The sequence below is a fragment of the Anarhichas minor genome, unplaced genomic scaffold, assembly GCF_050575085.1.
Source record: "Anarhichas minor isolate MPS153535 unplaced genomic scaffold, ASM5057508v1 ptg000027l, whole genome shotgun sequence".
In the NCBI taxonomy this organism is placed as follows: domain Eukaryota; kingdom Metazoa; phylum Chordata; class Actinopteri; order Perciformes; family Anarhichadidae; genus Anarhichas; species Anarhichas minor.
Genome location: NW_027466473.1, coordinates 19,970,585 through 20,097,500, shown reverse-complemented (window position 1 = coordinate 20,097,500; position 126,916 = coordinate 19,970,585). Strand labels below are relative to the sequence as shown.

The 126,916-nt window shown below is 42.6% G+C and overlaps 1 protein-coding gene across 1 annotated transcript; it reads left to right on the top strand.

Moving 5' to 3' along the window:
• The first annotated feature begins 6,757 nt into the window (after window positions 1–6,757).
• galnt10 (UDP-N-acetyl-alpha-D-galactosamine:polypeptide N-acetylgalactosaminyltransferase 10 (GalNAc-T10)) lies at window positions 6,758–80,184 on the top strand. Its single transcript, XM_076102368.1, has 12 exons — window positions 6,758–7,055; window positions 30,101–30,203; window positions 31,322–31,460; window positions 37,031–37,197; window positions 56,789–56,974; window positions 57,292–57,475; window positions 62,392–62,509; window positions 66,743–66,850; window positions 72,197–72,418; window positions 72,908–73,024; window positions 74,558–74,707; window positions 75,709–80,184. Exons 1-12 carry the CDS (start codon window positions 6,897–6,899, stop codon window positions 75,871–75,873), a joined length of 1,818 nt encoding a protein of 605 aa, XP_075958483.1. The 5' UTR covers window positions 6,758–6,896; the 3' UTR covers window positions 75,874–80,184.
• The last annotated feature ends 46,732 nt before the right edge of the window (window positions 80,185–126,916 follow it).

The following is a 126,916-nucleotide window of genomic DNA, read 5'->3' as shown; positions in this document are numbered from 1 at the left end:
TTTGGAATGGTTAAAAATATCTACAATTTCTTTCACTTTGGTTTTCAGATTGATTGGATTCAGTTTGTTTCAGTGCGCTCTGGAAAATAAGTGTATGTACATGAAACCTGGTGCGGAAAGCCGATGTATTCCTTCAAAGCATCTTGATGGATTCGAGGACGGTTCAACATTGTGATTTTGACCTTATGTCCCATGATATTTTCTACAATATGCATGTCTGCTTAGTGTTTATCTTCTAGGTTTGATTTCCAGGAAAAGTAGTTAAAACTATCTACACCTCGGCAAGCTATACAGTAAAATGTTGCTTCCTTGTTGTAGGAGAGTGATGGGATTATGAACTAATGTTTTAGGCTGTAAAAAACATATTACACAATAGCTGAATGCTGCTCACCTGTTTTCAGTTACACGAAACAAGAACCAGACATACAGAAACTGACTAAGAGCAACCATCTCCAAAACGACAGAATAGATAGTTAATCATTGAAAGAAATAACAACCAAAACCCAAACAGCTCCAAGCCTGTATGCATGGCAGCACTGAGTTGCAATTGCATTTTGCAGTTGAAGTTTACTTCATGTACTTGTCTGGGCCCTGGTATTTAGAGCTTCAAAGATTTTGGAGGTTCTGTTTTTGGAAGAAGTTTTCTTTGTATCATTTAACTAACCCTGATCCCCTGACTCTAAAACCACCTTAGAGATCTTCAAGCAATATATTTTTACGCCTGGTGAAATAATATGAATATTCTTGTTTTTTTCTCTTTCTGAAACTTTCAAATTCATCGTCTATGTCACGATCAGGCTTTGCCTTGTGTGTTCTGTGTGTCTTTGTTTAGTTTCACCCTCCTCACTCCCTCAGCATCAGCCTAACTCCCTTCACCTGCCGCTAATCAAGCACTCTACCTGTCAGCCACTCCCTCAGCACCAGTCTAACTCAGCCACTCCCTCAGCACCAGTCCAACTCCCTTCACCTGTCCCTGATCAGTAATCAAGCACTCCCTCATCAGCACAACTCTCCTCACCTGTTCAAGTCACCTTATAAACCCCTGTCTCTCAGTCACTCACTGCCAGATCATTGTTTGTGTTGTACCCGCCTGTTTGTCTTGTCCTGCTCCCGGTTTCCCACGTCTGCCTGTCCTGCTGGATTTGCCCCCTCGTCTCTTGTCTCGTCCCTGCATTCACTGTGTTCTTGTAGTGTTTATTAAATTCCTTTTCACATTACTTCTGGTTTGAGTCCACCATCATGCCCCGTGACAGTCTCACTAAATTCTAATGGACCCTCCCTAATCTTGGTGTCACAAACAAGCCGATTGACGGTCTTGGCCGACATTGATATTTGCATTTGACATCCAGATAAGTAAAGGGTCATTGAGGGCAAATATTAGCCGCCATACCAGAGAGGACGTGAACTCGGATGTGTTGCATTTGCTCTCTGTGCTAATCCCGCTCTCTCTATTACTGCTCAGGACTCACAAAGTAAGAGAGAACATTCCTCCCTCGTTCTCCTCGTCTGTACCAGCCTGAGTTGTGACAAATTCAATCCGTTCGACGTCTTCCCCCATGAATTATGGATGAACCCCGCAACCTCTGAATGTGGTGGGGATTTACGTTGATCGAGCATCCCTTCGCTTTAAAACTCCTCCTGATCGTGTCACCGGCTCAGTGTGGATTTGAAAGGGCTCGGAAAGAAATCAAGGTAATTTGCAAAGCGTCCTGTTAGCATGCCTTTATTCCCCTGTTGGCAGACTAATGACTGGCTGTTTGTGTGCTGAAACCCATTAGCTGTGTTCACTCTGGCATCGAGTCCCTTATGACAACAATTAGTAAGCATCAGTCCACTTCAGCAGCCAGTGCTCTGCTGGTACAGTCGGGGTCAGGTAAATAAAAGCCATTGATTTGTGGAAAGATGTTTTCATGAATAATCTAGTCGAGTGCAAATACAAAACATTTCGAGAACGGAGAACAGAATTATAAAGGATGTGAAAACAAAAAATTGTAAGGTTTTATCCTTTTAACATCCGATGATAATTCCCATCACCAGACCTCAGCTATTATTTATCTGTTTTTATTCATCTTTTTAGCCACACTGCAACATGGCTCAAAGGACAGCAATGTCAATCTGTTGGTCCACACTAAAATATCTCAACGTCAAAAGGATGGATCGAGATTACTCTTGTACAGATATTTGTGTACAGAGGATGAGACCAAATTACTTTTCCTGTTGAAAAAAAATAAGAGAAAATATCTGTAGGTCTACTGGATGGATTGGCACAACATTTGATACAGGAATTCATGGTTCCCAGAGGATGTATTCTAATGACTTTGGCGACCCCCGTGACTTTTCCTCTAGGCTCATGATGAGGTTCACATTTGTGGGATTGAGTAGAATGTCTTCATTTGACTATCTGATGGATTTCCATGAAATTTTACAGTACAATTCATGAATTTTAATAAGTTTTCAACTACGAAAACTCACGTAAAATGAGAATAAGTACATGTTGTAGCATAGCTAGATATGGCATTGTGGAATGACAAAGAGAAAATGACTTGGGCCTATCTCCAAGACTGTTAAATTGCTTCAGGTACCGTATAGGTAACTATTACCTTACTTCTTATATTACTGGTGTTTAATTAAGTAATGTTTAAGGCAAATAAACTTAAAAAAAATCAGTCCTCATTGAGGCAACACTCTGTTGCCACTCTGCACGTGTTCTCACACACACGAGAGAGAAAAAGACACAAGCAGCGAAACCAATTACTGAGTTTAATGGACACAATCGTAATAAACGGCAGCATCCACTTCTTTTAAACTCACTGCATCAGCAGCATAAAATGTGCGCCCATGTGCCGAGGGGCAGTGATCTCAATAGCTCACCTGTGATGATTGCACCTCAGTACTGAAATTACTTCACTTTTGTCCAAAGATTCAGTCAGTCCTGTTTCGAGGAAAGTATGGAAGGAGTTCAGCCTGCGTGTCATCGCTGATGATCTGATGCGATCGTCAGCAGAGAAGAGTGATATCACTGAGCGGTTTGTCATGAAGGATGAGCAGGGACTGTAGGACACAATTCATCTTGGGAAATGTGTCGCTGGAGCTTAACTATGTTCTGTACTTCAAGTGATGGAAAGTCCACCGCCGGTGAAAAGTGGGAGCTGACAGGTTGTTCAAAGGATAGGTTCACATTGTTTCAAGTTGATCTTAAAGCAACACTCACGTGGCCGTACAGTATGTATAATGCAACAGGTTTTCTTTTTTTATGGCCACAAAATAATCACTTTCAATTGCACTTCCAGTGTATGAGATGAGAGCTAAAATATGCTGTCCTTGTTCTGTGCAAAACTGCATTATACATTTCAGCTGAAGGGTATATATAAATATATATAAGTCAAGTGGAAACCTTCCAAAGTCAGAATGTCTTTCATATGTTTCTTTGCTGAGGGGGAGTGGAGGGGAGAAGGTATCTTTGGCTCTGTTCAAACTGCAGGCTAAATATCCTTGTTTTTTTGTTTTATTTTTGAATTTTTTACAATACACTCACACGAGACATAAAACTCCCAGTATCATTACCCGAAAGATAGACAGGGCATCCATATCAAGAACAAATAAGAAGCTGCCAGACAACAACAATTTTGGTAAAGCAGGAGCTGACCCTTCTAAGTAAAAGACAAAACAACAACACACTTGAAATCCGATTTGGGAGCCCAGGTCGTCCAGACTGAGACACTTAATTTTGTCTTGTTTTTTTACCGTACAGATTTTATAAAAATCAATCTGGATTCAATCTGTATGCTAAAGACAGGTTTGGGCTGGCAGTCCGAACAAGGTCTTCGAGAATAACGGCTGAAATTGAACTTCTTCTATTCCTCACAGCGTCTTTGTGTTGCAAAGTCAAGCAAAGGCCTTTGTTTAGCTGTTAAATGAACTTGAGGCTTACTAAAACCAGCAGGCTAGATTGGCTCTGAGTCCAGGCTTTGAGTATATGTCGAAATATGAATGTATGTTTCAGAATTTGTGCTGGGGCTTCTCTGCCCGCACGGTCTCTGGCTGTGTGATTTAAGAACAGGTTTTCTCCTTTTCATTTCTTTTGTGTCAGACGCACTCTTCTGTCTCGACTCGCATTGATTTTTGCCAAGCACTTTTTAAAAATCCATAACACTGCAGGTTGCGTGAAGACACATTCAAGCCGTGGCGGTGCGGTGCTAGCAGGCTGCAGGTATAACACTGACGCAACAAACACGGAAGAAATGAAAATCACCAGGCACAGATCGGGGCATCACAGTGAAAAAGACCTTTTTTCACTCACTTGTAATTCTGTCCTGTTTTTCTTCAGCAAACCAACATTACAAATCTCATTTGTTTCCAGTGTGTCCACAGAAAGCAGAAATATTAATGACAAATGAGGTGTCATTTTTTTTTTAAATGCACTTGCAGGTTTGTGATAAAAGTTAATCAGAAAGCTCACTGATCATGTTGACTATTTCTTGCTTCATTACCAGGGAACGTGTTTCTTCCTGTTCTATTCTCCTTTCACTTCAATTGAATTCAAACTGTTGTCTTTTCCGGGCTCATCTCCTCCACATGTTGCAAGTGGATCTAATCCAGGGTCCCCGTTCAATGAAGTTGCTCAGGGGGCGCATTGAGCAAAAAAAGTTCAACTTCCGAGTGTAAAATTTAGATCAAATCACCCAGATCTTCTGCATCCATGCGGCCAATAGAGCAAGAGCACTTGTGTTTCCTTTAACCCCGCCTCCCAGCCCTCGGCTTCAGGCTCATTCACATGAACGGAGGAAGGAAAATAACTCTGGATTCATCTATAAGTGCATTTTTACAACTTTTAAGGAAATTATTTAAATGAGTGTTTTGTACTGGGAAGTTGATTCACCTATACAAATGTCTTTCCCACTGTAAGACCCAACGGCATCACACGACCGACCCAGATGTTGGTATGCTTACTATGTCACATTTGCTTCACAGCCCAAAGCTCTTCCTGGGGGCCAGACATGGACCGACCATGCTTATGGTTGTTGAGCCATCAAAGCAATAGAACAACTGGAAGTTGATGAATGGTGTGTGTGTGTGTGTGTGTGTGTGTGTGTGTGTGTGTGTGTGTGTGTGTGTGTGTAAATTATAACTGAAGCCACTGTTTTGTTATTTTAAAATCTTTCAAATCATAATTTTAAAAGAAAAACAATTCATCGATCGTCATTAAAACCAAAATATTCCCACACCAACAAGAAATCGCATGCTTACGGCCAGTTCACAACAACGAGTCGGCTTTGTTCTGTGCTTATAAAATAGACACGGTGGCTGCTTGGATTTCAATTCATCGACTCAGTTGAGCTTCACCTCCTCCTCCGCTGTGTGGAAGGGGCAGCAGGAGAAACGTGACGGAGCAGATGGTTGTTGTTTTGGACCTCACTGGATCAGTAAATACTTTTCTCAGTGAGCTGTACAACAGCTTTGTTTTGATGACAATTCCAACACGTCTTGATTGCACTGAGATTCTATTTTGGACGTGTTGGAGGGATGTATTTTAGCAGTGCTCGATCACTTGGCAAATTGGCTTTTGTCCACTGACATTTCATGCATGTTAATATTTACCGAAATATTGCAAGGTTATGTGGTTTTATTTTGGTTTATTGAAACATTCAGGTGGTGTTGAGTGGTTTCTGAGCAGCATGTTCAGTATTGCAAAATCCAAAGTCTTTATGTGCGTCACAAATCAACCAGGTGTGGTGACAAAAGCAACAATCCCTCTGCAATGTTCAACAGATTTTTGTACAGTTCAGAAATATGGCATCACCACATGCAGGAGTCACCACGGTTATTCCCCGCTGAGCAGCAAACACAACACAGTCAGCATCTGCCTTTGTGCATTCACAAACACTGCTAAAATGTTAAAGAGCCCTCGTGCAATCGACTGCACAAACAGATTCTTAAAGAATTCAGGCAGAAGATTTTAAAGACGGCAGGAGGTTAAAGAGAAGAACATGGAGGCGACACTTTATCAGGCATGAATGAAAGTCATTTTACAAATCTGTTCACTGGTAATAATAAGTCATGTATTGAAGCATCTGCCTTTTGCTATTTTAACGCACCCATTCATTTGGATTTTCTATCATTTTTCACCCATGTGACAGGAAACTGGCCTTTACTTTTTCTTTGTTTTGCTCCTCAAATTGCACCTCCATGCACTCACAGATGCCACCTGTTTGGCCACCCAATGCTGCTGATGTGGTTTGTATGGCATGAGAAAGTGACACTGATGCATACTCATTGTATGTATTCATTGAACACAGAGCCATTAATGTTTGGGGGGAAAAAAATGTTTTTTGTTTGTGATAACCTCAGTGTATTTATAATATATTCATCAGACAAGACAAGTGGTTTTAATATGATATCACGCTTAAATACAGTTATTTGCCATGTTCCAGTCTGAATTTACCGGTTATAGCCTACAGGTGTTTATGCCCCCTAGAAAACAGCGTTCGTCTTATTTCCGAGGTGCATTTGAAGGCGGCACAAGTAGTCAGCTGGTCATCGAACTTTATGATTTAGATTCACTTTCCTCTGGCTGTCGATTCACTCTACTGTGATCGCACATGACATGAGGAACTCAACAGAGTTTACGAGACGTGTCACTCCTTTAAGAAACTAAACCGCCGCCTCTTCTCCCACGCTCTCGCCGAAGATCGCAGACGGTTCGCTCCCTCTAGCGGCGGAGCTCGCCGCCGCTAGAGCGTCACAGCGCCGGTGAACGTCCCCCCCCACAGTCACGGTTAAAGTTGTCTCTCCGCTCGGGGGAAAAAAAGAAGAAGCGTGGAAGCATTCAGGGGGGTACTCGCTTGTTTCCCACCGCCGCTGCTTCTTCACTCGCGCTTTCTTTCTCCCGGAGAGAGATGAGGCGGAAGGAGAAGAGGCTGCTGCAGTTCGCCGGGCTGCTCATAGCGGCTCTAATTTTCCTCCCCAACGTCGGGCTGTGGTCTCTGTACAGGGACCGAGTGTTCGACAACTCGCCCGACGCGGTGGACGGTCCGGGCGGCATCCCCCCGATACAGGTAGGGAAGAGCTCGGCCGTGGGTGGCCCCCGGCGTGGCGGCGGTGTCTTCTCATGGCTACGCGCTGTGTTTTTGGTCTGTTTGTGCCAGAAAAAAAAAAAATCGTTCAAATGAGTTTTGGCCGCTGCGGTGCTTCTGTGCTCGCCTCAATGATTCACCACCAACCTTTACATTCCCATATTGTGTGTGTGCTGTGATTTACAAAATGGACCGTCTTTTTTAGTAACTGTGCAAGCATGGCAGGTCATTAGTTACAGGGAGCCACGTAGCTAACACGGAGCTGGGCGTCGCAGTAAAGTTACAATATCACCGATGTCAGGAAGTTGTCTAGGAACGTGAAGCAGGCGGTGGTGCGTTCAAAGGTCGACAGGCGTCTTGTTATGGTTGTGTATTCACTTTGTCACTGGCTCACATTTGGTAGCAGTGTGTCGTCGTCGTCGTCGTCGTCGTCGTCCCCCCCCCCCCCCCCCCAATCCCAAAAGTGTGCCCCCCATGTAATCATCTTTTTGACATATATGACTAATGATTGCTTACATTGTCAATTCATCTGTTTTGTAACCTTTTTTAAGAGTTATTGAGTTTATAATGCCCATCTTAAGTTCCCAGAAGGCCGAAGTTGACGTCTTCAAATTGCTTGTTTTGCTTTGTTCAACCAAAACTCAACAATATTCAAATTACAGTGATTTAAAACACGACCAAATCCTCATATTTGAGATTCCAGAATCGGCAAACTATGACAATTATCTTTATTTTTGGATACTGTGATTAACTAATTGATTCTTTCATCGTGTTTCAATGACAAGTTATTGCAAAACAAGTCCAGGTGACGCCAAAGTAAGAAAACATGTTTAAACCCCACACAGTGAGCTCCTGTAAGCCGCTGACTTACTCACAAATACACAGACGTCCAGTTGTTTAGCGACACTTGAAGACAAATCAAACATCCTGAAACACTCCTCTAGTCATAAACAAAAACTACTGCACCACAAATGATCATGACTCAAGTGAAGGCCGAAGCGTTTCATCTTATTGCTCATCTTGTAGGACGCTTCTACTTCTTCAACTAAGTTTTAGTTTCAGGTTCATTGATCTATATAAATGTTATTTTCTGTTTACTATATATTCATATCTAATGTTGTATTCGTATTTTCCACTTCCTGTTGCCCTGTTGCTTCTGTTGAGGTGATTTAAGTTGCACTTTTTAAAAGAGGTTTGAAATCGAGGATTTTGGAATGACTTCGTATGCTTTGGGTTTTTAAAGGTTCAGCTTCCTCTCTCATTTTTGTTGAGGAAAACGTATGCTGTGGCTTGAAGTGAATCATCAAAGCCAAAAGTAAAAGAAGAAAAAGATGAATTAATGGCACAAGCTGGAGCTGGGTGAGCTCTTTTCACTTAGAGCCACTTAAAAATTCAAAAAATTCACCAAACCGGACCATATTTAGCAGACAATAGCAGCTCCTCTCATTCAAATGAGGCTTTCAGTGGCGGTGTGTGTTTGTGCATGTGTGTCGGTGTGAGCCCAAATCCAGCAAACGTGCACGACTGGAAGGATTGTAGAGATTTAGTGAGGACCGAGTGAAGGCATTCAAGCAGAACAACGTATCAAATAGCTCTGTAAACGGGTATTGTCGCCTCTAAATGTTGACAAAAGCTCGTTATCAGCAGCTGAAGGTAATTTGCAGGCCGAATGGTGGGAATGATAACGCCGTGGTATTCGGCACGGATCGCCTTTCTCAGCTCAAGTTTGATATTTGATGTCTTAAAATGAAAAGTGCTGAATGGGATAAAAAGGACACCTACGTTGCGTATCAGCTGTGACCTCCAGAGCAGTTTGGTGAGACACAACTTTGTCCAATAGCCATCATCATCATTCTTTCTATTTATTTCTTTACTTTCTTAACCCTGCATTCATTCTAATGGCCGTGCACACAGAAGTCTTGTATAGAAGTCTGTGGGAAAATGACTCTACTTCTACTACTTTTTCCTCTCGCGCACCCCCTAGAGGCAGCTCGCGCACCCCTGGGGGTGTGCGAGAGGAAAAATATAATGGTGGTCTAATGGTGTAATAATTAATATTAAATATAATTTTCACAAAATAAAAACATGAATTATAAAAATTCCCTTTTGTAAGATTTAAATTTAAAATTAAAAACGTACAATTTAATAAATAAATGCACTTCAGCTCCTGCCGCCAGACTGTTTTTACATACACTAGCTAGCCTAGCTTGTGCAGCTAACGTCAGCTAACAGCTAACTTCATTCATTCAGCAACATTCATGCAAATATGCTAAACTGGTTGAAATCGGGGAAACTGTCAGGTGGGACATTTGAAGCCATCAGTCATAAAAGAGGAGAGGGACAGAGAGAGAGAGAGGAATCAGAGGCGAGAGGAACGGAGAGGTGCGTTAGGGAGAGACCGGAGTCAGGGAAAGATGAGACGGAGGAGACCGAAAAGGAGGAAGGGATTGCACAGACAAATCGGGAGCACATAGGGCTAAACCTTAGTTGTTTCCTGTGAAGATGGAAGTTTATTTTGAAAAGACAGTATGCATGTAACAAGCGAAAACAGACTCATGTTGCTGGACTTTTGCAGGAAAAACGCACGAAAAGTGAGTAATATTTCGTAAGATATCAATAAAACGGGGATGAATTTATATCATTGTATAAAGAGAGTGACATGAGAAGATCAATCTCATGTCTGTAAGTTAAATCAGCTATAATCACTATTTTAAAGTGATTAGTGACTCGTCTAAAACATTTAAAAAAGGAATAACTTCAATAGAATCATTCTATACACTGTAGCTTCTTTACATTATATTAGAATGTAAAGAAGCTACATTGTATTAGAATGTAAAGAAGTTACATTGTTGCCTTTTCTTTTCTTTCCACAAGAACGTAATTTTGTCAGGTTGATAAAAAAATGTCACTTTACTTCCTGACATTATTGTTATTTTACCGCAGGGGTGTCCAAACTTTTTTCACCTTGACTCCGCGATGGGCCTATGACATAGGCCCATCGCGGAGTTGAGGTGAAAAAAGAGGAAACGAGAGTGAGCATCAGACTGGGAAAAAAAAGAGGAAAATGATCTGGGTCTGGGCTTCACTTGGATTGGTAATGCAGATTGCCCAAAGCCACAGTGCGTGGTGCAGTGAGGTTCTGGCTAACAGCTGTCTGAAGCCCTCTTATTTACGTCGCCACCTGAACACCAAGCATGCCAGTGCAAATCAAAAGCCCCTTACATTTTTTATATCGAAATTGGAGGAGTTACAAAACAGCCCAAAACAACTGCAGTCTCATTCTATGTATGGTTAATTAAATGTGATGCAATCTGCCTCTGAGCCTGTGTCCTCGCCATCCTTATTGCTCTTTCAAAGTGACGCCTTGTGTAACTGAAAGTTATTGAAACTTTGTTGCAGTGTTTCAGGGCGTTTTCACACCTTCAGTTAGTTTGCTTTGTTCTGATTCAGGGACTAATATGATACAATGTTGCAGTTGCCACATTGTTTTCGGTTTGTGTTCACACTGCAACATTTAACAGCGGACTAAATATTGTAAACAAACGCCACGCGCGAGCAAACTGTTCTCTCATTGGTCCGGCTATAAATAGGCTCTGTTGCTTCTTCTTTTTTTTAAGGTGTGGGGGATTGGGGGTGCGTGAACCCGGTCGGGATGTAGAAGGGGGTGCGTGGCCTAAAAAGTTTGGGAACCGCTGAGATAGACCATAAAGCAGGGTATGTTTTAGGGCGGGGCTACCTTGTGATTGACAGATCGCTACCAGAGCCGTATACTGTGTCTCTCTCGTATGTTCATGACTTGTCACCAGGGCTTTCCCTTTTTCCCCAACTTGCTTTAACAAACGTCCGTCCTCAGATGTAGATATGCAGCTAGAATGCCGACCTAAGCACAACATCAGAGCTCTGAGGGGTCGACCCTCTCGGCTGTGCGAGCACGACATCGCCCAACACAGTGATGTGGTAGCTGGTGTAAGCTGTAATCATGTGCCCCTCCATGAGTATTTCCTGCCGCTCTAGCAGACAGCCTCAGAGCCTTCCCGCCGTCACAGTGACAGAGAGGTAATCTGCACATTCTCCATGTCTTAATAAGGACGCCTGTTGAAGCGAGAGGTGGCTCGGCTTCCTCCCGTCTGCTCCGGCAGCTCAGGTTAAGTGGAAGTTAGAGAGGACGAGAGCAGCGGGTAGAATAAAAACAGGTCGCTCAGTCTGACCAGCTGCTTGCTGTGCTGCCCAGCTAACCGACTCAAACATGGCATCACTACACATCATCCACCATGATGGAGAGGTCGGATGTTTAGACTGCGTAGAAGTCAACAGTCGGGCTGCAGGATTATGGGAAAAAATCATAACCACGATCACTTTGGTCAATATTGACATCACAATGATTTAACATGATTACTCATCGACTTTTGAGCTCAACCTGGTCTGAACTGTTCAAGGCAGGTTGGTCCCACTCGAGAGAGCCACGCAGAAAACATAGATTAGACAACGTATGTCTGCACATATTTCTGCGTCAGCATCCATTTCTGCGGAAACTTGTTGGTGGATGTTCATGGCTAACTGGATGCAATCAGCTCTGATAAAAGTCCAGGAGATAAAGCGTGCTCTTGAAAGGAAAGTTTGCTGAGATTCACGGCCCTGTCACGGAGAAATGAGAATCGGACGGGCTTCTGTACACTGGAGGCTGCAGTTATGAGCCACACACTGTAGGCTGGATTACTGTTCATTCATCACGGCAGGACCTTGTGCCTTTTCCCCTCTGACACACGTATGTACAGTACACACACACACACACACACACACACTTCTATAGCCTATGCTGCTGTTGGAGCCAGTAGAAGGTCGGTCAGCAACAGTCTGGTTTTATTAATGAGCAGAGCTCAAAGTAAACAAGGACATCTATGTAGCACATCTGAGGACAAGGTGAAAAGTGAGACCATCTTCTTATTTCGGCCTCAGAAGATACAGATTGTTGAACCGCAGCTTGATAGGCAAATTATGACCCTTTTTTTGTTTTTCATAAACACCCCCAGTGCTTCAGTGTGATTTAGAATTCCCAGGCCGTCTGCCGGTGATGTATTCCTACCCCACAGTCACAATGCAAATCAGATATTTGTTTGACCCTCTGTCCTCCGGGGCTCCCACAGGCCTGGAAAAACAAAAACATTGAAAGCCTGACATTTGTCCTTTTGAGGAAAAATAAACAAAGCCTTGATGCTTTATTCATTAACTTTTTTCTATCTATTTCAAAACCTTTCGGAACAACACGTTGGCTTTGATTAGGCTGCTAGCGTGCTCAGACACGATTGGACCCCAATGAGATCGTTTCATGGAATAATTTACCTCGTAGCCTTCATTGTAATAATAAGAACATCTAATATTTTCACAGCAGCACATTAGGAGGAAAAACCTGTAACTCCTCCTGTAGATAGTTATATAATGTTAATGTTCATTATGCAGCAATTTGACCAAGATGATTCATAGTTTCTCCTTATTCTGCTGTGCGGTTTCATGAAAACTGAATCCCAGGAACGGAGCCAACCCAGACCAATGAAGTCATCTAAATAAGTCACATTCTGATGCTGCTTGACCCGCAGCTCCCCGTCTGAAGACAACATTAAAGATTAAAGACATTAATAGATCTCTGCTCTCGGCTCTATTGACATCATGTGGGAGAGGAGGGAAGGATGTTTCGTGCCAACAGCAGGCAGTGATTTGAGAACCTTCGAGGCTGCACAGGGAGCTCCAGAGTGCACGGAAACAAAAGTGAAATTGAGTGGATCTAGGTTTGCTTCTCGTGCGTGCACGAGGAAAAAAAAAAACGGAGCTCTCCTCAAGGCACATCTGTTTTGTGGGAATTGGGAATGAATTCAATCGGCAGTGAATTTCCACAAATGAGAGGGAGATGGTGGTGGTGGGGGGGCTCTCTGCAATTAAGTGAATTGCATCGACTATGAATCCTGTGAGGTCGCGAGCAATTAGAGAGGCTTTGAGAGCGGGATTAAGACAATTTAAAGTGGTTAGTGATGGCGGCTGAGAGAGTTCAGTACAGTTTGTTACGCTGCACAGTGCTGTGTGTTGTGTGTTTTTATAAAACGACGTCGTCTCAGTTTTGTCGGTCAGGGTGTTAAACCTGAGAGAGGATCACTGTCTATGAGAGGATATGGAGGGTTTTGATTTTCTCCATATTTCCCCTTTCTTAAACACGTCTCAAGTGATCACGAAACACTGTGGAAATATTAGCTTGAATTCCATTTTTCTTTCTGTTTTTCTTCAGGATAATTCTAGTTTATAACCGCTCATATGTTGGTTTGAAAATATCAGTAAAGGTCTGCACACCTGAGCCTTGTTCCAGTGCACCACCACTCCACATTGCTTGGTTGGCTTTGTTTTGGTCATGATAACAACGTGAACTTAAACCGATTTGGAAGACTAATGAATGCACTATTTTCTTTTTAATCGGCAGAATCACAGGTTTCAGCCCCATATATCACGTTTAAAACATTATGACCAGACGGGCAGCCGATGTGGAAGAAATTCACATTCTAACGTGATGCGTCCATCCCATCCTCGATGAGTAACGTAGAATAGAACAACATTGTCAAAGACACGCTCGGGTGTGTGAGAGGAGGGTGAAGAGCTGAGAGATGAGCTCTTGTCACAGCGAGATCTTTTAGAGAGAGGCCGGGCGCTGACGAGCTGTTAGCGTCGCTACCTGATGCAGTCGCACCGAGACTGGGAAATGAGATTTTTATCTTTTAACGTGTTAAGCCTCAGGAAACGGGGGACACTGAGGGATGAAAGTCATTTGCAAAGACAAGTGTAGTTACTCGGTGCAGACTTAAGTTGTTGCACTTTATCACTCAGGTGTGTGTGTGTGTGTGTGTGTGTGTGTGTGTGTGTGTGTGTGTGTGTGTGTGTGTGTGTGTGTGTGTGTGTGTGTGTGTGTGTGTGTGTGTGTGTGTGTGTGTGTGTGTGTGTGTGTGTGTGTGTGTGTGTGTGTGTGTGTGTGTGTGTGTGTGGTGAAACCCCTCGGGAGAAGGAGGCAGAGAGCGAGCGGGTAAAAAGAGTCTTCTGTTCTCAGGCTGACTTTGTTGGGGAGCGTTTCCTCCCCAGGTTCCTCGCACAAGGCAGACGTTGACTGTGCCGCTGGCTGCGGCGCACACTGAGCGCGTGCAGGAGCTGCTCTGTATTCCTGTCAGCGATCGGCTGTCCCAGATCAGTGCGAGCAGCCAAGTAAGGGACAGGTGCAGCAGACAGCCCGCGGATACGGAGCGACGAGTCAGGCTTTTAATTACAGCCACGTGGGTCATGGAGCCGCTTTTTTTTTTTTCTTCTTTTTAATGCTCGGATGATTAAACTAATCCCAGGATGCCAATTTAAGGCCAGCGCTGTGCTTCACAGGCCGGCGCCTCGGAGTGAATAAGATGCATAAGATGCTTCACAGTCACGCTGACCTTGGGTCAGATTCCACCGGTCCTGGTCTCCACATCACACCTGTGTGTGCACACAATGTGAAACCTCTGCACAGCTCTGCATATGCATTGTTCCGCACTGTACACTTGAGTCAATGTGAAGTTGTGTGCAGGAGCTGCTTGGAGCTGTGAATTCAATGCTACTGTATATTTATGTTATGAGCATCCGTTCTAAAGGTGCACTCCACCAATGTATCACACGGAGATCAGTCTGCTTGTCACAAGGAGCGCTACTCCAGTTTTATGAGGTCATCAGTGTCTCTGAATGGAGCTCCATGATGACGCCCTGGTGATGTCATCAGGGCGAGCTACTATTCAAGTCTAACAGAACGCATATATTACAAACTCTGGGGTTTGAGAGACGTGGACATTTACCAGGCATGGAGGGGTTCAGCTGCATGATTGTAGCACGGCGTGTGTTTTAGATCTTCACACGAATTTAGGACTAAAAGTCAGGATGAATCGCTCTTTTGTTCTTTAGATTTTGACCTTTTCTTTTTCAAATCTGTCTCTGATCACTGTAGTGTCCCTTCAAATAGGTCAACTATCTCTTCTCAGGAATTGTGGTTTTTTTTCCCGTCAGTTTGGTACGTCGGGTGGCCCGAGCTCGGGCTTCTTGTTTATGGAAATAATCACGATCAATTTGGCCTATATTGACATCGCGATTATTTTCTTTTGCTTTTTCCTCGCTGAGAAACTCTGGGCGTACTTGACCACAGCACCTGCGCTGTGAGGAGCTGAAGGGAGATGCAGCGGTGTAGTTTATTTTCTGAGAGAGATGATTCTGTTTTTCTTCTCCCAGCACTACTGTGTGTGTGTGTGTGTGTGTGTGTGTGTGTGTGTGTGTGTGTGTGTGTGTGTGTGTGTGTGTGTGTGTGTGTGTGTGTGTGTGTGTGTGTGTGTGTGTGTGTGTGTGTGTGTGTGTGTGTGTGTGTGTGTGTGTGTGTGTGTGTGTGTGTGTGTGTGTGTGTGTGTGTGTGTGTGTGTACTCTTGGAGTCCGCGGCATTTAAAGGCAGTCCGCTGTGAGCTTTGTGCATATGAGATAAAGGCTCTCTGTGTGTGTGTGCAGAAGAGAAAGCAGCATGTTTTCCACATTGCCTGCACGGCAGTAGCGATTCGGGCGATAAGGCAAACCGCAGTCATGGGACTCATGGCACAGTCATGACAGTTTTACCCCCAAAGATGACCCTCGTTGATTGGTCAAACACACACAGCGGCGCTGCTACAAAATAACGTATCGCTTCGTTCACAAAACAAGGAAGTACTCTAGTATCGATTCAGGATGAGGGGAAGGCATTTCTCTTTGTTTGCGCACATTCAAAGTGAAGTTGGCTTTCCTCTGGCTCGTATTTAAAACATGAGCGAGCTTAGAAGAGAGACAGCAGAGGTGCTGTGAATGGGAGAGTTATTTTTTGAATAGATTTCCATGCCGGTTTTGTTCTAAAGCACAATTAAACACAACAGATGATTTGCTGTGACGACAGACGTTCATGTTTTCATTTTCCTTCCTGGACAGAACCAGGTTCCACTTGTCTTGGTGCTCTCATGAGACGGAGGTCCAGTTCCTTTCTACAGCAGTGCAGCTTCCTAAAAGTAACTGTCGCAGCACGTCTGTTGGATAACTTCATGCAGTCAATATCAAAATATTACTCTCACTGAAGGATGCATTGTAGGTTTAACAGCGCTCAATTAGTAGCAATAAACTGATAAATGAAGCAGCATCATAAACATTGATTTGTCCATCCGTGATCGAAACGAGTTTCCAGAACCCTTTTCTTACATACTTCTTTCTTCTTAATTCCTCCCATCATCAGGCCACTGCCGCACCGCTTCTCTGTGAAGTGCGACGACGACTTTTTCATTTTGACAGATGGTGGCGCAGTAGATGTTTCCCATGGTTCAGAGGGAGCTTTAGGGGAGCGGGTCTGAGCTCGTTTCCGAGTCTCAAAGCACTCTTTTGGCAATCAGACCGCAGCCACAGCGGCACTTTGGAACAGCTGTTTGGAGATTGACGCGCTGTCTCCGGAAGAAATTGCTGCATTTTTTGCTCCGCTAGACCGCGGCCCTCCTTACCGAGCTACTCGCAGCAACAGCAGGTGATGTCACCGTTAGTATTTATAGGGCTTTGATCATTTCAGACGCACCATATACAAACACCCCCCCCCCCCCCCCCCCCACACCTGTCTTCATCTTGGATCATATTCAAGGAATATGTTCTCCCCCCTCGTCTTGTAAAGCACTTTCATTGGCATTGATTAGGGGTGTAGAACGATGCGTGAAAAGACAAGCTGTGTGGGGGAGGAGAAGGTAAAAGAAAGAAGCTATGAATGCTGGGATTTGTTTTAAGGCGGTAGCTGATGTAACGGTGTAGTTTAATGTCAACATGGCTGTCACTCAGCTGCTAGTTTGCTGACGACATTGGATGGATTTTTACAGTTTCCTTTTATTTTGTACGCACTGTAACTTCTTCAAAATCTAGGCCTCAATTAAGCAATTAAGAACGCGGTGTTGTGTTTACAACGTTTACAATTCGCTACTTTCGTTCCCTCCCCATATACTTTCCTCCTCTTCCTCCTCCTCCTAAGTTGGACAAAAGTCATCCCTGCCTGCTGCCAGCTCCGGACATTCAATCTCAGATGCTATCAATACTGCTCATTGACTATCAGTTGTACGTCAGCTGTGCTCTCTGATGTTATTAGATTGAATTGTTCCTTGATTGCTTTTTTCCGAGTCAGCAAATACAGAGCAGGGTGGACCTTGGATCCAGACACACTTGAACAAAGAGAGGAGCGCTTGTTCATGCGTGGCCTTGCTGAATACGGTCCCGGGAGCTTGGATTGACAATGTGTGGGTGGTGCAGTGGCTAATATCAGCATGAAATAAAGCTTATTTATTAGTGGAACTGGCTTTAAAAAATGTCTTTCTTCCTCTGCAGCATGGTATTTGAGTGTTTTACCTCTCTGTTTCTTTATTTATTGGATGTATTGGACAGTAAGCTATCGTATATTGTACGCTGTGTTTAATTTTGTCCTTTTTTTTTAAGCCTCAGCTCAACTGTGTCATTTCTTAACAACCTTTTTTTTGTTATGAAAAAAGTTAGCATGCGGGACTAATTTTATTGTATTGCTATATTTAGCTTAGCATATTAGAGAGAGGGTATTACGACCTGTTTCACTTCCAGCTCTACGCAGCTTATGATGCAGAAGTAAAACTACTGATGCCAAGATTTAGTTTTTTAATTAAATCAAGTATTTAAATAAAGTTACAATCATTTATTTCCTTTTCATTTGAATTGCATGTTGTCAGCAAATAACCACTCTAGATGACAATAAGAAAGTAAAAAGATAACTGACAGTTAACATTGACTTTGGGATGCCGTTGCCGCCATTTACCATTACCGCCTGAGCTTTGAAATACACCGTGGAGGAGATTTTAAGCCGCGGTGTTGTTGTGTATGTTAAGGGTTATTCAAGAAATGTACCAAAGTTACTTGGAAGAATGGTACTGATGTGGAGTACAAATGGTGGCCATAGTAACAGAAACAACATGCAATAGACCTGCAGTAAACACTTAAGTGGAGTTCTGTTGAGTCTGATCCAATTCCATGTCCATTTGTGAAGCTGCTGTATGAAATGTTAATCAAATATATCATCGCCTTTAAAACGTTTTCCTATCCCCACATTGCAGTGTTTGCATATTACACTCAAACTGTGCAGGCAGCGACCTTTCTGCTATCTTTAAACTGCCATTAAAAGCCGTATTTAACCTTAAGAACTAATTTCTATAGAAGTGGTGGATGTCGGCCTTCTAGGAAATGTGTCGCACGCGGCTAATTGGTGACTCACTTGCATCGCTGCTTGTGTAAATGTGATTTGTAGTAGTTGCTTTCAACTCCCAATGTGTGACGGACGCATAAATTAAGCTCCTGACGAGCACGTCATGGTGAGGGGAAAATAACTCGCAGACTTAGCTGCTCTAAGATGCAACTGCGCTGCCAATGAAAGGACTGGAGATGTCACCAGTGTCAACATGTTTCTAATTGTACTAGCAGCAGTTCAAACTTCCAAAAAGAGTCGAAGGAAAGAAAAAAAAAAATCCAAAGATTAGATTTTGATGGAATGAAAGGAGCCCATTCATGTGGAGTCTTTTCCCTTTGGGAAGAGGGTCAAAGAGGGTCAGTGAGTGTTTTCAGACGTGGGTGTGGTGAATATTTTAGCTTTTGAGCTGCTGCTGCTATCACACCATTCTCCAGTCTCATTTCTCTGAAAACCGCTGTCGTGGCCTTCTTGGACAAACCAAATGTTTTGGAGGTAATGGGAACCGGATTCTGTACAACCTTTTCAAAATGTTAATTGTTCCTGAGATCTCTGGAGTACAAACACTGCCCTGTAATTGTGTTTTTTATCGACCTACTAACTGATTGCAGTAAATGTCTGACCGTGTTTCTTCAAGCGGCAGTTCTTCCGGATTACAAAGAGCAAAAGCTTTTTTTTAAATATATATTTACCGTTAGAGGTACATAGCCATGCAGATTTATTTGCACAAGCCTTGATGGTACAGCCTCTGAAGCATCTGTACCACCCCAATATAATGGTCAATGGTATTTCATTTGTCTAAATCAAAACATATAAAAAACCTCAAGAGGAGCATGACTTTCCAAAAAACTATGGGCTGGTGTTCAAAGTTTTCATAGAGACTGAAAAGTAGTTCCGATAAAACACACTAAAGGCATAAGAAGCGTTTGCTAAGTGAAGCCTGTGAGGTGTGGCTGAAAGCTCTGGAAGGCTATTAAATTGACCACTGAGCTTAGATTAGCCTGTTCTATATTGATAAGGGGACGATAAAAGCATGGAGTAGCTGGCTCTAATGTTGATTTAAGATGACCACCAAACCTCGGACATGCGTAGCAGCAGAAGTATCGCATACAGACAAATAAAAAACAATCTACATGGCTTTTAAATGCAGCTCCTCTTCTTAATTCTAATCTTGAATGAGTCATGTCTGCTTCTGTTGTTGGGTTTCCTCGCTGCCCAGTTAAAACCTGCACTGGTCATTAATCTCCTGTACCCAGCGGTGATGGGAGGCAGCCGGCTGAAGCACGTTGGTGGATTTACAGCATGTTGTTGCATTATTATGAAGCAGCCACTGAATGAGGGTCTTTCTGACAGTTCTCTGCCCACTTTGCGTCACATAATGCTCTCTCGTATTAGACCGTTGTCAGCTGAACCCCCGAGCTATCATCCCGTGGCCCGATTGTCTCCTCGCTGACGAATGTTGATAATTGCCTTCCAGTGGAGCTGTAAAAGCTCTCGCCGCTGAGCTCATTGATTCACTCTCCCCCTCCAAAACCAACGCTGGAAAAGTAGCGGCGGGCCTTCTGGCTCTCCGCGGCACAGTACGGCTTGGCACAGCACGACAAGGCAGCCGTAGGGAGATGTATGGAGGGATGCTGGTAGGATTAGGGCCACTGAGATCACTGATTCTGCAGATCTTTATGTAAGCCACATCTGTCCTCCGTCCCCTCGGCGGCGCACGGCCTCCCACGCTGCAGCGACGGGATGAGACGAGGCTCTGAGTTCTGCATCCAGAGAGGGAGCCGGAGGGAGGAGGTTGAGGGAGGGGAAACAGAGAGCAGATGACGGGGTTAACTGGGAAAATGGTGTTCACATAATAGCAGAATAAGTGACCAGCCAAGTGTTTTCACATTTTTCTTTGGCTATAAGCTGCAAGTCAATGATTTTCTGCATCGATCAGTCAACTTCTTCGATTTACTGCTTAGCTTGTGAATTGTCTTAAATTGGTGAGAAATATCTGTGTCCAGGTCTCGACACTAAATAAAGTGTTTGCTTGGCCTGCGATCGGCCATCCGCTTTTGGTGGCTGAAACAGAAAATATGATTGCTGTTTTTAGTCCCCTTACATTTGGAGTAATCGAGACGTTTTGAGATTGATTTTGCTCAATAAAACAAAGCAGCAGAAACACAACTGAGATTAGTAAACCTGCCGGGGCTTATAGAAGGTATCTCACCTCAATACACAAATTCAAAAGACATTTAATTTATAAAAGTAAACATAAAATCATCAAGAAGCAAGGATTAGCATCTCATAAAGATATTATACTGTTATATGTCGGCTTTAAAATGAGAATCTAAGATGGAAGCTTTATTTATTACAGAAATTCCTTGTAGTTTGTGTTTTATCTGATAAACTGATAACAATTAAGATTCAAATTCTGTCAGCGTGTCCACCCTCAGTTCCTGCAGCAGTGCATCTGTTGGCCATGTTGTCCACAGATAGTCACCGAGTGCTTGTTCATCCGTTCTGTCCCTTCAGATGATGTGTTTCTGGACCTTTTGTGCTGATTCGCACCACGGATCCATTGGCCCGTCAGCGTTGACGCCTTGGATTGTGGGTCCTCCAAGTGACACCAGCATCAACACTGTCTATCATCTCTACTCTCAGAGATGACCTGCAATCCGTCTTGCTTAGACAGCTGAATCCCCTCTCACGGACCAACATAACTCTCCCATATACAACCTGGCAACCCTTAGTGTCGAGCCCTGTTGTTTGTCTGTTTGGGAAGACGGATCCATTGTTGCGATTCCTCTGAGGTTTCTCCTTTTTTCCCTTCACTAGACATTACACAAAATCCCGATGAACAGGTGGATGGAAATATTCTACTTCTAGTGTTTGCCTCCCTTTGCTGACCTCTTCACGAGGGCAGTCGTTACAGAGCGGCGTCCCTGGAGGCATTACTCACGATACTCAGGTCACATTGTTTCTGTGCCTCGACCCGACATTGACCCGAAGCATTTAGATCCAGAGACCACGGTGACATTAGAGAGGGTTTGGCGTCCGGCAGTACTTAATGGCCCCCGTACAGTACCTCCCTGCTTCCTCTCCCTCAGACATGATAGTATGGAGCTTATTTGAACAGCACTTCGCTCAGATGGGTTTGGACATAAGCCAGTGGAAGCTGTGATCATGGCATCGGTTAGAAATTACCGCTAAAGCCCCTTACCCATCCATCACACGAGGCCACCTTTTAAAATTAAATTTTGAACTGAAGCGTCACGGTGTAACGTTGAATGTCCTGCATAACGGTGTGCCACACATCTGTCCAAGTTTCGTATTCCTCTTGTACGGCAAGTAGGAGATTATTGTTTCTCCTCTTTATTAATGCACCGTGCTTTAAAACTGTGTGGTGAGGAGTTAGACTAATATAAGTGAAGTGCTGTTGTTTGCATCGATGGCAGTCGAGATGAACACCAACTCGCTGTTTTCCTGCAGAATAAACAGCCCGCCATGGGTGAAACTGTTCACACAACATGAAAGTCTCAGAAACTGCCAGGATTTAGTTGTGTCTGTGTCAAGCGTCCAAGAATTAAGCACAGTTGTGTGCCTGCAGAAGGCGGAGGAGCAGCCATCTGTCATGGCCTTTGTCCAGCCCTCTGCCCGGTATCTGCGGTCGCAGTAGAGCTGTGGGTAATGACTCCTGTACGGCGCGCCCCGCTGGGCCCCTCATCCAGGGAGGTCTCGGCGCCTCTATCTCCCCCAGGAGATCCTCAACCTCAGCAGCCAAGTAGCAGAAGACTCTTCTTTTTCTTTTCCTTTCATTTGCCCCTTTTGACTTTGCTGCGTGTTTACTTTTTTCTCTGTGTCTCTGCTAGTTCTCTACCGTCTGAATGATCACACCCGGATTGGTATTTATCTGAAAATAAATGTTTTCCTGCTTTCAGTTGGACTTCTTTGCCGGAGACATATAGTCGGTATCAGAGAAAAGTCCACATTTTGGGCAATGAGGCATCGCACTGCTGTGTAAAAGATGACCCATTCGTCAGCAAAGCGCTGTGGACGCTACGCCGTGATTCATCCTAGTTTTACAGTCTGATCAGCAGCTTGTTGGGTCTGTGACCGGTGTGGTGGTGGAGGATTATTAGCTTCAGCTTAAGTTTCTGTGAGACGAGCCAGGAAGGCCGGGGCAAGTTGACTTGAAGGAGCAGAAGGGGAGGTGAGGTGGAATAGGAAGGACAGGTAATCGTGTCTCTAGGTGGGTCGAGGTGGAGCCGCCTGTGATCTGACAAAACAGGAAGGGAAAGGGAAAAGAACAGGAAAAGCTTGCTCTTGTCACTCCGAGCGTCTTGTCGACTCTCAGAAAGAGGCGGAGTATTGTGGTCAGACTGGTCCTCCTCTGAGAACGAGTGGGCAGCTCTGTTCTTATCGGACACACTGCTCCGCTGGTAATACACCACATCTTCCACTATGCCGAAGGCAACCCAGAATATGGGTTTATCTTCATTTTGTTTGCATGAAAGTGCAGCGTTGTATGAAATTCAATCAGCTACAACTAAGTGTCAAACGAGTTTTTCCTTGCTGTAATCATGCCTCCTGTTCAGGAGATCACTTCCTAATACATGCTTCCCACTCTATGTAAGTGATGGGGGGTGTTAAATGATCGGTAACGCATTCCCAAAATTTCAAGGCCATATTTTCTCCGTGGTCTTTTCTTTTCCCTACCTGGAGAGCATGCATGCAATGGAAGTGGGATGTTGTGAACTGGGCCTTTAGGCGGCGCTGCTCTCCGTCTTTAACCTAAAACCAAATTCAGAAGAAGTTATGTGCATTAAAAAGTCTGCGAGCAACAGAAGTTCTAGGGCCGCTGCAACAAGCAGGCGTTGACGTAAAACGGACATTTTGTGGTTCTGCAGCAGAACAATTTTGTGAGCAATAAGGAGACCACAGTCAGCACCTGATGCGGGTGTCTGCTCCAGACCTCGGGGCTTCATTCAAGCCTAAATGCTGAAGGTGACAGGCAGCGGGCAAGAAAATGAAATTGTAAACTAGAGAAGAGACGGAAAAAAACTCTTGTATTACTCTGCAAAAGCTCTTATTTCCCTCCTTCCTTTCACCAGCAACTTCAAGGTGATCATTCATGGGTGACAGCAACATTACTGGGGCACTGTACCTTTTATAAAAGACACGCCGCTCTGACAACATTCTGGCAGCCAGCTCGTACTTGCACATGATTTTCGCCTGAGGTGACCTTACAGTACAGCGGGCCTGAATGCAGCTAAAGCAAAGCCAAGGACGCTGTTCTGTTCATCTCTTTAGCCGGACGGCATCTATTAACATAGATTACAGAACACACATTTTTCTACTTTAATGACTCGGCTTTCGTGAGAGAAGATGTCGGTAGCTCGAACAGACGGGCTGTGCAGCTGATGATGGGTAGCGAAAGAATAACTACGGAGAGGAGATGGAGCGGGCAGTGACATTAAGGTGGACTAGATGTTCTTTAGCTTAGAATCAAAGAAAGCGTGCCAAATGGAGGAAGCAACTTCCCCCCCGTCTGTGCGGTATTACCGCGCGATGCCCCACAACAGCTGCCGAGAGCCTAAACCCACAGCAGCAGCACCAATCCCAACCTATCTGACTGAACAGCACACGTAATCTGCTGTTGGGCAGATTAACAGAAGACCACAGCAGCATGGGAATGAGGTTAGGCAGCCAGCGTTTCAGAGAGGCTCTTCATAATCTGCAAATCCCTCACCATGGGAGAAAAGTGATGGACCAGTGTCTCACTGTGATTTCAGTGAGACCCCCCCCCCCCCCCCCCCCCCCCCCCACACACACACACACACACACAATGTCCTAATTCAGGTGTATTCCACAGTTGAAGACAGGATGTGTCGTAGTGCAAATGAGTCCTCGACTATACCGTAATCTTTTTACGCAATGGCCGCTTGCTTCTTGCATTCAAATGGTTTCATTCACTCTTAGAGCCTTAACACTTAACTCTTAGGGCGTGACGAATAAATTACACATTTTAATGATCAGGTGTAGACGTTTAGATGGTCACTGGTACATTGATTCACGTCATACCAAGGCCACGGAAAATACTTGTTTCTGATTGGCTAGCAGATACAACTATGTAACACCTCACCCCATGGTCACACCAGTCTGACAGCTAGTCTTACCTCTGCTCTGAGTCGGTTTGTAATATGTATTAAACTCCAGGTATCAATAGCAATAACACTTGCTCCAGTATCTACCGTCCATTCCTGTAACTTTCTGAACTTCCTGCTGTGATTGGTCGGCTGTTTTGAGTTGAGCCGGGGTTTGAACTTCTCTCTCCAGTTCTCTTTTCTCATTCTCGACTGAGCTATTTCTGTAACTCTTCATGTGAGCAACAGGAAGTAATGTCTTATATGAGAGACTGCACTGAGGTTGGACCAGTGTAGAAAAAACATTCAGACTGGTTTTATGTTGAGCCAAACACCGGACTAGACCGGTATACTGTCATGCTCATCAGACGCTCCACCCAAACCCTGCTTGTAACTCAAATAGGAATATCTTGTCCACCTTAAGTGAGCCTGGGCCCAAATTGTCGCTAACATCGGGGCTAATCCCATTCAGATGTAGCATTTATTCACCGACACAAAGTGTGCACACACTGCACAGCTACGTTCACAGCTTCGACCTTACTGCTAACTACATGCTCACCATCACACACACACACACACACACTCACACTCTCTCTTTCTCAATCAACCGCACACTCAACCTCGCCAGTAAGTTGCACAAGACCTGTCAGACAGTAGTAGCTCTGTTCATAAACAAACATATTATCTTAATCACCTTGTCATATTGCTTATTACTGATGCTGAACACAAGTTGCAACATAATGCTGATCTCGGCAATTATTTTTAAGTCGCCAGAACGTGTCATAATCACAAACGCCAGTTAGCAGAAAACCCAAACCACTTTAATCTTTTACACCGGACTGGAGCAGCAACACAGGGGATCTACCAAACTCTAATGTGGAGGTGATGTCCGGGGGTTCATCGCCACGTGATGTGTCCCCTTTTGAAGGAGGCCGCTCCTGAATTTCGACACCGCCGATCCCTCGCTCTAGGTAGATTAGTGTGTCTGTACATACAGCCGCACATTTGTTAACGGACACCCTGAGTCTGTCTGTTGTGGATCCGTGTGCAAACACTGACTGACATGTGGCCCCCTTGTCATGAGTTAAACAGACTACTAAAAAGGCTTCATTAAATTTAACGAGGCTTCGCACTGCAAGGTGGCACGAGTTACGTCCCCGTCCTCTCGGCTCTGCCCACATCTTCCTCTCGCTGCTCCTCCACTGTAGGAAGAGTATTTGTTACGCTAACATAACATTTCTGTTTTTTTGCCGTGTCATTTGCGAGACATTTTTGGTGGGCCCGCCGGTTAATGAGAGCACGCTGGATAGTGAAGGCAGGGCCTGTGTGGTTTTTCTCGTCCTATCGGTGTGTTTGTGCTGTGTCTCGAATATTAATAGAGCGGAAAAGTGCCCAGAGTGAAATGAGTTTGTGGCTGCATGGAGCCTCGGCCCTCTGATGACGGTGATTAGCAGAGGAGAGGAAGGCGGCGCTCCGCCGTACAGCCCAGAAACGGATGATTCTGTTTGGTACTGCCTTGTTTCCAGCTCCGTGTCGATGCCTCCTCTGGGCCGGAGCGAGTACCAGCTGGCTGAGGTGCACCGGGTTCTAATACTTTTACTGCATTGCACTCATTTAACACAATTAAAGTAACCCTGCGGAGTTCATATAGTAAACAAAAAATGTTCTTTTTGGGGATGCTATTTTTGCTATTCTTTTAAATGATTGTCGATTAACGGTTAATCAAACATTTCATTATTAACATCCCTAATCCTTTAACATTCAACATTTCTTCACACATCGTGTGTCTTCGTGATGAATTTACACAACTGAACAACACACCATCCTGTGGATCCACTGCTCCGTCCCCTGTGTCCACTTTGATGTGGGTATTTTACTGAGCAGCAAAACAAATCTGAATATTTAGTTGGAGCTCTCATTGGTACTTTTTGCCCCCTCACAGGCCTTTTATGGCTTGTAATGAAACGTCTGCCTTGGGCTGCTTTATTTCAGACCATCTGGTTATTATTATCCAAGACTGCTCTCTACAGTAGAGGTATGACTCTTATGGATGCAATATCTGTCGGTCGACCCGTCACCTCGGTACTGACTTGATGTCTCTGCTGGAGGGATTGCTGCTTACACAACCATGACCTCAGGATGAATTGTAATCCGCTGACTTTTAATCTGATGCCGCCATGAGTCCAGAATGACTCGATACTCGCAGAACTGATGACATTCCCGTCGGCCTCATCCGGTGGTTTGTCTTTAGTGCTAATTAGCAAACGTCCCGGTGAGCACGCTAAACATTATACCTGCTGAACATCAGCATGTTAGCACTGTCATTAAGAGCATGGCAGCATGCTGGCATTAGCATGTAGCTCAAAGCATCACTGTGCCTACATACAGCCTCACAGAGCGGCTAGCATGGCCCCATAATCTTTGTCTTATATAATAGAATAAGATGAGCCTCGGGTGTAGCTGTTGTAGCCATGCTGGGGTTGTAGCACTATCAGTCTGACGATTGGTCCGTTCATCACTTTTGGAGGGACAGTTATTGGACGCACTGCTATTTGGCACAGATGTGGTGATTCATTTTCCCTTCAGGAAGGATTGTAATAACTTCAGCCATCCTCTAACTCTTTAGTTTCATCAGCCGGTCAATATTTCAATTTGTCCAGTTCTTTAGTTTATTTAAAAATACCTGCAAAGCTACTGGCATTCCCACGAGCTTTATTTCAATGAATAACTAAACAGCAGCTTCTCTCTGGTTAATTGAGTTCATTTTGAGCCTTTAGTACAGTCTTTCAGCCAGAGTGCATTCACAATTAGTTCAGTTAAGTCAGGTGGCTATCGAGGGGGAGTGTGCTCTTACTTGTCTTACCCCACAGTTATTACACACAAGCGGTAGCATCCTCCATCTGTTCCTCAAGATTTCTTCTGTCTCTTTCATGCTCATCCTCTTTGACTGTCAGTCTGAATAACTTCCTTTAGGTTCAGTGCCCGCCCCCGTTCTGCTTCCACAAAACTAAACATGTGCACACATTAGCTGGAAAGTTTCCCTCTCTCCTTGTCTTGTTTTTCAAGGTCTCGTTGAGCAGCAAGAAAGAAAAAGCCCCAGAGGAATATCATGGCGACGTGCGCGGAAATTGTAATCGGAGGGAAATGGGGCGGCACAATCTCGCTTATTTTTTAGTATAAATTTGCACAGATGGACTCTTGCTGATTGTCAAGTCCTTGTATGACACACTGAGGGCATCTGCCTGTGACGGAAAGAGGAGAAGGAGAGCGGCGGAGGGGGTGAAGGAGAGAGGTGAGGAGGAAAAGAAGAGAGGAAGAAGTGCAGAATACATTTTTATATCTGCCTCCATCTCTGTGTCTCAGCTGAGGCCAGAATAATAGGTTAATACATTCAGGCTGGAGCTTTTACCAAGGCATAAAAACAGCTTTTGTTCAAAGAGAATGAGACTACAAAAAAAGAACCTTTATCGATAAAGTATGTTTTAGAGTGTGGGTTTTAAGTGAGGTCAAATTCAGATGGCTAAAATATTTAAGCCAATCCACTCCGTCTATGCAAACTGCTGTATGTGTGAAATGGGACGAGAGTCCCTACAATGCTACTGTGTGAACAGATGTTTGAGCAGACTACATACCAAGTTGTATGTAAGGTCAGTCCTATTTACTGGAGTAGGGAACATTTCCATTGCATGATTGTGAAAATGAAAATCATAGACTGTCTAAAAGACGTGGACGTAGTCATCGTGATGTCACTCATTGGTTGTTGGTCTATCGATTTTAAACCTCGAGCCATTTTGGCTGTCGACATCTTTTTGTTTTTTTGCAACTAGAAGTGACACGAGAGGGTGGAGCTAAGTACAACCGAATGCTGACGAGACATATTTAGGCGACCAAAAAAGGTTGAAATTTACTTTCATGAAATGAAAACACACTGAGAAATAGTTAAAGTGCTGAGACGAAAAAATGGACGACTCTCAGACCGGACAACGCTCTGGTAGAGACCTGTCAATCACAAGGTAGCCCCGCCCTAAAGCATACTCTGCTTTATGGTCTATCTGACTCTAAATGGACCATAATGTACTAAATGAACATCACGCTGTATTGAAGAAGACTTGAGACTAGAGATTGAGACCATAAACTCATGTTCATCACTCTTGTTTATTACTGAGGTAATAAATCAAGTGAGAAGTAGTCATTTTCTCATCTTTTTAGTCCCCTACTGGCCATTAAGAAGAATGCACGTTTAAGGCACTTCTGCATTTGCTTCTCTCTTCAGAATGAGGAGGTTGCTGCCTTATTGAAATACAAATTAACTGTCTTATTTTTTTGTTAATTTCTTTGGAAGTGGAAGCGGGATAATGCCCTTGCTCGAGGTGTCCATAATTGTGAATTAATGGCCTCCCTATCGTCCATTAAATCCTGATAATGGACACCTACTTTAACTCAAACCGTAACCTTAAAACCAAGCCAGGATTTCCTCATCCACCAAAGTCTTCACTGTCGGGGTCTCAAACTCGATCCACAAAGGGATTGAAGTACGAGACGATCCCAAACCCACCAAGAGTCCTCAAACCACGTGTGTGTGTGTGTGTGTACAGTTAATGTTATTCAGTGTCACATTCCTCTAAGCCAGCAGTCTGATTAATAATTCCCAATATTTCATGCAGTCAGTGGTGCCAGTTGTATTTAAGTGTTTCACTAATTGCCTCCTCCCATCAAGCTAATTATTTCTCCATTGTGCTGTGATCCTGTAATTCACGATGCCGAGTCACTGAAAGTCGCTCGATGTGTAGAATGACTGAGTAGAAGAAGAAACGGCCTCTGCCTTTTGTATACTGAGCCGCAGCGTGTCTGTCGGTATGCGTGTGTGTGTGTGTGCGCTTGTGTACATAAGGCCTCCGCGGAGCCGTGCGTCACACCATTGATATTCTCCTCACAGGATCGTCAAGCATGAAATAGAAGAGCACACTTTCTGTGGATAAACTCTCAGCACAGCGCTGTTGGATAGTGAGAGCCTGGTGCTTGGGAGACATCTCTCGGCTGACACTGATGCTGACAGAGTAGCTGGAAGAAAAACGTATTGTGTGTGTGCTGCACTGTTGTATGACTGTGGTAGCGGTTCTTTAAGGTGCACAGCGGTGGCTTTACAAGTTGTGTGTATTTTACATCACTGCTGACCGTTTCTCTGTACGTTGAGCAAGTATTTGAGATGGTGGGGAAGTCTCACACATCTGGTACTTGAGATACAGCTGCAAAACAGTGCTGCATTCAGAAGCTAATCGCTAGCGAAGAAAACATCTAATATACTCTACATTTCCAGACAGATTTTTGAGGTTAACAATAATAATTTCCAAAATTTAAAGGTAAAATGGACTGTACTTGTATAGCTTTTCTAGACCACTCAAATCACTTCCACACTACATTATATCATTCACCCATTCACACACATTCATACACTGATGGCAGGGGCTACCATGCAAGGTGCCACAAAGCTTTGTTATGCCTTAAAGATCTATGAGGTTTTTGGACAGTGCAGAAATGTACATGTGCATATTTGATCTACTGCAACAAACATCTGGTATGGTCCTTTAAACGTGCTCTTGTGTGTCCACAGGGGGTCAACCGGTTGGCGAAGGACGCTCCGGTGGGACGCGCCGGCGTGCGGAGGAAAGACTGGCACGACTATGAAGCAATCAAACGAGACGCCTCCCGATCCGGTAGGTCATGACTTCCTCGTAGTCCCTCCTCTGTCAACGAATATACATACATAATCATCATGCACACAAGCTTCACAGTTATGCAAAATCCCATAAACCCGAAGAAAGATTCAGGCATTTACGTTCTCCTCTTCCTTCTCGGGGTCTTATTGCTCTCCGCTCTGCAGCAGCGGTGTAAATCTCTGCACTGAGTGCATTTCGGCTGTCACAAATACAGTTTATATCTGCTGCAATCATCACCAACTCAGTTTTATTTTCTGGTCAGGGAAATCAGCCTTTGTACAAACAGTGTGAATGAGTGTGAATGGGTTTATCCCTGAAAAGTTATTTTCCACACGTGTTACCTTTTTAGAAGAGGAAGTAGATCATTTCATAATGAAACACGTGTGTCTGTGAATGATAATGAAAGTTTTTGTTCTGTGAGTGTCCAGCGCAGATGCCTGATTCTCCTTTTTTAATAAATGAAACAAGATGAACTGTGCAAATGTATAAAAACCTTCTCAAGCAATTCAGCCATTAGAGTTGACTTTCATTTCATCAGCGGCTTTGTTCCTCCTTTGATTCATACAGACCAGGGTTATAAACAAATCTGTTTCATATTGTTACATTTTAACTGCAGCTTTAACCTACAACTTGACATTGTGTTGTGTTCTTTACCCACCTTTTTTGTTTTTGTTCTATGCATTTCCAGTTCATTTTTTAACATGACATGTCACTTTTTGCTCTTATTTTCTTTCTTTTTCCAACGATGAAATTGACCATATATTCCATTTATATTGGCATTCAGATGTCTTTTCAAAAGTCTCGAGATGTGTCTTCCTCCTGTAGGAGTAAGGTTGACGGTCCGTTCTCCACATGATGGGATTTTTGTTGAGTCTTTGATCTGTGTTCACCCTCAAGAGCCAAAATCTCCTCCTCTTCTTCTTCTTCTCTTCCTAATGACAGTGGGAATCTAATGGGTTTTATTTCCCTTTCTTTTTGACTCCAAACGATTAAAGTTAGATACACTTCTGAAGGGTGTGTAGACTTTTGATGACTGCTGTACAGTATATCTGCAGAGGAGATACAGTGAGGTGGTGTACGTCTTCTTCAGAGTGAAATCTGTGTGTTTGATTCAGGTAACGGCGAACAGGGGAAAGCGTTCCCGCTGACGGACTCTGACCGGGTGGACCAGGCCTACAGAGAGAACGGCTTCAACATTTACGTCAGCGACCGGATCTCCCTCAACCGCTCCCTGTCGGACATCCGCCATCCAAAGTGAGTCGTGTGGGTGTGTGTTTGTTTAGGGAGGGAGACGGTGGAGAGAGAGAGAGCGAGAGACAAAGTGTTAAGATTTACATGTAGGTGTGGACAGTTTGAACTTCAGGGACCAAAGAACAGAGCTTTGGACACTTCAAAGACCTTCTTATGTTTACAATGTCTTAAATTGGACCAAGCAGACTCTCGCATCCCTGTACTTCTTCAGGGTTCCTGCAAGTGGGCGTGTCTTCAGAGTCATAAGTGCACTTACATATTAGAGCACAGCCGTTACTATACTGGCCTGCTTGTTAAAGTGACGGTAAACTAGAAAGGTCCTTTTCAGATTTGCAAGAACTTTCGATATTAGTTTTGAAGAACTCTTGATTTACTGGTCAGCCTTTAGCTGACAGTATGATACAAATGTCATGCTGATGATTAACTATACATAAAGCTACAAAAGCACCTCTTCTCATTTTTAACCATGACTCCATCACCAGAGTTGATTTTAGATTATTTGATATACAATAAATGACAAGTAAAGCCGTATTTTTTCGTATCTTTCCGGTCATTTTAGACAACTTTTCAAGTAACTAAAAGGCCCCTTCAGCCCATTGCTGTCCATGTTTCCATATCAGTATAAAGAGACGGGGGTTGCTGTTTGGTGTGCCCGCCCGTTTCATCTGAAAATCATGTAGAATAAAAAAAACAAAGGTTTTGTCTCACTGCGACGGCATTTACTGCTTCATAGTATTTACTGATGCACGTTGTAAGGCGTGAAATGTCCCCGGAACTTAGTTTAGACCCTGGTCCCTGAGGTCGAAACGCAATGAGTTCCTCTAAAGGTTCCTAGTCTCTGGGGAAAGTTCCTGCGGCCGAAAAAAGAGGCTAGAGATTTATCTCTTTCAGTTCATATCCAACTGAACCATGTTGGCGATTCTCATCCCATGTCAATCGGCCACATCAATCATTTTTATGGACTGTGCAACGGCGCCCAAACAAAAATAGCACTTCCTTTTTTTAGAATTTCCAGCAAAGTGCCCAGTAGCCTCAGGCACAACTGCCGCTCTTCTACAAAGAAATACATCTTCTGAGTTTTGTATGAGCAGTTTCATCTGAATCGGGGGCAGGAACCGGGCCGCAGAGGGCCGAGACACTGCAGCCTTTCATTCCAGCCAAAGACCGCGGCGGGTTCTTTCACAGATTGGCACTCCATCAACCTGAGAGGAAAGAAAATGAATCACCTGCTGCAGCCTTTGGTTGGATTGAAAACCTGCAGACTCCCAGCACTTTGTGACAGATGGTTGTTGTTCCCCAAAAATAAGGTTGACTATTGAACGAGAGGCCAGCCTGATTGCAGGACTGGCCGGGGAAATCTGTTGTTTTTTTAATTAAGGGAAGGAGACAGGAAGTCAAATAGCGGCAACAGTTTTGAGTTTTCTGATGATTTTGAGAGAGAGAGAGCTGAAATGTGGGCACGACTACATGCATTTATTTTATTATGTCACAGTTTGACTAGGCCTCTTTTGTGAAGTGCAAAGTGCCTTTAGAATTGTCTTCAAAGCTGTAAACGTGGACATGAAATGGACCCGACTGCTGTGAGACAAAAACTCAGGAGCTCAGCAGGTGGAGCAGGTCGCCCACTAATCAGAAGAGCCGCTGTTCTATACGAGCATTTAGATTAGATCCCGATGGGCAGGTTGGCACCTTGCATGGCAGCCTCTGCCACCAGTGCGCCGTATGAAAGTGTGTAGGTGAATGTTGACATCTAGGGCAAAGCACTTTGAGTGGTCTAGAAAGACTAGAAAGGCGCGACTTGGAAGCAAAAATGACTACATACAAAGCTTTAAAAACACAACATATTCATGTGTTTTAATATCCAAAAGACAACTATGCCTTCATATGGCTTTCTTCCAGGCATTAAAAGCACCAAATATGACAAATGAGAGGCGAATAATGAATTACCCTGTAAAACCCAGATTGTGTCATCTTTCGCCAGTTGAGCCGGGACGACAGTGACCAACAGGACAACACCAAAGCCCACTCATAGCTTTGTTTACACCTTTAATTTTTCCACGCTGGATCTGTCCCAACTCATTACAACAAGCACTGTTCGGAACAATGGTTCCAATTAACAAGCTGCCCGGTCTATTCACAGGAGACGTGCAGCTCTCTGCCGACAGAAGCTGACTACACAGCATGCAACACCCATGTACTTTTAAACCGTGTTCTTGACAGCAATTATCAATGTCACTGATGTCCCCCTATGCGCGCCAAGGTGTGAAGAACTGATAGACGTGTGTTCTGGAGCCGAGGGAGATGTTTTCATGGAGGGGTTCCTCAGGAGGAATAGTGACGATGATGGAAGCAGAAAGTCTTGTTGTACTACGTCTGTCAGCGAGGACCAGCAGTTAACGCAATATTCATTGTACTCCAGTTCATCGTGCAAGTAAATGTAATGGAGAACCGCCGATTACATTTTGACGTTTCTTGCGTAGAGATCGACGTTTTGAACTGATGGCGGCACTAGAGGGAAGGTGACCAAAGACTTTGGGAATCATCGCCTGGGCACTGCAGTCAGTTAGAGCGCATTTCATAGAAGTCTAACCAGTGTTTGTTGACCATGTTGTTCCTCCAGAGGGGGAGTCCTAATCATTTTGGAGATCTACTGACATCGTCACCAACAGGTTAAAATGTCCACATGTCCTCTATCTGGATGAAACTAATGAGCGACTTCCTGTTAGCCTTAGCCTCACGTTTAGATCAATGCTAATAATTGTTTTGTTTCTCGCTGCAATGCATACGAACCTCAGGCTCAGCTCTCTATTTACCATTAAATTAAAGTTTCTACATGAAGGTAAGCCCCCCCCCCCCCTCCTCTCCGGCACATGTAGCGGCTAACGTTAGGCAAAAATGAGCTTCGCCGTTGGTGCGAACACACCATTAGGGACCGCTTCTTCGTGTTTAGCTAGCGCAACCCAGATGAGCAGCAGAGAAAGTCATGGATGGATTGATTAATGTTTCCATGTTACCTGTGCACATGGTGCGAGATGAGGCTCGCAGAATCAGTAATCTCTTTTAAATCACTTCTTAGAACCTATTTTTACAGACTGGCTTTTATGTGATGTCGTCGCTTTACTGCTTTATTTTAATTTTATTTTTATCGTATCGATTTTCGTTTCATCTATTGTACAGTTTTATCGTGTTTAACTCGTATCGTAGTTGTCGTGCTTTGTTGGGCCTCACTGTTGAGCTTTCTGTTGCCTTGCTTTTGCTATTAAAGGTGCTATATGAATAAAGTTATTATTATTATTCTAAATTGTAGCATGTGGACACCTTAATGTGATAATATGTTAAGCGGGTTAACGTGTAGACACTAGTGTTGCTAGTTAATCTCAGCAGTAAACCTCCAGTTTGAAGAACAGGCTGTGGAGACGTGATGAGCCGTATGGACCTGTGGCTGCAGTACAGACTGCTGCGTTTCTTCCAGCTCTCCTCTGACTCATTAAAGAACAAAATACTGAAAATAAACACACCCGCAACACTATAAATATCGTCCGCTAAACAGATTCCGACCTGCTGAACCCATTCGTCACAGATCCGCCTTCAGCGCTCTCCCTGTACCTTCTTTTCACCCCGCCGTCACTTTCATGTAGAAAGCGGTTTTAAATGTTTTCTCTCCCGAGGTCTCACCGGGACGAGATTTCATGTTCTCTCGCATTTCTCCCTTCGTATTTTTAAACCTCCTGCATCCTGCGACCTTACGAGGCGTCGGCCATCAACCACGTTTTGCTCTCCTGCAAGTTGTCCCAGCATCCTCACACAGCACAAGCTGCAGCACATTTTAAGAATTAATACATGGCAACAAATTATTTGCACATTCTCGCAGCTGTTAATTTATTTCGTGAGCTCCTAGGTGGAGCAGCAATGCGGCTGTGGAGCCAGTGTGCAATAAAAAGGAGACTTTGTGATTTCCATGCCTTCTGGTCAGCAGCGTTTTCTCGTTATCACTTCGAGATTCGGAGGGTGAATGAAAGTTATTAGTGCATTTATCGCCTCTTTCCTCTCGGCGCTAACATTAGAGAACCCAGAGGAGCAAAGATGAGAGAAATATCCACACAAAGCTTGAAATTAGCCTGGGCTGCTTTTCACACAAATTGAATGTAGAACTTTTGTAAAGAAGTACAGATCAATATGGAGCAGCGGTGCTGGTGTTGTTTGTGGTTGCAGTAAAGAAGCGTTTTGAATGTGCTGAAAGTGAAACACATATTAACATTACCAAATAATGTAAAAAGAAAAGACAACTAGACAAAAGCTTGTCGGGGCCGCTCCGGACCTCCGAGCTCCTACACGCTTCAGACCGGACAGACGGTCTGAAGAGTCTGTCCGGTGGATGGGAGAATCACCCACTGGATGCTTCCCCCATCCAGTGGGTGATGCACTGGATGGGGGAAGAGGGGAGAGGGGAGCAGGTGTGTCCGCTTGATCGCTCAAAGTGACAGCAGAGTGACAGGTGTCTGACAAGCGGGTGTCACATCAGTCGTCAGTGGGCTCAGACCTCCCAGCGGCATTCATTCATTCATTTCACTCTCAATCACTGAGTGAATGACGCAGCGGAGAGACGGACAGAGAGACACAAAGAGAGGGGGGGAGAGTTTCAGGCAGCCAGACATCCAGACATCCAGTAATTAATGTCTCTACAGATGAGAGAGCGAGAGAGAGAGAGAGACTGGAGAAAAGGGCAGCGTCCCTGCTTCCACAAGATTTCCTTCCCCGCCGTCAATTAGCATTTGGAAGTTTTAATGAATCGCACAAAATGATCTTGTGAAACTATATGGGTGCGTTATGGCCAACGGTTAAAGTAAATGTTACCATTTAGGCTTAAGAGATGGAGTCAAACACTGACTGGCTTCTCATTGGCTGCTGTTGTTTTTGTATGCATCCAAATCTCCCTTTAATTTCCAAACGGTTTCATGAAGGCAGTTGTCTCGACTGCAGAGCTGAAATGTCATGAATAGAGAGGATCCACAAGTTTGAATAGACTCCCTCATGTGTACTTTTGAGAAAAATAAAAAGTGGAATATTCAAGTTAAACATTTTAGAACGAAAACGAAGGAGTTTCCCATGCTAACATGATGCTAGCACCTGACCTTAAGCATGTTGGCATGCTATTCTTAAGCATGTGGTGTTTACCGCCTGTGCTCATACTTATACTTAGAAAATTATGATCTGTTATTAAATTCTGTAGGAGAGTGTGAAAGTGTACCAAATTTAATAACAACAAATCCGATAGTTATCAAAAAAAGAGCCGGGCAATATCTCTATATCATATCGATGCATGGTACAATATCTCTATATCATATCGATGCATGAGACTATATATCATATTATGGCTAATGACTGTTCTAGCTTTTCTTTAACTTTTTACTGAGGATTACATCAAAAATCTCATTCTAAGAATATTTTGTGAAAGCACCAATGGTCAACCTCACAATATCTGCGAAACATCTAATGTTGTTATTTGGCCGTGATGACGCTCTCCGCTCCGCGTGCTCTCTCATGTCTTCGCGTGCTCTCATGTGTCCCTGCAGCTGTAAACTGAAGCTGTATGAGGAGAAGTTGCCCAACACCAGCGTCATCATCCCGTTCCACAACGAGGGCTGGTCGTCGCTGCTGAGGACTGTTCACAGCGTGCTCAACCGCTCTCCCCCACAGCTCATCGCCGAGGTCATCCTGGTCGACGACTTCAGCGACAAAGGTACAGAGGAAACACACACACACACACACACACTCAGATATACGAGAACAGCTGCGGTCGATACGGGCTTGAGAGAGACTTTAAGTGGTATTTTCTTCCTCTGTCTCCCTCCGTCTTCCGTGCACACACACACAAACCACTGACTCATTTGTTTGCAAGTGTTGACGGTGACTGTTGCACAAATAGTGAGCTGTTCAAAAGCAAAAAGCATTAGCCAGCTTCTGCCGAGGTGTGTGTGTGTGTGTGTGTGTGTGTGTGTGTGTGTGTGTGTGTGTGTGTGTGTGTGTGTGTGTGTGTGTGTGTGTGTGTGTGTGTGTGTGTGTGTGTGTGTGTGTGTGTGTGTGTGTGTGTGTGTGTGTGTGTGTGTGTGTGTGTGTGTGTGTGTGTGTGTGTGTGTGTGTGTGTGTGTGTGTGTGTGTGATCTTTGCTGATAACTTCAGATTTGATGGGAGTTTGTTATTGACCACTGATACTTCAAAATAAATGAGGATTGAAGAAAAAATAAAGATGGACAGTAAAATAAACATGCTTACAGTTGGCATGTGTCTCAGTGAACTCACAGGTGGATTGAAACAGGTCTGAATAACTGTGGGACACTTCTTCCTCATAGAGTTTACTGAGTCTCACACACTTGTCATGCTGTAGGTGACAGTAGTGGTGGTGGAGTTGTAGAGCATTTACTGTAATAAACCTATATTTGGCCAATATAACACACATTAATTATATCTGTCCGATTACAGTGTGTGTCAGCAATATGTCCGGGGCAGTGTGTAGCATCACAAAATAGTTGCTGGTAAAGATTTAGTAATAGCTACAATGTCTGTACCCACTGTTTTTTTTTGAATATAAAATATAATTTTTATTTTTTTCCCCTCCTTTTAAATATTTTTTTCCGTGGTGAGACTGTAGATTAGTTTTCAATGCGACCCCTCGAGCTGCCTCACAGCCGACGTGACCGCTCGTGTTTGGAGCTAAAGACTGCGGCGACCTCTGAACCCGCGGTGATGATGATGAGGGCTTCTCGTGACCCCGCCAGTTTTAGCGAGGTCAGCGAGAGGATGATCCACTCTCTCTGGTGTGCTCACACGGGCGCTTTAATCAGTTCCAACTCCGGAGTTAATGCACAGCTTTGAACTCTTGCATAATAAATCGGGGGACAAGTGCAATATTATCGCCGGGGTCCGAGCGGAGGATGGAACAAGATATTCATCATTACGCCTGGTTCATATAGCCGCTGTGTGACGCATAATTTCCTGCTCACTTTCCCATTTCCATAGATATTAAATATTCCACTCTAGATATATGAAGACGGAGAGAGAGAAAAGAAAAAAGAGGGTGTGGAGGAATAATTTAATCTGACATTTAGAGGGGAAATTCAGCTGAAGTCGGGCGTAATACTGTAGTATGTTCTGCTGCGAAGGGTCTCATCATATCCTCAAATGTGACACAGCAGAGTTTGAGAATAAAACATGAACTAAAAAAAAACACAAAGGAAATTGTATAAACAGGCTGCGATGCACAGGACCACCGAGCTTCTGTATAATCCCACGTCTCCCTCACCAAACAGGCAGAATCCTCCGTGGTGGCCGAGCCGCCTGATTGGTGCAGAGATGTGCGTGGTTACCTTCTGGCAGCCCGGTGTCATTTGCATCGCTGCACTCTGGCGTGTGGCTCCTCTCTAATGGGAGGCTGCAGATTGATCAATATATCTGCCCCGCTGCCTTCAGACCGGCCTTCAGGTGGCTTAATGAAGTGAAGGAGAAGCTCGCATACAGTGGAAAGCAGCTGTGGGCAACAGATTTATTATAAGCGGATGAAAATGGATGTAAAAAGATAAAGTTTTCGTTGAAAACAGTTCATGCTTTATTGCCTCATTGCCGCATTATATACCATCTAAATACCAGGAGAACACGTGAAAGCCACTCCGTCACTGTTCTCCATGCTGATGTCGACAGCAACAATCTGTCTGCTGTCCCGCAGTAATACTGATGCCCTTATGCATTAATTGATGCTGTTTTGTTTTGATACTTCACAGCCGACACGAAGAAGATAAACAATTGATGAGATGCTTTTTTTTTTGTGCAGTTTTATTTTCTGATGTGCTAATTAGCACCCGGTCTCTACGTCGTGTAATTATATCCTCGCTGCGGAGCAGGAACAGCCTCTTCTCTCCTTTTTCAAATCATAATTAATGAAACGATTCCTATTTGACTCAAAGAGTAACTGATGATTTATATTTGCCTCTTTGCTTGGCGATGCTTTCTTGAAGTGAACTTTGTGTTTTTAATGAAGCAGGAAACTTTTCCTCTCTGGGTTCTGGGAAGTCTCGGGCGGATTGCGGACTTCTTTTCATTTCAAGCTGTTTCACCTTCACCGCGGTTCTGATCATAGGTGTGAACCCGCGGTAAAGAGCCGCTGTGCTTTTAAGTAAACAGAAAGTCTGAGAAGCACAGAAGAGCAGAGTTTGAGCTGCGAGGAGCTCTGATGGTGTCAGTCGGGGCTTCGCGGTGCGTCGAGGATCATCAGATTCAAGGCGGGGGTCAGATGGCTTTCATCGGGAGTCTCTATATTTGTTTACTCCTCGCTGTGCCGGGCTTTCTCTAAATCTTTTCACTTCACAGACTCCAGTACGTATACACCGTTCCAAAAAGTTCTGCTTCTGACAGCTCGCTCGCGGCGCTTGTTGCTGCTTGATCCAGCCTTGGAATGAAAGAAAGGTCTCTTCAGAAGTTCTAAAGAAGTGGATTGAATGTGAGACATGACTTTCTGTTGAGCAGGTCCTCATGTGCATTAACGATCGTCACTGATGCATTTCTTGTGAAGATAACGTTCCCTCATAAAGTGTATGAATAATGTTATTAATAGGTCTCTACAGCTTAGTGAATATGCAGATACTTCACTTGTATTGTAGGTAAATAGATATGCTTTTTGAATACTATCAATGTCTAACCTGTAGTTACAACCTCACGTAAATTGAAACTTAAATATGGTAATTTTGTACAGCACAATATTTGCATTTGCCAAATGATACAATCTGTCATATTGCACCTCCACACACTTTTCTGCACAAGCTGTTCAGTGGCAAAATAAGAAGTTCTCACCTGTGAGTGATGATTTTGTGATTTCCTGTTCCACCCACGGGTGCGAATAAGAGCTGCAACAACAACTAGCACTATTTACATCCATATTCATCTGTTTTTTTTTTTTCAATAAGTATCCCCTTGTAAATGTAAAATGATCTCCATCCTTCGTCGCCCTCCGTGGTCATCCTCCTCCTCGCTCCCTCTCGCTCGCCCACGCTCGCCTCCTGTATTGTCGTGGCAGTTCGTTCAGGCGGAACACTGACTCACAGAAAACATGCAAACACTTGAAACCTGCTGTTTTTATCTCCTCGCCCCATCTTCCTTAATGTCTCCTTTCTTTCCTCCTCTCCTCTTATCTTCGTTTTCCTTCACGTCTCTAATCTCTTCTTTGTTTCTTCTCGTCCCCCTTTTTGCCTTTTCTTGATGTCTCTTTATCGTTAGCGCCTCTGTCTATTTCTTGACGTCTACGCTGTTTCATCTCTTGATGTCTCTTCGTGTGTGTGTGTGTGTGTGTGTGTGTGTGTGTGTGTGTGTGTGTGTGTGTGTGTGTGTGTGTGTGTGTGTGTGTGTGTGTGTGTGTGTGTGTGTGTGTGTGTGTGTGTCCATTGTGTTTTAAGTCTTTTTTTGTGTTTCTTTATATTTTACTTATCTTCTCGTTTATCTTCTCTTCACCTACTGTCTGTGTTCCTTGATTTCCTGTTTGGATTTGTCTATTCCTCTTTTTTTTCACGGCTGCCATCTTGACATCTACTCAATGCTAAATGTTGTGGCTTGTTTCTTTTACCTGTTATTTAAATGTCCGTTATCGTTTTCTCTTCCGTCTTTCCCTTTTCTTGAAACCAGCTCCTCAAAGATCTGATAACAATATATCGGACAAACTAATATTTTAGACTTGGACACCTTAGATTTAGTCCCTGAGTTGTGACGTTGTAGAATAATTAAGTTGTCATTGCTTTCTGGTGAGCAAACTATGTAACAGAGACCAGACATACACTGATGTGACTTTTTCTCCCCCAAAATACTTTTTTGTACTTGTACTCTTTTTCATCACTAACCAAAACTAAACTGTTAAACTACGTAGCTCTTCTGTAAATGCTAAAAAGATTGCCAGAAATAAGACGCAATGTCATTTGGCAAAAGATGAGCAGCTCCTCACAGGACGACACCTTCAGCCTCTAACAGTTCATTGTCATCGTGACAATTATGAATTCAAACACAAAGATTTAACGGCAATGAATCAAAGTCAAATTGATTCCATGTAGCAACGGCAGTGTCGTGTCTTTCATGCGACAGTTCTGTTGAAGTGATGAGGAAGGATGCTCCGTGGACACTGTTCTTGCTGGTATAATAAAGTTTAATACAAACAAGCAACACATGCCATTACGGACGTCTAGATCGTCCGGAGGTCTCAAGTCGAATCTGAAAGTCCCTGCTTCTAGGGCGCTCGCTTCATCTTTATATAGGGTACATGTCATGTTTACATCTGGGCGGAACGTAAGAGAATGTATGTGGCCTCCTCATTCTACACATCCCCCCTTCTGCCCCTGGTCTCCTGCACATCTGGTTTTCATCTAAGACAACTACACTTGGGGTCTTCACTGTACTGTGCAAGACCTGAAAATATACCACAGCAGCTTGTTAACTTCCTCCCTTGACCCGGATTTGTTTGCTTTACCAAAACTAAAAATAATTTTCTTCATTTCTTCTCTGCTACTTTGTGTTACATGTCAGACAACCTATTGATACCAATATATGATATGTGACCGGATAAAGTCCTTTGATAATATTTGCCATGCTTATATTGTCCCTCATTTTGTCCCACTCGGGCTGCCATACATGTTATATATGTGAGTGTGATATCCATCTCTTCCAGGCATCGGATCAAAAAACATCTTTTTAAATCAGACTCTGAATGATCCGTTAGCTTCAGTGCTAATCTCTGCTGCTATTGACTCTGGAAACTTTACCCAGTGGAAGATTGTTGACATCAGTAAATGTCAGGTTTCTGTGTCAGTCCCTCAATCAAAGTGTTGTTTCTTTTCTTTTTTTCTATTCCCACTGACATTCAACAATCATAAAGACAGAAATCCATCATAGAAAAGGCAGAGGAACCAATCTCTCCTCCCACAGTAGCCTCAATAGCCGCGGCACCTGCTGGGTTTTGAGTGAGGGCTAGGACTGGAGGAGAGAAAAACAAAATCCCTGCTGTCTCTATGATTTGTGCTGCTCAGATATGTTGCTTGTGGTCCAAAATGAATCTTTTCTTCTCTGGATGAAAGGAAGCACCATCAGCCCGAGCTGTCATGGCGCGCATGAGGCTAATCGCTAAGTGGAGTAGCGCACACGCCTGGATGATAACGTGTGAAAATCACAAACAGAGAATTTCTCAAGCACAAGCAGAAAGAATGTAATAAGCTTTTTTATCCCGACCTAAATCTATATTGCACTCGGAGAGGAGGATGCTGGGAGCTCAACCATTTTGAACACTACATTTTGTTATAGATTAAAAATAAACTACCGAATTGTAAGTGTGCTAAATTATTTAATACACCATGAAATAGCTTCTTTACTTCCCTAAAGCGGCCATTTCAATGTTTGTGTTTTGACAATGGATGAAATGTAAAGTGTGACGTGAGAGATTGTGCTTAGGAACCCACAGAGATGCAGCTCCCCTCACATCTTTGGAGCAGTTTAGCATCTCAGCTAAAAGTTTTATTTTTACAGCCCACAACTTGACTGTTTTGGTTCATGCTCGCCGCTCTCATCGGCCTTGTTTCCTTCCAAGGTCTCAGATAAACCCACTGTACACTACCTGTCCAGCACCAGAAGACACGCGGGCCTTTTATTTTATTTTTTCTCAGGTGGTGGTCTGATTATCAGGCTAGAACAAGGTGAGGTCGCCATTCAAAATTCACTTTATTTTAGGAAGTTGTGTCTTTAAAGTCCAACTAAAATGAACTTGTGTTTTATTGTTTTTTTCTCTGCTACAGCTACATAGCTGCTCTGTAAATAGCATGACAAAAAAATCCCAAACCAAAACAGAGACATTCCTATTTATTTTAGTTTTTTCGGTATCATATTGGTACCACCTAGTTTTGATTTGACAAAATACCGCAAGGGCCAGTCCCATTCTGCATAAAGCATCAAAGCCATGGGCGGAACAGACGGTCACACTGAGCATTCACTGCGCTAAACGTCATATCGCGGGCTACATAGGTAATTAGCTGCTCGGCTGCAGCACATTAAACAGGATGTAAACGTTCCCACAGATGTCAGCTGGGTTCGGTTAGATACCGGCGTGGTTCTTACTCTTCAACGCCACCAACAACATGCCGTCTGTCTGTGACATGAAGGCCACAGAGCACGTTTCCTGACTCTGTCTATCGGTGCGTAGTCTGCCAGCTGCTGTCAACCAAAGTGCATCTGTAAGAACCACGTTTGGTGTGTTTGTGTGCCTGTTTGAGTCATTCATTGAGGATTTCTGTGCGATTGTGTTTGGTCTGCCGTGTCATCTCGTAGTTATCATTGTCTTTAACTCATCACACAGCAGCATATGGCTAGATTAGAAATGTATATAATTTACGTTTTTTCTTGTGTTACTAAAGATTCCTAAAATACTAAGAAACCACAAAAACAAGATTTTGTCAGCCAGAAGAACAGTTTCATATTTTCCTTCCATATCTCATCTCTGGCATGTTATTAGGCCTCGACATCTTCACAGCAGAGTTTCATTAAAGTGGGGACAGTGAGAGCCCAGATGTATCCATCATGGTTTACTGTGGTCTGTGACAGAGACCATCCCTCTCAGCAGGACCACTGAGCCACACTGCAGGATCACCCCCCCCCCCAGCCATGGAAACCTGTCACGGACTCCCGATTGATCGGACAATTATTCACTCACTGTCCAGTGCCTGATGGGATCAAATAGACAGGTGTAGAAACTGGGAAGCACTGAATGTTAACAGGAGAGCAATATTAACACGGGAGAAGTGAAGTATTAAACAAGATATTGATTTATTTCCCCCCGAATGTCTGTGTCTAGTGATTGAATTCCATTTCTTGTTTGTGTTTTCAACAAGTAATTAGTTCTGTGTACTTGGTTGCCAATTTGCAGCGCGCAATTTGAGAGGATATGACATGTTTTTAATGGCGCTTATCGGGGAAAATGAAAGTGCAGTTCAGTGCGGAGGCAGGTGATGAATGGGCACGAGCGATACACGTAGTCAGAGTGAGAAATTAAGCAATCAAGACACATGAAACAACATTCAGGGGGGGAGGGTAGATAAGGCGAAAAGCAGAGGTGAGGTGGATGCTTTAAAGGGGAATTAAGTAAGGTATGACTCAGCAAATAAGGTCGACAGCTCAGAGTTCTAACGGCGACCTGAAACGGACACAAATGTAAAAGGAAATTTCACAATGGAATGAGTGAGATGGCTAATGAGAGGTAATTAATCAGCATATTGCATTTTTATCTCTGAGAACAACCTCTATGTTTGAGGAGTTGAGTTGCAGTGAGGGGCCATCGTCTGTTCCTGGCGAACAAATACCACCGTAACCAGATTAGCTGACTCGTGCTGCGGTCTGAGCCAGCGTGAGAGCCGGACTGCCATTCTCTTGGCAGCAGGGCAGGTGAAACATTTAAATCTGGCCAAATGGCTGTCATGATGATGAAAACAAACGCCCTCCCTTTGATGTTTCAGTCCTCTTTTATACCCCCCCCCCCCCATCAGGGACGTCAGAATGCCAATCATGTGAATGCTTGACTCAATCCACTGCTTTAGTAAATGCACTCATAGTCATCTGTGCTGATAAAACCCCATGAAGTCATGATGGCATTACTGGACACCAACGTTCTGAATATCAAATACTGACCACTTAAGGGTTTGAAAGTTGTCTGACTGGAGGTTTTGCAGGGAAATCCATTTGTTGATGGATTTGCTTGTGGGGGGGGGGGGGGGGAGTAAATCCGCTTCAATAGTTTGCATCAAGTTCAACTTCGTTAGACTTTGACACATGAAATTGTGCCTTTGACCAATAGCAAGCTATGCTGACAGTACTGACATTTTCCAAAACAGAGGAAGCTTTGAAGCTTTGCTTTGCATTATGTTTTGGGGCGTTTTTTGTTCCCGTCACATTTTACTTTATTTCTTCTTTACATTTTTCACTGCTATTTTTAAGTCATGCACTTCTATTTCTTTAAAAATGCATTTTACACAAATTGGAAAACAATGGAATCTGTATATCCAACATTTCCCCAAGTGCCCACAAGTGTGACCAATGTTGGAGAAAATAAATGAGGCTCCATATGCTGTGTATTTTAAACTATTTACATATTTACAGCCTCTACTTAAAACCCCCTCACAGAGTTTCTGTCACTCAAGGCTTCCCAGTTGCGTTGAGAAGCGCATCAATGTTTTTTACAGTATCTGGTTCAATTCGAGCACAATTTAAAATGAGACACGTGTACAGTGAGTTTGATGAAAAGCCTTGATTTAGTTGCTTTTTCTGACGGAAGCGTTCGTCACTCGATGTTTTCAAGGACCTTCGGAAAGTTGAAAATCCGATGAAAATGTCTGTTTTTACAGCTTCTGGTTGTGAAAAACAGCACATTTGTGGCAACTGTTTGAAGGAAACGTGCCGTCAAACCCGTCGGCGGGTTTTGGGTTTCAGAGGGTTGATGCCGGCCGCCCTGCCCGACCTCAAATCATACACAGTGACACGGACCTTTATGAAACCGACTAAACGGGTCGCAGGGCTCAGTGAAAAGCAACAGAGAGACAGATGACCTGAGGACGGAGCCACCACATGTCTGGCTGGAAACCGGTTGTACCTGCTAACCTGCCCGGCTACACTCCATGATGAGCTCCCACTGCATGAGAGGAGGGAGGAGGCTGAGGGGGAGGGGAGGTCAGCTCACTCTTCATTAGGCTGTAATTGAATTTCCGCAGCCCGTGCGGGGAGGATGTTCAGCCCCCTCGCTCTTCCCTGCAGGGGAGTGTTGGCTCACTCCGGCTTCCCGACCTCCCCGATACTTTCAAGGTTAGCTCAGCTAATGGGCTATACTTGCTCCACGGAGGCCTCCGCTCGCCATCTGTCATCTGCATGTCTGAAACACGTAGACGCACGGGTACATGTGCCGCACACGCGATGCCGCTGAAAAGAGTGGAGCGAAATATGAGAGAGGGTACCGCAAGCAAACCGCCTCAGAACAGCTGACACGCTTCGTGGCAGTGACTCAACAGGGACCTGCAGCGCCCTGTTAAAGCTGACCATGCAGACTGGGAAGGGCATTCATCATCATCATCATCATCATCATCATCATCTTCCAAAAAAAGTTTAGAGGTGGAAATCATCAGAAACTCTGCTGCCTTGATTTTAATTGTAAAATGTTCCGTTCCGTTATTTGATTGGTATTTTCCAATTTTTGATTTCTGTCGGATGTAACAGGTGGAATGATAGTAAAGGAAAGCTTCATGTTACATTTTTGCTTGTGTTTCATACATGTGTCCAGTGTTGGATGTGCCTTTGCTATTCAAATACCATCTTTATTTCTTTAATGTGAAAAATATCCTGTTGAAACCTCATTTTATAGACCTGACAGTTTGATTGGATTGAAAGGGTGAAGGCAGGTCAACTTAAAATCTCCAACGACTCTTTTGTTTGGAGTTTACAATCACGCTCTTCATTCATGCTTGCTTTTGTAAGATGGGGTTGCCCTTACGGAGGACTGTTTTCTGGACAGTTGACAAAGTCCCCACATTTCCTCGGGTGTGCGTGATGGCCATGAACGGTTAAACCTGCTCTACCATGTTAGCTCAATGCTGAGGTATTAAGCTGTTAATCTAATCACAATAATAACAATGGCCACAGTGTGATCTTTTTGTTCCAAAATTGGCTGTTGCATCCCGCTAGCGCGGGAACTGTCCTCCCCGTGGTCTACTGATTACAACACAACAGCTACCGCATACATCTACTACAATCCTCCTCTCACACGAGAAGCACCCAAGCAATTTGTTTCCTTCTTCTTTTGATTAATTCTTTAGAGTTCACTCACCGAGCTATATTGCAATTTGTCTTTCATTGTAACGAAATGTAGTTTTATTTCTTAAGGGAAAAAAAAAAAGATGACTTGAATTGAACCAAAAAATAACCGATGGACGAGGTGACGTGTTTTCCAGTCCGTTCGTGAATCTTCCTTCTCAAACTCCGTCTTTGTAAGCACAGCTATGGCTTTTTCTGAGTTGTTTGTTCAGATAATGTGCAGAAAAAATGAGTTTTGTGCTCTCGCTGGTTTTCTTTATGGACAAATTCAGTATTTACTATCACAAAAGGTGACTCCCACTCCTTCTCAAGGGTCAGGGTTTATACTTATCTTCTCAAAGAGCGCGGCGCTCAAAGCAGCAACGAGACACATTTCAACACTATTTATCTGCGTTTGGAACATCCTTTCCTTCAACTAATCTCCGCCTCGCTCCCCAGCCACGTTCTGGTAAAATGTTGTTTCCTCTTTCAGTAAAGCTGTGTGTTCAGGGCCAGGGGGCAAAAAGGCGGCGATTTCACACAAGAAGCTGCACGAATCAGTGGAGCACGATATCGCGTCAGAGCGTTTTTTTTCCCCTTCCGTTTTAATTGGAGTGTACTTTGAAGATGATAGCTGTTCTCCGGGGAGGCTGACTTCATTAGCACCTGTAAGTGTCCAGGCATGTTAGCGGAAAGGGAGACATTGAGGGAGAGAGGCACATAGGGGGAGTTATCTTCAACGGTATTTGCTTGTCAGAAAATAATTTAGATGTGAAATCAAAAAACTGAGTGGGATGTTATCTAATCATTCCCACCTCCTCTTCCGACACTAAACGTGCGTGCCTCAATTCATACGGTGCTCTAAAGTCATCGTCTCCCACGTAGGACCAACCTCGCAGCATGGAACATGCTTCAGTCTTGTTTTCCATAAAGCGAGTATTATTATTATTATCATTGCTTCTGTTTTAATTGAAGTTTAGAATGAGAATAGGAGTCTCTCCCCGAGGAGCGTCATTAGCATCGGTAATAGTGGAAGTAACTGGCATCCTGCCAGCTTAATGGGGCCAATCTTAGTACCAACACAATCATAAACGCAAGTTAACCATTAGGCACGGGGCAAAAGAAAAGGGGAGGAAACGAGCGCTGATAGGAGAAGTGGCCAATAAGAGACGGGGTGGTGTTTGAGCTAAAGACTTTATATTGCCTTTTAATCGTCTCCTCTGGAGAGCTGCAGATGACATTTTTTGGCTGTTCAGCTGTAGTTGCAAAAAGCAGCTATAAAGGACGGACGAATGGTGGCTCAGGAAACATCGGAGCACCGCTGTGCGTTAGCTGAATGTACTGATTTTAAGTAGCAGGAGGCCGATGTTTTATTAATCAGGCTGCAGAGTGCCACGCTGAATGATGGCTGTGAAGATGGGCTTTAATGCACACACGCTTTAATGGCCCTTTTTTCCTTCATCTTCTCCTCTGTGTGCTTGTACTCTTCTCCATTTCACTTCTCTCGTCCTCCTTATTCACCTCTTGTGTGTGTTGATTTTATTCTTATTTTGGATTGGCTCATGCATCTTTTATATAGAAAAACATTAAATAATGAAATACATTGGGCATTAGAGTGATTCAGATTGCAGATGGTTTTGGAAATCTCAAATAAGCTTTCTAACATCAAATATGTGGTTTCTCTTCATAACACAAATCTTTCTACAGCTATAAAGATACCTTAAGGCGGCTAAAGTCTAAAGGTAGAATCCCTCCAAAGTACCAGAAGAGTATAGAACTTAGAGAAGCTAAGATACCTGCTCATCCCAAAGCACTCAGGAGAGGAGCAGTCGATTGCAATCGCTAATGTAAATTATTTACAGGAATCTAAATCAAGAAAGACTTACAGCTACAACCGCACCACAGAAGGGATGCCGTGTATCTTCCTGTTGCTTTTTTTGGAATAGGCAGAAGAAAAATAAGTGGGTAGTTTGATGCCTGTCAGAGCCGAGCACCTCCTACCGAGACTCTACGTCAAACATTCAATCATTGTGAGCTTAGCATCAAAATTCTCACCTGTATATATGTAACATGTAAGAGTTTCTGTCGGAGGGACTTTGCTTTGACATGTTCTGACAGACAAACCATTCACAATTCACACCTGCATGGGTATTTGAGTTCCTCAAAATTGGGGTCAGAACCACTTGTTATTCACAAGGGTTGGAAATATATCATAATTTCTTTAGGATCCATTGATAACAACTTGATAGCTCTTTTTATTATGGGGCCGTTTGGATTTTGAAACCTAAAAATGAGATTATGGGCCTTTTTTCTTTCCCCTCGTCCTCTTATAACAGAAGCTTGACGCCAGCATGTGTGAGAAAACTCGAACTCGCGGGTCTGAGCTGGCAGGCTGCTGTTCAGACTCTGACAATGACTCTCAAGTACTAACAATCCCCACAGGGATATTTTTACAGCGGTACGAGAGCGGCTCGACAGGATGAGGTTTGGAGATTTAGAGTGAACACAACATCAGTGCTGCCGTGTTAACAGTGACTAACAGTGACTCGATCTCTGTTAGTCACTGTTCTGTCTTTATGAAGTCTGTTGTATCACGTCGCTTCATTTTGTGAACCCTTTATTATCTGCAGGCAAATAGCAAATTCTTCTTAGCACTTTACACCTGGCATTGAGCTTGAGTTTAGTTCTTGCACCATCTTTCTGTTATGCTTAACATAGTTTGACATCCTTATGACACTTGGCCCAGAAGCAGTATATTCCTTTATTTAAATTCAAGAATCCGATTCCTCATAAAACCTCTTACGACCTTTTTAACCTTATAGCAGCATTCTAAAGCAAACTGGCGTCTCTATACACAGATTCTGCATTCACGTGTAGAATCTGTATGCAACCGGCGAGTTAGCGAGTTAAAATGATTAAGCGCGTTGCGTTTTCATACGTTGTTGCCGTCGTAGGGAAAGAAAGCGCCTTTCGCCATAAAACAGGAAGTTGTTGTACTTTGTCAGACGTGCTCCAGATATCCCAGGTACCATAACCGATCCAGGCCTGAGGACATTTACATGCCAATAAACACTATAGTCCCGCTGCCTTTCATAACCCATGAACCGTTTGGTGTAAACTCTCGTTACACTCAGCAGAGTTCTTGCTTTATTTTTACCTGGCCTCGTCGACCGTCGTGCCACCATTACCCCCGATGTGCTTTAATTGTTCTGTTGGATTTGACTGGTTGAGATTAAGCAGATAATGTATGACAAAGCGGAAAATTCCTATATCTTAAATAATAAATAAGTGGGACCTTTTAATTTCAAATATGCAGCAGAAGTACAGCGGCTCTAGAGATGTCAGAGTGGTGGTTGTACTGTGTGCCTCAGCAGTAAATGTGTTGTGCTTGAAGGCAGAGACATGAAATCGTCCGTCCTCTCCTCAAAGCGCTGCTATCATCATTTTACGTTGTGAAGGCAAACTGCACATCTGTAATACATCTCTTATCATTGCCTCAGTGGCCATTTAAGCTGCATGTATTTTTGTGTGACGGGAGAAGAGAAAGAGGGGAGGGGAGTGTGCTTTCAAAATCCCCCTCAGACCGGCTTATATCATCACAGACTCTCCCTCAGCTTCCATTTCTTTCTTTTTTTTCTCTCCTTTTTCCAACGACGGTTGCAAAAAAGCCGCTTCAAATATCCCAAGCCTGGCACAAAAAAAGGCAGGATGTTTGATGAAGTTCACAGGAGCAGCCGAATATTTTGGAGGAATAAATTAGCAGTTTGGCTCTTTGGTGTTGTGCCAAGACTTCTGGGAAGTAATCCAGCACCTTGGAAAGACAAGATTTAGATGCCATATTGGATCCACCATAATTTGAGGTTAATTGAATTGGAAATCCCCTCTGCCTCACCCAAAATAAATAAATAAATACAATTCCCCAGTAGGGGATGAAGAACTGTATGAAAATATATCAGGTATTGGATTATTTATCTCCCTGGTTTCTGAACCAAAATAAACTGATAATGGTAAATTGTCATCAAAAACGCATTTCCCTCGTTGAACACTTGTGGAGCACAGCTGGCCACTCTGTGATGTGTCTTCTTCTTTACGTAGTTTTGGTGTTTGTGACTGAGTTCTAATTAATGGCTCAGAGGAAGATGCTACGCGTTGCTGAAGCAGAAACAGATGGAGGGCAGCGAATGTTCGAGTGTTTGGTAAATGGGGTCTCACGGTGGTGACCCAGGCATCGACGTTGTCTGAGCCCTCATCATGTCCTGGACTTCACATTCTAATAATGACTAATGTGTTTGCAGACGTCACCCTGCTCTCATTAGGGTGATTTATAGCCTCGCCAATTTTCAGTAAACCAGAGGAGCCATATTCCAATTTATTCCGGTCATATTAACCATTCACAATTAGACGCGGTAACCTTTCCCACTCCCCTCTCCTTGGCTGAATGTGCTGTAGATACAATACAAATGTTCTTTGTTTAATCTCACTGGCTGTCATTAGGAGTGTTCTGTAAGAATCCTCCCATGTAGGGCAAAAGTGTAGCCTGAATCAATCTCCAACTGGTTAATAGCCACCGGGCTGATTTATTGTCGTATTATGAAGCTGAAGGCTCGCCCTTTCCTTGAAAGGTGGCACCGACTCTATGGACGCCCTCAGCCTCTGTTTCAGTGTCAAAACCCCGCAGCACATATTTATGCTGTGATGAGTTTAATATAGAATAATTACATATTAGTTTTACAGGTGAATTCATTTAATTGAATATACTGTTTTTATTAAACAAACTGGTGACAAATTATACAGGTAAAATATATTATTTATTTTACTTCAATAGGAGCGCATTTGTTCATTACTTTAAATTAAATAGAATAAACATTCAAAAGACAACAGTATACATATTTAAAAGCGAAAAAGTACAACACATCCCATACTGTGGGCAGGTTTCAAACAGAATCTTTAAAAGCACAGTGCAGTCAAAGTATGAATGATGTATATCCTAATATTCTACTGGACCTCGGCTTACCATGTCTGTGTGCTGCGGCACAGTGGATTTGAAATGAAACAGTGTTGCTGACTTTCAGGTTTAAGGGTCCATCCATCCATTTCCTGCCGCTTATCCCGGATCGGGCCACGGTGGCAGCAGGCTAAGCTAAGCTAGTCCAGACTCTGCTCTCCCCAGCAACATTGTCCAGCTCCTCCCAGGGGGATCCAGACCCAGATGAGATGTATAATCTCTCCAGTGTGTTCTGGATTCTACCCCACGGTCTCCTACCAGTTGGGTTTGCCTGGAAAACTTCTAAAGTTAGGACACTTAAAAATCTCAGTATATTGGCACGAACATATAATATAGTGTCCTGTTAACCAGTACTTTATATAGTGCTTACAATATAACTTTGGGGACTATTAAAGGCCTACAGTTCCCACAATACGATGCAGATGTAAACACCCTCCAATCAACAATTAGCCCTCATCTTTATTGTCTTATTACAAATAAGTCACTTTACTTTTCAACTGCACTGCATGTTAATGAAGGATTTATCTTTGCTTTTGTTAATAATCCATCAGCTATCACAAAGCTATTGGCAGTAGCTTAAACACATGTGACTGGTTCATTTAAGACCAGACCACTTCAGGCAGGCTGCTTCCCGAATGGGGCCTTCAGGATTAACCAGCAGAGGCCTGTGTGACAGGTTGATAGACAGCATTCCTCACTCTGGTCTTGATTACTGCCCTGTTCTAATTTGTTTTGCTCTGCTTTAATAATGTCTAGTCAGTTCCACTCCGGTTGCGACTGCCTTTTCCGGGGAAGTAATGGTGGGTTTTGGTGCTGTTTGACTTGAGGTGATCGGCTGTTGTTTAATCAGGCTAATTACAAAATAAATCACAGGAGAGGGAAGGGAAATAAGGATGGAGGGAGAAAGTGGGAGAGACAGATCTGAGGACCTGCCGCCTTCGTGTTTGTTGGTTTTGGCCGGTCCTGCTGTCTTCGGTATCTCAGCTGTCCGTCGGAATCAGGCGTGTCACCCCGAGAGGCAGCTGCTGCCAAACGGCATCAAAACAGGCCAAGGACGAGCTGAGTGACGAAGCGGAGATGAAGAGAAGGAACAAGGGAGGGACAAAGAGGAGAGCCAGAATGAGGCAGGAAGGAAACAACAGAGTGCTGAGGTAAAGGCAGTCTGTCTGTCATTGTAACAGCTGCAGTTTAGCCTGAGAGCGTTTGAAAGGACTGCTGCCTTTCCTCCATCCCCTCCTCTGATATTCAGAATCCAATTAGGTGGTTGTGTTGGAGGGGGGTTGCTCAATGACAGTGGCCTATTTGTAAGACATGCTATCAATGAGGAACACCGACAGAGGCAATATTTTATTAATGTCTGCCTGTATTCTGCAAATAATGGACCTTTTTTGTGAGGCCTTACGCACTTTCTTTGTGTAGAAGTTTAAAAGCAGGTGCAGAAGTATATATATTTTCGTGTCAGAATTGAGTTACAGGGTGAAGGCTTCCATTGCATTACACAATTGGGCCGCTGATAGTGGAAATGTGTGTGTGTGTGTGTGTGTGTGCAAGCTGGTATTTTGGTCAAGGAGACCAATTTATCTGCCCGAGGTAATTGGACAGGTAAATGCATGACATTATCGCCAGATTCTCATGTCAGCATTTAAAAGCAGCACACAGGATTTGAAAATGCTTCAACTTCAATACTGTCTGACATGACTTTGAAGAACAGTTGGTAATAGTAGTAGTAGCAGTAAGTTGGTAACCCCATTTATTTGAAGAATAAAGATGGTGTTATTTTGATCAATATGAACAAGAGAGTAGTATAACCAACACTGCATGTATGGTGCTAAAACATGTCGGGCTGGGTATCCAAAAGGGTTCTCACTGAAGGGCCGAGGCTCCATCCAAAGATGTTTGCTTCGGAAGGACCCATTTATGAAGACTTGTTAGACTAATGGTCCCTTTCAAAAGCCCTTTTCATCAAACGAGTCCTTTTTGGAAGGAGTTCTCCAGAGATTGTTGGGCGCATGGGTGTGAAAAGATCCTGCCAGCCCACTCACCCAAAAACTGTGATTGTGAACCATGACTGTTTGGGTTTTTTGCTGCACCACATCAGCACCGGCCCTTGAGGAGCTTCGTGGAGCCCAAGGCTGCTGGAAGTGGGTCCCATGGCACCAGGCCAAACTGTGACACTAAAAGCATGGTTAGAAGAATTGCTAGAACCCCCTGGGTAGGTTCTGGTTAGCACTCTTCGAAGGTGGAAAGGTTCTGGATAGATCATCAAGAGAAGGTTCTGGGTAAAACAATAACATAGAAGGTTCCTCTGCAGAGCCTTTCATAGGGGGTTCTGGGTACAACCCTCTATGTTGGGTTCTAGATAGAACCCTCTTTAAAAGTTATTGGTGCAACATTTATTAAAGGTTCTACCAGGAACCAAACAGGATTCTCCTACGGGGACCATCCCTTTTATTAGTTATTTATTAAGAGTGTAGTGCCGATACGATATCTCAGTTTTGAAACTGTAATCGAAACCATACATTTCCCGATAACCCTCTTATAGGAATGTAAACATATCTCTAAAAAGTTCATAATTGAGTCCACATTTGACTTTAATGAGAACTATGCAATCAAAGAATCTGACCATTTGATGCCAGCCCCCCTCCTTAGTTTACCTGCTTAGTTTTTCTCACTTCTTGTCTATGGGATCATGGTTATGTTATTATTTGACACCGTAGACACTCAACAATTGAGCCAAGAGAGCCTAATATTGCTGTTTGGCATAACCAGAATGCACACCAAATGCATAAAAAAGGTTTGTCCTCAGCATTTATTAGTTTCTGACTCCAATGAAAGTGGGAAAAACAGTAAAATTCCACAAAACTACTGCATCTCCAATCAATTTTTCATGATTTTCTTGTGACTAGCTAGTGTAATATTTGTTTCACTCCCATTCACTGAGCCTCCTCTGAAACTGTTTGGAGCCCCCCTGGGGAGGCCTGTCTTGCACTTTGAAATTCTCTGTTGTAGACAACCTCTTTGGTTAAATGAAACGGTTTGTGTTCCAGACAGGCTGATAAAGAAAAACTGCTGAGTCATGTCTCTCTGGTGGAGGCGCGCACTCATTATCACACTATGGGCGTCTTATTTTTCACATGCCTCTGTTGTGTGTGTGTGTGTGTGTGTGTGTGTGTGTGTGTGTGTACACATGGTGGACAACATGATATCTGGAACCATTCTTTAAATGCAAATGAAGTTAAGCAACATGTTGAGGTCTGAAATAGAGATTGAAAAACAGGGAGATGATGGATTGTATTGGACAGATACCTTTACACATATCTTACATTTAAATAATTGCCTTTATCACAGTTAGGATTTTTCTCCGTAACAATGAATAAATAAAGTGCTAATACCACTTTAGTCGTCAGGGAAACGAAACCAGCTGGACCAGGGTTGATGATCAGTTTCATGGTGTTTCTCTGCGACGGTGTCTCGGCTTTGGAAACACGGCAACAGTAGTGGGACAGCGAATGAAACATGGCCTTGAGTCCGGTGTCCATTTTTTTTTTATTGACCTGTCAGAACTGACTTGACGTTTGAGCAGAAAGATTTACAGGCTCCATTTAGGAGCAGGATTGATTTCTTTCAAAGGCAGCTCTGAGGAGAGGTGGGAGAAAAATGTGCAGTATGTATAACCGTCTCTTTGATTGATTAATGCCTTCTTTCAGTTTCTGGTTTGACTTTTCTCTCTGCATCTCTATATGTTGTCACCTTCCAGTATATTTGCTGTTCGAGCAGAAGCAGCGGGACATTTATTGGCTCCTGCAGCTTGAGAAAGACTTGAAATCACTTTTGATCTGAACCGACTACCATGCCTTGCACCAATATCTCTTTCGACAAGAGTTTTTGAAATTATGTCATAAAAATTATTGCGTCGTGTTATTTTCTCGCTGACAATAAACTGAAGTGATAATTTGGCGCCGCAGTATCTGTAATACCCTCATAGGCTATTGTGAGTTCTGTCTGCTGAAACCATCGTGAGCATCACTGAAACACTGGTTTTATGAAGGGCTGATTTAATGTCATTCCTCTCGGTTGGATTCTTTCTCTTTAGGGTAACATTCTGTCTAATGACTATAGTAAAGATGTAAAAACAAAACAAAAAAATCTGAGTGCAGAAAGGTAAGTGATCTTTTTATTCCCAGTCTGAGTGAGAGTGTGATGTGGGCCTACAGGGAAACATTTCAGTCTGCAGCATGTGGCCTAGGCAGATGTCTCGTTTGATGGCGGCTGCTAATGGTTTAGTCTTCGTTTGATCTCCTTTGTAAGAGAGCATGGAAGTGAGGTTTTTGCCATTTGTTGACAACTTTCTGAAGCCTTGCTCTTTCATGTCACTACGGCCCATTTTACCCGATGACTCTATTGTGCTCTTTTGGTGACATTCACAAACATTTCACAATATTCACCGTTCTGATCACCGCCGTCTCTGTCTCCATCTCCGCAGAGCACCTAAAGGTGGCCCTCGAGGAGTACATGGTAAGGTTGCCCAAGGTTCGCATCCTGAGGACCAAGAAGAGGGAGGGGCTTATCAGGACTCGCCTGCTGGGAGCCGGCGCCGCCAAAGGAGAAGTCATCACCTTCCTGGACTCTCACTGTGAGTCCAACGTCAACTGGCTGCCTCCACTGCTGGGTGAGGAACACAAAAGCATGCACAATATCAGCATTACATGTCCACACTCTGCCTTTCGCATTGACATGAATCCTTATTGTAACCGTGTGATGAGTTGCCAAATGTGCATATTTTTTTGCTAAAAAGTCCTGATAAACGATAAAGTACAAGAAAGCAAATCTGATATTCAACTGTCGTCTTCATACCTCGCTAGATGAAATGTACAGTGTGTTCATACTGTAGAAAAACATGGACTTGCCATATGTTGGCCTTCTGAAGTTTACATCTTTGGCCATTAACTGTCTACCAACCCGTCTGCCTGCATCTGTGTCTCTCAGACCGAATCGCCCAGAACAGGAAGACGATCGTGTGTCCGATGATCGACGTGATCGACCACGACAACTTCGGCTACGAGACGCAGGCGGGGGACGCCATGCGAGGGGCGTTCGACTGGGAAATGTACTACAAGCGGATACCCATCCCTCCGGAGCTGCAGAAGGATGACCCCAGCGAACCCTTCGAGTGAGTGCAGATCATTTTTTTGACATTTTTGACTTCTTGCTAGAGGATTCTATCCTGATTATCTAATTGTGTCCGCTGCCCTGTTTCCACATTCATACACACATCGACTATTAAACTTTGCGTGCTGCACAGGACGGGCAATGAGAGGGCTGCTGTTTGGGGCTTAATAGTGTCCATAGCATTAGACTACATTTACGCTGAGCCGACGGTCAATCGGAAAATGCTCATTTTTTGTCTCCTTTTTGTCCGTCTGTCCACACTGAGCTGGCAGTTAAAAAGTGACCTTCAAACGTTAGTGTGGACGCAAGATGTTTTCAGATTGATCCACCTCGGTGTGGATGTAATCTACAGTAAGTGACAGTAGTCTTCCTCTGTTGGGCAACACATTTTACGAACACCAGGTTAAATGCAAATCTGTAACATATTTATGGGTTGTAGGTTTTTAGGAAGGATTCCTTGGTTCTCTACACATTATTTTCTTATTCTTCTTCCTCTTCGGGGAGAAGGATTATGGAGTCTGGCCAATAATTGGATGTTATTGTTCAGATCAATCATCGTAAGACGGTGATACAAACTTATTGGGTTATTGATTGTGTGTAATGATGTCAAGCTAATTTAATTTTAATTTGAAAAAATGAACACATTTGTTGTTGAGGGTTATTGGAAATACATAAATATTAACTGAGTGTGAAAATGTATTCTTGACCTGGAAAACAGTAGTTTGATTTCAGCAAGACGGTGAGATGCAGTCAAATACTCGAGGAAAACATGTGTATTTATACTGTTAACATCATTTGTGGTGCAAATTCAGCTTTTTTTGCAATTTGTAGATTTACAGAAAATGATTAAGTCGTCATTTATTGTGCAAAATGCAAAATTGCTGTTTCCAGTCTCTCAAATGTGAGGATTTGCTCCTTTTCTCTGTTTCATATCCTTGTTAAATGGATATTACGGCCTTCGGTCTGGTATTTCATTTTGTCACTTTGGGGGAATTCTGATTTCTCACAATTTGTGACATTCTACACTCAAAATGATGAATAGATGAATTGCAAAAACATAATCATTAACTCCAACATTAATCCATTGCAAACAGGACCAACCGCTTCCTCCACAAGCAGCACTTTCATGGCAGGTGACCTTTAAGTAATGGAAGCCAGAATAAATAAACTATTCCCAGAGACACATTTTGCCATTTGTACGGCCAAAAAGCTGCATGTAATGCCAGACACTCCATTTGTGAGCCCCGGGGGATTAGTTGGACAACGTTTCTCTATGTCTGGATGCCAAAGACTATTTGGGTGTCCTGGGAAATAGGTATCATCAGGCAGGGCGGCTGTGGTGCAGGAAGATAAGAGACTAAAGAAGAAGAAGTGAGCTGCAGAACAATCGGAATCAATCCTCATTTCGTGAATTAGTCTGCTCTTCTTGCCCAATGAAATGACCTTCATCAGTGCAAATCCAATTTGAGTCGCAAAGATTTTCATTTTCATTCTGATAGACATTGACGCAGCAGAGAATGAGGCACGGTGGGATGGCAAAATCCATCTCGGAGGTGTGTGTGTGTGTGTGTGTGTGTGTGTGTGTGTGTGTGTGTGTGTGTGGGAGTACGATTTTACCCCCGTTCTCATGCCTCTGTCACTGTCTCTTTTGTCAATGCCATCACCTCTCTCCCTGTCTCTTCTTTTCTTTCGACATGTCTCTCTCTCTCGTCCCTCCTCCTTCCTCTGGGCTTCAATGTTTCATTTAGCAATAAGCTGCAAGGTCAAGAGACTGAAATAGAGAATATCAACTGGAGCATTTCTAATTAGTCTAAATTGTGAGTTGGAATGTTCATGGTGCATTGAGTTGAATCTTTTTATCCTTCAGTGGACTAACACTTGCCAAGGAACAGTGACTTAGGAAGACCAGCAGGGATTTTTGTCCAGCTAAAAAAAAAGATGAATACCTGCTCCTGGCAAATGTTGTCAAAACACAAGCAGAACAATTTTAGAATAACATTGACAATAAAATAAATAAATTTAGAATTTAAATTAAGAGCTTTTCATCAAAGAATAAGTGAAGAGGAGTACAAATCTAACCAGACATTAAACCCAGACAGATTTTTTCTCAGTACAGAAATGGAGACTGTACAGTGAATCAGTTAAATAAGGACATGTGAATAAAATATAGCCTAACTGTAAGAAATAGTATTGTATCTATCTTTCTAGTTGTTTAAGAGCTGTTGAGGTCAGTGCAGTCACTGCTGGTCAATGGTGATTCAGTAGAACTGTTCACTGGCTGAAAGTAGAAGTCCACAGTTGTACTTTCCAAGTTAAATTTCACACTGTGGTTCCAAAGTGATTTCCTTCTCTGAAAAGCCAAAACGTAACATCAAAATGGTTAAGAAGGAGTACAAGAATTACGTTTTGACAAACTTAGCTGCAGGTTCCACAATCACTGTCGTCGATATTGAGCTTTTACCTCAGTGTGTGTGAACAGTAGCCACCAGGACTCTGTAAGGGGTCCCGCTACCTGACGGTCTGCCATAGCAGACTTTTCTGTGTGTGTGTGTTTGTTGTCAGATATTACTGTAATGGTAGTTTAAAAGACACAGTGGTGCTTTGACCTGAATTGGTTGGTATGTATTAAATAATTACATTATTCCAATGATACGTTGAGTAATAGAATAAGTATTATCAGTGATAAAGGGGAAAGTAAATATGAAAGGACTGCACTAGATGAGGTCTCTTATAAAATAAACAATAGACTGGTTTCCTAAAACATCTAAATATTTAATATTATTATTAAACATTGAAATGGTTTTCCGAGCCCAGTTAGCTGTTGAAGGTAAGCTAGCAAGACTTGCCAAAGCTAATTACCCCCCCTGCTAATTACTGCTGTCAAGTAAAAACTGCAGCTTTCAAATTCAAATGCTCACCCTGTGATGAATTCTGGTGTTTCTGGTGTTTTTGTTTCAACCTTCTCATTTTTTCATCCTTTTCTCTTTCCTGCATTTGAAAGCCAGCGTAAGCTGCTGCTGTGACAGTGATTAATTGTCCACGTAGTCGTTCGCTGTGTAAAGGCTCCGCAGATTATAAAAACCTTGAGGCAGAAAAGAAATATTCACATTTCCTCAAGTAATAATATTAAACCTCAGATTTAATAGCTGGTGACAAACAGCGGTCCAAGAGTTAACGCTGAAAGTAAACTGTTCATCGGCAAACATCTGTAGCCTGTGGCTGCTCATCTGGAGATTAAACAGGAACTGGTTGAGTTTAAATGATCCTCCATGTTCACCAGCTTCTTCTGAGTTGTGTGGTATCAGTGATGTACATCCAGAAGCCAGCGTCTTTTTTTTTTACCCTGCACAACTTCAGAGGTGAGCTACTACCCATAACACGTCTCTGTGCATAGATCCACAGAGACGTGTATCTTTGTAATACTTCATAGATCGATGCAGAGACCTCCTGTCTCTCTTTCTACCACTGGTGCCCGGATGAGAAGCTGTTCAATACATTCAGTTCCTCTGGAGGGAGGAGCTCCCTCTGCACTCTGAGCTGAGGACCATTATGTTTCACAAGTAGTTTGTCATACAGGTCAGAATTCACCACGGTTGAGATGGGTTATTTAGTGTTGCACTGTGCAGACTGTCACTGGGTTTCTAAACACATGCAGGTGCCCACAGCAGACTCTGACTCACAGCCTGTAAACGGTAATAAAACATTAGTCAGAACTGCATTTCTCTTGATTCATTCAATAATCTGGTCAGAAATAGGTTCTTGTTATTTACCAGTTTATATTATCAACCTGAGCTATGCAGCATGAGAGCCTGTGTACAAACCTGGCTTGTTAAAGGAAAACAAATTGAGGCTGAGCACAGTAATGACATTTATGAATCACACACCTTCTTTTGTGTGTACTGTCAGAAGAATTTAATCTGTGGACCGACGCCCTGATCAACATCATGTCAGTGCACTGGCAGAGCACACCACCAAGTGAAAATATGTTGAACATGTTTCATTATTAGATGTTCATCTCCTATAGGCTTTAAAGTTGGCTCTTAAATCTTGGTAGTTTCGTCATTTTGTCCTTTTCACAAATTGTCACACAAACCTCGTGAAAACAAAATGGAAAAGAAGTCCTTTGGACTATTCCTCGGTGGACAAAGAATATTAGATAAGATAGAAACACAAATAAATCTGGATTTAATATTATTATCCCTGTCCTTACTGCATTTGTCATGTCAGTCTGCTTCACTGTACTCCGTCTCCTCTGCTGAGACAGTCAAACACAGTCTCTGTCTCTGGCACTATATTTACTCTAACATTTTCATTTTCCTTTAAAATAAAAACCCACAATGGAACAAAAAAGTATCGTGAATAGCACGTCCACAACTTTCTGCAGACAACCCCACAATGCAATGTGTCACATACCTGCCCGTGATGACGCAAGTGTGTGAAATGTTGATATTCGGGTCAGGGTTAGGTTTCGGCTTTCTATCAAGTAAAGCTGTTGAGTGTGTATTGTTCAGGGAGAACACACTCGGCCCTCCCTTTCTCTCTGTGTCTGACTCTGTCCACGATCCCTCAGTAATCTTCATACAACCAGAACTCTCAGCGCTGCCTCTGTTACTATCACCCACACACGGTACACACTGACAACCATGCAGCGCTCGATGGCAACAACCAATAATCCCCATAACGGTTATCCTAAATGCAACAGCACCCAGAGTAGAGCATCTTATGTGCATTTTGGTTGTGATGATATAAAGATGGACCTTAAATGTCACATTGTCCACTTCCTGACGCCCCTTCCTCTAACAAGTTGTCCGTCTGTCCGGTCCTTTCTCTTGAACGCATTATCTCAGGAACACCTTGAGGGAATTTCTTCACATTTGACATTTTGGGAGTGACTGTGTAAACCTCTGTGTCCTGCAGGTCACCGGTGATGGCAGGTGGACTGTTTGCTGTGGACAGGAAGTGGTTCTGGGAGCTGGGAGGATATGACTCGGGGCTGGAGATCTGGGGAGGAGAACAGTACGAGATCTCCTTCAAGGTAAAAACACGAACACACAACACCACCTCACACGGAGCTACTGTAACGGATGAGTGTCGAACATATGTAATAGTGTCACTTCGTGAGGATGTTGAATGTGTGTCTCTAATTCCATAAAGTGGGAGGGTCCTTCCATGTTTTATGTTGGGAGTCAGTCTATTTCTACTGGATATTGCAAACTATTATTGGATACATGTAGAATATAATGAGCACTCTGAACTATGTGTTCTTTTGTTATGAACGTGAGCAATATTTAACTTTGCTAAACTTTCTTTATTGTAAGTTACATTGTATGAATAAATATGGAACAGTTTTGACTGATTTATTAATTGATTAGATTTTGATCACCATCTGCCGCGTGTTCAATATTTTAGTTCCCATTAATTGCACACTCATATCTTTTGCATGCTTAGTTTGCATACAGCAGCACTTATAGTAGCAGTTCTAATTAAGATAGATATAGAGAGAAAGATGTATTTAGCTATTATGGGATACATTATTTTCTTGGTGCTGTAATGATAGTTGTTATTTTAAATACTCTGCTCATATTGTGCAGTTTTTATGTAAAGTACATCACAGAATGGGACTGGCAGGGTTGTTGGATCTTTGCGCACATGACATATATGTCCTTGTTTTTTCCCAGAGCTCCTACTTAACGAGCAATTACTCATTTAGAGCTGAGATGCATCTACATTGTGACACTGCATTGCTTTTTAAAGGAGGAAAGAGTGTTCCACATGTTTCTCCTAACGAGTCATTTGTTTATTCACAGCTCTTCAACTAAATAGCTAAAGAAGAAAAAAATATGTTGAGCCCATGAAACGTTCCTCATTATGGTTTCCACTCTTGTTTCAGTCATTTGAGCTGAACATACTCTGCTGCATGGAGGACTCTCTACATTAATCATATTCAGAATACCATATTAGATCATGCTTTTGTCTGGTGCTTCAGCATGAATTATTCTATCGTGCAGCCGTAACTGCTCGCGACTTGGCCAGCATGTTAAGAACTAGTCTCCCCCTCTGCTGCCTCTGTCAGCGGGCTCTGGACGGACAAAACGGCACGTCACAATAATTGAATTCTGGTTTGAACGGCTAAGGACTTTTGTCGTCTCACTCAATTAAGCACAAAGGCCACTGCTGGGTAATTTGATTTGATTGGACATTTCTGTTATATTCACCTTCTGCTGCTTCGTCATGTTAATTTATTCACATTATGTTACTCTGTTTTGCTAATTCCCTTCGCCATGGAGGTTATGTGCAGGATTTCAGAAAAACAGGCTATAGCATGGGCCAAGGAAGAACCTTCAAAATTTTGGATTCACCCATTCTTTTTCACATTCGTTAAAGGTGCGATGCATGACATCAAGAGTGTCTGAGATGAAATGGTCGCAGTGCTAGCTGCACGAATGGTGCTAACAGCGTTAACAATGCAGACAACGGCAACAGTGTTGACAGAGCGAACAGTGTCAACCGGGGGGGGGGGGGGAGACTGGGAACTACGCTTCCGGGCCATTCGGCAACCTCCGGTTCTGCCGAGGGAAGCTGATGCGGAAGTGTCTTAAAACGTGAATTCTCTCTACTGACCAGCAGGGGGCGACACCCTATTGTTGCTAAAAGAAGTGTGATTGTATAGAAGTCTATGAGAAAATTACTCTACTTCTCTCTTGATTTATTACCTCAGTAAACATGAGTTTATGGTCTCAATCTCTAGTTTCAAGTCTTCTTCAATACAGCATGATGTTCATTTAGTAAGTTATGGTCCATTTAGAGTCAAACAGACCATAAAGCAGGGTATGCTTTAGGGCGGGGCTACCTTATGATTGACAGGTCTCTGCCGCTACCAGAGACGTATACAGCGTCTCTACGTCACTCCTCCGCATTCCAAATATGGTAACTTTCATTAATTGGTTGCAAAAAGCCAACATGGCGTCGTCGAATTCAAGGCTTCAAAACGGCAGTCCACAAACCAATGGGTGACGTCAACATGACTACGTCCACTTCTTATATACAGACTATGTTGCAGGCCGATATCAGCAGTAGCTGCTAAATGAGCGAAGTGCAGACAGTCAGAAATAGAGTCAGATTAATCACACGTATGTAAATGCATTCGATGCTGTTTGGGTCAAATTAGTGGAATATTGTCTAGCACCAGTTCCATTGCATTTAGTAAGTTGTCTTTGAGAAGAGCTGTAAGGTGTCCCGTTTCTTGATGGTGTGGTTTTAGCCTTCATAATTTGAGGTGAGCAGATTTTAGAGGTTCGAAACGAGTGATAAGACTTTCAATTTAATCCGACTGGCGCTGAACTCAAACTCTCGATCCCGCCTGCAGCGAGGCGCCCCTGTTATTAAGCTCAAGTGTTTCACTCTGGGATAAAGACGGTGGGAGGGATCGGAACAGCAGGTCAGACCTTCGCCGACAGCGAGATGTGGAGAGGGTGGATTCAATCTGTTATTTCCCCCGATCCTGTTTGTCCAAGCTGGACTGGCTCAACAAACTTGACAAGGAGTAATTGAATTGAAATGGAAGCCAGCTGATGTCCACTCTGGAGGATCAGGAAGGGGGAATGATGCAGAATAACAACAGACTTACTGGAAATAATCAAAAAGGAAAGTCAATCGGGGAACTAACACTTTTTTTTCACATTATTGACTCACTGAGCTTCTGGTGGCCAGTCTGCGTCCTCGAGAAAGACTCCAACCTCCAACCTGTTAACACAACACAAGCCTCCAGCCTTGAGAAATGTAGATGATATCGAAGCAGTTTTCCTAACTAGAACTTGTAGATTTTAGTCACGACAGGAGTAGGAGTAGGATTGCGAGATGTGGGAGCTGGTGGAGGACAGAGCTGGCAAAATAGGTCAAGATAAGAAAGAACAACCCAGAACTCCTGCATCACAGTTTTAAACATTGGATAGGATTCTCTTGAATAATAGAGAATACGCTGATGCACAATCAGTTGAAAAAGGGGGTCAAATTGGTGATTTCCATTTCTGTCTTTAAGATCTATTACCTAGAATTGAAATGATTAGATTCACGGACAACCATTTTGATAATCAACCATTTAAGTTCTTTATCAAGTCAAGGAGCCAAACATTCACAGGTTCCATGTTGTGTTGTACTGTGTTTGACTCCCTGACGTGGGCTCGATGGACTTTGGCTTTAGGTCCGACATGACTAAACATTACAATAAAGGCGTTTTAATTGCTTAGTGCCTTGTATCTTTCTTGTGGTTCTCTTGTCTACATGTATCCTTATCAAAAGAGCACCTCAAACAAACTCTGACTGAGTGCAGGAATCGCTCCGACACCCAAACATGTTTTGATGATGTCACCAACAGTTTTCAACGATTACAATTAATTGATAAAAAAAAAAAAAAAGGCTTAGCTGTGTCACACTTTCAAAGATTTCTGCAGTATAATAAGTGTTTCTTTAGATGCTGAAAGAGGAAATTCTAAATATGTATTGAATTATTTTATCTGAAACAAACTTTTACTGTCTGACCTTCTCACCTCAGGCTGTTCTTATTGACTTTAAAGTTATACGTCACCCAAAATCTATCTTTGAAATTTCTAACAACACACCCTGTGGAGCTATAAAGCGGCGCTGCCTTTCAGAAGTAAGCATAACAAATCCAATTTCAGTCTTTGTCATTTAGCTAAGCATGATTGACTTGTCCCCTTTGATGTCTTCTGCTCTCTCCGCAATCTACAAACACATGAACTTTGGAGTCATTTTGCGGAGTTGTTGTGAATGGTGTTCTCACTCCTGCACCCTCCATAAAAGAAGATTAACATCTGCAATTATTCAAGCTTTTTATCTAACCTAACGTAATATTGATGTGGTGTTAAACATGAGTCTGGCTGTACATGTCTACTCTGCCATTGTTTTCCTTTGTATCCTTCTCTGCTAAGATGACCCCATCAACAAACCAGTACATACAGAATACATATGCCTCATGTCCCTCTGACATCCTCCCACTGCTTCCATCTCTCCCTTTCTTTACATCCTAACCTTGTTGGATCCGCATTGCTGTTTCTTCACAACGTCTTCCCACGCTTTGCCTTTTTCCACACTTTGATTCATCTCTGTTGATTTGTTGACCTCGTCGGATATTCACACTGTTCAGTTACACAAACACCAGCGCAGCAGCTTCGACCCAACCTTGACCCGATATTGTCTTTTATCACTGCTGAATCTCTTTCTCTCACTCTCTCTGTGTGTGTCTCTGTAGGTGTGGATGTGTGGTGGCCGGATGGAGGACATCCCTTGCTCCAGGGTAGGACACATCTACAGGAAGTACGTCCCCTACAAAGTTCCTGGTGGGGTCAGCCTGGCCAGGGTGAGTCTCAGATCGTTTCATAGCGTGTTAATGTGGACACAAGGACGTGCAAGGATGTCTGGTTTATTGCCTTGCCTGTTTATGTTTCTATGCATGCAGCATCTCACGATCAAATCCTTACATTGAATGTGTAGAAGTAAATGGCATGGCAATTAACAGATTATTTTATGTCCTACCATCAGAAAAAATAGTTCCTAATGAACCGTGAATAGCGAGGTCTGTGGATCAGCCTGAGTAGAATGACATGTTTTGAGTCTTTTCAAACGTGTGTTCCGGCTACTTAAAGCATCACTAATTGCACTCACCTTCAATGTATTGCGGTGATGTCAGCATCTTATATCACCAGATTTTGATAAATAAAACGACTGCGTATCAAAAAGAGGGTTGAATCTTCACTGGCCTCGCGATTTGATTACGATTCACTTGTCAACCATTTGAATGCACAACGATTCTCAATGCTTCTCAATTTCTTAAATGCTGCACATGGCTACTCTTTGATCAATTAATACCAACGGTCAGATCTCCCCGACAGAACAACACCACGGTTGAATTTCAGCCTTCTATTGTTAAAACAGAGCAGCTAATATTGTTAGCGAGAGCAGCAAGCTAGCTGTAAACAGAGAGTTCAGAGGAGAGGAGAATAATATACGTGACAGTAAATGACTCTGAGCTGAAATGAAACCAAACCAATTATATTATATTTGTCACTGCAGCGATGCACTTCAGCATGCACGATGCATTTTACAATCTTACACATTTTGCACACCTCAAACTTTCACTAAAATGTGATGATATACAGTATATGGCACATAATATCAAAAATGGTAGATCAGGCAAAGTTCCTGTACGGCTGCTTGGGATTTGATACATATATCTTTGGCTTCCTTTGTCCATGGACTCTGAACCTGTAGCCCGCTCCTCATCTTTGCTGCAGGCTATCTGCACGGGGCCACATCAGCCCGCTACTAGCATAACAACCAAACCCCCGACCGAACGGTCTGTGGTCTGAGTTGCATTGTGGGTACAAATCAAACGCCTGTGTCCTCAATATACAACTTACAGTTTTCAAATAGTGAGCTTGAGATTCTTTATTGAACGTGAGCTCCAGCACCTTGACACAACATGAGGAATTTTTTTTAAGTGTTTATCTGGCCTGGAGCTGAACATTATTCATTATGCATGAGTCAGCCTCAGTCTGACACCTGGCTCTGTTTGGCTTGGCTGAATGTGTAATTAAACCTCTTGGTCTCTGTTTTTGCCTCGTTGGACTGACCATTAGCCCCTCACCGAGGCTGCACTGAATGCTGATGTCAAACAGGCAGCCGGTTTAATAATACTGAAAAACTTCCTTTAGCTGAGGCTGTGAGGAGTTATGATACGTCCCCTGTGTCCTTCTCTGTTTCTTTGGTATTTGTCAGGAGTGGATGAGACTACACCAAACAACAGACAGACACAGTTGGCGATATAGTGGAGCATTTAGCAGCTAAAGAGCCAGAAACGGAGCTAAAAGTGACTGAATTGTGGACTGGCATTCATAAGGTGGAAACAAATACTACTAAATGAATGATGAAGTTGCCCCAGAACCTCTGGATGTGTGACGAAGGGGCTGTTAGCAACGCCAATTTAAATGATGATATGTCAAGTTTGTGTTCATAACTTGTTTCCGCTGCCCCCAAGTGACCAAAAACATCTGTTGTTGCATGTTTAATATCATGAAATTGATGTGACAATTCAATTTGCATTATCTTAACTTAACCGGAGACAACTGCTTTTTAACAGAAAGGTTAAAAGACATGGGCGTTCACCAGGAAAGGGAATGTCTGACAAAAAACACTCTGTGACCACGTTTCAAAGAAGTCGTTTAAGTTCTGGGACGACTTTTCAAGGAACTGAAAGGCTCCTTCAGCCCATTGTTGTAAGTCTGTGTTTCCATATGGATCTACAGACCTGTGAAGATTAGGGATTAGAGTTAGCACTTCAAAAGGTTTCTAGTCCCTGCGGAAAGTTCCTGCAGTTGAAAATTGGCTTATGGAGTTGTATTATGGAAAAATGTAGAAGCCAGTGTTTTTGAAGGTAGTGTTCAATTGGATTTATTGCTCCGATCCCTTTTTTTTTGGCTGTTGGCTTCATTTTTTGAAAATGTGGCCAATATCACGTTCCATTATGAACTGGTCCCGGTCCTGAACTGACCCATAACAAAGATGTCTCACACACACACACACACACACACACACACCGTGAAACGAAAGTAAACATGGAGGCCACTGAAGTCAGTGTTTTTGGTTTCATCTGTAAGTTGATGTCCAGTGGAAGCCAGCGAATACTTCTGCAGATGATAACGAGGATGAGGACTAAATACAGCCACATTTTTAATTCTGGCATTTTGTGGAGCAATGGCTGCTACTTCTGTATGGAGTTGTACGTGGATGCGGAGTCGGGGAGGCCAGGAGTTGTGGGATCGTGATGTGAATGGAGTGATGCCCGCCAGCGCACTATTGTGACAAAAGTCGCATGAATTCCGATATGACTGTTCAGACTGAGGTTAGATAGCAGAAAAATCTGACCTGATCACATTCCATGGTATTTGTGTTTGTCACCCTGTTATGAAAAACACAGATCCGAGCCACATATGCACCAAAAACATCATATGGCTGCAGTGTTAATGTAGCCTAAAAGTCAGTATCTGTTATCTGATGCTGCATTGACTTTGGATAACAACTTTATGGTTATGCTGTGGTACTTTTTGAATAGTTTGGTTCGTGTTAGGATTAGCTCATGGTTCCCCAAGAGAAGCGTGAGTCTTGGTCAACATTCTTTGCCTGAGGTGAAAAAAACCCATGTGTTATTTTTCTCTGTGCTGCCTCACGATCAAAACACTGTGGATTTTGTGGGCGTTTCTCCTCCATTTAAACAATTCATGGTGAGAAAAAACAAACTTTCACTTAGTGTGCACAGAGGACATTAAAGATACCAAAGTTGTTTTGCAAAACACTGCTAGAGCCGGCGATTCCCCTCAGGAGGTACAGATAATACGAACAAAGGCCTTCCAGACACGTTCACAGACAATCCAGTGCGTGCGTGCGTGCGTGCGTGCGTGCGTGCGTGCGTGCGTGCGTGCGTGCGCATCAGCCATTCCACATCTGTGAGTAGAGGGAGGAAGTCCAGTCAACATGGAGGGAGATGGAACCACTGAACTCCACTTCACCTGGAGAGCCCAGGTTTCGCTGCAGGCAACGAGCTCTGCAGCAGAGAGTTTGTGTGAATGTGTATTTGTAGCTCGAGGGATTTTTTTTTTTATTCTTTTCTTTGCTGGACGATTTGTATTTATTCTTTCCTGGGAGGCTCGCTGAACCTGTATTCTCATTCACTCCGACATCCGTACCTCCAAGGCTGGGACCATCTGTATTCTCAGAGATGCGTCCGTCCCTCAGAGGCCGACCGGCTCCGTGTTTTTTTTTTTCTTATACTGCTTCACCTCTCAGAGGCTTCCGGTGGATGGATTTCCTATTACTCGAGTGTAAATCTTTCATGTTTGCAATTGTCTGAGCTTAAAGAGCCTGTTGGAGAAGATTTCTGCCCTGCAGCCATCATTGCTTACAGTTTCAGCCACCTGCTCATCTTTTTCTTTTCTTTTTTTTTTATTCCGCTCAGTTTCATTCTGAAGCTAGGTGCTTTCATAATCTTTCGCACACACTTTGGCTGACATAAAACTTTTCACAGCTTTTTGCCGTTAACTCCAAGTTGCCTGCTTCGCAGTCTCGTGAGAAACACTTATGAGACAATATAAATGCAGTCATAAAAAGATGAAGATAGAGCCCAAAATGTGCACCTGAGATACAAAACGTGAAGGTACTTCTCACCTAAAAAATAAAATAAAAAGCAAAACAAAATCAGCTCCCATGCAAATGTTTTGGGACAGCTGTGGTCTTAGATGAGCGTTCTCCATATTCCTTGTATTATGTATTCATGTAGGCCACAGGAACAGACACATTGCACAAGAAGCCCGGTTTCAGGATGTTTCTGTCTTGACACTGTTCTCATTTTGTTCCCTATTTCTTAAAGTTTAAGTGATTCCTCTTTTACTCTCATGCTTTGCACAGTTTACACTCTTCCTCGGCACATTATTTCCCCAGGAAGTGATCTCGTCAAAGGCTTAACACCACATCTGCAGGTGGCTCAGTGGTGAAATGTCTTCTATCATCATTACTGCCAAAACCGATACGACAAGATAGTGCTTCTATAAAAATACAAAAAGTACACTGTCACATATATATTCTGTATCTGCTTCCTCCAACACTTTATTGGAACTCTACAATGCTAACAGTGAGTCAATTATCACATCAAACACACAGAATGTTACACACATTTCCCAGTGGTGCAGGAAGACATATATGCAAGTTTGGGGAACTACTGGAATTTACAATAAAGTTCTAGGTTTGAACAATGCTTTTTAAAAAACATGTAAGACCAGTCTTGTGGTTTGCATTCAGTTCAAAATGAAGCTAGCTTGTCGTTCTGCTCAGCGTTTCATAAGATAGTTTAATAGGCTGCGTCTGTCAGAGAGAAAAGAAAGAGACTTCGTCTTTTAAGAAGCAGCGCTGTAAATTAGCAAGTAATTGAGTTCTGTGCTGAAACTGCTTTCATGACGAGAGACAAGTTGCTTCTGTTTTTATTTTTTTCATCTCTCGCCTCCTGGGACATGATGACTGGCCGCCTTTCTGCTGAGCAGCTCTGATCATTTTGTTGTGTCAGATGAGTTAAAGCATCAAGGACGGCAGCATGATGTCTCAGTCTGTGTTACAGTGTAGACGTGATGTCCAGACGAACAGAGATATTTACATGGCAGTTGAATTCAGCATCAACAATCATTAGCATTCATACCACATAACATAACATAAGTAGAGATATATTTTCAGATATTCACCCTCATAATGTTGTGTTTACACCTTCCGCGGCCCCCAATGGTCTCAAAGGGGGGGAGATAAGTACTGTCGGTTTAAATAGATTCTACACCATCTATTGTAGAGAGTTAACTACTCTGCACAATTTCAAACCTAATGACCGTCGAGCAAATTGGGTTGTGTAATGTGTTGACGTAGATGTGTCATCACAGGAGGAACTACAACCATCTGCTTCTCATTTTAAGACTGGATGAGCCTGACCGCTACAAAGATATTTTGGATGATGCCCCTACCAGACCCTTTAGTCCCTGTTCTTTCTTTCCTAGCAGGCACGAGACGATTGTCACCGTGGCTGTGATGTTTGCACTCCTAAGACTTCTTTGTTTGCAGTTTTGTTGAAATGAAAAAATGACGCTTTAACAAAACGGTTTCACTCCAATTTCAGAACCTGAAGCGCGTGGCGGAGGTGTGGATGGACGAGTACGCCGAATACATCTACCAGCGTCGGCCCGAGTACCGCCACCTGTCCGCGGGAGACATGACGGCCCAGAAGGAGCTGAGGAACCAGCTCAACTGCAAGAACTTCAAGTGGTTCATGAGCGAGGTGGCCTGGGATCTGCCCAAACACTACCCACCGGTGGAGCCTCCTGCTGCCGCGTGGGGCGAGGTACAGTCGGCTCTCATCCCTCGAACACAAAACTAAATAGTGAGGGAGATTCGTGAGGGGAAAAAAAATACTATTCGTCATTTATCAAGCCGAGCTGTGCTCAAGGTGCTGAACATTTCTGTTTTGATTATTCAATACAACCATCGGATCAAAAAGTCTGGATCATTTGTAGCAGCTTCTTCTAAAATAACTGATGAGGCTGTCAAGAAAATGTTGGCCGGTTGGCTCTAATAGTCGTGTCTGTCTGTCGCACCGGCTGCTCTCCGGAAATCTGGTGCGACTGCTCTCAGAGAGGAGGGAGCACGTTTACGTAATGCCAATCACAGGATAATCTGAGTGTTATTGCCTCCCGAAATAAGCCGAACTAAGGCCCTCATTCTAAAACTGGAATCTGCCTCAGCATACTCGTGCATAATGTCCTGTGTGATTATGGGTTTTTTTTCTCAGAAGACTGAATGACTGTCCTTCGTGTCCTTGTTCGTGTCACAGATCCGTAACGTGGGCAGCAGCATGTGCATGGAGAGTAAACACTTTGTATCAGGGAGTCCCATCCGCCTGGAGAGCTGTGTGAAGGGCCGGGGCGATGTGAGCTGGAGCCATGGACAGGTCAGCAGCAAAAATATTACATTTTAATAATTAGCCTTGTTCAAACTCTTCAGGCTTTATTTTACAATTGAACGTTCAGAAATGTACATTCAGTCCTTATTTGAAGAACCTGAGAATTAGATGACGCAAAAATATACCTTTAGTAATAATTACTTCTATTAAATACTTAGAATAAGTAAAAGCAGTAGAGCCACAATTGGTTAACGTGACATTGTTGTTCAGTGTTGTTTTTCTTTTGGTTAATTTCAGGGGAATATCAGATGTATTAGCGTTCTGGGTCGAGGTCTCTGTGGGGCCGGTTGGCTCCCAGTAACTGAGACCCACCCTGGGTCTAATAAAGTCTCAGGTCTGTGTGTCAATATGTCTGATACCCGAGTGAATCAAAGCAGAGTCTCTGATCATGTGACGTGTCACATGATCACAAAGGAGAAATACTCTTTTTGAGGCCGATTCATATTTTTAACTGTTGCTATTCTATTTGACTACAGTTGCTTCTTAATGAGTGGAGCATCATGCTCAGTTCTTTCTACAGCTACTGTAAGATCGGGTCTAAAATATTTGCTACCTCTTGTTTCATCCACCTGGCACATCTGGGTTTGTTTTGGAACTGTTCATGGAGAACCACTGCGGAGAGTGGTGCACATTTCAAAGAGGAATTGTCACAGGTTTAATCTCAAGAGATAAAAAATTAGTTAATAAATCTCCTCAGTAAAAGTATTTCATCTACTAAACAAGCATCCGTGTCAAATTACCTTACGCAGACACATAAACAGCACACACACACACGCGCTGCTTCATTATCTTTGCATTGTTCTGACGGACTTCTTCACACTGGAGATCTTTAAGCCGAGCTCATCACACAACCTTAATGGATTGAATGCCTCCGTTTGTCTCCACAGCTGAAATAGTGCGCCTCATAGCTCTGACACTTTAATTGCCTTAATCTGAAGATGCATTGTTTTAATCTGTGTCGCAGTTGCAATCTGTATTCGGCTCCAGCGAGAAATTGATTCGCTGAAAATCTCAGGGGGCCCCGTGGCAGCTGTCCTTGTTGATTTCGTACGAGAGCAGCGGAGGAACTCGTTCGGGACGTCTCGGTGACGTCCGAGTGTTTGTCGCTCCTCCAGCTCACAGATTGACGAGATTCTTTTTTTTTTTTACATTAATAAGAGAGCTTTTTTTATTAAGATGACAAGATTTCACGTCTTTCAGACCCCCGCGGCTACGCAGATGCTAAAAATTGTATTTACGCTTTACCAGCTGTTTCCAGAACTTTCAACCAATAGAAAGAAAGATGGTGACTGTTGAGTTGCTTTGAGGATAGATCTCTCCACACGAGAGTTTAGTAGCTGCTTCATCGCCGTGCTAGCTTAAAAGTGAAGCACTGAAGTCCATTCTCTGCTGTTCACCTCACAATCCCAACATAAGGTCCACTTACTAGCTTTCAACAACAGCGACACAGTCTTCATCTAAGTTATTCATGTTATACGATGCCGTCGTGACTTCTTAACCACTGAGATTGGTTTCCCGCAGGTGTTCACGTTCGGATGGAGAGAGGACATCCGGGTGGGCGACCCCATGCACACTAAAAAAGTCTGTTTCGACGCCGTCTCCCACAACAGCCCGGTCACCCTGTACGACTGTCACGGCATGAAGGGGAACCAGCTGTGGCGCTACAGAAAGGTACGGCAGCCCTGACTGTAAAGACATCATCTCTGTGCACCAGTCTCTCTCTTTTCTCATCTTGTTCTCGCCCCCTCCCTTTCCTTCTTTCTGTACGAAGCAACAAAGCTAATAACGCAACTGCTTCAAAATAAATGACTTCAAGGCTGCTTAATCATTCTATAAGGTTCTGCACATTTAAACAGTCCCTACCCTCGAGCTGATGGATATTCAAAGGACCTCATTACGCTGCTGCGTTTAAGCTCCGTTAATAACAAAAACATGCCATCCAGGAGGCCACATTTGTATTTTTGTAACACCTCTAGCATCTAGTGAAGTGTCACGACACAAGCAAGCTTGTTTGCTGCAATATACACGTAGAAGCAAAAAGACCGGCCAAGACCGCAGAATGTAAAAGTTTATGACAAATGCATTAATGAATATTCATGTCCTTACATGTCTGCTACATTTTAGTGTTGCTCAATGTTATTCTGTTAAATGGGTAAGATTCAAGTGTCATCACCACACTGTGATGGATTAAAAACCTTGTGCAAATTTCAACTCATGTTATTTCATGCTTTGGAAAATGGTCATCTCAAAGCAAAATGTTGAAGAAAACATGAAAACAACAATACTACAGAATAACAGAATCCTTAAAAATGAATGCTTTCAAATCAAACCAAAGGAGGAGGAGAAACGTCTGGCTTTAGTCCTTCGTGAGTCACTGAGACTCGCCACCGTCGCTTGTGTCGGTTGCGCTCTGGCCGAGGTGCTGAGCGGAAGCCTCCGCAGGCTGCGTTATGCTTTGCCTATAGACCTCAGCCTCAAAACAACTCCGTTTAGGGGGAGAGGGCCCTCAAACGTGACTATGAGGTACGTCTACACTGGCACACACAGAGAGGAGGAGAAGACGCTGAGCGCCGGTCAGGACTATGGGTTTTAAAATGAAAAAAAATAAATGAAAAAGCTTCCTTTAGTTCTTCTGACAATCCTTCCTGTTTCTCCCTCCCTCCGTCCTCCAGGACAAGAGTCTGTTTCACTCCGTCAGCATGAGCTGTATCGACTGCAGCCCCAGCGAGCGGCGGGTCTTCATGAACACGTGCGACCCCTCCTCCCCCAGCCAGCAGTGGCTGTTCGAGAGAACCAACGGCACCATGCTGGAGCACTTCAACCGGGGCACCAACTGAGGCCCCGGCAGCATCCAGAAAGAAACAGAGACTCCTGACGCACGCAGATGTGGAGCTGCTGCTGCTGTAAACTCTGGTTCCCCGTTTACCCGACGCTGAGGTGACGGCTGTTTCTCTTTGGGAGGTGCTCAGACCCGAGGTGGGATGGGATACCGTGGGGGAAGTTGGTTAAACACCTGAGCTGGAGGATAGACTGAGTTTCACTCTTGATTGATGGGTTTGTGTTTGAAGGTGGTTCTGTGTGTGAGATGTATTTGTTCTGACATGGCGGGTCTGTCTCACTTCCTGCTGTCGATCGGTTATCTGACATTCCTCTCCTTTCTTTTCTCATTCCGTTTTTTCTATTTCAAATTTTCTCGAGCTTTATCTATGGCACATTTTTTTTGTGGTACCTGTATTTCCCCTCTCTGTCTCTCTACCTTTATTCTCCACCTCTTTCCCCCTTCCCGTCTGTCCTGGTCCGACTCCATCTGTGCGTCCGTCTCTATCTGCCTGCATGACTGCACCTTCTCCCTCTCAAATCCCCTTATGTCTCTCCAGCGCTGACAACCTCCCTGGGGGAGGGTGGTGGTGGTGGGGGGGGAGCTCCTGCTGAGCCAAAGTCATCCTGACACCTGCGTGAAGCCAGGCAGAACCACTCTGAAAATCACCTGGTGAATTGATTCTCCTTTTTAACCCTCATACACCACTGCCCCCCCCTCCCCCTTTGGCTTGTAGTAGTCTGGTCTCTGCCCTTCGTCTCCCTGCGGGCCGAGCTGCTTTGAATGTAGCAGGTGGAAGTTGACAAAGAAAAGTGCAGCCTCGCTCCTTTATCCTCCGTTCTGTCCCTTTGCCCTCGCTGTATTTATCAAAGAGTCGTCTGCGGGTTTGTCACTGTGCCACGTTCTGCTTTCATTCCTCAGAGGCGAGTGCTATCTAACGCCCGGGTTTGCGTGGGCCAACTCTCGCTGGCCATGGGCTTGTTTGTTGTTATAGTGGGACTTGGGTGGGGTGGCGGGAGCTGCTGTCACACCTCTTAAGAGATCCCCCCCCCCCCTTCCTTCTTTCTGTGCACCCTTTGCTGCTCCCCACACGTCTCCGCCGATCAGTCGCCGGAACGACCCCGTCGCAGACTGCCGAGCGCCGGGGTCACGTCACGGCGCCAAACAGCAGGCAGGACTGCAAACGGACGCCCGAATGACTAGCTACGTGACTGGCAGGCCAGCTGATTCACCGCCGAGCTGACACATCACTTTAGAGTACAGTGCGAGTAGGGGGGGAGGGGGAGACGAATGGGAGAGTTACTCTGAATAGGCTCGCCGAGGTAGCTGTGGGACAGAGACAAATGTGGGTTTAAAATGCATAAAGCACTTGTGTAACGATAAACTTGAATGAAATCTTCGTGCCTTGTTGGAAGAAGACTAGATGTGGATGTGTGTGTGTGGCGTCCAAAATGTCCACATCAGCATTTGTGACTCTCGTATCAATGCACACACACGTAACTGCTGGCTGTGAATAGAGCTAAAGATACTTTGTTTTCCACCATATGTTCCTCCTGCCTTGAAAAGTTAACTCTAGCCCTCAGAAGACCTCTGTTCTCCTTTAATCACGATATGATGCTGATGTGTTGCTTTTCCCACTCGTTCAATCCAAAGTACTTTTATGGGAAAGGGAATTGTTGTTGTTGTTGTTTACCACCTTTTTTAAATCTGTTTTTCTGTTCTTAATGAAATGTTCTTCTGTCGTTTGTTTTAAACCTGTGGTTCAGCTGAAGATGATTTAGTTTCCTGCTCAACGTGATGTTCAGGTCTGTCACCTGAACCCATTCTCTAATCCCATTGTGTGAAGCCGAACAATGTACAGTACGTGCCATTTTAACCATTGCACTCAGTTCGATTTTAACAATCAGTTGTAGACCAAAACATAATGTCCTATCCTCAACACGCCTCAGTGAAGGTACTTTTAAATCACAAATGAAGCTAGCTTGGACACATCAATTTACATTTGTCTGTACAGATTAAATTGAAAACTTCGATGATATTATCATTATTAACTCAAACGTCCATCTTTTTACAGTTTTTTTACAGTCATTTCAACTAAGCAACACATTTTGCAGAGTTGAACAATAAAAATGTAGCTTTGCTGATGTTTATAGGTTCTCCAAATGAACAATAAGTGATATTATCTCATCTCTGGAAAAGCAACGAGAAAGCAGCTAGCGCTAGATAGCTATCTACAGCTAGCAATGTTGTAATAGATAGCCTAACTAGCTAGCAGCTAGCTACATGTGGCCTGCAGTGACAACTATTTATAAACTTCAACTCTCTGGTGCCGACATTTGTCTACCCGGCACCATGAGACACTACAAATGTCCTCGTATGATTTCATGTGTGTGTCACATCGCTTATATTTCTGTTGCAAAATCCATCAGTCACTATTTCCTTCACCGTGGTCACCTGTCTTGCTGGGGGGAAAAAAAATCCTGTTTTATATTGAATTCATGTTTCGGTGTCCTTTTTCACCTGACCTACTAGCGCTGCACGCATGGACAACTTGTCCGTTGTCAGATTGTTAAGAGTTGAGTGGGAATTGCTGCTTCAGACCACTTAATCATTAATGTAGCCATGTTTCCACTACAGGACCAAACTAAACACCCATCTGACCTTTTTTTAGACCCTGATTTAACTTCTCTTTCCCACATTTCTACTTTTCTTCGTTCTTTTTAAAACAGTTATTTTTTCGGGTGTCCTGTTCGGATCAGTAGTGCAATCTGCACTGTTCAATCATGTGACCTTATTGTGAAGGACTGTTGTGACTGTTTAATACGAACACTGTACTTGTGGACAAAGTTGTGTAGAGGGCTGAATACACAAAGCAACATTTTGGGCAAGCCCATCTCAGTGTTTCATAAAATAACAGCTTGGGTGACTGTAACTTGTTATAACTGTCAGCTAAACCTTCGATAAAAAACGATGGCGGATTCTTGCACATACCACACTAATCAGCTGGAGTGTATTTATGTATTTCAGATAAACCTCTGCTGACATGCCAGCAAGTCCGGAGCATTTGAGCCTCTTATCTCCGTTTACAGCAGATTTACTGTAAAGTTTATTCTAACCTGTCCCGTTTCCAGCTGCAGCAGGAAGCTGTTTTCACCAAATATGATCTGATAAACTCACTGTATGTTACCTGCCCAGTGCCAAAGAGCAGACGGGTAAAAATCACTGACTAGCTGGTGAAAACAGTGGGACATTTAGCAGTTAGAAAGACCCCCAAATGGCCAGTGTATCAATGACTACAGCTTGAAGTAGTAGTGTTGTACACTGTACCTGACTTCTTGATGAGCTCTGGTTCACAGCCAACACGGTAATTACTAACAAAATTGCACAGCTCACAGTTCCTCCAGTGTTCAGTCAGTGCAGCTCTCTTTATTAAAGTCTCTTCAGGAAACGACGACATTATGTTCTGTGGGAGGGAAAAGATTCAGGGGATCTGAGGAGAACCGGATGATGTCTAAGTGTTTTTAAATGTCTGTGCCATCGCTGTTCTCTACAACAACTCCATTTGAGCTTAAGAGAAGACAAAACTTATTTAAGTTTATTTGATCTCTCTGGAGAAATTGAACAAAACTATTGCCCAAGATGTTGCTAACTGTATCCCTCAAAGTAAAGTGTATTCATTGTGACCATTTTAGAGTACATGGTACCTTTCCATTGCACATGTAAAGTATGTTTTTATTACATCAAACTGTGACTTCATCTAAATGTGTCTGTTTACATTTGCTTTATTCCACCTTTCATCCACTGTGGTTAAGTATTAACACAATACTTTTCCACAGTTTATGGAGTAAAGCCATTGTAATTGTGCCGTCATTTTCTTGTTGTGATCTAAAAATACTTTTTATTAAGGTGGACTAAAACTCGGTGAGCAGTGTAAAGAAATCCTATTTTATAAGCGCAAAGGTTTTTAATGTCAGCAGCCAGCGTCGGTCAGTCGCACCATGTCGTGTGTGTGTGTGTGTGTGTGTGTGTGTGTGTGTGTGTGTGTGTGTGTGTGTGTGTGTGTGTGTGTGTGTGTGTGTGTGTGTGTGTGTGTGTGTGTGTGTGTGTGTGTGTGTGGGGAAGTGTACATTTTGTATCTCATACAAAAGAATCTCCAATATTTTTTTCTACTGACATCTCAACTGTAAAAGTGTATTTAGATATTTAACAAACTGTACAATTAAACTGGAATTGTATGATATTTTTGCTGAAATTGTAAAATATAAAGGTTTCTATATTTGGATGAAAACGTGTCTGTGAACATGAATTAAATACAGCGATGAAAACATTCCGCCATGTTGGAGGAGCCGCTCTTCATTTCTGCATTTCATGCAAAATTAGTGTTAACATTTGGCTCTGGTTTGTCAGTCAGTCGTGTCCTTTAGAGCACTTTGACTAAATGCTAAAACGGAAGCTTTGCATTATAAACAGTTGCATGTTCACCTCTAAAAAAAACAAAAGAAATGTGTAAACAAACCTCCTGAAAACTACAAATGGTTCATGAAGATGTGTAATTAAACGCACATTAACGAGTCTTTTGAGGCCTTAAAAAATCACTTATTTTATTCAATAGGAGGAAACTAGTAACAGACGTTGGAGGCTCAGTTTTAAAAAGATTCAGGAGCTGAATCAACGTTTCTGCACCTTTTTATAAAAGTTGTGGTTCATAACTTTGTGGGTAAAGAATGTTTCCTGCTCTGTTTTGCTCTTCAAAAGTCAACAAAACTAAATTTTAAACACCCAAATGATGTTTTAGAAGAGTAAGTTAAACCACTGGTGGTCTGAAAGAACAATCTTTTCATGGGGTGTTAACTTCTGTCCTTGCTGCAGTGATGAACAGCTGTGACGTCACTGTTATAGGCGTAACAGAGCACACGGGTCAAACAAGGGTGAAACCTTCAAAACAGGATGCAAGTCCCTGGATGGAGAAGAGCTGATGATTGACTTTTGAGGAGAACTTCAAATTGGATCGTTCATAACAGCTACACATCAATGGGAAATGGGTCTGGACAACATTTAGATTCAGATATACTGAACCCTTTAAGTCAGAGCTGTGCTTCCGGCGTACACGAGGTTCTGCGTAGTGTATATTTTGTCTTCGCAGGGTGCACGCGGAGGTCATGTGCGGATGTCTGCTTACCGCCTGCATGGCCAGCACTCTTGCAGTGATAGCGTAGTGTTAGCGGCAAACGGTATAAAAAGAACCACTTCCCATTCATGCTGTCCACAGCCGTCTGTGCACCCGTCCGTTTTGAAGTATGACCGAGGCTTAATGTGCCTCAAAGTAAAGGCCTTTGCACACAGGTCTCAGTCAATCTCTTCAATTTAACCAAATGCATGTTGGTTTTCTTATCTGAACTTTACCAACAGAACATTTAAAAGAGCTCTTATGCTGTGGGGGAAGCAGCGACCCGTCCACATGGAGATGACAGCGCACCAGGTGGACAGAGAGGCTGCTCATTCCGGCCCCAATCGGCTTTTATAAATAACTCCGTCGGCTGCCCAGAGCTTTATTTCCCCCACTTGTCACTTCTTGTTGAAGGTTTTGTATTACTTTAATCGCTTCTGTGACTGATGCTGCAAAAACACACTTTCCCCAAACGTTAATCCCATAATCATTTCCCCTGGCAACCCGCTAACTCTGATAGCTTTCAGGTTCCAGTGATTTATTCGTGGCTGGAGCGATATTGCTTTTGCAAGTTGGCCCATTTCTCCGAGTCTCCTGGGACGTCACATAATGCTCAAGTTGTCACAGCGGCTCTGAAAGAGGGAGACCATTTTTGTTTTTTGGTACGCTGTGAGAACCCTTCTAGCTGGTTGTTATTGGAGCCTTCACATAATTACAGTTTAGCAGTACATTGCTAATTAAATTGTATGTTTTAAATTGATTGTATTGTTATTGAAACTGCAATTTTACATTTCTCTGTATGTGCAAACTAACGTCAGCAGGTTATTTTTCTGCATAATGGTTTTACCATCCATATTTATATCAGTTAATTAGCAAATAATCAGCATTCCCTCAGACTCATGAGCTGTAACTGAGACAGAGATCAGGCTATTACATTAGCACAGTGTTCCACTGAAGATATCCATTAAGTTTCTTTATTGGGCTCAGCACCATTATAAAAAGAAAAAGGCTATCCAATTGTCTCTGATAATTCAGTAATCCCCCCTCCCTCCCTCTCCCTCCCTCCCTCTCTCTCTACGCAATAAAATGGAAAGATGAGGAGGAGGTGCAGGAAAGGTCCCACTGACTCAAACCAGGACAGTTAAAGGACATTTGAAGGGTTTAAAAAATATATAATTTAGTTCATATTTGCTAAAAGATATAATTTAATGCAACAAATTCTATTTTTAGATAACTCCACTGGTTTTTCGGCGCCTATAGATGTTTATTATATGTGTGTCAATCAATCAGCTTGTCCTTGTCAAGGCTGTTGCTGTGACGCTTGCGGCTTTGTCAAACAGAGCTAACGGTTAGCCATCATGCAGAAGGGAAAGTCGGCCTTTTCTAAGGAGCTACAGCCGGTTTCCACCTTCTTAAAGTATCTGGATATGAAAATGCTGCATTCTGCACACACTGCAAAAGTACAATGCTGATTTAAACGATCAAGAAAGCTGGACAGCTGTGGTGCAGCATGTATAAGTGCATACAAGTACGCGTGCATGAATGTGTGGTACACTTAAAGGTCCCGGTTTGGGGGTCAGGAAATATGGTCACCTTACCCAGCAACTGAAGTTTTCCCATTCATAATTTCCATCAAAACTTTTGCATATTTTTCACAGAAAGTGTGGTTGACAATGTAAATACAGAGCATGTGTAAAACGTGACGTAATGCCTCAGATACAACCCTAAAACAACCACTTTCATGATCTAATCTGTTCTATTCTTGATATAATTACAATAAGAATATAAATTAAAACAATAATTCAATGAACATCATTTTGTGGTCAGACTGCATCTGTTACCATAAAACAATCCAAGTGCAAAAATTCATGATTATGTGAAGATAATAATAATTAGGGTTAAATGAAAAGTAAAGTCATCAGTTCAGCAGAAAACCACCACGCCAAGGGAAACCTTTTGTTCATGTCCAACTACCACAGCTGCTCTAATCACTGCAGCAAACCCTACCTCTTCTTCTCTCTCAGCTACCGGCCCTCTGCACCACAGTCTTGTTATCTTGATCTTGGGTCAGTGAAGGATAATGAAACCCCAGTCTTAGAGTTAATACATCACCGACCAAACCTCACTTCAAAACAAACTAACAAGCTCCACAGACAGGCGGACAGACAGGTCGGGCCGACAAAATTCAAAATGAGAGCTCGAGCCGAGGCGGCCTGCGTCCTCATCGATTCATCGTTCGTTAGAGCAACAGAGCAAATGGAGGCACAACATCGCTGTTTCGGAGAAATAGGAAACCGAAAAAATCGGTTTCACTTCAGCCAACGATGGTGTTTTTGTCTGTGCTCTACTTCTCTGCAGTTCATTCACCAATTAAAAACAAATGGAGAAGAATGATGCCGAATATGAACGCTAGTCCACAATAAACGCTTAGTTTTCTTTTGGTTGGCTTTATTGTGCTCAGCTGTCCTCTAAACCACTGACATCTGCATCCATGTCCCCATTACCAACTATTACCTATTCAATACAACTAAATTACACTTTCAGTTCTGGTTAGAGGCAAACACATTTTTTCCTTGATTACAGTTTCAGTTTTAAACACGTGGTTATCATTGTAAATTTTAACAAAACGAAAATACAACAGAAATACTTGGTTATGTTTATGCTACAAAATTGCTTGGTTATGTTTCGTAAATCACGTCGGCCATATTGCTGGGCCCACTGGATGGAAGGGAGGCGCAGGAGAACCAAGACAAAGCCGGGCCGGCTGTCTGACCCTGCTGCAGTAAAATCCGGGGTTTTCTAAAGGAAATCTGGTGCTCAGAAACACTACCGCTGTTGTCCACAGGGACCGCCAAAATCAGACAAATTGAAAATGAATTGTAGTAGCTTTAAGTTATGCACGTAAATTAAAATAAGTCAACACTGAGGTTTTTTTTTCACCCGGGACATGAACAGCGGCCTCTTTGATTGAACTGTGTTTGACCCACTCCGACCTCCTCCCTATGCGGACTTCTGATTAGAAGCACATTTGTGAGCAAATATCCACAACACATGCTCTCACTGATGCAGATACATTTTTAAATTGATAAATATTTTTCACATGCCCAGTGGTTTTAATAGCCTTATGCTACTATGCAGCAATGTTCTTGTCTCTGAGAGCTCAACAGGCATTTGGTTAAAGCTGATCTATTCAATATGTTTCATATTAATGTGTCAAATGACTTCATTTTCAGATCATTGTTTTGGTTTTACAGCCCACAAGTTTATTGTTTTGGCTCTTCCTTCTTTCATCAACCCTGTTTCCAAGGCAGCACGCTGATGTTTTCATCAAAAGAAGCTCTGATAAATCCATCATGTTACCTGCCCAGCACCAGACAGCAGACAGATCAATTTAGCAATAGCTGGTGAACGTCGGGGAGCATTTAGCCGCTAAATCGCCAGATATTTCCCTCGGGAGTTGTAGGAGAGCAACACAGACCTAGGACAGTTGATATTGGACTTGCATTTACCAGGTAGCCAGAAACACGTCTCCAAATGAATGCTGTTGCTCTGCATCTGCTGGCTGTGTACGTGGGCAACTGTAAACATGCTCGCCAGAGCAACTTTTAAAGGTGATAACACGTGTTTGAAATGTCACTGTACACAGCTCGTTGCTCTAGAAGCCTCAAAGTGACCAAGAAAAATACATTTATTAATGCATGTTTGGGGCTGCACGGTGGTGTAGTGGCTAGCACCGTCACCTCACAGCAAGAGGGTTCGATCCCCGATCCCGGGTGCTCCTTCTGTGTGGAGTTTGCACATTCTCCCCGTGGCAGCGTGGGTTCCCTCCAGGATCTCCGGCTTCCTCCCACAGTCCAAAGACATGCAGCTTAGGTTATTTGGAGACTCGAAATTGCCCGTAGGTGTGAATGTGAGCGTGAATGTTTGCCTGTCTCTATATGTGCCCTGCGATAAACTGGCGACCTGTCCAGGGTGTACCGCTGCCTTCGCCCAATGTCAGCTGGGATCGGCTCCAGCGACCCGTGACCCTGAACAGGATAAGCGGTTAGGATAATGGAATGGAATGCATGTTTGGCTCATATGTGGAGAGCAGGCTGTTCTCATTCAACGTTCGTACTTATACCTACAAAAAGTAATGCACTGTAGTTATGAAAACATATACCCCGCGTAGTCGTGAACCAGGACAAGCAGAGCTGTCGTTAGTGATGTAGTATAAAGAGCGACAAAGTCCCCATGGGAGGAGGTCAGGGTGGATGGAAGGGTGAAACAAACACAGGACTTTTAGTCAGGAGAAAGCAATTTGTTTCCCGTGTGAAACCAGAAGTCAACTTTTGTTTCATAAGTTATGTAATTAACTAACGCAAAGTCATGTAACGTATAAAACGTTATTTTACAAGACAAATATAAATATTTGAACATAAACCACAATGTTTTCCTCAACCTAACCAACAAGGCGTACCCGCCTGATGCACTGATTGCTTGTGTTGCTGCACATTTGTAGGAGAGGGCATGACAAATTACTTGAATTAATTGAAACGGGATCTGTTGATATTGTGCCTCTAGTGATGCATATTCCCAAACTGAGTTACAATCATATCACTACAGAAAGTCAAAGAGTGAACAAACACAATACAGGATAAACTAAATGAACATAAATTCACGATGTAAGCATTAATCTGTGAGTTTCCTTGAAGTTACCTCCAATGATCTCTGACTGCATTGTTGGTGTTGAGGACTGGGCGGCTCCAAGGTGACAATGACAAGACAAGTGAGTTTTAAATCCTTGCATTGATTAGATAAAAGGTCTGAACATTTGTTTTTAGAATCATTACACACGCTGATGTACTGAGGCCTTTCTTTTCTTTCTTTTTTTTGTCTTTCAGCTGGTTCTGAGTGATGAATGGGGCCCATTGTGATTCTCTCGTGGTCATTGTGGCTGTGCTGTGGCGGGCATGCAAAGAGCAGGATGAGTCTCCAGAGACTCTGCATTGATTCTTCTGCTACTAGAACTGCAGCTATGGAGAGAAATGACATTAATCATCGTCCCGGTCGTTTAAAACAGCAGAGTCGAGATAAAGGTTTAGGAGGAGCGTCTGAGTCTGGATGTATACACTGAGCAGAGTTTGGAGAAATGTCGTGGAAGGGGCGTGCCGTCTACATTATGCTAATGACTCGAGAAGTGAGTAATCCTTTTCCTCTGCGTGAAAGGATTACGAAGAGGCACGACTAGAAACAGGAGGTAGTTTGACATTTAAATATTGCCTGGGAAGTAAGAGGGTGCAGATTTACTCTCGGAGCATGCAGCTTCAGATCCAACCACGCAGGTTAAGTCTCCTAATCACTGAGCTTCGACCCAGTGAGTTTAGCTGAATCCTCAGCAGCTCAAATTTTACACAGTCTCATTTCAACCCGTCACATATTAACGCTCTGTCAGACCCCTTGGCATCACTTTCTAACCGACGGGTTGCCAGGCACGTGGTTAACATTGTGAACACCATGTTTGGGCCTAAAGTAACAATGTACGCTATATAAAAATAGAAACAGCTTAACATACGCACGGAAAAAAACATCACTAACGTAACTCCCGGAGAATCTTCTCTCCGAGTGTCTGACATTGACTCTTGATGCATCTCATACAGGGAACCTTGTGCGTCGGTATCTGACGCCTTGGGAATGAGACCTTCTCACTTGGACATTCTCAACCTTCTCTGGCCCATTTATCTGTCTCGAATTAGCATGATCTGTAATTGCTGAAATCTGGAGAGTATGCAGAGGGTTCCAAAATCACTGTATAGAAAGTTATATTTGCTGGTCGGTCAACCACTTTCAACGCTGACCACGGTCAGTAATGTTCCTCTGAATGACTCTTCATATCTGCAGTATAATGTTGTCTTTTAGATAATGTTACTCATCATCGTTTCGTCAGGGTTAGGGTTAGTACAAATGTAGTACAAATGTTTGAAGACAGCCAGTGTCTGTGTTCAAAGAATATTATCATTTGCCTGGACTGCATGAAGTTCCCCTTCACATTATCCTTGTGATAATAATCTTACAGATTTATGGGAGGACAACGTCAGATAGAAGCTATTAAAGCAAGTATAAATTGGACAATAGATACTAGATTGAACTGGCAAAGAAAATGAGTGAGGGATGAGCAGATGGGCAGAATGCTGACCAGAGGTGATGAGAAGAGAGATAATAATGGACAGCAGAGAAAATGAGATGTGGGCAGAGGGAGACCGGGGGGGGGGGGGGGGCGATGCACTATGGCAATCCTCATAATCCATCCACATTGCTGTCGAGGTTGTAGCGAGATCGAGCCTGTGCAGGGCTTACACTTATTTCTGGTTTGAGTTGAGGACTCGTGTTAAAAGCTTTGCTGCAGAATTTGTTGCACATAAATAATGATGTAATCGGAAAACAGACACGAGAGGAGAAAGGCTTCTAAGAAATATGACGAAACTTGATTTATTCTTTTTAGTCGGAAGGACGGGATGTCATGGCTGATCTTATCAACCCACAATTCTCATTACTTCTGAAAATCCATTAATCATGACTGGACATCCGCCGTTTATTTCATTCATTTAGTTGTTATTTAGACCAACTTCAATATTGATAAATCAAAATGTAAAAGCAAGTCACTATGCTGCCCTGAGCGGATTATAGACACACAACATGACCAGGATGTGATTTTCATTTTATCTTGATGTAAAACCTTTTCCTCCTCAGTCGCCCCTATGTGTCTTATATTTCTATACGGAGGTTGCGCTTGTTATGATTTGCTGTTTTAAGTTTATTTTTGAAAACAAAAAGAATGGCTACCTTAAATGTAGAGAGAGCACTGAGCTAGTTGGATGCATGAAGAGCAGCATGGCAAAAGACAGACAGGGAGAAAGTAAAGACTAAGATTAGATGAATTCAACATAGAGTGAAGATGATAGGACTCTAATTGAACAGGACAACGGAGACGGGGAGAGTTGAGGTAAAAGACACAGCGAGAATGTAAAAAGAAGAGGAAGCGGAGGAGACATGAAGGGAAAACAGAGGCTGATAAAAGCAAAAAGTGACAGGTCGACAGACCAAAAGAAAGAAATAATGACAGAGAAAGATGGTGGCCACAGGTGGAGATCAGACAGAGAAATAGAGACACAGGAGCATTTTAGGTGGATAAAGAATGAAATGAGGAAATTCAATCAGACAGTAGAACTGTTCCAAGAAAAAAAAGAGACACGCAGCTTCATTCCCACAGCAGGCCTTCGTGCTCGATTCAGAGATACCGCTCATATCTAATTTCTGTGGATGACTCTTCACATCTGCATCAGGACGCAGCCTGTTTCCAGTGCCGATGTGAACTGACAGCGACACGTGTGGGCAGAGCAACAATAACGGAACATGTCACATTCGCTTTTGTAGCTTTGCGTCCCCCGACTTGTGCTCAAATGCATTTCAGTGCTGGTATCTCCTTCCAGTTTGCGACCGGCTCGGGGGAGTCTCCTCGAATACCAATCAAGTCGGCCCCCCTGATTCTTCCCAGCGTCGTCGCTCACGTTCATGCTGACTCAGCTAAGCTGCTGAATTTAATGCACTTCACGAACAGGTGAATGATGTGAGGTTTAGTCGTGTTGCGCGGCCAGTCAAATAAAAGTTCAATGCCGGTGGTGTGCCTAAGAATACATTTCTGAACGATGAATCAATTTTTCTAAACATCAGATATGCTTAACATGGGGGGTGGGGGATGTTTGGCATGAATAAATAAGTTGCTTAAGCGATATAATAAAAACTAGAACAGATTCAAGGTCAAAGATCACGGGTCATTTACTGGGAAAAATTACCGGAGCCTATGAACAATATTAAGAACCATCGTCAACCACCATGGCTGAGAGCGATGTAAATTAAATCATAAAATTCATATCCCCTTCAGGATGAATCGTACTAATAACTTTGGCGATCTCCAGACTTTCTATCTGGTGCCAGCAGCTCTAAACACTAATCCTTTGGTTTGATCATTTATCTACAAAACTAATGACATCCCCACATGGCTCAGTTGTACTTTATGCTAATTAGCTGATGTTAGCATGCTAACATGCTAAACATGATCACCATTAAACCTGCTATAGGCTGTGTTAGCATTTTCATTGCTAAGTGCAGCCCCACAGAGCAGCTAGCATGGCCGTAGTCTTTTAGGCTTGTTTTAAAATCCCTTACGTTACGACATTAACTCTACAGCTGCTCTACCCTATTGGACAGCACAGTGAATCACAATGACTGCTGCTCTTTGATGCTATAAACACAACACTGTAGGCTCTACAGCATGCGCTAATCTGGGGAGGGAGTGTGATGAGATTACAGTTGTTCTGGGCCATCAAGACTGCAAAATAAGAGAGTGACGTACATCATTACAGATGTATGCATGACAGTTACATAAAACAGTGAACAGATGTTGTACAATGTCATTAGTGTGTGTTGCCTTTGAGGAACAGTTGGCTCCATATGTCTCCATGAGCAAGATTACGCTCATGCAAACGTATTTACTTTTTTTTTAAAAAGCTGTTTTCCTCACTTCATTAGGGTCAGTTTTGTCTTTCGCCATTAGAGAAACTGCAGCTGAAGACACGTTCGAATTGATTTCAACATGCAGTTTTTTTCCGCTCAATTCCCTGATGACGGACGGAGAGGAGGAAATGAAGGAAGTCTGTGGGAGATTCAGTGTTGTGTCTGAAATGGCTCTGTGGCTGATTGCCACCGTGAAGGGATCCTGTCAGATGATTACAGGCACAGCAAGGGGCTGCTCGCTCTCTGATGGCAGTGATGAGCAGACTGTCAGATGGCTGTCAGCCTCGTAACCCCTTTGTTTATTGGACTGTCAAGGCTGAAAGCTGTGCCGGCTGGACGTTTATGTAAAAATACACGCGTCTTAGCTGCCTAAATCAAAAGCTGGGACGGCCACTAATTGGGGCACATAATAAAAATGAAATCCTTCTGTTGGCTGGACACTGGCAGGAAAATTACCTGACAAAACTAAGCCACAGATCAAAACTGAGGAACAACATAGAGAATGACAAACAGCAACAAGCGGCTGCTGCTTTTAGAGAGAGACAATCTTTCCATTACACGTTTATTCTATCTTGTTTCTTTGGCATCTTCTGGTGACTTTACTGATGCCACATTACAGTATTGTGTCATCATACTGTACATTTTCTGAAAATTGATAGTGAAAAATAAAGTGGTCCTGCTTAATGATTCGAAACGTTGCTCGTAATGTCAAATGCAACATATTTGAAATGACTGAATAGAAATTGTATTGTGACATTGCCCAATATGTTTTAGGATGGTATTACTTTCTTCAATGAACTATAATCTAAATCTTTCACTGTTCAATTTTTATTTTTATTGTTGTGTTTGCAGCGTATAATCTGTGCTGCATCTGATTACCTTCCAATGTATTTGTGAATATGCTTTTTAATTCACCACATAGATGGAGATGTAACTGACCAGGGCCTGCAGTTTAACCTGATCTCGACGTCCTGTCTTGCAGAAAACCAAGTGTCGAAAAAAAGAATGAAATACCTTCGTTATTTAAATTGATATTATTCTGATATGATGCAAACCTTTTTAATTTGTTTACTTGATAGAGACAGTACACAGGAGAGGTGACGGAGAGACGGAGAGGTGATGGTGCATGTCGGTAGCCTACAGCTCATCTTTGCCCCGAGAGCCCCAAGTGGAAGGATCTGGGAATCACTACCAAAGCTGTATGCTACTGTCGGGGGATCCCCATCACAAGGTAACCCAGTAACTCCAACGTGTATCTTTAAGTTCTGATTTTCAGTTATGTTTTTAGTTTCTGACCTCATCAGAATCATGTTGAAGTCAAAGCTGTGTCAGTCATGCCTACGTGGAAGTGGTGGCATACGAATTCTCTCTTTATCTGCTGCAGATAATTGTGATAATTAGACTATTGGAAGACATAGTGTGGGGCACTTTCATCACAATTTCCCAGAGCCTGAGGTGACGCTGTCAAGTTGCTTGTTCAGTCCCGAGCCCAACGATGTTCATTTTGCTTGATAGATAACTTGCATTGATTATTGATTATCAAAACCGTTGTAATTTCAGTACTTAAGTAGTGTGATATCTTAATCATCGAGTAAGCAGCTTCAGGACTCTTGAGTGTGTCGTGCGGACGTTTTATTCTCAGTTGTTGTTCATGTCGTCTTTCACTTCAGCTTTATTGTACCTGTTGTTGCCATGGCCACAGTGCGACTTTCTGATCTGCAGCCTGAGTACTGTGGAAAAGACTCTCATCCCCTGCAGACACGTTTTTTCTTTTTTTCTTACCTTTTTCTGTTAAGGTAAGCGAACGCATGGCATTGACGTGGTGACATAGAATAAACAGCATTTAGTTATCCCTCCTTAAATATCTGTTCACATCTTTTTATATCTTGGAGATGAAATACAAACCTGATGTTTCTGGTGATTAGAATGTTACAGCTGTTTACATCGAACTATACCTTTTGATGTAACGGAGGGGAGATCACACACTGCAGCTATGAGGCGGTAGAGATCTGATGTGACATGTCCCCAGTTCAGACACACATAGAGGTCATGATGTTGCTCTCCGGGTGAAGAGGATGTTTGTCAGGATGTTTGTGATTCTACATTTAACTTGATTATCTGAGCGGATATGAGGTTATTAGGAAGATGCCTTGAATCGGGGATGTTGACAATAAAGACCTTTATACTCTATTTGCAGGAAATTCAATTTTTCACGTCCTCTCTCAGCGTTGTTTGCTTCGAACCGAGCGGATCACAGCCGGCCTTCCTCCCATTTACTCACTTGTTTCCGCCCCACTGCTGACTGAATGTCCTCATCAGCCTCTAACTAACAGCATTAATGGGTTCGGCAGATGCTGCGGCTGATCTCTGTGAGGATGTGAAGCTCAATGTCAAGTCAATTTCTGAGATAGAAGGTTGACCTGTTGTTTCCTGAGCCGAGTGAAAGCTGCGTTGTTTCTGACAACACTTAACAGCAACATGCATCCGGATGCGCGCAACATCGCCACCGGAGTAATTTTAACACCAATAGGTAGCCAGTCCGCCCCGGTCTATGTGATTTGTATTCAGGGGGAGAGTTTGTTGTGTTCAAGTCATCCGAATATGTAAACATATTCTGAATACTTTCTGAGTCATGGAGAGAGAAAGAGAGGGAGGAACAAAGGGAGAATGACGGATTTGCTGTGGATGAGGTGGGAGAGAAGTAGAGAGGAAGAAAAGAGAGATGGGAGGACAGAGAGAGGCGGTTGAGAACGAGGAAAGCGCTGAAAAAAAAAGGGGATCGCCTGAAGTTATATTGCTTGAATTGAAATATACATTTTTTTGTTCCAAACAAAGACAGGCATGTGCCGTGGGAGGACAGGGGCAATGAGGTGATGAGGTACCGCAGTGCAAACCAAAAGTGTTTTAAAGTGAGCTGCTATCTATTTTTCATCGAAGTCAAGTGAAGCCGGCCCACATCTGACACACCTCGTTGTGTGCGTGACCTTGTGAGTCACAGCGAATGTGAAAGACTTTTGTGTTTTTGCACTTTCTGTGCAAACAGTTCAAAGTCATCTCTTTGTCTCTCACAGCCTCACTCGAGACGCTCGTCTCCATGAAACCATATTAAGCCGCGATATGAACTATCACACAGAGGGAAATCTGAATAAAATGAACTCATGAATAGCAAATGTTTCATGCGTTTTTTTTTTTTTTTCCCCCACTTCTATTTTCCCTGGAGTTTTAAGCATGAAAGCTGAGGAAACCGAGCATCGCTCCAGCCGGGAAAAAAAGTATGAGAATGATAATCAGATAGCTGCCACAACGACCGCGTGATTGGTTTGATATTCAGCTTTAATCACAGAGAATGCAAAATTCATTATTTATACATTTCATTCTTTCCTTTGTAGTTATGGCCTAAGAAATATTGAACTTTGGGAGCTATGTAATTAACGGATTGCCATACTGTGCTCTGGATTCTGATGTGAGCGAGAGCGAGAGAGAGAGAGAGTGAATCATAGAGGAATACCAACAGACGTCGCAAAATTATATCACGATGGGTTTTGCCTCCAAATGTCACCGCCTCATAAACAGAGAGAAGAAACTGAGATTAGAAAAGGAAAAGCCGACAGATGTTTCAAAACATCACACCATCACTGTCAGCGTCTCAAGAAATTGAAATATGGGTTGTGTGCTTTTTATCCGAGTAAAATATGAAAAGTAATGAATTTGTTACATGAGTGACTTTTTTCCTATTGACCCCAGGGGCAGGCAAAACGAAACCCAACCAGGTGATACAACAACCAACAGCAACTCGATCACCAGACCGATCGGTGATGGTGGACAAGATTTTTAAACAATGTTTACAATATATATATATGGCAAATACAGCATGTAATGCAATGTGGGTCTCTTTTAAAATCGTGATCTTCGTCATACCTTGACCTGACTGGTAGTTTCCCCGTGTTTTCAAGTCTTTATGCTAAGCTAAGCTAACCATACCATATCTTGCATTACCTGAAGAGAAATACCAGGACAAATTGTAGTTCACTTAAAAACGGATTCCTCAATATTGGCATAAAAGGCATATAATTAATGACATGAGCAACCCACGACAGCTGGTGAAGAGACAGCTGGTGAACCTGATGACGACTCATCTACTGAAGACGGAACAGGAGCAACACTGGTAAAACCTATAAAGACATCCTGTTTTTTTCTCCTGCTTTATTTTCAGAAGACATTTTTTCTTGTGTGTCTATCCATGATGGTCTATTATAGTAATATCTTTTTGCTTTTTTGCTCGCAAAAGCGGCCAAAGCTTTCTGCCCTTGAGGAGATATTTGCTGAGGAGGACATGACAAGTGAAGAAAGAACAGAGGATATTGTCAGCGCTGCAGAGAAGGTTCAGGAAGAGATACAGCTCTACAGAGGCCTACCATCTACCTCAATCTCTGTGAGTCCTGCGACCTGGTGGGGGAACATGACGGACACTCGGCCAGGTATCTCTGTGTGCAAGCAGCATCCACACCCTCAGAGTGTTCATTTTCTACTGCTGGGGACACCCAGGGGACACACCGTCAAATAGAAAAAAAGTATCTTTCAGTTACCAGTATTGGCATGCTTATGGAATTATACAAAGATATGCAAAATCTTAATTTAAGAACGATGGTCAAATAACATCTAAATTGAACTTGCTTGGCCTCAGAGGCGATGGAACAGCTAATCCTGGCAGCTGTGATGTCACCATCATTTAAGCCTCACACAGTCAAAGCTGTTTGTGTGGCTGTGGTCAGTCTGCCAGCCGCTTCCCAAAGTGATGCATAAGCTGCTGTCCAGAACAGGGACAGTCATTATTGAGGATTCTGTGTTTTCCATTGTGGTTTTTGATCTTTGTCCTTCACAGCTGCTGGTCAGTCCTGAACTCAGCAGGCTGGAGGACCCAGACTGTTTATCCTCCATTCAACTCTTGTTATTACACACAAACAGTGATTTTTGTCAATGATGTGCCTGTGCTTCCTTTCTCCTAAATTTTGAATATAGAGCTAAACACACCAACTGCTGTTGACGTGTGTAGATTACGTCTAGTAACAAATTACTTAAGTAAGGGATTCTCCGGTTCCCCCTCACGTTCAGCAATACCATTTAATATTTACATTCAGTGTTTGATTTTCTACATAGTAGTTTTTCCTTGCAAAATCAACTCCCCTGAACAAGGAAGTAGAGGAAACAAAGCATGCATACACTCCAACCTTAAAAGGCTTAATTTATGTTAATGTTAACTATTCCCTCCCCAGCAACTGGATCAGAGTTGACGACAAGCTTTTACTGGATTGTCATCAAGATAAACAACACCATTTGGCTGCACAATGAACAGATACACAAGTTGCTCCTCTTTTGTTGCCCTCCTGTCCCCATTGGGCGATACATGTGATATTTTGAAGGGAATTCTGCACCTGTAGTACTCGATGCACACCAGTTCTCCAAATCACCGGCACTGGAACCTTAAGTGTACCTATATTTCCTGAAACAAATTAAAGCATTTGGTGTATGTACGTGTCTGGATTTGAGGACACTAAAATAGAGGAGCGCATCCTTTATAATCCAAAAATGTTTGTAAAAAAGAGTTTGTAAAAATTAAAAATCAACAGGAATAGCAGACAGATGTCTGAAAACTTTACAATTCCCCACAGAACAAACGTGAAAGTCAGCCAAATGCAGTAACTACATTCAGTTGCGATGCACCAGGAAACTTCTGTTGAAGGTCGTAACTTATGGCCAAATGTATTTGTCTTGAGATTGCCAGTCCTTAAATGCATATCTGTGATCAGAAAGGTAACTTGGCATAAGATGCTCCAACAAACTTTTAACAGAAAACAGGGCTTACTGTTAGTTCCAGAGATGAAAGAGTTCATATGAAGACAAATAACACTTCAGCAGATCCCTCTAGATTTTATATAAATAAGACAGCAACAGAAGAGAGTGTTGTATGTGACAGTGATTTAATACAGTGCTGCCTGCATGCAGACAACACTGATTCAAGTATATGCTCTCTTCAATGCACATCTAATCCAGCCACTAATTGTGTTCTTTGTATGAGAACATATTCTGAGTATTTGTTTTCATTCCCGGAGGGGGAATAATGAGAGGCACCTTCAAACGGATGTGTAATGAAGGTGTGAGCCGCATTGCACACTCATAATCCTCCACAGAGCAAAGTAAGAGGCGTACTCCCATTGGTGATAGCGTCTTTGTGTTTCACTAAAGGAAACTAAGTGCCAGGGATGAAAAGAGCACAATATTATACACACCACGGAGCCCTTATATAACAATATAGTCTTTTTTTTATAGACGGCACACTGCATACTTTGCATACAACTGATTATATAGAGTATACAACGGAAAGGAGGAAAAACTCAGACAATTAAATAAAAATGGCCGATAAAAAAAGCATATGGATGCAGCAGCAGGTGCAACGAACGTTATTAGGCTACATAACCTGCAATTTATTATAGAATCAATAGCAGAATTAAACATCACCGAAGCAGACAACACAGAGATGTATCCACGGTGAAAACTCGGCAGTGTAGTAACAATATGCAGTTCACACACACACACACACACACACACACACACACACACACACACACACAGCTACGTTGCCTAGCAACATTGATGTACTCCTCTGGAGACGGTTGACTTTTTCATGTCTTTGTTTTTTCTCTAAAGCGGATGTGATTTGACAGTAAAAGCAGGAAATGTGAAGCGTTACTTCCACCCCTGTTAAATATGATGTAAAAAGATGGTCGCAGCTTAAAAAATGCAACTTTAGACAAAATGCAAATTTCTGGGAGGCATAAAAAGGCCCCTCAGTATCAATTCTGTCTATGAACAACATTTATTTTTTAGGACTTGTGACAACAAAAGCTCACTAATCAACACTAAGTTCTTTAATTAGTACAAGGAACTCCAGGATTTTACTGATCCTTGCAAAGAAACACATAACCCACGCAAAACCACAAATGATCACTGTCTCAAGTGCTTTAATAGAACAGATCTAACAATATGGAGCATGTTAATTAGTTAGCATTGGATGTGCTGATAGGAAGGATTTGTATCTTTGGACACAGACAACCTAGCTTCACCCTGTCAAAGTATAGGCCATTACAAATGTCATAAATATTCGTAGCATATTATGCCATCAAAAAGTCAGAACAAAAAGCCACACAGCCTCCCTGCAAGTCACACTGACGACCAGTTGAAGACAATTGTACAGTGTTTATTTTTTTAATGAACCATTTGACCAACAATACAACTTTTGCAGAAAAGATTGTAACTTGCCCGTTTGGACTGAGATTTTCAACTATCAGAACTTTTGTTTTTGTCGATGTATGTGTGACCCTGGTGAAAAGCAGGCGAGCTGTTCGTGCATTTGAGGCGTTTGCAATTTGAGAAGACTGGAATCTTGTGGCACACGAGGTAGAGAAGGGTTTTTAGGTTTTTGTTTATGTCCAAGACTCCAATCCTTAGTTGATATTTAAAAACAACAACGTGTAATCACATGATTTAACACAACTGGATTCCTTTGTATATATTTAAGCCATCAGCTAGTTAAGAGTGTTTTTGTAGAAAGGGTTGTCTCCAAAACAAAGCGATAGTCTTCCTGTGCCACAATAAAAACGTTTTTTGATAACAAAATACTCACCACCACCAGTCTCTGAATAAATAAAGGAAAATGAGGTTGGAAGCAGAACAGATAAAATCCCAACAATCCTTTTCAATGAGCAGACATATTTTCTTCGTGCGGCTGACTGTTCTAATCCCTTATACTGGAGAATGAAGGTGCTTTCACACCTGCTGTGTTTGGAGCGGGTGAGTGGAAATCTGAAGCCATCTGGACAAAACTCGAGGACGTGTGCCGTCATAAAATCCACACAGACGTTGTTTGTGTAAAGTTTCAGACTTTACAACATGCTTCACAACATCATAATGACAGATAATATACGTTTTAGAGATGGAAATGTGAGACATGAGATCCCATGTATGAGAGTCAGGGACTGAGACTTAGCATGCACACACTGTGAGGGACAGAAACAAATGTTCTCAGCCACTGACCTCTGTTGATTTATTCATCGAGGATAAAATCCACACACAGTATTTGGAGATGTATACAATTCAGTAATGTGTGAATCATTTTTGAACTAACACATTTTGCAACAACAATCAACTATGCAAACTATTCTTTGCAATCAATTCCTCAGGTCTGTTGGCAGAGAGAAATGAAGTATTAAGTATTTATTTCTTGGCGTTGCTGTTCTATTGACTCAGTAGGCTTTTCGTATTCAGTGGAGATTTAATAATGGCTCTACGCAAAACTATCAGCAGATTAGTTATTGGTCAATTTTCAAAACCCTGAATTACGTTCAACTACAACTTTCTTTAAGAGAAAGTTATAAAAAATTGATGGAATTGTTTCAGGCTGTTTTTCTGGATTATGAGGTCGTCATGGTTCGATATTGTGCTTCGGGAAACGTGGTCTCCAAGAAAACATCTTCACAGTGCATTACGTGGTGGCGCCACAAAAAGCGTAAAATTACAGAAAAGAAATGTAATCTCACTAGCTCTGAGCGTTGCATGTTCATGTGGATAGCAGAATTGTGGCACATTTCAAATTGAGCATTGTGTGCTATGCAGATCAATATGGGCTTGGCAAAAGCTGCTTGAGCAAAGAGAACCAACTGGGTGCAGCTCTGGCCTCTCCAAGCAAAAACATCACGCTGTCCAGGGCTGAGGAATATGAGGCAATGCACCAGAGCCTAACAGTGTTATGGTTATTCCGCCAAGCCATCATCGGCAACACATTTATGCCGACTGTGGGTCAGCAAATCAGAGGATGGTTAGGAAGCAGTTTTCTGGCGGATGAACACGTAATGGCAAAGTGCGGCTGACCTTCAGTTCCCTGACAGCTACAACTCATTCCTGTCCATAACTCCCCCAGGGAGCTGTGTAGCAGCCTCGCTGTGAGTGTGTGTTGGTGGCGAGGCAGTGTTGTCGCCTCCCAGCTTACATTTGCTGCTCTGTGCTCTTTTCCAGAGGAGGTCTGTCTACCCGTTCCTTCGTCCATTTATTCAGTCACCCTGTGCTGGAGGCTCAGAGGCAGTGGAGGTGTGAGCCCGCTGTCTGTTTCACCGGAGGTGTGTTCACAAATTGGTGGTGCATTAAATCAGATGGTGTGAGCTTTTTAAAGTTTCAGCCCTACTTTCTACTTCTTCCCTCACCTGCTCTCACCTTAAATGGCTTCATGCCCGTGTGAGTTATACTCAACCTGCTGATAACAACTGAGCACTAAACAAGATGTGCTGCTTGTTATACCATTTATTCATTAAAGTTTCAGTGCTCCCTCGCCTTAAATAGCCTCAGAGAAAAAGATGGAATTCTGAAAGGTTGTTATTGGTTTCTCTGTGAAATTACATGAAAATGAAAGTTTAAAACCAGCCAAGTATTTGGGAATTTTCTATCAAAAAAGGTGTAAGTGACCCAAGTCAGATATTGATATAAGCGGCAGACTCTATTGGTCCAGGAGTTTCTTTTGTGGGGTGGATGAGGCTGATGTTTGTAGCAACTTTCGTGTAAACTGGATCTACGGCATAGGAGTGATGACTTTACTATTTTCAAAATGCTTAACCCTTTCAGGGCTCGACCACAAACGATGTTTTGTGCTATAGCCTTCCCAATGACTATTTCAATCCAGATGAACACCCTTGGGAGATTTTGGAGTTCCACCATAGAGTGAATGTTTAGAGTGAGTATGATTGCGTTTTTCTTTTAGAAGCCAAGTAAACTGAAATGGGCTAAAGCTACGATGGTGGGAATCTGCCAAGAAGAGAGAGACAAGGAGAGTTCTTGTGTGAGGTTGGGTTGAACATTTAACTTGGCAGTGGTCCTTGACAGTTTCTGCTGGCATTGTATCTCTCTATCTTGTCTCCCACCCCACCGCTCTGCGTTAAAATGGCACGATAACATATTGTGAGTGGGCGCGAGTGGGCCGCACTCCTGCCATTAGCGGCATTCACAGCAGCCATACCACGTTGAAAGGAAAACCTTTGTAATTCAAACTGATGGGCTCTCAATTAGGTGTGGGATTTGATACTTTCCTCTGGTGATTTTGGCAAATGTGGGCGGCAGCATCTCCTCTGAAGTTCCCTGCCCCGGTTGTTACTGTAGCTCTATGAGTAATGAGGCTGAAACATGAGCCATGAAAATCAATGAAGAGCTGTGGATGCTGACAAGTTGTTATTTTCTCTATTTCATTTAGTGAAAAGTCTGGCTGCTTTGATCAGCACTTTCAAACGTCAACACGGCAAAAACAATCTCTTACTTATTTGTAAGACACACACTGTTAGGGAATGATGAATTATAGGTAATACATTCTAGAACTGTTAGGCTACTTAATGTCACTATAGCAGCCGTAAAAGGGCTGCAATACCAAAAAAAAAAAAAAACAAGAACAACAATCATATTATAACTGGAAGTTATTGCCTGAAAACTAACATAATTCCACTGGAAGCAACACAAAATGGCATTTAGATGGTGTCTTGCTTCCTCGGTACAAAGTGTAATGATCCAAAACTGAATTGTGTGGCAGGGCAGTGTACTTGTATTAATAATATTGTGCGACCGAGTCACATTATCGTCCCATTTTGGGACACAAATCTAGTCCCCATGAAGTATACTATTTGATTTTATGGCTTGATTTGTTGTTAGTGTTGGTCAAGAGTTTTGCTAAGTTTCCCATTAACATCATCCTCTATTTTGTCAGTCACTTCACTGTACATTTACTGTAAATCATGAATTTCAACAGACTTTGCAAGATATAAAAAAAGGCATTAAACGTATTTGCAACTTCATTATCAGCTGCGACAGCGTGTGGCTAGTATTGTTTTCACCCTGTGAGTCTGTGTGTGTGTCAACATAGAGACACCTACTACAGTAGGAACTACCACAGAAGCACTCTTGAGTACTTAACCAAGTGTTTACATGTCTGTCTGTCTGTCTGTGGAGAGATTTTGTCAACACAAAAGCATCACAACCGTGCAAGATACAGTTACAAAACGTTAAAGGTGTGTATGTACGACCAAATAAAGGCCGAGGTTGAATAAGGCTGTGGTCTAAGCGAAGGCGCTGGAAGTAAAAACGTATGCTTTGCTGAGAGTAAATGGTAAATGGACTTGTAGTTTAAAGCTCTTTTCTAGTCTTCCGACCTCTCACAGCCTTAATAGAAAGATGTGTGTGCAGTAAATGGTAAATGGACTGTAGTAACTTTCTAGTCTTCCGACTACTGAAAGCGGTTAACACTACATGTCATTCCCCCTTTCACACCCATTCATATACTGATGGCTGGGGCTTACCATGCAAGGTGCCACATGGACTAACGGAGCCTGGGAACCAACCGCCTGATCACCTGATTGAAGGACGACCCACTCTATCACTGGGCCACAGTCAATACCTGGAAGTAGTGTAGTCCAGTCTATTGATGGAAGTAAGTCTGTTGCTACAGTTAGCTTTAATTAAAAAGCAGGTGCTGAAGTGGCAAAAGGACAAAACTCTGTCTGTGTCCTTTGTGTCTTAAAGAGCTCAGTTCGGAATAAAATTAATTAGAAAAATGCCATATTGAATATTCAGTCATTCATTTTCGGCAGCAACTAATTACTTTTCAAAGTTCCCAAACTTCTATAATGTTTATTTTTTAGTTGACATGGCCTCAGTGCATATAACCCTCATTTTATTTCCATGCATTTCATTAGATAGAACGTGTTGAGAGAAAAATGAGGTTGAGTTTGGGGAATTATTCTGGTTCATTCCAACCTATGTTGTTTTTTTGGTCCTTAAACTCCAGGTCATCACACTCTGAGCATCTTATAATGATGCGGATCGGTTAGCATTGCAGTTGTCATACAGCAGCCCTTTGTCACAGAAATGAAGTTTCCACGATCCTGTTTAAAATGTATTGCGTTTCGGTGAACACCAAATTTGTTAACATTTGAAAACAATGCCATTTTCTTGGGACAGTAATATTTACCTGTATTGTTACCCTTCTTACCTTTATACCATTTCAGCTTTACCTTGTGGTCATATCTAAACAGCCAGGAGTGAGACAGTAGATACATTTCCGGGACATTGTTACATCAAAACAAGATGACCATGTTGGTTACATGAAAAATATCAAAGTAGGGTTTTTTTTGTCTCTTTTCTAAAGATTTTATAACATCCAACATGATTTGACAAGTGGTCATTATTTTCTGACTACTTTTCTGATTACCTTCTTTACGGGCTTTCTGTTGTTTTTATTTTGCAGCAGTGTAATAAAAATGTATATCAAACCCAATGCATTTCTCATCATAAAGCACTAAATAGAACCAAACAGATGCCTTTATCCATGCATAGAGAAACTGAATCCATTCTAATAATCCTGCTTGTGCTGACACCCGGTGGTTGCTCCTTCTTTACATACCAACTGCACAAACTTAAACTAAACGTAAAAGATATTTAGTTCATACATACTGTGTACAATTAATGGTGCCGTGTGGAATTGGCACATAGCATCAGTGTGAAGATGCTCCTTTTATCCGTTATATGTAGAAACAAAGAGGCTCCTACATCAAACATCCGACCAGACAAACACAGTTCATGTTCTTTGTGTGGAGACCCTGAGAGCGGCTCCCCCCTGATCCTGCCAACCATGTCCAGCAGCAGAAGATGATAAGGAGGATGTTAAAGAAGGCCAGAGCCCCCCTAGTGCTGCACCGAGCGGATCTGGTTGCCGTGTGCCTGACTGAAGGAGTGCCATGTCGTCTGCTGGGGACCCAGAAGCTTCTTGTGTAGCTCACTGCAGAGAAAGGGGGACTAAAAGAGGGGAGATGTTTAGCTTAGGTTACATTTCCTCTTTTAAAGTATAGATTACAGGCTGGCTTCAGAGAGGGCTATTTCACTAGGTCAGGGTTGTGAGAAATTGCTAGAACAGTGATTGTCCTGTCCTGTGCTCTCCTTCTTTAACATCTTCCAATCAAAGCACAGTCAAAAAGAAAGGGAAAGACTTTCAATGAGAGATGCAAGCAAAGCTAACTGTAGTCCGTATTTTACATTCAACATAAAAGAACGAGGGAGAGAGGGCGGTTATTGGTGAACAGAGTGACTGTTAATGAAAGGCGTGAATTCGCTGGATGAGAAAGATGAAGCATGAAGACAAAGGGTAGAAAAGAGGCCACTTAGAGAGCAAAGTTGAATCACATTTTTAAATGCGGCGGCTGTTTCCTTCTCTTTGGAACTTCAAGGTGGAAAGGAGACCAAAAGAGAGGACTGAAAATAGAGCAGAATCATTTGTGCCACTGAAAAAAAAAAGAAGAAGAAATGTACTTCAGGCACCTTGAAGTCTGAGAGTAATGTGAGTTGTTGTCACAGAGAATGCGTTCTGCAGAATAATAAGAGCAAGAAAAGACGCGAGGAAGAGATCTGGGCACAACTTAAGGGTGAGGCAAGACCTTGTGCTTTGATCTTTAGTAAGACACTACTTGTTATACTTCAACATCAAAGCTACAAAGTGAGATGATCTTTCAATCGGCGCCGCATCTCGACGAGTGACTCATACACATTTCAAATTGGAAAATGGGACATCCTTTGTAGTTTATTTGGTGAAAACAGACACTTTCACTACCAAAGCTTTTCATTAGGGCAGCAGACGGAGCGCTCTTAGTACTCGAAAATCCACTTTGAGGAGTGACAGGTTGTGGTAGATTTCTTTTACTGCCTAATAGATATTTGTTTGATGTGTTTGTTTTTTTATATATGGTCAATAGCCGCACTAGAGTCTCACGTAACAAATCCACATTCTCTTTTTGCTGACTTTTTGTAGGTTTTGTTAAAATGTGTGCTACATTTGGATAGAAACGAGGCTTATGATTCAAAAGCAAATGTGTGATGTCGTCATAGGGTTGGAACAGATGTCAAGGACGAAGAAGCATGTTTGCACCCTGTACCATCGTATCAACAGTCAACATTGGTTTCTTCTAACCAAGACCATTATCTATCCGAAACCATAACCAAGGGCTTTTTGTCTCTAAACCTAACCAAACCTTGGAAGACGTAAGCCAAAAGGTGTTTAATTAAAATAAAATGATATTTTTTTTCAGCTGAATGAGGCTCCTGTGCTACTTGATGTTGCTTTTGCAAAGACCTCTCCGTTAATTTGATTGTTGCTCACAACAGTGAGATCACTATAGGGAGTACATCTTTTGAGTGGGGTTTGCAACAAACCTGGTAGCTGTAGGCTGACATGTTTTTTTCTTATTATTGTTTCTCTTTTAGTTTGTTGACAAAAAAAATGCAGGAAAAAATGAATGCAGTAACGTAAGAGAAAATCAATAACATATTATTAACTGCACAGGATTTGTAATAACCGTGATGATTAGCAGGTGCAAGTATTCAGGCCATGAATAATATGTGGACACCATTATTCTGCGAGACCGTTCTCCAATAAAATGATGGAAATAACTTTTTGACTTCTCAAAACCTTCTTCAAATTAGATCCCTGGGACCACCTGGAGCTCCCGAGAGTCAGCCTACTGCAGAGATGCTAATTGGACCTCGTCTGTCTCCCTCCGTCTTCCATCCATGCATCGTCTTGTGTGGAATGATCAAGGTCTCAATTACAGCAGGCTCATGGCATGTTGGAGCAGCAGGGGTAATAATGATGCTTGTTTTTAGACGGAGTTCTGTTCTTCAGACTTCAAACAGAGAAAGAAGATGAGAAACCAAAGCGCAGTGCGACAGAAGAACCGTAAAAGTTCATGCGAAGCAACAACAACAAGCTGCGACAGCTTACGAAAACGGCAGAAGGTTAAAAAACGCTGTTCAGAACAATTAGGGCCGTTTGTTAGGAGATTATCAGAGTCCTCCAACATAATGTTACACTTTCATTCTTTTACAGAGATGTTCAACCTTGTTAGCGTTGCATATTGTACAGCTTCCTGAAGCTGATAGGGCCTATTGTCAGTCAAAATGTTGTGCTGTTCAGCTCTCTCTCTCTCTCTCTCTCTCTCTCTCTCTCTCTCTCTCTCTCTCTCTCTCTCTCTCTCTCTCTCTCTCTCTCTCTCTCTCTCTCTCTCTCTCTCTCTCTCTCTCTCTCTCTCTCTCTCTCTCTCTCTCTCTCTTACATTTAGAATTAAGACCATAGTATGAACCGCATACACAAGCACACATGCATTCATGACACAATCTTTAATTTCATACCTATGGAACACAAAACACAAAAGGTTGCTCTCCATGCAGCAGACGGGTTATCTGCTCCATTACTACTGAGAAAGGTAATTCTCTGAAACTGCGGCTCGGCTCTGTCTCTATTTTCTGGTTTTCTGGAGATTACACTTGGATTACTGCTCCCTCTATTCCTTGCATTGAAATCACTGCAGCATTGTTACTGCTTGACATGTTCTCAGTGGTGTTATGGCAGTGTTCTTCACATACTGACGCTTGGTCAGGACCCTTGGAGTCTTGCTTGTGTTTAGGCAACAAAACCACTCAGTTCGGTTTAGAAAAAAAACATCATGGTTGGGCTTAAAATAACTACATCAGCAACATTGTAGTTAAGTGAAAGCCTCGTGCACTCTCATGCTAAATCTCACTGCTCATCTCCCTGCTTGTTTGCCGGTAACCACCCACAGTAGATTCCAAGCTACAAGCTTAAAGCTGATTATCCGGGATGGGGAAAAGACGATGGTCACCAACAATGACTGAAGCGACAGGACGTGAGCCGCAGACTCCAGACATCTTTGTGGCAAGAAGAGTCTAAAGAGCTGCTTCTAAAAACCAGATGCCTTTCATTAACCCGCTGGGCACACCCTCTCTTGTTGGAGAAGAGTCATTTCCGAACACTGAGTAGTCTTATGGTTTCCTCCAAGGCTGTTTGTAAAAGCCTGTTTATATCCATTAGACCTCTTTGTGTCACCTTCCTTTGAGGCAGAAACACAGACAGAAGAGGTAGATAAAGCCAGAGCAGAATAAATAAAAGAAAGAAAAGAGAGCAAGCAGACCAACAGCTCCAGGCAAAGCTCAGCAGAACAGCCAAGAACTACAGTAGCTGTTTGAACCTGTGACCCAGAATAATCCCTTTAGCTGCATGAGTGCGTAAAGATGGAACTTTCCTTTTTCCCTTTTCTCCTTAACACAGATCTCATATCAGTGTGCATATCAGTAGCTTGTGTTATCATAAAGTACAGCTCGTCTTCAGGGCCCGGGACGCTGTGCAACACTCATCAATTTTCATGGCGTTTTAAAGCAGCAGCGCTGTGAAAAGCATCCATTTCACGGCACTGTCGCTTTATTTGAGTTTTGTGTGATTAAAAGAGTTGCAGCGGTTGTTGAGTGGTCATAGATGTGGATTTTCCATTGGAAAGTTGCAGGTTTGAATCTGTGAGCTGTAGGAATTCTGGGAACAGTTATTTTAATGAGAGTTTAATTTAATTCCGGGTCATTTGCATTTTTAATCCATTTGTGAATCCAGGATGAACAAAAAAATAATGCTTTGCGTAAGCGGCACAAAAGTCCAGTGTCTCTTTGCCAATTAATCCCCTAATGCCATCCTTTGTAATTAACAACAAAGAGACGAAAAAAAATTAGATTTTCACCAAATGAGTCCTTGTGGAGAAGGACAAGTATGGACGTGGTTCAGTACACATTCAGTGGTGCTTCTTTGCATTTACCAGTTAAAAATCTGATATTTCAAAGAGCCAGAGAAGTGTTACAGCGGAGTAAAATGTGTCCTTCAACTACAGGAGGAGTCGGACAGAAAGTGGTACTGTTAACCGACATGAATAAATGGCCGCTTTGGGTGACAGGTGGGTGCTGTCCCTGGTTGGTCCGCCTCAGCTCCACCTCTTTGCCCATTTTGGATAAGCCAGTAATTTCACTGCCAGGACGGCGGCAGCTGGCCCCACCCAGTATTGACTATGTTCATATCATATATGCAGTCTATATAAAGATACAGATATTACTGCTCGCTAGTGGTCAAAAAATTACGAACATGATGCTGCCAAGGCTGTTAAAACTTGGTTAAAATCAGGTCACACAGAACAACCAACACCTCTCTGTTGTGTTTGTAAAAAGAGCAAATGTTGAACCTCTTCGGAAACAGTTTCTTCATTCTCATTCTGATCACTTGAGATGTAAATTTGGTGGCTTGATACATGGTCCACTGTGGATTTAGCTTTGTTAGTTAAAAAACGGATCCACATCCAGATGCTTCGGAGCAGCAGAGGTGAAGTGGCTGGTTGCAGGTTTGCAACCAGAAGCTCCCCAGTTGGATTCACCAGACTAAAACCCTTTCCAGATGGCAGTATTCATCAAAGGGAGGTCTGTAATTTGATTTCACATGATGCACATCAGTAATTTCAGTCAGTCATCAAAGGGATTAAATAATTAAATAAAGCAAAAAGTTAAATTAGGGGGATAATCTTTCACAAGTTTTCCCTCTTTGTATTCCCCCACTGAGTTCCCATTTTCAGTTCCTGAAAAGGCTACTTAAGGCCTGGTGACACCACAATGTGAAGAGTGAAATGTATCAGGGCATCTTTGCAAGACATTTGGTATAAGTGAGTGTAAATTACAAATCACTTTGCTGATTTGAATAATACTGCACATGAGAGGAAGCTCAGCACTTATTTGTCACATCATGATTGTCTCGATGGCTTCCGCGGTCTTTTGATAAGCCGTTAAGGAGAAAGTAACATACTGTGAATCAATGGGGCACTCAGTCACCAGTAAGGGGAGTTCCACTGCTAAAAATGATAATTACAGTGATAATGGTCATTCAGTACAGTCGGTTTAGTTTGAGGATTCTGTTGGAGGAGGTTTAATAAAACGTCGTGGTTGTACAAAGCTTATAAGCTACAGCTTCCACCATTTTGGAGTCTGTAGCTCTAAGTCGCCTCAAAGGTCAGTTCTGTCATGATAGCCAAGATTATTATTGATCTTGGTTTATTGTTTGATGGTATTTTTTCTGTGTCTTTACGATGAAGTACGTACAGTACATGGATGAGGTTACTGATGTACTGTTTTATCAGACCACAAATATGACAAGTATTAATTAGCGTTAGCTAGCCAGCGCACCACGCGACCCTTCAATTCACTCCTGGCCGCTGCAGAGGGAGTGATCGATACGGTAATAGCAGCAACAACAAGCTGCGCATTTAGAGAGTCGAAAAGTAAAAGTAGGCGTTCTTCTATCCTACCCTGCAAGCAAATCAAAGCGGTGGGCGTACCTGTCATGCTATACAAGAACACTCTGCGATCACTGGTGATGCAGGAACAATGACATCTGCAGCGAAGGAAACGGACAAACTCTTTAAATTGGCTTTGTACAGTTTCATGCACAAGCTTGATACATTGACTGATGCATCGCCCGAGTTTGAAACCGTTTATATGGCACATTTGATAGAGATGCCAGGTGCACATTTCAGTAATTGCCGTAAACACCAGATGTCGATCTGAGCAGTATCAAATTACACAAGAAAAACAGAAGTAGCATGAAACTGCAGGTGATTTCAGCTACAGAGAATCACTGACATGTATAATCTGGACATAATGAGACACAACCCGGGGTCTTCAGGTAATCATTTCCAATCAGCAGACCCTCCCAGGTGGTTGAAGTGTAAATAAATAAAATAAATCACTATCCTTTATTCTCATGAGCTGCTGTCAAGTTCTCCATGAATAAAGCACCAGTGTGCTGCGTTGCCAACATGTGAGCTTGTGAATCTGAGCTGCTGGAAAAAAAACATCCCTCCCCTGAAATTAGACACTATTCACAGAAGAATGGAACAGAATTTGCTCTCTGATTGGCAGAGCTGAATATAGGCTCTTTACTGGCATACCAAAAATGCCAAATGTGTGCCGGGAACAAGCTCCTATGAAACAGCTGCTGAGACCTCTGAGGACTGACAACACATATTTCAGGCAGCAGCGCAGGGATGAACCGCAGGCTGCATATGTATGTCTAGTATCTCAATGTACCCACTACACACAGTCTGTGATGACAGCGTTTCCAATTGTCTTTACTCCACATTTTCCAACCTGTGCTATCGTGGCCTTGAAAACACATGTGTTGTCAGTTATACACAGATGAATACCTGCTGTGCCAACAACATGTCTCACTTCAGTCACATCACCATTCATCACTGAGCTGGCCAAGATACCTAAAATCAAGCGAGCAAACAGAACCATGAAATGATGAATGAGCTTGAGCAGAAGCTTTAAAAATAACAAAAAACACACCCACCCACGAGTATTGTGATTTGTTGGGAGAAAACATGTATTTATGAAAAATGATTTCAATGAGGTGTAGTGTTTTTTATTTGTGTTCACTTAATAAGACCTTCTGAATAAATCATGGTGTGTTGTATAACAATTTCATCCAACAGTGATTCAATTATCTCAGGACAGATTCAATGTGCCACAAAATATCATGCTGTACCTACAATTCAAAATCAGCTTAATTTAAATCAAAGGGTTATTTTTAAAGACATATTTTCTGCTTTATTGGATAGTTCTAGGGATGACATGGAGCAAAAGGCCTGGGCTGGAATCAGAGCCCAGACACCCTTGATGCACTGTGTGCGCTCAAACAGGTAAGCAACTAGGCAGGCTCAATTCATACAAGCCCAGCCATTCACATCGGTCCGTTCAGAGGGCCAGGTCGTATCCCACCCTTTTCAAACTCCCTCTGTCCCAGAGACATCTCACCTTGACATTTCTTTTTCCCATACTTCACTATCAACCCACACACATTCATCCCTCCATCCCAGTATCATTTCCTGTTCGGCCAACTTTGCACCTCTCTCCTTGATACCGACTACCTCAGCTGCACAGACCGCTCCAACAACAGGGATCCACGGTGGAGTCATTCGCCAAAATCCGTTGTGTCCTCCAGCTTCTGCTTTTCCCCTCCCCTCTCTGCCTCCACCCCTACCCCCACTAGGGTCACCCATCCCACCTTAAATGCTCCCCTTTTATCCACAGGTCCACCAGCTGCTAGTTCCAGCGTCATTCCGACTTATTTTCCTCCACCTTCCAGTTTCACTTCATCCGCAGCATTACCTCCAGTGCGCCAAGTCGCATCCGCATTAAGTGGACTTGGTTGGAAGGACATTTGAAAACTCTTGCGAGAGCTCTTTGGGGTTAGAGGTTGTGTTCCAGGGATTTGTTTACCTCGAGTAGCTGGTGAACTACAAAAGCAGCAGGCAGGCCAGATAAGGCAGGTAATAATTTCATCAGCCGGAGCCTGAAGTTGCTGTTCTACATGATGGCTTTCCCCCAGCGGCAAAAAACAGCTTCTTCCTTTTACTGGAGAAGAATATTATAGAGAGCACATCAAACACACCAACAGAGTGATGTGGGAAGTCGGACGGAAACCTGAGTGCTTCCTGTGTGTATTCATGGTTGTTGGTATCTGTTTATTGCAATGTTACTTGCACACTGAATTAATCTATCTTTCAGCTCTGGTTGTATTCACCATATCGGTGTAAAATGCAGTGCACCATCACTATGTATTCAATTATGGTTCATTTACTTTGAATGCTGAACCTTGGCTGACATGAAGCAGTTTGTTTGCTTTCATTTAACAGAGTTGGAAATATCTGAGCTTTCAGAATCATAAGTACCTTAACATAATATTTATTCATGCCAATAATGGTATTTATTTACAGTAACTCTGATATGACATAAGCATGATATTTTGAAAATACAGGAAAGCAGTGTTACTTGCTACCCCAATTTAGTTATTTTTTAACATTTCAGCACCTATCATGACCGACAGTCGTAATAAATCTGAGCAAGATCAAACAGAATTTTCTCAGTCAGCCAAGTAAGACATTGGAACAAAATGAAAAGGTGGAGATACTGTGTTCCTGTATTTAAGGTCATAGGTCGTAGTACTTTTACGCACAGCACCTACGTGTAGAATTCGGATGTCATTATAGCAATGTTCAGGTGCAATTCGTTTTTTGGTTGTAGTAGAATTAAACAATTTAATGTGAACATTGGTGCGGTCTACATGTCGCTCCACAGAGAGGAATTGTAGAATCCTAAAAGTGTATTTATTTATTTATTGAAAAACCTATCTACCGCCTTGTATTAAAAAAAACTTTTGGGAGATCACCACAATTCGCCCTGCCCTTCTAAGTACCTTTTCTCGTCCCTAATTACCAGTGGGAATGCACTGAGGCAAACATGTCTATTTGGAAACAAAAAAGCACTCAGGAACAGAATTCAGTTTGTGCAGGTGAATTACAAGAGGAGGCTCTTCAGGCACAGGCAGGCCTTTGAAGTGCACTCTCATCAGTGGGGAAGCATTCACACTTTGCAGGCATGAATCAATGCTCACACACACACACACACACACACACACACAAGCGTAACAAGGTTTTTAGTCTGGAGTGTCTGATGTTCAACTCTTATGCTGTACAGTCAAATGGACTCTGAAGGTGCATTTTAAGAGTTCCAAGTTTGATTTTACATTTTGAGATAATTATTTTTTTTTTCTTTCTCAGTTGCTCTGAGATTTTGAGCGTTATATATTGACCACAGGGTGCAGGCTGGAAAAACTGTTAACTCGTGGCAACAACTTTACAAGGCCCCTGCGCACAAAGCCAGCTGAATAAATGGTTTTCTCCTCTTCTTTCTTTGCCGTGGAAGAGCTTGACTGACTTGCACAGAGTCTTGTCCATCCAACACCTTAAGGACCTTGTTGAAGCCTGGTCAAACATCATTGGTCAATACTGAAACTAAACAGAAACCTGAATCCGATACCAAAATCTTGTCCCGTTGCCTACAGATTCTAAACATGAATGCAGAATCTTTTACAGAGATTAATGGGAACCTAATGATCAGCTCAGTAAACGTCACAGAAGCATAACATTTGAATATGATCTGGCGCACTTAATCTTTAAAAGAAAGTGAAGTAAAACCTTCACAGTTTTTCACGATTGAAGGGATGTGCAGATTCAAAACAGCCATCCATCCCTTTCCTGCCGCTGATCCAGGTCATAATGGTATCAGGCTTTGCAAAGTAGCTTATAAAACCTTTTCCTGAGGAACTTCTTCCAGTTCTTACCTGGGGATTGTTGTGGAATATTTCTTATGACTAGTCGGGAGAAGAAAGTTGAGGTTTTCTATCAATATAAAGTAAAACAGAGTTTTGATGAACGATCAAGGTTTGTAAAGTCAATTTATTTGCTTGCAAGCAAAGAGAACAGTCTCACAGACACATTGCAGTGATCTGGGAGAGTGATCTACCCAACAGTCAGAATGCATGGACATTTATGCTCAGACAGCTTCCTGTTATCTGCTTAGCTAACAAGAATACACAAAGAACACAATAAAAGGCAGGTCATCCTTCGAGCCTTAGTATACTTCATTTAAGACAGCCAGGAAGATGCTTTATCTCCTGTTTGCAAATCCCTTTGTTCACAGTTTGCCTTACAATAGAGAGTTTAAACACACAGCAGATGCTTCCTTTGAAGCCACTGTGACATTGTTAAAATGACCATTGCAGAGACAGAATAGACATTCTTTACCCTCACACATCATATCTGCATGCAAAGGTTTACGCCTTTACAACTTCAGATAACGCGTCACAAAGGAAGTCAAAAGTATTTCAAACAGAGGATCTCTGTTAATCAAGGCCTCTCTGTGTCTCTGTCTTACGAAGAAGAAAGAAACAGTGCACAATGATAACAGATAACAAGACACCTGGATACTAAACTAATTAAAGTAATCTACTGAAACTACAGTTTGGTGTCTGCACTTTTAGGACTTACATTCTTTAAACCTTCAAATGAGACTATGACATATTTTCCCATTACAGGATCCCATTATGTTCTTTGGACAGACCCCAGGGAATCTTTTTTTAATGAGACGTTGAACAACCTTAAATGGCTCTCTAGGAGCATGTTTTCTCTGACCTCATTCCAGAATCCTCAACCTGTCCCTAAAGTTGACGGACAACCTGCAAAGTTAACCAATTTCAATTGCTTGTACCTCATGTATTGCCATTTGTTTTGTCAAAGAAAGTTGAAGCTTCACCACGTCTGCCTTCACCATCTGCACTCATTGCTCTACCGTGACAGGACATGAAAATGAATGTAAGCCACTTGGTTGGAGGCTTTTATCCAAAGTGCCGTACAGTACCAGTAGTGCACCCATTTCTAGCTTTAGTGGTCACAATGAAAACCCCTCCGGCAGTCTGAATGGGCATGGGATCCAGGCCGTGTCTGAGGAGGTACATTTTCTGGCTCCTTTGGTGTAGAGGATTGGTCTGGAAGCAAAATTTGATGTTTCCTCACTTGATGATTCTCCCCACATACTCATTTTAACTGTAGATAATTGATCAGGCATGAATAACTTGAATATCTTTGTATGTCACGCAGTGGGATAATATAACATTTTCTACAGGGAATCGAATTTTCAAACGGTTTGTGTGCTTCACTGCGTCCATTTTCCTCCCTTCTTTCCATTCCTCTGTTCTTCAATGACATCGAGAGGAAAGCCACCGAAGCACTCTGAGGAATCCCACATTTTCCCATTTCAGTGTGAGACAATCCATGAGGTTAATAAGCGTCACAGGTGCTGCTGGGGAAGAGAGGGGAATCAATAACTCGATAGAAGGTGGTCAAGACAAAACAAGGTGTCCTGCGGCTGTGGTGCAGCTGAGGTAATTGAATCTAACGTATTTTATTACAAGTCCTAGCATGCTGCTCTGAAGGGCCGCAGGGCCTTTCACCTCAACCCCTGCAAGCCAAATGCTATCTATCCGTGTGTGCCGATAAGCTGGTACATCCTGCACTTTAAATCAGCCAAGTCTCCCCAACCTTCAGCTTGGAGTCAAATGTACTCTCCGACTGTTCATTTCAACTATAAAAAATACAGTATAAAATATATTAATGTTTAATAGAGGTGTGCATCTTCTCCAGAAGTTTTTGCTTTCCAGGTTCGAAGGAAGTTTTTTACTGAAGTGGCACAAATACAGAGAACAGAAGTAAGGCTGGCAGAAGGAGGCATGCTATGAAGTAAAATCATGACTTGATGTAAGGCAGGAGTCCTTGATTTGTCTTTAACCTATGTCTGATATTAACAGTAAAGAATAGGAGGCAAGAAGTAACCAGATTAAACCGGTACAGTGCCAGTTCAGAGACATATCAATTTGAAGAAAGCGCACAGACACACCTAATCCTTACCCTTACCTTAGATTTAAATTATGGGGATGTGCAATTGTTCCCATTGCCCCCCCCACTACTCCTGTTGCAGGTGTGGTCTTGTTAATTTTGCTTTCCCTAGGGATGGAGGAATAATGTTTGTATTCCTCTATTGGATGAAAGAAATCCTGCTCCCAGCGATGTTATGAAGCAGGTTTACAATCCAGTTACTGAGTTCCTGTAAAGATAGAACACGTACAAGGTCTTATCTGCAAGCGCCTGGAGGGAGCGAGCCAAAATTATATTCTGATGATGCTGAAGACCTTCAACACACTTTGAAAAGGCTTGTGTCAGCAATACATGCAGTTTGTATAAGCACGTCTCCACTGCACTGAATCAAAACAAGACTGGCCACACAAGCCTAGAGCTGGAACTCTACAGTTCGTCAATATTTCTGCTCGTTGTTTGCAGAATAACAAATAACAGCTCGCCGTATATATCTGGCTGAGTTGACAAAATCAAAGCTTTGTGAGTGTTATTTTCATACTGCCATGGGATGGCACTGAATTACAAAGTTTTAAAGAAACAAAAGGTTTAAAAATGAAAGTTAAAAGAGCTAAAACTCAAAAGCTTGACGTTCAGTCTACATACATTGCTCATTCTTATCCCTTTACTGTGCGCGTAGCTATGCAGTAAGCGAAACACATGTTCAGTAAGAAGAAGAAATGTTTTTTATTAGAGGCAAAACTGTTTGACAGGAAATTTAACGATGGTGATTAAAAACAGTTAATTCATAAAAGAGAGTTAGACCAAAGGTATCGTTAAATTGGATTAGTACAGTAAGGACATAGCTGGATTGACAAAAGTAGTCAACAGCTGCGGTTCTTATGACAACCTTGATAGACTGAGAAACTTAACGTATTTTGTCGAAAAAATTTAAAACTTAGAGGGCACTTTATCATGTTTTCTCCACTGGAAGGGCACCCTCAATGGCACTGCATTGCACCTTCTCAATATTAAAAGCAACTTAGAGGGCATTTTATCATGTTCTCTCCATTTAGGGGCTCCCTAGAGGGCACTTCATCACATTTTCTCTACTACAGGGCACTTTGCAATATATATATATTATTTTTAACAGTGGGGCGCCAAGGAAAATCAAATAAAATCTAACGATAAAATACAGGAAACTGTAAAGGCCAATATTAGAAACACTGATTACTTGCCTTTGTAAAACTTGGCAGCTTGACAGGAACACTCAAGTCCTTTAGCAATAAGTCCATCGATGCAGCATAGTGTTTTTTAATAAGTTTGGACTTTACGAATTCCACCATCAGTTGTATTTATGAAATGCCAATTGTATTAACACAGATGGATGGATGGCTTTAATTTCAGTGCCTCTGCAGTGGAGTGCTTTTTTGAATCGCTTCGAGGTAATAATTCAGTCTGGGAGCTGACAGGCTCAGACTGATCCTTTGATTTTCACCGTGTTTCATTTCCCCTTGTTCATTTTCCAATTAACCAATCCAAAGTCCACCTGCACTGTGGGACAACGGTTGTAAATGATTTCTACTTTCTCCCCAATATATCACAGCAAATGAACACTGAGAGAGGAGATGGACAATTCACCCATCATTACCAACCGACAAATGAAGTAATAAAATTGATGAAAATGCAATACTCTCAAGCACCTCATCTCATTTCAACACAAATATGCTGCAGTCAATAGAATAATAACAGCCAGTGATTAGAAAACAGGATTGGGTGGCAGATAAAGACCAGATTAGGCTCGTTTTGTCAAAACATGAAGGCAGCTGTTGATAATATGGTAAATCTGCATTTGAAAAAGCAACAAATGATGATATGTGAACTTCTCGGCTCAGTGAACTGAAATACAAAATTTCTACAGGACACAGATTAGGTTAGGTCAAGTTTTAAGGTTATTGAACCCACATTATACCATTTTACAGATACAATAATAAATCACACTTGTATGAATTGCAGACTGGACCAAGATTGGCTGCAGCTAACTGTGATGTCACAAAGTCATTTCATACACACAGGTGTTGAACTGAGCTGAACTCTGCCTACGACAGATTAAGGTCAAAACATATATATCGTATAGGAACGGGCCTCTTTTATGTGACACTTGCGATAAATATAGTTCTGCTTCCAGTTTTTCTTCAGCTCCAACCAGTTAACAAGTGAAGAAGGTAAAAGGATGAAGACGTCCAGCTGCTTCCGTCTGTGTACCTGCAGTCAGATCGGCTTCTTCATCTCATCGAACCACCCACCTACAAAACCAGCGTCTAGCTAGCGGCTACCCCGCAGGCTGCTTGACTCTCCCTTCTGAGCACCGGAGGCTGATGATGGTGATGAGAGGTATGGAGCCCTGCAAGTGTGGGTTTTATTCGATCCCCACCATGGCCAGAAGCCCCGCATTAGCATCTTTCTCCTTCTCTGGATCATTTGCCTGCTGCTAAGGTACTTGTTTCAGGACCTTCCCACGGCATCATAACAACGGCAGCAGTTCTTAGAGGAGTCGCAATGATGACTGAACAACCTGCGACTGCTCACGGCCTCTTCAACGTCTACCAGCAAGAGAAGCTGGCCAGACTTCCTCCTCTGTGGCCTCGCTTCCGCTCTTCACAGAGACGGCTTTTTCGGAACTGAGAAAACTACACCGCTGACTGCAACAATGTCTTTCTTGGTAATACTAAAAATGTAGCTTTTTTTTGTACATCACTGTCATAATTGCTGGGAGTTACTTCTTCTTTGTCACAAAAATAAGATGACAAACCAATGTTTGTCAATGAAAATGATGTTATTTCTCAAAAGATTTGAATTTTCTTACATTTGCACATTTTTTCAAAGTTAATTTTCCCTAAAATCAGATACATGTGTTGCAATATGTTGCTGTCACATGCCCGAGCACTATCCAATTAAAAAGCCATACCGTGTGTCAAGTAGAATTATACACATTACTCCCACACAACTCCAAACTCCATAGATGCCAGTGTCGCTTCAATTATCTCCTGAAGTAATTGAAATGGACACAGAAACATACAGACTTTCAGCAGTGGCTCTCTCCATGCTTGTAAATGCACTGTTGCTGCCGTGGCTGCCATCTGTCGAGCAGCCTGTGAGGCGAGATGATGGAGGAAGAGCAGGAGAGAGGTTTCTAATGAGGCAGAAAAACAGTGACGGAGCAGAGGTCGTGTGGAATGACCCTGAGGAAGGACACATGCAGCGTCCTCCATCTGCAGTCCATCATTCTGTCTGCAGCTGCTCACCTGGAAAGCTCCGTCTGGTGGTGGAGATTCGCAGTCAGAGCTGTCGCGGGAGTCCACCTGCATGCAGCGCCTCTGCTTTTAACACCCAGTTCCCCCGAGTTATCTCAACAAGAACAAGAAGAGCTGCTTTTCGTCTGCTCAACTCAAGATCACAATTGTTGTTTGTATCATTTCGATCAAATAAAATCCATGCCAAAAAATTCACGGCAGCAAAAGCATTGTAATTAATACACAGATTGAAAAGTCTCATTGTACTTTGGACATGTTTGGTGTTATACTGAGGTCCCATCATTCGGTTTGTAGTTTTCAGAAATGTGTTGGTGTTTTTACATTTCAACATTAAAAAAGGATGGCATTGTTAAGAACAAAAATACAAACGAGAAATGGATAAAAGTAGACTTTTGTTAACTTATATCAAAATACTTTAACATGCAGTAAGAAAGTGTTAAAAGACTATATACTGTAGTGTGTGAGGAGAGCAGACATATCAACATGCGAAGCCTTGAGTCATTCAGAATTCATCCCGTGGGCATCGTGACAGTCTGTGCAACATTTCATGGCAATCTTTCCAACCGATAGAGATTTGCCCACCTGCTATGAAATGTCAGTGATCAATAAAAGTCATCAGAAGTCATCCTCAAGGGACCATTAAGGTCTGAGATGCATTGCCATGACATTCTGTACAGACTGTCATATAGATCATGTATTAATCTCAGTGGGATTAATAAAGGAGCCAATGCGTCTAAAAAGCATCAATGCAAACATGTAAGTGAAAAATTCACTAGAAATTCCACCTGTTGCACTTATAAGATAAAGCATTTGTTAATTATTTAGAGATTTCTTTCTCCCATTTTTTCTCTTCTCTTTGACAGGAAGTACAGTCAGAGACAAAGACTTGAAACGTGGTTGAATATTGCATTGCCTCATATGATATAACCTCTGCTCTTCACACGAGAACCTCACTCACAGTCAACCACAGTGATTTCAACAGATAGCACAGCAATGTTTGGGTGCGGTGGAGACAAAAAATCTCTGTCTGGGTATGTTAAGATGAAAACGATTAGAGGTACTCTATAAACGCTGCCGCATAACTAAATCAGTTGCCTGTCATTTCAAACAGTGGGAAAACACATTTCCAAGAATGGAAATAAAGTTGAGGTAATTTCCTCTGATAAATTATTCACTCCTCTCCTTCTTTTATGTTGAGTTTGGCTGCTTACAGTTGCTGTTATGTTTTATTTAGAGAAGATAGTCTGCGTATGAGTGTGTGTTGTTGTTAGGTGTGTGTTTGCACGTAAAAATGCATGGAAAGTGTCTTTGTATAAATAGATCTACTCAACATACAGTGTAAGCGTAGACATTTCTTCAGACTACTGTACATCCTGGAGAGAAACACATTCTGCTTTTATTTATACGGTTGGATGTCGAGTGTTTGTGTCTCCACTCAACCCTCTGTTTCCTGCGGTGTTGCTCGGAGCTCTTATCTGACCAGCGAGAGGATTTGAAACCAGCTACAAACAAACGCAGCTTCATTACCGGCAGCGGTCTGACTCGGGGGCCAGCGAGTCCTCCAGCATGTCCGACTCTGAAAAGCAGATTATGCTGTTGACACAAACAATGTGGAGGCTTGTGTTCAACGCAGGCGGCAAAAGGGCATTTGGATGTGGGGGAATCAAGGTTCAAGAAAAGCAAATACATAAGTCAACAGACTCACTTAAAAACATGAACGGGACAGTTCACCCCAAAAATAAAATATATACATCCTTTCACCTGTAGTGTTATTTATCAATATATATCTGGATGGTGTGAGTTGCCTAGTTTTAGAGATATCGGCTGTGGAGATGTCTGCCTTCTCTCCTATATAATGGGGCTGGCACTCAGCTTGTGAGGCTCAAAAGGCCAAAAAAAGCACATTTGAAAACTCAAAAGCAACGTCTCCTTCAGTCAGGCATTCTGTTCTCTCACACCTCTCCCTCCTCTGAGAAGGAAAAATTATGAATATTTGCTGCTGGTCCGGTGGAGTCCGTGACATTTAAAAAAGGCGTTCCTGTGCCTATAGAGATTACTCATCCCTTTTGAACTCACTTATAGGTCGTAAATGATATGAGGATGATTTCAACATCATAAGCAATGACAATATTTATGATATGTTTATTTGGACGATGAGAGGCAGAGCTGACAGACAAGCCATTAAAATGAGATGTTCTGCACTTCTTTAATGCTTAGTTTTTAATAAATTCATGTCTTTGTTAAATATTGATAGAGAGACCACAGGGAATAAGGGAAAGAGAGAGAGAGAGAAATGGGGCTGACATGCAACAAAGACCCCTGGTCAGATTAGAACTGAGAACTTTGCAGTTCACGGTCTGCATCTTAAACTGTGTCTGTTGCTATTCTAGGTTATGTTTAGGTATGCTTATGATCAGCAACACAATGCATTACATAAAAAAAATGCAATTTAAAAAAATTTCGTGGGAAGAGGCTATAAAAGTGTGCAGAAAGCACGTGAACCCAGTGTTGGTGAGGATCTATACATGTATCCAAGCTCCTAAGAAACATAAGCTGAATCAGTCACAAACCTTTGACCTCTATTATTCAACACAGAAGAAGAATGGTTACTTCTTGTGATATAGGAACACTGTAGACACATACTTATTTAAACTGAAAATAAACTTTTAAGTGACAGGATTAATTCAGACACTAAGATTTCAAAATAATGAAAATAACTACAATTCTCTTTTGAGGTAGACAAAATTATAAACCTCCAAGTTGCATGTTGTTGTTTTCAGCATTGTGTTTTACAGTAGAGAATACAACAGTCATTTCCTGGGACAGGAAGTTTCAGGGTAATATAGATTTGGTGGCATCAATTCTTTCTTCGTGTTGCTTACAGTATTTTACAGCTCACACAAAATGGTATTAGTCCAATTCTCTATCTTGGCTGGAGAGCTGCTGCCGTGCTGAATAGCAGTTTGCATGCCAGTGAGGTATCAAAGTGAATTTTGCAGGAGCAAATGCTTATCACTTTGATGGGCCTGGATATAAAAAATGCAATTTGTAAGATCAAAAGAATATCTAAATGTGTCCCATTCTGGAGAAGGAAAACATTCTGTTCATCGCCCTCCCATTACGGAAGATACTGGATGTCTGGCACAGATCTCAAAAGAGGGGTAAATTACTTGTACACATCAAGAAGAGGCTGACATACAGGCAGAGCCAAACAAACACACAGACACGTGACTCCTTCATCAATGGGGAATGATGGCAACCGTCTGGTGCGAGAAGAGGTCATGCCTGATTCATGAGGACAAGCTCCAGTTAAAAGCTGCATCAATTGATATTATGGCCACTAGGGGGGCGCATACTAAAGTTGTGACGGCTAATATGTCAGCACTTTACACAATTCAGCAGACATTGATTAATTGTTCATACGAAAATATCAAGTAATGTTTATAATTAGAGATTCTTCTTCTAATTGTGGACTGATGAACATTGTGTTCAGAACAGAGAGGTGTTAATCAATACATTACGCTGTGGACACATTGCCAATAACAGAATGGCCTTGCCTTTACTTTTGCTCAGTGGATACAAAATCTTCAACAAAGCAACATATTCGGTGCGGCTGTACAATAAAAATGTGACACAAGTTTCTCTCACAGTGTAAACCTCTCTTCTTGGGAAACTTTCAACTGTCGCCAACTCTGACATCGTCTCTCGAAAATCAATTTCAGGATCATTACAGAAGGATTTGCTGGACAGAAAATTGCCCAATATTCGCAAAGGCATTTGTGGTAAATGCAGTCATTGACTTGATAGAATCCCATGATTATTGTCAAGTGAAATTACTCCGTCCCAATGCTGAATGCCTCTTTGGCCGTTAGGTCCTCCGTGTTGGACTGAACTGATGTCATTGGCTGGGGACAAAGGGTCAGGTTTCATTTTCTGCCTGGGTAACGTCACTTTAATGGATTGCAATTTCTTTCCGCCTGGGATCCATTTGTTTGCAAGTTGAGTGCTTTTAAAATCAGCGGCTCACAGGCAGCGCACCAACTGTGCTCATAATAACAAATTAAAATTTCATTAGGAGAAGCTAATTTCAAGTGGAGAAAATTTCTTTGACAAGTTGGATGGTTTTGGGACATTAAATGGAAACAGGGCAAACATATTAAAACGCCAGGCAGTGTGCACACATCCTCATACGCCACTGTTACAATAGTACAAGTGACATGTTCGTCCATGCAGATTACTTGAGTTGCTGTCTCAGATAAACACACGCACATAATGCCAAAATATATGAAAGGAATGATTCTTGTACAATGACATTCAAAAAAAGAATAGGAAAAACAAATCATTTCAATTTCCAGTGAACTGACAAATGAAAAACAAGCGATCAGTTTTACTTCCTGCTCACAGCTGGATTTGATACAACCACTGGGGGATTGCCGTGATGATTTAGTCTCAACGTAAATCAACAAACATTAGCTATTGCCTTGAGAAAGGTTATCACCCAGCTAGAGGAGGAAGTTATTCTGCAGAAAAGTGACCTCGTCAATGAGCTCGTGGTACAGACATCTTCATTTCTACATTACTCACCCTGCCTTACTTTCCACTTCAGCAATCATGAAGGCTGTGTGACCTTTTATACTGTCGTTAAACACCATTGTACAGCACAAGCACTGTGAGCCAAGTTGTAATTTATAGAGGATAGAGGTAGCTCGTTCCCTTGCTATCACTAGCCTAAGTAGAAGGATTCTTAACATCAAAACTAACTGCTCTACCTTAACAGAGCTGTGGCTGAGGCCGAGCCTTCGCTTCTGGTTTACTCCTAGCCCTCCAAGCCTGTCCCACCCAACATCAAACATATTAAAAAGGTTACAATTAACTTTCATGAACTGAGAAACACAATGTTGAAAGTGTTAAAGTTCTAAGACAAAAACACGGACAACACCCAGACCGGACAACGCAATGGTAGCGACCTGTCAATCACAAGGTAGCGATGCCCGAAAGCATTCCTAGCTTTATGGTCTATTTTACTCTAAATGGGAACATAATTTACTAAATGAACTCATAAATTCATGTTCACAATGTTAACTGGGTAATACATCATGTGAGAAGTAGGCTCATTTTCTCATAGACTTCTACACAATTCCCTTTTGCAATCAGAGGAGTTGCCCCCTGTTTAGAAGAATACATGTTCAAGGCACTTCAGCACTGGCTTCACTTTTCAGAACCGGAGGTCCTTTCACACATGACGCTGTGAGGGACGCACTGTGCTCACGCTTTGCTCAACGCAGCAAAAAGCCGTCATGGTGAAGAGCAAGCATTGGAAATAATATGTTTTAGAGCACGGTGGCGCCATTGTTGTGTTCTGTGTGAAAGGCCCTTAAAACACACTGCCCAGTTGGTCTTTGCCATGTGCAAACTAAAGCTCACATGTCAACTGATTTTGGAGCTACAGCACCGTTAAAATAGTCCACATCACTTATTCCATTTGCCTCGACTTTAACTTGCCTCACTGTGTAAGCGTGTAGATTGAAGCTTTTTTTTTATAAAGGGAAGCCTGCACATGAGCTAAAGGATATGACCCGAATACGTCCACCCAGGTCCCTCGTGAATTGCGCCATGCCGCCGCGACACTGCCACGGCCATGATTTTCCATTAGTGTGTGACAGTGGGGCCGTTTATAGCTCTAAAGCCCTGTGGAGAAGCAGGTTAGCTGTAATTATTCAGCTGATGGGTTATGAGCAGAGCAGGCCTGTCACACCTCTCCTGGCTCCCTGGACTGAAGGAATCAGAAGCCAGGAGGAGCATTTGGATATTAGTCACACTGGCAGCAAGCGTCTCCCCAGAGAGGGAGAGAAAGAGATGTATTAGTGCTCATGGATTACATACTCTCTATGGGTATTTAATTCAGCCCCACACCAAAAGGCCTGTGTGTGTGCGATAACCAGTCAGACCTTATCTCTCACCCCATATATTTGACTAACAGCTCTATTAAACTAGTTCACTCCCAGTCTGTTTAGAAATATATTTTCCGGTAACAGTTGGATAAAAGCTGACTTTGAGAATGGAACCTTTTTTTTCCATTTGATTCATGACGGGCCGCAATTTACTTTTTATTTCATTTCACTCTCCAGGCTCATATCTGTCGTTACATTTCATTCTGATTTTCATATCTGACATTATTATTAGAGAATTGGCTTCACCTTTGTTGGCTGATAATATCATGTAGGCGAACAGCTCCGCGATTCAAAAACAATGGGGTTGTCACTTAAGGTGCTCAGCGGCGGCACAGCAGCAGCAGAGTGGTGGCTTTTAATAACAGAACGGTAAAATAAGCAGAAGGACCATTACTACTTTTACTGAGCATACAGAATATGGACAGTATTGTATATTCGTGATAACAGCTTCTCAGCATTAATGCTGTGACGTTTTTTAACAGTATAAAAGAGCAATCATTACGGGCAGAACATGTCATCTCCAATGAAGGATGCGAACATGGTGGCGATCAACAAAGATGATTTTTCATTCATCCACAGTTTCATCACCATCAGGACAAGAAGAGTATTTGTTAAACCCAAGCATAACTGCGTTAAAATGCATCAGCCCATCAGACTGTCTTTGTTGTAGTGGTAGCAGCACTGGTTTAAACGTTTCTTTTTCACTACCACAAGAGATATGAGCTTCAAAACAGGGGGGATCAGGGGTTCCTGTTGGCTGCTCTGACAAGGAAAACGTGCTTCTTTGAGAAACCATGCCGTAGAAAGCAGGACATGTTGAGCTGCTTCACTGTGGCTCTTCCATCGCATTGGAAATCCATTTGCTTGGTCATCAAACCAAAGCACTTTATGTCCAATTCCTCAATTAACCAGCGTAATTACCATCATTGTTCATAATGCAAGGTCTTGGCTAATTATATAGGAGGGATGCTGCTGTTTCGAATTTAATGAATCGACCTGCCCACACTATTATTATTATTATTACTCAAAATGGATAAAGTGCAGATTGATATGTAATGTACTGAACGTTTGAAAGAAAGACCGACAGCCACTGAGCGTCGCAAGGCTCACTATAAAGAAAAATAAATATTAACAATGAAAAATAATAAAAGTAAAGGTCAAAGTCTCGTCAGTATTGGTGAAATAAATGTAAAAATAGTTGGTTTGTTTTAAACATGCTCACACAATAACATGCTTAATTAAGGTGGTAAACAATATAGCATGCAATCATTGGTTGACATGGGAATTGGCGCCACCTTACCAGCTGAGTTAGTAGTTTAGCAGTTATTACTCAAAAAGTATTAAACAAATTAAGTTTTGACCTGAAGGAATGTCCAAAAATCTGCAACATTAGTTCAATTCAAACAATGGGGGCATTTTATTTCGTACCAGTCGAGCTAGCAGATGCTGGAAACAAATACAACCCTGTTCTCTGCGTTTTTCATTAGCTTGGAGTATTTTCTTTCACAGTTTTTTCTTTACATTCCTCTACTAGTTCTCTCTCTTTTGTGTGATCAGTTCATGGTCATGTTCTTCGACTCTTGTATTTCTCTCTCTCTCTCTCTTTCTTTCTCAGTTCCAGGACTGCTGATGTTGTTGCCGCCACCATATAAAGTGTGCAATAGCTTCTGTTTTGTTCAGCTCTGCTTCTCCCTTTGGGGTTTGGAATGAAATCTGGTGTGCTGTTCTATCAAATCGAAAAACCCTGACTATGCTGCAAATCTGTCTCTGCACCAGCGTAACTAAGACAAATTCTCATGCATTTACTTTTCTTCTATAAAGTATCAACAATTCTGAGGCAATTCTCGCTCTTTCTGCAGAAAAACTATGCGCTCCGTGTGACTTTGCAGACAGTCAAGCACGTCGCTGTAAATCATGATGAGTAACACCAAGGCGCTTCTCACTTTTCTTCATTAGTGGGTTTTTGAACGACTGCCTCTGGTCCACTTGCACCAAATCAAAAAGCCCTGACAAGGACAGCTGCCAGAGGGCCTTGTGTGATTTGCAGCGATGCCATTTCCCCTCTGGCAGCAAATACAGATCGCAAACCATGACAGAGATTAAGCTACAATTCGTCTTTAGATTACAGTAATTAAACTGTCAGAGCACACAGCTGCCATATTTCAACTGTGGAGACCTGCAGTTCTTCAATGCTCCGTTATGACTTCACTTTAAACATCTTAAGGGTGACATCTGGAACAAAACAGGCTCCATTAAAACAACACAAATTCAATAATGCGTGTGTGCAGGGCTTCTGTGTTTGATTGTGTGCACAGCTGACGTCGGTGTCTTTGAATTTAACAGAAACTGACAGAGAAGAAAGACTATTTTGAATATCAATAAGATTGATCAGAAACCTTTTAACCCAGGCTTGACTCCAGTAAAGGCACATTGATTATCTACTGTGTGTGCCATCCTGAAGCGAGCCAACATGCAGTCATGCATTGTGTGTGTCTCTGACTAACGGCATCAGCCAAATGTCTGGAGTATAAATATCACAATGTCTAAATAAAGCGCTGCCTGCAGTAGCAACATGCCAGAGGGGAGTGGAGCAGCCCTGAGGCAGCAGCTGGCACACATCTGCTTATGGACCACTTGTAAATTATTAGGCAAAATGTCAGTCAGCCAGCTGGGGTTGCAGCTGGTGGGTCAGATACTGGTGGGATAAGTGTGTGAGACGGTAAGTGTTTGGACCTTTGTAGGAGGAATACAGGTACATGGCTACAAGAGAAAAGGGAAGAACTAAAACAGATGTTATTCTCCATCAACATGCATCTACCTATTAGATACTGCTCCGACACTGATCATCACAACGGCTAATTAATTCATCTTCAAAAATGTGCACCCTTCATAATCAAATCTAGCTGAGAAAACAAATCTTCTTGTCGACTTATATAAGATTTACGGCGACAGCCAAAATGTGAAGACACAGTTGTAAAATGATTTGTTTATTGAATGAAAACAGCTGATGTGACTGATCTCTGGTAGTAATGTGACACTACAGGCTGTCACCGACAACAACTGCAACGCAGACAGCTTCTTCAGCACCGCCGATGGCTTCTTTAAGCACAGACAATTTCACACATGAAAGATTTACACCCGAGCAACGGGAAATCCATCCATCTGAAGCCTTTGAGGTGTAAAGGAGTAAAAAACACAGAGCTTGTCAGGTACGGACGCATGTCTGGGAATACAGATGGAAGCAACCTTGGAGGTATGGATGAAAATACAGGTTCAGCAAGCCTCCAGTATAAATACAAATGCTTCAGCCTTTGGAGGCACAGATAGAGGAAAAAAGCCTCTAGCCACACATACACACAAATGATGGCACTGTTGCTAAGGGTTAGCAAGAACCAATGGAAAATAACTTTTACTGGTCAGTATAAATGGAGCGCATTTGGGGTTTTAATTAAAATCTTGCCTTCTCATAGGTCTTTTGTGTCTTAATCATTTTACAATTTCCCCTTGAGAATATAGAAAAAAAGAAAAAGTCAAGTCAAATTTGCCTCAGGAGGCTTAACAATCTGTAAAACAGTCAGTCATATTTTCCCTCAAGGACAAAGTTTGAAAACAGGTACTGCAAAGACCAAATAATGCACATCACAAATTCAGATAGTGTTTTTGTCCTGTGTGAAACTGAATGCAGACTTATTTTAACTTGCATGTTAAGTTACGCAAGGTAGGTTACGTAACAGACCTGACTTTTGTGTGTAACGTAGCCTACTTAATAACAATCTTATTGACGTTAACCAAACCCCGATTAAAGTAAAGTGTCAGAACACTGAAGTTTATTTTGAAAAGACAGTGTATGCATGTTACTAGCAGAAATTGATACATG

Bases quoted from the DNA above. Each gene is read 5' to 3' on its own strand.
- galnt10 (XM_076102368.1), top strand. From the start codon at position 6,897: ATGAGGCGGAAGGAGAAGAGGCTGCTGCAGTTCGCCGGGCTGCTCATA. The intron at 56,975-57,291 runs GTGAGGAACACA...TGTGTCTCTCAG, and splicing joins CTGGCTGCCTCCACTGCTGG to ACCGAATCGCCCAGAACAGG. The intron at 66,851-72,196 runs GTGAGTCTCAGA...CTCCAATTTCAG, and splicing joins GTGGGGTCAGCCTGGCCAGG to AACCTGAAGCGCGTGGCGGA.